Source organism: Prionailurus viverrinus, chromosome D2, assembly GCF_022837055.1.
Source record: "Prionailurus viverrinus isolate Anna chromosome D2, UM_Priviv_1.0, whole genome shotgun sequence".
Classification (NCBI taxonomy): Eukaryota; Metazoa; Chordata; class Mammalia; order Carnivora; family Felidae; genus Prionailurus; species Prionailurus viverrinus.
The window spans coordinates 8,186,641-8,314,860 of NC_062571.1; the positions used below are offsets into that span (position 1 = coordinate 8,186,641).

Sequence of the window (128,220 nt, forward strand, 5' to 3'; positions counted from 1 at the left end):
AATTTAGCACTTACCATGGCCAACCCCTCTCTGCCAGGAGCTTCACGGATATCGTCTAGTTCAATGGTCAAAGTACTTCCTCAAGATGATAACACAAAAATACTAGCTGGATGTATTGAGTGCTTACTATTCCCTGGACACATCTCAGGGACCACATCCCCATTAGTGTTCTTTTGCAATAACCGCTGAGGCTGACACTGCTACTGTCCCCGTTTGTACTGATGAGAAGACTCTGAGAAGCAAAATTGTCTGCTCCAAATCAGCAGGTGGCAAGTGGCAGGACGCAGCCGAAGGCCTTCGGCCGAACTATTGGACACTCCTGCTACCTCCAAGACACCGTAATGAACTTGGTCTTAATGCACTTTAGTCCGTAGAGGCAGGTGGACTTCCTGCTGCCATGATGGCGTCTTGATTCCCAGAGCTTGGCTCATTTTTGGCTCCCCAGACACCACTAGACCTCTAATACTTCAGATTGCTGATTGCGGGCTTGTATTTCCTGACCTTCTTCCAAGTTCAACTTGCCCTGTTGCCTGACGACACGGGCATTATTAACTCTGACAAACACATGGCGCAGAAGATAAATCCATCATTCTTACAATGTTCCCCGCTCGGAGAGGCTCGTCTTGACACCTGCCCAGAGGCACATGGCATCATCTGCAGCATTCTTTGCAGGTGGGCCAAACAGGAAGGCCAAATTAGCCAAGAGCTAGCGTCAGGTTTCCTGTGCGATTTTTTTTTTTTAATTTTTTTTTTCCCAACGTTTATTTATTTTTGGGACAGAGAGAGACAGAGCTTGAACGGGGGAGGGGCAGAGAGAGAGGGAGACACAGAATCGGAAACAGGCTCCAGGCTCTGAGCCATCAGCCCAGAGCCCGACGCGGGGCTCGAACTCACAGACCGCGAGATCGTGACCTGGCTGAAGTCGGATGCTTAACCGACTGCGCCACCCAGGCGCCCCTCCTGTGCGATTTTAAGAGGAAAAATATTAAGCATGTAGGAGCCAATTTTTTTTTTTGTATTTTGTGTTTAAAAATATTAACTAGGAAGAAAAGTAACAAAGTGTTCACATTTATTGTGGCTATTTTATATCTCCAAGGAGATGATGATAAAAAAATGCTATTTTCCAACTGTCATCCTCCATGTTTCAATGTGTGTCTTTGAAATTGTAAAAAAAGAGAGAAATATGCAAAACCATTCCCCGAGGGGGAAAAAATAAACTTTCCTGAAGGAAATTGATGTGTGGCCAAGTTAGTGAGCTGAGCTCCCCGTGAGTTTTTGAACCTAGTTTGAACCAAATAGTGACACTCAGTTGGCAATTCTGACCCTTAGGGGACTATATTCAGGACTTTGGCAGTGATTCAGGAAGAAACAAAGTAAGGGAGAAGGAAAGAACAATCTGACAAAGAAAGATGTGACTTAGCTGGTGCTAAGAAATATGAGCCCTTCCTATACATACATTCAGCCCATAAATTCAGCATGGGGGCCAAGGGCAGGCAGACCCAAGATGGGCCCCTCGGGCGTGAAGGTCATTTTGAGTTAAATGCAATCAAAACCCAGCAAATTCAGAAAAAAGCTCTTTACCTCCCCACTGGACTGCCAAAAAGAATTCAGATAAAGGACTTGCTCCAGTAAGAGAGCGATCACTACCGGTAACTATGTTATGATATGAGGAGTAGAGAGGGAGGAGCCTAGCAAGGGCTGTGTGATCAAAGTCCTCTGTCCTACTGTTTCTGAAGGGCCCAGTATACATTCATTTACAAACATTTGCTCTTTATCTTCCCGTGAAGTGCATTCCTTCCTTTGAAGTCCCAGACCCCTCACCCCTTCTCCTCAGTTCAAACTCACACATATACCTCATTTCGCCTGACTGCCTTTGGAATTCCCACGTCTACGTGGATTCCACACACACACAAAATTAAATTTGGTTTTCTCCTGTTAGTCTGTCTCATGTCAATGGCAACTGGCTTCTTAGTCCAGCCAGAAGGGTCTTGAAGGGCAGAGAGAATTCTTCCTCCTCAGCATCGGTTAAGCACACAAAGAAGCTTGATGATCCAAGGTGGAACATTCCATACATTTTCAGGTGTTTGATGTCCCGCAAGGTTTAACCCCAGAACAGATGGAAGGTAAGACGTGACGGCCACTCTGGAAAGTTTTTTGGAAATATGTACTGCAGTTCTACACATGAATATCCTAGGACCAGAAAATTCGTTTTAGAAACTTAAAATTTTTTTAATGTTTATTTATTTTTGAGAGACAGAGACAGAGTGTGAGTGGGGCAGAGAGAGAGGGAGACACAGAATCTGAAGCAGGCTCCAGGCTCCAAGCTGTCAGCAAAGAGCCTGATGCGGGGCTTGAACTCACGAACCATGAGATCATGACCTGAGCGGAAGTCAGACACTTAACCGACTGAGCCGCCCAGGCACCCCCAGAAAATTCTATTCTTAGTATACACTCAACCCAAATGGAAATACCAAAGACATCAAAAAATGTTCAAGTGGCATTATTTGTCATAGACAAAGTTGGACTCCACCCAAATTCCATCAACTGTGGAAGAGATCAATAACTTTTGTTATGGCAATATACGGAATACTATATAACAGTACAAATGAACAGACCATTGTCACGTGCAAACATATGGGTGAATCCCACAAACGTAACGTCGAGCAAAGAACCCAGACATAAAAGAGCACGTACATACAATTCCATTTTTTATGAAGTTCAAAAAAGCAAACTAATACAAGATATTGGAATCAGAGCAGTGGTTATCTTAGGCGAAGGGATGGAAATGGTCATTGGGAGGCACTTGAGAGAGTTTCTGGATACTGCTAATGTTCTATTTCTTGACCTGGGGTAGGAATTCCCAGGTATCTTAACTTTAGGATAATTAATTGAGCTTATGATTTGCACATGTCCCTACATGTATGCTACTCTTAAGCATCACACACACACACACACACACACACACACACACACAATCAAGGCTTCTACCCGAAGAATAGACTTACACCTCCAACAAATACGATTTTCTAGGATCCTCTCTCCCCCAGTGCTGCCTCCCCACTCCCACCAGCCCACCATCCTCTTAGAGAATCCTCCCACCTCCAGTCCTGCCCTCCCCTTGTTGCCCCAGTGGTGCTGACTGAGTCACACTTGTGGTTGTGGTAGGCCTTGGACACCTGTAGCACCTACCCCAGCATCACCCATGGCCAAATAAGAAGCCATCTTGTTTGTGAAACATGATAGGAGAAACTGGAATCTGGCCACATCCCTCTTCTTTTCCTAGAAGGATCCTGCTGTGCCCTGACAAAGCACCCAAAACAGTCAGGGGGAAAGCAGAAGTATCATTACTAGAGTGCCATCTGGTGTATTTTCGGCCAAGTGGCTCAAACATCTCTGCTACGAGTCATGGAATTTAGAGCCTTTCCCTGAAGAACATTATAGACCTCTGTCTTTGGACTTAACCTTTGACAAAGTCCTAAGAATTCCTGTCATATATCAATTGGAGAAATCTAGAATAACTACTGATGTAGTGGACATTTGTCTTTTTTTTCCTGTTATCCTGAACAAGCTATGTTTGGAGACTTTCCCACTATGGAAACTATAGGAAAATAAATATTGGATTTCCCGGACTCCCTTTACATCAGGCATCACATGACCTAGGGACCACCAGTTAGAAGCACCTGTCACATGAACTTAGAATCGGAAGATCAGAAGAGAAAAGCCCAAGACTGCCATTTCCGTTCTAGTGACCGTCCTCCATTTCTAAAGACAGCAAAGGAACAATTTCAGCAGCAGCGAGGTGTAAGGACTAAAGGTTTGAAATTTCGCTCTACTTACAGGCTAATAGGCTCACCTGCCAGTTTCATGGATGCTGGTAGAAGATGCTAAGCCCTTCGGTCAGAGACACAGGGCTCTATTACTCAAAGCACATCAAGCATCATGAACATTCACACATACAGCAGGTGCCGTTGGCCCTAATTCTCATGGGAGCAAAGCAGATGGGCCAGACAGATGCCTGAACACATAAGGGAACACACTGGATCTTTTATAATGGGCAGTAAGCATGTCTAACCTTTGTTCTGTAGGGAAATACTGTCTTTACCTTCCAAGGAGATATATATATATATATATAGAGAGAGATAGATAGATATCTATACATATATATGTATAGATATATATATAGAGAGATAGATAGATATAGATATCTATATATATAGATATATATACATATATATGTATAGATAGATAGATATAGATATCTATATATATAGATATAGATACATATATATGTATAGATATATAGATATATAGATATATAGATATTTAGATATATATACATATATATGTATATGTGTATATATGTATATGTATATAGATATATAGATATATACATATATACATACATATATACATATATATAGATATATCTATATATATATGTATAGATATATATAGATATATAGATATATATATACATATATATGTATATGTATATATATATCTATATATCTATATAATATACATATATATATACATATACATATATATGTGTATATATATCTATACATCTATATATATCTATACATATATGTATAGATATATCGATAGATAGATATAGATATCTATATATATATATAGATATATATATAACAGTTTTACCCTTACTAATATATATCTATATAGATATATATAGATATATATACATATATATGTATAGATATATAGATATACCTATACATATACGTATATATATGTATATGTATATAGATATCTATATATCTATACATATATACATACTATATATACATATATATATCTATACATATATGTATAGATATATAGATATCTATATATATATAGATAGATATATAACAGTTTTACTGTTTTTTACTGTTTACTGGTTTTACCGTTATACAGTAAATATATAACAGTATATATATAACAATATATATATAACAGTAAAACCCGTTAACAGTAAATAGTAAAAAACAGTAAAACTGTTTTATATATATATGATATATATAAATTATATATATGACATTATATATATTTTTTCATATATTCATATTCATATATATTATATATATTTCATATATATATGACAGTAAAACCATATGTATATATATGATTTTACTATTAAAATTTTGGTCTATTTCCATCCAGTTATTTTTTTCCTTCCATAGGTTTTTGTGTGTTTCATTTACATAGTTACAATTAAATTGGATATGCGGTCAAATTGGATATATGTAGTTACAATCAAATATGTATACCAACATACATTGGTATTTTGCTATATATACTCTAGGTAACTGCCGAACCTTTATTTGGAGCAGGCTATGTAGTATTCTATAGCAGATATAACTGCACAGATTTTTATATTCTCTTATGGATGTTTGGTCTGTTTCTTTTAGCACTAGGAAGAATATATTTGGCTGTAAATTACATTCTATATTTGAGAAGATGTCTGTAAGGTAGATCCAGCCATCTGATTTCTGGGAAACTAGAGATACAAAAATCTTTGAAGGTTGTCATTCATTTCACTGAATTACCTTCCCAGTCATGTTTGTGACAATTCATCCTCTGTGCATGCTGTCAATATGGAAGTGACCATTTTACCACACCCTCACCAGCATCTTTGTTAATTCAATATAATGAAAAACAGCACCTCTTTAAAATACGCACATTTTGTCCTGGATGGATAGTCTGCAACAAAGGCAACCAGGGCCTCTGTTTGTAAGACACGAAGAAAAGCAAGGCGCCAATGGAGAAATGTCTCCTAACCCGGGGTTCCATGACCAGGGTTGATGAAATCGGAAGTGTTAATTGCAGTGACTCAACTGAACAATGGTACCCGTGGTGCCTTTACCAGACCAGTTTTGCATCATTGTTTCCAGCATTGGCTCTGGCTGCATTGTCTACAAACCTGATTCTTGGACCTGTGTGGAGTTAGTCAGCTCTGGCCAATATTTTCTGCTTGGTTTCTTTCACTCACACCTGCACATTCTGACTGATACACTAAAGACGTGGTGACTTCATTGGAAAATGCCTGTGCGTATCCATTTCTTGCCCTTTATTTTTGTTGGTTCACTTAGTCTCTTAGATGTTGGGTAAACCATCTGCCATCTCATCCACTAAAGGCAGATAGAAGATACCTCCTAGTCCAGTCTTAAAGAAAAACGAAGTGGGCTCTGTATCACCCACAGCTCCTGGAGCTGAGGTTAAATCCCCAGATAACACACTTCTTTTTTTTTAGTGGTTATTTATTTAGTTTTGAGAGATAGAGAGTGAGAAGGGGAGGGACAAAGCAGGAGAGAGAGAGAATCCCGAGCAGGCTCAGCACTGTCGGCACAGAACCTGATGCGGGGCTCAACTCACGACCTGAGCTGAAATCAAGCTTAATTTACCGAGCTACCCAGGAATCCTCCCCTCCCCCACCAGATAATACACTTTCTGAAGGTTTTGGATCCCTGGCCTGCAAGTTGCTAGGACCCGGGAGATTTTGTCTTAATCTAGGATATAATGAAGCTCGGCTTCGTGAGGACCACTGATGAGTTTATACATTTGTTGACCGTGTACTCCCCACAGAGCTTCCGAGGATAGAGTGTCACGGGAGCAAAGCACATGTGGCGATGACGAAATGTAAAGTTAGACTTACGTGTCCTGAGTGACGTTAAGTGAACACCTGGCTGGTTCTTTCTAGACCGACATGGTCCTTCATGTGCCCTTGAACTCCATGATGTCCGAGAAAAGAACATGGGAGTTTCTGCGGGGCAGTGACCAGCCCTCCAGGATTAGGATGACAGATGTCACTGAAAAGTATCGACACGAGCTTAATCAGGGGCATGCAGCTGGCTCGGTCAGTGGAGCATGCAACTCCCGATCTTGGGGTCATGAGTTCGAGCCCCATGTTGGGTGTAGAGATTACCTAAAGAATTAAAACTTCAAAAAATTAAAAACTGAAAAAGACAAGCTTTGTAACAGTATTTCAAATGATAACAATGTTATTTAATCTTGGCTGAGTGTTTACCATATGCCAGGAACCATACATTAAATGCAGTGTCTTAGTTAAACATCCCACAAACCTTAAAGTAGATATTATTATCATTTGAGGCTCAGAGAAGTTCGGTAGTTTATCTTCAAGAGCTTGCAAGTGATTGATCCAGGACTCTCATGGCATCTGCCTCAGTGCTAGGTATTTAGAAGTCACCTGGTGGCAATCTGTCGAGCAGACACAGTTGGAGGGGAGAATTATATTGTAAGAATACATGCAAAGTTGTGGGGAAATGTTCACTGTCCACGAAGAGAAAAGAAAAGAGGGTTAAGTAGGAGCATGTACACTCTAATTTAGGAGCATGTATACTCTACATGGGGAGAAAAGGAGAAGGGACTTCTCCTTACAATGGGGAGAAGGGTCTTCTTTACTTAGTCTAATGATTCAAATGCTAATCTCGTCGAGAAACACCCTTTACAGACACATCCAGAAATAATATTTCACCAGCTCTGGACATCCCTCCGCCTGGTCAACTTGACACATAAAATTAACCGTCAGAAATGGTGTCCGACGTCCTAAAGCCTGGGTTGAGAGGGGAAGAAAGTTCGGATCATCATAAAGACAGCGCTACGGGAAGCAGGTGAAATAGCAGCTTTTTAAAAGCCAAATCTCAAGGTCTCCTCCTAGATTTACTCTGCAAAACACGCACCGGAAGTTCTTAGTTTAAACCAGAGCATCCAAGGCACAAACCCCATCCCCTCATCCCAAGACTCCCTGCAGGGCCTCAGCTTTTTATAAAACCTCAGAGCAATCAGGTGGCCTCCTAAAGCAAAGGCTTGACCCCCAGCCCAGCCTCTCTGGCAGCAACCAAAAATCTCTATCCTTCTAGGACAGATTTTTTTTTTTTTTTTTTGCAATGAACAGGAAGACAGGAATGAGAAAGGAGGAGAGAAAAAAAGAACGAGTTGGAGATAAAGCCAAAGTTTTACCGGGGTAAAGCCCAGATGCTTTCCTCCAGGTCCACTCCTCTGCAAATCACCCTGAACAGGGTGGTGACTCCCCCTTTCAAACTGGCTTTTCACGCCCGCGTGTTAGTGAGACAGGAGACGTATTTCTTTCATAACTTTCCAATTTGTGTTATCATACAAGCCATAGATGTTCTTTGCTGAAAGCCTGAAAAAATAACACAGTTGGAAAAAATGACAAAGAAAGAGAGGAAATTTAAATCACACATAAAACCATTCCCCATCATCCAAGCTCTTCTGGAATTTAAATCATTCTCTAGGCACTGGCATAAAGCAACAACTTCCTTAGCCTCGGTCAATATAGATTTTAATCAGGCTAAATCAGAGCTTAATGAAACATCTGCTGAAAGATGTGTTTTGTCTCCTGAGTCTAGTCTGCATTGTAGAAACCTCTTTTTGGCTCTCACATCAGGCCTGAAAGAGGAACCGGGGCTTCCAAGTCGAGATCACCATTTTCTAGGAAAGGAAGCTTGGATATTTGCACGCTAAATGGCCCGTAAGTGTGTAGACAGGACTCTCTCTCCCTCTCTACTCCTCCCCCAACACACATAGCTTTGTATCTCTGTGTGGCCAATGAACTTGCAGGACACACAGCTCAGGGACGCCTCTCCAGCTGACTCTGCCCATCTGACTGACCTGCTAATCAGAAATTCTCTTTTACTGTGAGCAGTAACGGTGACCATTCACAGAGGGCCCACAGGGTTAGGGTTAGAAGCTACGACGGACTGCCCATCTATTTCTTGCCTTCCGTTGACGTAACTGGTCTGCGGGTGGCATCTCAGTCCTGCCCCCAACACTCACCAGTTCCCTGCAACCCGGTGCGTGTACGCATGCGCGCCCTCCTCTTCCGGAAAACACGCTCCCCCTCCTGCCGCCCAGGGCCCGTGGAGGCTCGGTCTTACCCCCTCAGGCCTTTCTCATTCACTGCCTTTGAGGCCCTCGACCATTTTCCGGATTTCACTTACCTCTACTCAGTGCATGACCCCTGAAATCTACACCTCAAGGTTAATTTCTTGAGCTTGCCAGGTCAGTGTTTCCACGCGGTTCTTCTGCTGTTGTCTCCAGCGCAAAAGCATCTTACTGCAGCCCACGTTATCGCTTGACTCGAAAACCTCCATACATCCCTTCCTATGCTAGACGTGCTGCTACGTGCTTCAGAGAGGTGGTTTCATTTCATCTTTGTAAGGGCTCTACCTTATCTACCAGTCAAGAAACAGGCTCGGAGGAATTGATCAGCTTAGAAGTGCAATGCATCCGACTGAAAGTACCCACTCTTCGTGATCAACGACTCTGCCACCCAATGTCCACTTTCACGAGTTCACTTACACCCTTTCTACTGTGTAATCCCATTTGTTTCTTTTTTTTTTTTAATTTTTTTAACGTTTATTTATTTTTGAGACAGAGAGAGACAGAGCATGAATGGGGGAGGGTCAGAGAGAGAGGGAGACACAGAATCTGGAGCAGGCCCCGGGCTCTGAGCTGTCAGCACAGAGCCCGACACGGGGCTCGAACTCACAGACTGTGAGATCATGACCCGAGCTGAAGTCGGACGCTCAACCGACTGAGCCACCCAGGAGCCCCAATCCCATTTGTTTCCACGTGGCATCTGAGTTCCGCCCCTTTAACGCTAACGTTTATGGTTCTGTGGTTTGCAGGTCTGAAGTCTTCTCCCCCTTCCTTTCTGTGTCCCGTTTCTAGAAACACAAGCCTTCATCCTTTGGCCTCACCATGGCCTTCCTTTCACAGGGTTGTTAAGAAAACCCACTGGCATAATGCCTGGGAAAGGACATACAATCAATAAAGGTAAAGTCTAATCGCACTGGCTGGTGGTGAGCCAATCGCGTTTCCTGACTGAAAGGGAACAGACACACACAGTCTTCAGTGACCTTGACACGTCACCCCCACCTTGAAGATTTCCCTTTCCTCTTCTGTGAAGTAAGGAGGTCGGACGAAATGATACCTGTGGTTCCTTCTGATTCTAAAACTTGAAGATTCTTCTTCTTCAGAACAGATGCTATTTTCCACCTCAAGGAATGAGAGATTTTTCTGATTCAAAAAAGCCATTACATCAGACAAAGGCGATATCAATAACCTTTTAGAATTTCCCTCCTCCCTCTTTGGAGGAGGAAGTGTTTCCGTGTGTTTATTTGTGCCTCTGAAAGCATAGTGATATACTATGACAGAGTGACCTGTGATGGCAAAGTTTGACATTTAATCAGAGAAATTGAATAAATTATTGTGTACAATGATATATTCCTGATTATTTTGTCCCTTGGAGTGCAAAGAATCCTGTAGTTTCTTTTTTTTTTTTTTTTTAAGTTTGTTCATTTATTTTGAGAGCGAGAGTGAGAGCAGGGGTGGGGCAGAGAGACAGGGAGAGAGAGGGAATCCCAAGCAGGCTTTGCAATGTCAGCAAAAACTATGATGTGAGGCTCAATCCCACGAAACATGAGATCATGACCTGAGCCAAAATCAAGAGTAAGACACTTAACCGACTGAGCCATCCGGGCGCCCCTGGAATCCTGTAGTTTCTAAGAGACCCGTATGAAGCTATGTGGTTTCATTTATGACTTATTGTGTACTTATTTTCAAAAAGCAAACAAGTTCTATGGACTGAACTGAGTCCCCCCCAGATTTCACATATTGATAGTCTAACCTCCAATGTGACTGTATTTGGAGACAGGACTTCCAGGAGGTAATTGAAGCTAAATAAGGTCATAAGGTTGGGATCCTAATCCTACAGAATCCTTATCCTAATCCTAAAGGATCCTTACAAGAAGAGGGAGAGACAGATCCCCCTCTGCCCCTCGTGGGAGGACACAGCAAGAAGGTGAGCACAGACAGGCCAGGAGGAGAGCTCTCAAGAGGAAATGAATCAGCCAGCCCCCTGACCGTGACTTCCAGGCTCCAGAGCTGTGAGAAAAAATTTCTGTTGTTTAAAGCCACCCAGTCTGTGGTATTTTGTTATGGCAGCCTAAGCAGGCTAAGACAGAAGTGTTATCTACAGTATAAGCCTGAGTTTTAAGCCCAGCAGCACATGCCTAAATATATATTTATAGATCTGCTATTTTTACTATTTATCCTTGGAAAAGGTCATGTCTTTGCTTATGTAGCCATAAATTTAAGAATAGTATTTTAAAACAGTATTATTCGCTACCAAAAAAACGTCAGTGGGCACTTTTTCCCCCCTATAAAAGAAGATAGAGTCTTTCTCTGCTGACCGAAGAAATTTTAAATTTAAATAACCAATATAAGGCCAACTTGTGTGTTTTGTGCTTCCTCTGTCAGGAGGATGCCACTCAACCCTGCCGAGTAGCTGTTAAATAATAGAGCCTACCACGGAAGGATTTCTATTGCATGGAAGCAGTCCCAGGAGGGATGTGACTGTTAGAGGCTATGTTTTGGCAGTGAGAATCAGATGTTATTCTGCAGTTTTCCCCCTTCCCTTCACCTTTCTACCTTCCACACACATCCTGCAAAAAAAGGTCTTTAGAAAAAAAGTCTAACAGGGGCGCCCGGGTGGCTCAGTCAGTTAAGCGTCCATCTTTGGCGCAGGTCATGATCTAGTGGTTTGTGAGTTCGAGCCCCGGGTTGGGCTCCGTGCTGACAGCTCAGAGCCTGGAGCCTGCTTCCAATTCTGTCTCCCTCTCTCTCTGCCCCTCCCCTGCTCACACTCTGTCTGTCTCCCTCTCAAAAATATACTTACAAAAATTAAAAAAAAAAAAGGAAAAGAAATAAAAAAGAAAAAAGTCTAACCGCACCCAAACACTACTAATATTTTTGTAAGTAAGCTCTGTGTCCAGCGTGGGGGTCGAACTCACAACCCCGAGATCAAGAGTCATGTGCTGTACTGACTGAGCCAGCCAGGGGCTCCTATTAATAATATTTGTTTCACATTTAGCAATGTCTTACGTACCTAAAGCCAAGGGAATTTACATGTTCACCAAATGTCTGCCTGGGTGTTGACATGTTTGCAAGTAGTAAGTCTTCCATCCACAAAGCGCAGGACGGTTTTCAAAATGCTAGCATACTTGTCAGCTTCAGGACTTAAACCTTAAGAGCTGTCTGAAGCTGTCTGAAAACTAGGCTCCGAAAAATAAGTGGCAGGAAGACAGGGTTCCAGGAACGCCAAGCCTCGTCGAGTGTACTGGCTACGGGAACGTAACAGACACAAAATTCCCCGAGCCTAGAGTAGCTAACAGGAAGAGAGCACCAAAATAAATCTCACAAATGGAAAAAGTCAAATGTGCCTGCCGTTTCTGTTTTTGGAGCTCTTACTTCCTGCATTCAGTGACACAGACTAGTTGCCATAGTTATGGTGCAATTCCTCAAACGAAGAATAGGTCATTTAAAACTTACTAGCTTTGTAATAGCATAGACTGGTGGTTTGCAAACTTTTTTGGCCTCAGGACTCCTTGACCCTCTTAAAATGATCTTAAAAACTGTTGAGGACTCTGGAGAGCTTTTGTTGATGCGACTTCTATCTGTCCATTTTTGCTACATTAGAAAATAAAATTGAAGAAATTTTAAGTATTTTATCAATTTATCAAAAAATAATATACTGGTCTCACGTTAAACTAAACATCTCCGGGCGCCTGGGTGGTTCAGTCGGTTAAGTGTCCGACTTCAGCTCAGGTCATGATCTCACGGTTTGTGGGTTGGAGTCCCTCACTGGGCGGGCTCTGTGCTGACAGCTCAAAGCCTGGAGTCTGCTTCGGATTCTGTGTCTCCCTCTTTCTCTGCCCCTTCCTCACCCTCTCTCTCTCTCAAAAATAAATAAACGTTAAAAAAATTTTTTTTAACTAAACATCTCATTGTCATTACAACGTAACTATGTTTTCCCAAACAAAACAAAACTTGGTGAGAACACTGGCATTGTTTTATAGCTTTAGAAATCTCTTGCACATCTGGCTTCAGAGATGGCTGTATTCTCCTAGAAGGCTTCTGCCTTCTGGCTGTGGCGATATCACTCACATAGCTCTGGAAAACTGCAAGCCCTGGAAGAATGGGAGTGAAAAAGTCAAATGATGGGTTCATATTTTTAATGTTTATTTTATTTATTTTGAAATGGTAGGGGACAGGGGCAGAGACAGGGGGGAGAGAGAGAATCCCAAGCAGGTTCGGAGCTCTCAGGGCAGAGCCCAGCGTGGGGCTCAGTCCCACCAACCTCGAGATCATGACCTGAGCCGAAATCAAGAGTCAGATGCTCAACTGACTGAGCCACCCAGGTGGCTCACCCACCACCTGGCTGAACACCTAAGGTATTCATGTTTTTTTTTTTTATCAAAATAGTCTTTGATCTTCAAGTCTGTCTGAAAGGATTTCCAGGGTCACTGGGCTATACTTTGAGAACCAGTGGAATGAACAACAGCAAACCCCTTAATTTTAAAAACACATGTTTTTAAGAATATGATATTTATTTTCCTTTATATATACAGTAAACTAGACTATACTATATTGGATATATCCCTTCTAATAGGATCAGCTGAGTATTCTAGTTCTTGTCTTTCCCTTGGCTTTACAGATAATCCAGAGTCAGGAAATTCTAAACAATGAACAAGGACTCCAACCCATAGAGTCTCAGTGAGGATCCCCCGGTGAGGGCCGTGATTACCCCAGGGACTACTGCTTTTTGTGCAAACACCAAACAATTACAGGAGTACACGAATGCAAAAGTGGGTTCCCTGATTAATGTGAATTCAACCAGGCACACTTAATCTTTGTACTGTGAGTTCTAACAAGTAAGATTCAATTAGGATGTCAACAGGTGTGGAGACGAGAGGCTGTCCCCAACTTTCAGACTTTGGGTGCCCCAAAGAGAGGGGCAGACCTCCATATGGTGGCCAATCAGAGGCAAGAGAGGGCCTCTTTGTCTAGAACAGCAACACCCTGGTTCTTCCACCTTCTCAGATCTATCTCTAACAATGTGGGGCAAGGAAAGCTCTGAGCGCTGGCTCCATATTACCCATCCAGTGAGAAAGGCATTCAATGTTTTGCCACATGCCACAACTGGGAAACACTCAAATGCACCATTACTTAATAGAGCAATTTAGAATGTACTGTCTTGGGGGCGCCTGGGTGGCGCAGTCGGTTAAGCGTCCCACTTCAGCCAGGTCACGATCTCGCGGTCCGTGGGTTTGAGCCCCGTGTCGGGCTCTGGGCTGATGGCTCAGAGCCTGGAGCCTGGCTCAGAGCCTGGAGCCTGTTTCCGATTCTGTGTCTCCCTCTCTCTCTGCCCCTCCCCCGTTCATGCTCTGTCTCTCTCTGTCCCAAAAATAAATTAAAAACGTTGAAAAAAAAATTTAGAATGTACTGTCTTGTTTTTATTTACACCATCAGCTAAGCAAATGATAGAGATGTCACAGTCCCTTAATTCATCATTCCTCGTGAAACACCATGACTTCCCTCCCTCCCTCCCTCCTTTCTTCCCCAAATATTAATTATATACCCACTATAAATGAGGCGTTGTCATAAACAGGCCCTCATATTTTTCTGGCTACCAATTTTGTTTATTTTTAATTCGTAAATATTCTTTTTTCCTAAATGAGAGGAAAAGCATGCCCATTGTAGAAAATGTTAAATATAGTAAAGCATAAGGAAGGCAATTATAATTGCCCATAACTAATCTCTAGGGGGTAATTTTAATAAATTCTCCTAGATCCTTTTCCTGTGGCTTTACCTATTTGAGATGATACGTGTGTGCCATTTTGTTTCCTTATTTGTTTAACGTTGGATGATAAGCAGCTTCAATGTTGTTTAAAACTCATCACATGGGGCGTCTGGGTGGCTCAGGACATTGAGCGTCTGGCTCTTGATTTCAGCTCAGGTCATGATCTCACAGTCGTGAGATCGAGCCCCACGTCGAGCTCCATGCTGAATGTGAAGCCTGCTTACGATTCTCTCTCTTTCTCTCTCTGCCCCTCTCCCCCCCCTCCAACCTCTCTAAAATAAAGTGAAATGGAAGAGAAAAGAAGACTCATCATAAGCCTAACTTTAATGACTAAAATTGGTGGTAAATATCTCAGTGGAGAAACCTTATTTCTCATTTCAGATCTCCTTAGGATCATTTCCTTCCTGGAAACGGAATTACCCACGGAAAAGTTACACTTCACAGCTTGTGTTAACATGCTGGCAAATTACTTTCCCCAGTGTGTCAAGATTATGCCACCCGATGAGAGGGCTCACTTCATTGTACCCTCGCCAGTATTGAGGGCAACGTTCATTAACACAAGATCTTTGCTAACATGATCGGTAACAGCAAAAAAATAAACAAACGAAAATGCTATCTTAAAAAAAACATTGCATGTTAGATTAATAGCAAAATAAAATCTTTAAAAGTGCAAGCAAAATTATAGAACACTTTAAATTTCTAAATTAAAAAAATTTTTTTTAAATCTTTATTTATTTTTGAGAGAGAGACAGAGTGTGAGCAGGGAAGGAACAGAGAGAGAAGCATACGTGGAATCCGAAGCAGGCTCCAGGCCCTGAGCTGTCAGCACAGAGCCCGACGTGGGGCTCGAACGCACAAACCGTGAGATCATGACCTGAGCCGAAGTCGATGCTTAACCGACTGAGCCACCCAGGCGCCCCTGGAACACTTCAAAATTGTAACATAAAAGTTGAATGAACACACTTGTGCCCAGTTTTCATTAATTCGGTGAGTGAAAGGGAGGCAGAGCTTGGATCATCCAAAAAGCCATTGGATCAAGGTTTTGGTGACAAACACCAAAACCGATTCTGATTACTTAATCAGAAGAGAAATGCCTTGGAAGGCCAGCAGGCAGCATGCCATAGAGACAGGAAGACTGGAGACTCGGTTCCATCAAACAGGGTAGCTTGGTTGTTGGAGTCAAAACATGTCAGACCACTTAGGACAGGCCATTTGGGACACCATTGGTATTGCCATTGGACATGCCCACCTCTCACCTCTGGCACTGCTGTCTGCAGGCACAAAAGCCACTTCACAGATAACGCCATTATTTCTAAAATGTCTCCTTTTTGAGTCACCAACTCCAGATTCAAAGACCTAGATAGGAACTTCTCATGGGCTGAACTTAGGTCACATGATAGAGACAGTGAGTATTAGGCCATTTTGGCTCCCCGCCCCCACATATTTATTTATTTATTTATTTATTTATTTATTTATTTATTTATTTTGAAGGGGGGGAGGGGCAGAGAGAGAGGGAGAGAGAATCCCAAGCAGGGATTGGACGACAAGGGGCTCAAACTCACAAACCGTTAAAATCATAACTGAGCGGAAACCAAGAGTTGGGCACTCAACCCACTGAGCCACGGAGGTGCCCCTGGACCATTTTAGTTTTGGTGAGAGTTTGGGTTGTAGGTAGCAAGACCTTGATCAATGGCCACGATAAGTATTTACATAAAATCCTTTGTTTCATAATATTTTTTCTTAGGAATCTGGTTCATCTTCTTAATCATGACTGAATTTTTAGATTGCCTAGTAGGCCACGAGATTATCTAGTCCAGAACTGCAAACTCAAATATCAGATCTTCAAATGTCAGCAGGGTAGGGCACACAAGAGTGGTCGGGACCCCGGAGGATTGGAGGGCACTATCCCCGTGTGAAGGGAACCTCTTGGCCCCAGCTGATGGTTGCTAGAACCTACCATGAACCAAAGCTGCCAGTTCTTCAACTTTTCATAATACGCCCAAGGTCTGAGGGGTTTTTGTGAAATTTCCTGATGTTAAAATTTGGAACCAAATTCAAAAGTAGAAAAACAATGACAGCCATCACTTTTTAAAAATCAAGGCTGATGGGGCGCCCGGGTGGCTCAGTGGGTTAAGCCTCCGACTTCAGCTCAGGTCACGATCTCGCGGTCCGTGAGTTCGAGCCCCGCGCCGGGCTCTGTGCTGACAGCTCAGAGCTGACAGCTCAGAGCCTGGAGCCTGTTTCAGATTCTGTGTCTCCCTCTCTCTGACCCTCCCCCGTTCATGCTCTGTCTCTCTCTGTCCCAAAAATAAACGTTAAAAAAATTTTTTTTTTTTTTAAATAAAAATCAAGGCTGCCTCCAGAGTCAAATCTTTACATTTCATCTTGCACTGCCTTGTCTCGGCAGTCACATCTCTGTCTCGGAAATCACCTCCTACCCAAATTCGGGAGAAGTGGAACAGTGTCTGTTTTTCTTCCAGCAGTAGCCGCGTTTGCAAAACGTTTGTAAATGAACAGAATCTGCCCAGCCTGCAGAAATACCTTTTTAGTGTCTCGGATGAGAATTCACACCTTCACTTCTGCTACTTCCTAAGTGGGTAACCGGGGACAAATTACCTGTCTGTGTCCCAGGCACGGGAAAAGTTAGAAGGCCTTTCCATAGGCCGGGGCGACGATAAAATGAGATGCCATAGTTAGAGTATCTGGCGGAGTGCCAGGACCACACTGAAAACACTGCCCAAGATACTAAACAATGCCCAGGAGGTATCTTCGGGGTGCACAAAGTCAGAAGCAGGGAGGGGGGGGGGGGGAGTCGGGGTGTTGCGCGTAAACCCCAAGGCAGAATTCCGAACACGAGGAGTAAGTGGGGTTCTCACCCACACCCCGTCCCTCCCTGACTCCGGCGCGAGTTTCGAGTTTCCAGCCGCCTCAGGCCGTCTGTACCCCGCAGCCTTCAAAGGCACCCCCTGGGGCCACCTGGGGTGGGGGTGGGAAGACCGACGGCGCAGCCAACGCGGGTCCGGGCCGTTCCGGGCTGGGAAGGGGACGCGCGGGGTCTCAGATGGCAGAGTGGCAGCCGGCGGTTTCCCAGTCGCGCTAGGCCCGCCGTGGGGACTCGAGGCCACCTGCGAGCTTTCTCTGCAGCGTGCGCGCGGGGGAGGGGCGGAGGCAGCGGCGGAGGCGGCACCCAGGGGCCGCGGCCGGGGAGGCCGGGACCATCGCAGTGACAGTTTCTTTCCTGCGGTGGCGGCGGCGGGGACGGCCGGCCCGCGCGTGGCTTCCCCCAGGGGCCTGGTCGGCGCGGGTGCTGCGGAGCGCGACCGCCGAGGGGCACAGGCGGGGGAGAAGGGGGAGGAGGAGGGGGAGGAGGGGGAGGGGAGGAGGGGAGGGGGGGAGCGAGGCGGGAGTGCAAGGAGCTGAGCCGCGCGCTGCGCGCACGAGGAGCGGGGCCGGCGCGGCCGAGGCCGGCGAGCGGGCGCTCCACGCTGGGGGCCGCGTCACCCGGCCGCAGGGCCTTCCAGCAAAAGCCACCGCGGCCCGGGCTGCAGCGGCCAGACGGATGCCAAGGCCACACGGCAGGCGCGGGGACAGCCGCCGCAGCCGCCGTCCCACGCGGGCTCCGGACCTCGGGGGGCTGCGGGTGAGTGGCCGCGCGCGCGCGCGTGAGTGTGAGCGCGCCCCGACACGGGCGGGGGCGCAGGCGGGGGGGCAGGTGCCCGCGGGCCCCTCTGCGGGGCTCGCTCGGCGGGGAGCAGGCGCGCTCTGCCGCGGCTCACTTCCTTCCTGCCGGTCCTGTGCGCGGCTCCCGCCGGCCCCCGGGGGTTGCTTTCACCTTGACCGGGGAGGCAGGAAGCGGTGGCTGCCGGTGGCGGGGCGGGACTCTGGCGGTGACCTGTGCGCGTGTGCTTCTCGTTCCGACTCGGGGTGCAGCCTTGGGGAGGGTGCCGGCGCGCCGGAGGACCACCGCGCTGCTTCTGGGGTGCGCGGCGTGGGGGCTGGAAAACCGGACCTTGACCCGCCCCTGCAGGGCGAGTGGGGCGCCTTCCTAGATGAGGTTGACTTTTATGCCATTTTCCCCTCCCCTGAATAATTCAAGCCTTAACCGAAAGCACAGAGAAGTGGATAGTCAGCTGAAACGTCATGTTCCAAAACTCTCTGAAACAACCCACGGTCCCGATCCAAGAGCCTAAGGTGCCACAATCACTGGGGGGTTGGGGGGGGTGTATTTAAGTTGTGTAAGTAATGAGTAACTTAGGAAACAGAACCTCATCGAGAGGATCGAAAAAAGTCTTCTATCTGGTTGGCACTGGGGGTGGGTTGGGGACGGCTTTCTGGAAATCAGCGTCTGATGTGAGTAAAACAGACATCTTTCAACGTAAGCTGCAGGGAGCACCCTGCTTTGCAAACATCCTGCTAATCACGGAGAATAAAACGAAGTCCTGGGTTTTAAGGAGTGTCCAGAATGATCCTGGATATCACTAGGGTGCCCTTTGAGGATCTCATGAGTCAAGGCCGGCAAGGTCAATATGGCAGATTTGTTCTAACAGTTAAATTACACCTGGATGTTTGAGTTCCTGTTCCAAGGGGGCGGGGGTGCTTCCTTTTTCTATGGTTGTTTTACAACAGAGATGAAACCACTGCGTTCTGTTTCTTTCCAGACCTTGTTTTGGTTGGCAGTCTTGTATTTGTGGGGTGGATGTTCAATTACACTTCAAAAGTTTGGGGATTGCGCTGTAGTAGGCATTGTGTAGGTGCACTAGAAAAATCTGTATTTTTCATACAAGTCAGTGTCTTTGAGAAGGAGGTTCCTCTTGCCATGTGCTCCATGACAGCGTCTTCATTCAAAGACACAAAATGTTGTTGGAGACCTAGAAAACGACCTGGCTGCTTGCGTCTGTCCAAGTACATATACGGCAAATTGTTGGCCTCTTGGGATATACTTGAGCTGTGATTTATGTATCAGCTGGTTGTTGGGGATTTTAAGACCTGCGTTTTCTTATACTCCTTGCTAAAATATGCGCCATTTAAATTACCAGGCAGATGATTCTAGTCCGTTATTCATATTGCCAACTTTGGGGCTAGTTTCTTGCCTGCTTTTGTGCCTGTTTCACAGGAGGCTTGGAGGGCGAGAGCACAGAACCGTGGCCCCAGGGTATGTTCCGCAGAGAGGCTTCTCCTGGAGAGAAAAAGGTCTCTGGGGTTGGTTCCTGAGAAGACTGATAAAAATAGTTAGAGAGTTGTTCATGCTAGCTGCCTCTTTTTACTCTCAGCACAGAGGACGTAACCGACACAGCTTGGTCGTTGTGTTCCTCCATTAAGGGCTCTTCCCAAGCCAATTTACAGCTGCAATCCGGGAAGTGAGGTTGATTTTTACAGGGAAGCAAAGCCTGGTGATTCTTGCACAAACTAGGAGGGAGTAGGAGGAATGTGAGAGGTGCCCCCAAATCCCAGCTGCCTACCTGGAAGGATGCATTTATAAATTAGATCCATTTTAATCCACTGGGTTCGTGATTCTGCCCAACACTACTAGCATTTTTTGTCAACCCTGTGAGAGGTGTGTAAGTAACTTCGGTTGAGACCCGGAGAAATGACTCACGGTCATCCTGGAGAATATTTGAATCAGCTTTTGGTCCCTAAGGCTAATGGATTACAGCTGCTCCATAAAGATTTGTTACATGAGTACCAATTCTAAAATGTGTATCTTCCCAATTTAACTACATCATCACCTCTTCTAGTATGGATTCTCTTTAGCCATCCCTTGGCATGGATTACTAATCATTCCATCCAACTGAAGCCCAGTTGATACATTCATGTAAAGACTGACTTCCTCAAAGGGACTGTAAGAATCCCTCCAAACAAAACATAAACACACAGCACTGTGTTTGTACCTGTTGACCTGCTCATTCCAGCTGTCCAAACATGTCAATTGTCCGGTCGGACATGTGAGTGTACATTCAGAAGTCCTGAGTTGACATCAGAATGCTCGACTCAGGAATGATCTGGATGTAGCCACATCTAGATGTGGCTTTTGTCAGAAATTATTTGCACTTCTAAGCAAATCAGATGAACTTCTAGTACAATCCTGTATCTCCTCATGCTAAGTGGAAAAGCCGGTTAGACATTTGGCAAGTTGCTAACTCTTCAAAGCACATGTTGTTTGATTTTTTTTACATTTTAAATTAAACCCATGTTATGTTTGCCCATTGATGTGGTTGCCTTAGACACATTAATTCAGACTGCTGGTTACTTAGTAACTTGTATTTATTAAAAGCAGCCCCTTGATCTAAGTACCAATAATTCATATGTTTTGATTTGCTCTAGTTAGCCTTTCAAGGTACTCTTGGAAATGGGTGCATTGTATGATTTAGAGTGTTATACCTTCTTCTTCTTCTTCTTCTTCTTCTTCTTCTTCTTCTTCTTTTTTTAATTATTCTGACTTTCCATCCCCAATCACTAGAGGTTTACCCTGTGGCTCATGATCTAATTTCAGGATGAAAGATTAGAAAGCTGTCCGAAATTTGCCCGGATATTAACATTATAGTGCATATTAATAATGGAATTTTTCTCTTGCATAGCCTTCCTTTTATGTGTTTCGGTCAAGCTTGTTTCATTCTGAACAAAAATCAGATGAGATCCTTAATCACTGAAATTTTTCTTTCTGTTGGGTGGTGTTGAAAATAAATATGTAAAATTAAAAAATAGCTCATCGCTGTTCTGCAGTGACCTAAACACTGCTATTCTCTGCATAACGAAACATGGCCATTCTCATTAAGTAGTTGTTTGGGAAGTAGGCACTCGAGCACTTGAACAAGAGTTGAAAGCGTGTTCCTGCCATGTCTTAGTAAGGCCCTTGAAAGCCAGGGTGTGCAATTTTGATTGGATGAGGTAGCCAACTCAAGGTAGGTTCCCTGAAAGCAGTAAGTGATGAAGGCATTCTTTCAGAAGAGTGTTTGGCACTTGAGTGGATTTGTAGAAGGGGGAGGGGGTGGAATCAAGTGTCAGTAATGACGGCCTGATGGCATAGCCTCCCGGTGACACTGAGTGGAGAAGGGAAAATGCCAGGCAGTCAGACCTCATGTGCAAGAGGGGCGGTGAACCTGGGCACGAGTGTGACCACCCATTTGTTCCATATCTGGTCGGTCACAGCATCCTTGAGCCCTGGTGTAACCTCAGAATCTTGCAAACATCTGGCAAATATTTATTAATAACTATTAATAAATATTTAACATGTGCAATATGCCAGACACTGGACAAAACCTTACGTGTGTTTTCGCAAGGACAATGGAGTAGTTCGAAGCATGGATTCTTTTTGCCATTTACCAGCTGTGTGTCCTTGGTCAAGTCACTAACTTCTCTGAGCCTCTATTTCTTCATTTTTCAATTGGGATATTAATTTCTGTCTCATAGGCTTTGGGGCAGGGTTGAGTAGATGTAAATGAAAGTGTTTAGAAGTTTCTGGCACCAAGTTAAGTGCTATGTGCGTTGCTGTTGTTATTATTAATTCATAAAACAACCTTATGGAATCGGTATCATTTTGCAGATTAAAAAACGGAGGTACACACTCAGGTATCACCTCACGCCAGTCAGAGTGGCCAAAATGAACAAATCAGGAGACTATAGATGCTGGAGAGGATGTGGAGACACGGGAACCCTCTTGCACTGTTGGTGGGAATGCAAATTGGTGCAGCCGCTCTGGAAAGCAGTGTGGAGGTTCCTCAGAAAATTAAAAATAGACCTACCCTATGACCCAGCAATAGCACTGCTAGGAATTTATCCAAGGGATACAGGAGTACTGATGCATAGGGCCACTTGTACCCCAATGTTCATAGCAGCACTCTCAACAATAGCCAAATTATGGAAAGAGCCTAAATGTCCATCAACTGATGAATGGATAAAGAATTTGTGGTTTATATACACAATGGAGTACTACTACGTGGCAATGAGAAAGAATGAAATATGGCCCTTTGTAGCAACATGGATGGAACTGGAGAGTGTGATGCTAAGTGAAATAAGCCATACAGAGAAAGACAGATACCATATGTTTTCACTCTTATGTGGATCCTGAGAAACTTAACAGGAACCCATGGGGGAGGGGAAGGAAAAAAAAAAAAAAAGAGGTTAGAATGGGAGAGAGCCAAAGCATAAGAGACTGTTAAAAACTGAGAACAGGGGCGCCTGGGTGGCGCAGTCGGTTGGGCGTCCGACTTCAGCCAGGTCACGATCTCGCGGTCCGTGAGTTCGAGCCCCGCGTCGGGCTCTGGGCTGATGGCTCAGAGCCTGGAGCCTGTTTCCGATTCTGTGTCTCCCTCTCTCTCTCTGCCCCTCCCCCGTTCATGCTCTGTCTCTCTCTGTCCCAAAAATAAATAAACGTTGAAAAAAAAAAAAATTTAAAAAAAAAAAAAAAACTGAGAACAAACTGAGGGTTGATGGGGGTGGGAGGGAGGAGAGGGTGGGTGATGGGTATTGAGGAGGGCACCTTTTGGGATGAGCACTGGGTGTTGTATGGAAACCAATTTGTCAATAAATTTCATTAAAAAAAAAAAAAACGGAGGTACACAGAGGCGAGGGAATTGCTCAGGGTCATAGGCTGCTAAGTGATAGAGTTGGGAGTGAAACCCAGGCAGTAACTCCGGTGCCTGCTTTCCAAACGTGTGTGTGTGTGTGCGTGTGTGTGTGTGTGTGCGCGTGTGTGTCTGTCTGTCTCCTGTAACCCATACCAGGTGCTGGGAACACTGCAGGGAGCGTGGAAAGTGGGGGCTTGTCGATGGAGACTGAGGGCTCCAGTCATTTCCACTGTGGAATTTGCCATCTCCAAAAGAGAATACATACCCAGATTGTTGCACAAAATTTTTGCTGGTTTTCCTTGATATTTTGGTATTTTGTAAATCCTGTGTTTCATTAAGTTCTTTATTTATAAATATATATTTTTTTTAATTTTTTAAATATTTATTTCGTTTTGAGAGACAGAGAGAGACAGAGCAGGAGAGGTTTAGAGAGAGAGGGAGACACAGAATCTGAAGCAGGCTCCAGGCTCTGAGCTCCGAGCTGTCAGCACAGAGCCCGACGTGGGGCTCGAACTCAAGAACCGAGAAACCCTGGCCTGAGCCGAAGTTGGACACTCAACAGACCGACTGAGCCATCCAGGTGCCCCTTAAGTTCTTTATTAAGCATGGTTCCAATGTGTGTTTTCACCTGTGCTTGAAATACTGGTTATTTTTGTTTCTAACGGTTAACATATGCAGTGTATATTCATTTATTACATCTCCTTATATTCAGTGATTCTTTGCTGGAGGTAGAGAGGATAGGTCTCCTTAATATATACTATAATGTATACATGATCTATTATTTACATAATGCGTAATGTGATACTATGTGTTTGTATAATATAGGGTATATAAGCTTTATGCAATGTATATAGTATGTGCATCATATAACATGTATTATATACATCTGTATATGTTATATAATATATACTATATAATACATTATATTAAGGAGACACATTGTATACAAGGAATCACTGGGTACAAGGAGAGATGTTACAGGGGCGCTTGGGTGGTTCGGTTGGTTGAGCGTCCGACTCTTGGTTTCAGCTCAGGTCATGGTCTCGTGGTTTGTGGAATCGAGTCCCACATCAGTCAACATGCTGGCGAACCTGCTTGGGATTCTCTCTCACTCTCTCTCTCTCTGCCTTCCCCCCACTTGAACTCTCTCACTCTCTCAAAATAAATAAAGAAACTTAAAAAAAAGGAGAGACATTACAAATGAGTATGTGTACATTATATAGTTGGGCAGATACCAGCATGCTGGACCACGTCTGTGCCCTTCACCTCTCTCTACACTCCCAGAGTCTTGTCTCCCATTTGTGAGCCATAGTGAGTTTATAATGACATTTCATAACAATTTTTATTCAGAATATTTTATAGAATAACAGCAAATAATTTTGGGTGTTTTTTTTTCACTTGTTGAAGTTATTATGTTTAAATAGAAGAGGCCAGATTTTAATTATAGGTGGGAAGACTGCCATAGCAACAAAGAATAAAAAATCCTTAATTTCCACAGAGCTACTTTAGAATGGAATATGTCATCACCGATTTCAATATTTTACCATTACGTTAGTCCTTGTAATTCTTTGTTCTGATAAATAACTTTCAGAAATCTGTAACTGGTATTTTTTTTCCTAGGGAGGCAAAAACTTTCCTTAGTCTTGTATAAAGTTAACAGGTACTATTTTGTTGAGGAAAAGTTTTAAATCTCATCTTAAAAGGTATCGTCTGTGTCCTTTGACTTAATTTTTTGTATAAATTGCACATTATTATTTAAGTCAAGTTCAATTCCTTTTAAAGCGACTGTTTTTAAATTTCTTTAACGTTTGCTTATCGTTGAGAGAGAGAGAGAGAGAGAGAGAGAGAGCGTGAGTGGGCGAGGGGCAGAGAGAGGGAGACACAGAATTCGAAGCAGGCTCCAGGCTCAGAGCTGTCAGCACAGAGCCCGACACGGGGCTCGAACCCACGGACTGTGAGATCATGACCTGTGCCGAAATGGGACACTTAACTGACTGAGCCACCCAGGGGCCCATGAAGCAACTATTTTCAAATTTTGAGAATTTAAACCCGATTTTGAAAGAGCAAGATGGTATTTGCCACAGGCCACCACCTGTGGTCGTGATGGGCCCTGGAGGCTTCATACCCTGGATCCACCCCCCCGGACCCTGCCTGGGGTTGGAAGGAGGAACCTGCTCACTGGTACTCTGACCACGCCTCCCGCCCTCGTGCGTCTAGCGTCTCTAGGTTGGAGTGAATCAGGGGCCTACGCGGCCCATCGGTTCCTCTTTCAGTAGCCTGGGTTGTCACCACGGCCCCCAGGATGCCAAGCAAGGCAGGAGGTTGAACGAGATGCCTCGTGGCCCTGTTCCCAAGAGAGAGTCAGGGCACGCGAGAAACACGTCTTCTGAATTAAAAAAGAAAACCTCGTTAAGGATGAAAGAGTTTGAGTTTCGGTGGATTTGGTGTTTTACTGTGTAAACCTTTGCTGTGCTTTTGTTGCGACGGAATCACAGAAGCTGAACCAAAGATCCCACTCGGGCTCATGCAAGAGAAAACTCTACAGGGACCTGCCAGGAATGACTCATTTTGATGGACTTGATGACTTTCTGGGTAATTTGGAAACAGGAGGCCAGCGATGACTCATCATGAACCCTTCCTGGCTCGGGGTGAACACTGCCTGCCTCTGTTGCCTTTACCCGTGCTCAGAAAGTCACTGTAGTGTGGGGGCCTTATGGGAGTGTAGCACTTCAGATGTGAATGGCTGAGGCACTGACTGGCTGTGCACCTGTTAGTTAAAGGCAGAAAGAAAACGGTAATGAGTAATAGCGGTTAGGGTTAAATGCAGCTCCTCCAAGGACCATGTGATTTTATTCGTCCTGTTGCTAGAACTGTAGATTTTAACGCCAGAAAGGTGCATTTCAGCCGCCAAGAAGGCATGGAGACAGGTCTTCGTGGCTGTGGGTTCATGCTTCAGGCTTCAAATTTTTTTTTGAGTCTGTCTGTGAAAGGCCGGTTGATGAGCTGTTCCTCAGTCCAGTCGTCTTTAACAGGAGAAGCAGACAGACACGATGGGTAGAACAGAGTTAGAAAAGAGAGGCCTGAAATAAGCCGTTTCTTGTAAAAATGGGGCAGAGAAACTGCTCACTGAATCTATATCGAACTGCAAGCAAACAAAACAAAATGGAAAAGATAGAAATCGCTTGGACTCCTTGGTGAGTGTGAAGCTTTGTTTTCCTGATTCATGAAACATCCAAGAAGTTAAAATACATGTTTTTAGAAAAAGTCTTTTAATGTTTATTTATTTTGAGAGAAAGAGAGCATGAGTAGGGGAGGGGCAGAGAGAGAGAGAGAGACTGAGAGAGAGGGAGAGAATTGCAAGCAGTCTCCGCAGCACAGAGCCTGACGCAGGCTCGAACTCATGAACCGTGAGATCGCGACCTGAGCCAAAGTCAAGAGTTGGAGGCTCAACCGACTGAGCCACTCCAGGCGCCCCTAAAGTGTGAGTTTTCAAAGAAATATTCTTTCCAGCAACTACATATTTCGTTTTCCTGTGTGACAGTAAGGCCACCCAGCTCGGCCATCAGGCTGGACCAGCTTCTCTGCATTTAGAAAGCCTCTGAATAACCACCACTGCCTTAACAATATCGTGGAGGAAGAAAGGCACAAGTAAACTCTGACTTCATTCTGGAGAAACTTGACTCGGAGAGTAACTTACCAAAATCCACGCATCTGGGAACTAGCAGGGCCAGGATTAGCATCTGGAGCCACCTACTAAATTTAATTTAATTTAATTTACCTACTAAATCTATCGACTTAACAGAAGTATAAGTTGTCTGATTATGAAGTGATACCTACTTGTGACAAACTGTACAGACATGGATGAATTGAATGCGAGAAGTCCTTGAGGATCCCATTGTTGAGAGAACAGCCTGAGAAACATTCAGCGTATGTTGGTCAGACTTTTTTTCTTGCAAATGCCCATATATATCAACTACCCACTGATGAGTATTGCAAGGAGGGAGTCCTACTTTCTGTTACTCTACAACTTGCTGCTCCCCCCCCCCCCCCCCACTTAATGCTATAACTGGGACATCTTCCTGGTTCCGTGCATATAGATGTAAGTCCTTTCTAATGGCATCCTCCATTCTACAGATTCTTTATTTTAAGTAACACCCTTTTGATGGCTATTTTTACTTCCTAAATTTTCATATTTTTAAACCATGCTGCAGTGAGAGAGAGAGGGAGGAAGGGGTGTGCGTGCGTGTGTGTGCGCGTGCGTGTGTGTGTGTGTGTGTGTGTGTGTGTTATATTACTTGGTCTAAGGGGACATCTTAGAATTGGAATTGCATATTATAAACAGGAATGCATATTATAAAAAACTGCCAAGTTTTCCTCCCGTCCTCATCAATATTTATTCTGATCAATCATGAAAATGTTATTAATCAAATAACTGAAGAATGTCCTGCTCAAATCTGTAGTTTCTTAACTATTAGTGAAATGAAGCATTATTCACATTACTTGGTATTCATATTTCTCTTATGACTCGTTCATTCCATTTTCCTGTTTTTATTCAATTCTTTACCTCTTTCTTACTGTTCTGCAAACAGTAAGAGGTAATAGATGTTATAGGGTCGCAAGAGACGCCAACTGTTTTCCTTCCGTTCGTTTCCTTTCAGAGGGATGGTTAAGGTACTAATTGAACCTGAAAAACAATAGTTTAAAGTAATGTCAGACTTCCAAAAAATTGCAGCAATGTAATACATGGAATTTTTGTATGTCCTGTAGCCCGTTTTCCCAAATGTGAACCCCTTTCATTATCACAGTAGTTGTCACATCCGGAAAGTAATACTCTCACGTTGCTCTGTCTAATGCACAGATCTCAGTGCACATTTCTTCAGCAGCCTTCTGGCCCGGGAGCCCCTGCAGAACTGTATTCTCTTTCAATCTGAAACAGTTGCTCTGTCTTTAATCATTGTGACACTTTCTTAAGAGCGATGGCTGGTTGTTTTATGGAAAATCCCTCCATTTGGATGGGTGTGATGTTTCTTCATGAGAGAGAGAGAGAGAGAGAGAGAGAGAGAGAGAGAGTGTGTGTGTGTGCGCGTGTGTGTGCACAGTGGCAGATTGGCTGTGGAGTTCAGGAACCAGGAAGACTCAGGGTGGCCATTTCTACGTTTCACCAGGTTTTGTGCAATTGACGAGATGTGGGTACCATTCATTGAGGTGGGGGAGACGTTTACTCTGCGCAAGTCGAAAGCACCAAGGTTTCCGGTTCCTGGAGATGTCACATGTACAGTATCTTTGCCTACTTTTGTTCCCATGCTTCACTAAGTCCACTTAACTCCTAAGGCCTATAGCTTTTCCTCAGAATTTCTCCCAAGAGCTATTTGTTCTCCAGTCTTCTTACCACTCAGCCCAGACTTGGGGGTACCTCATCCACAGTTGCATATCATCCTAGGGGGTGCCTTTTCCTCTCCTCTGGAATTTTATACATTGCTGTCAGACTTTCTTCTTTCAGCTCTATGGAAGTGTAACTGGTAGAAATTACTTTCATTTATTTATTTTTTTTTTTAATTTTTTTTTTCAACGTTTATTTATTTTTGGGACAGAGAGAGACAGAGCATGAACGGGGGAGGGGCAGAGAGAGAGGGAGACACAGAATCGGAAACAGGCTCCAGGCTCTGAGCCATCAGCCCAGAGCCTGACACGGGGCTCGAACTCCCGGACCGCGAGATCGTGACCTGGCTGAAGTCGGACGCTTAACCGACTGCACCACCCAGGCGCCCCGAAATTACTTTCATTTAAGAACCACGTCCTGAGTGCCCAGTTGGGGCAGATCACCTTATGGGGCAGAGTTGCGAGTTAACTAAGAAATTATGCATAATCGAAGGGTTTCAGGGCCATTTTGCCTAGTGGTAAAAAGCAACCATAGCCTGGACTTACTCCTCACAAAAAATTAATTCCACACAGATCAAAGGTATTTATCCAGAAATACCCAGTCAGGAAAGTACTGGAAGAAAAGATGGGTGGACATATTAAAAAAATTTTTTTTGTCATCAGTGAGTTTGAAGACTTTCTAAAAGATGATGAAAAACCCAGATACCATAAAGAACAGATGGAACCCCTTAATAGAGTAAAGTTTAAAGTGTTTCGTACAAAAATTAAACGCCACCTAAACTGATAAATGTACAAGGGAGGATGGAAATGGAAAAGTCACCATTTTCAAACACCGCAGTAACAGCTGTTCCAGGCAAGAATAATCTGTGGAGGCTGAAATTAGCGGGCAGACGCACGTTTGTATACTCCCGAACTCCCTACAAGACACTTTATTTATTTTTTAAAATTAATTTATTTTTTTTTATTTATTTATTTTTTTTTTTTAATTTTTTTTTCAACGTTTATTTATTTTTGGGACAGAGAGAGACAGAGCATGAACGGGGGAGGGGCAGAGAAAGAGGGATACACAGAATCGGAAACAGGCTCCAGGCTCTGAGCCACCAGCCCAGAGCCCGACGCGGGGCTCGAACTCACGGACAGTGAGATCGTGACCTGGCTGAAGTCGGATGCTTAACCCACTGCGCCACCCAGGCGCCCCTAAAATTAATTTATTTTTTAATTCACATCCACGTTAGGGTTTGCACCAAGTTATGGTGCAACAATGATTTCAGGAGTAGGTTCCTTAATGCCCCTTACCCATTTAGCCCATCTCCCCTCCCACACTACAAGATACTTTGTAACTACAAAGGGGAAAATGGTATCTTCACAGGGGAGAAGCCTGGCACTTAACCAAGAGATCAAAGTTCGTATCACCGATAAGGGGGCAAATCAACGCCTCCTGATGCATTGAGGAAGACACACTGTCATTTCTTGCCCCCCAAAATGCACAACTCTCTGTGTTTCCTGTATTTTGTCTTTGTAGCAGTTACCACGGTGACCACACCTCTCCGCCTCACCCCTGCCCCAGCAGAATGTCAGTGTCATAAGATCGGGTGTTATCTCTTTGGTCACCATTGTATCACTGATTCTTAGCATAGACTATCGGCTTATAAATAATACTGTACAAACGAATGAGAGAGTTTACTTGGAGCCAGTGATATTTGTGGGAAAGATGCCTTTAGCCTTGGAACGTGGTGACAAATCCCAGTTGGAGGTCCCGGTGGAAATGGATGGAGAGCATTTGAACCGTGTTGCTAACACTCACGTTAAGCTTCAGTTCGAGTCATGAAAAAAAATACGTCCTATGGAAGGAAAGCACGTTCACAGAAAAGACAGAAGGTTAATAGTTGAGAGGCACGGTGAGGGAAGACGTAGGGGAACTTTCCGGAGGCCAAGGCCGGGGCTGGTTCTGCAGTAGGGAATGTTTGGCTGACGAAGGCCAGACTTCCACAAGGGTCTTTGTAACTGTCTTGGGGCAGTTTTATCTGTTTTTGATGTGCGTCGAGGGCTGCAGGGCTACTTGGTGAGAATAGAGATCTGTGGGGCCCCTTTCTCAGGAATTCTGACTCGGTGGGATCTAGAAATCTGTTTCTTGTGACAACCACACTCCTCCTCTACCGAATAACTGCGGTGCAGGTGGGCCGGGCACCACCCTCGGAGGAGACTTTATGCCAAGGTAGGGGGATGTCAGCTACCGGGCAGGAAAATAGGAAGGGAGCGACTGGTGAGCAAACAGGGCCCTTGCCGACGACTCTGGCAGCACTGGGTAGGGGGGCAGCTCTCGAAGCATTTTTAAACGGACTGCGATGGAGGAAATGGAAAGCTACGGAGGGGAGGGACTCGCCTGTTTTGCTCGCGTTCGCCGCATTGCAAACCAAAACATGTGAGCACAGCTGTTTGCAGGAACATGTTGAACAGTTACAATTCCTGTGGTCAGGGGCCGTAGGGAGAGACGCGCTGAGAAGTATTCCAGCCAGCACAGCTCTTGAGTACTAGTGCTGGGCTCAATTCGTCTTGGTCAAGTCCTGTCCTTAGGAAATTGATGAAAATTAGATAAAACCGATTAATGATGCCCCAGGACTGACCTTACCTCTGAGCTTCAGGCAACTGGCGGGCAAGAAAATGATGTTATTTTTGTAATGTATTCTGACTCATTATGCTTCATTGAATTAGATAACTCCTGGGTAGTATTCTGTTCCAAGCTCATGGCAGCAGAAAAAGGAAGTATGTGAAAATATACATTAAAGTTTAGTGGCTTACGGATGGCCTATTTTTAGAATGCATCTATTTCCAGGAAAGCTGAGTACCTCAACAGCAGAAAAACAAAATTAACATGCTCATATGGATTTAAGATGACGAAATAATCGGGTACAGATAGGAATTTCCCCCTGACCCTCCAATTCATTTTCTAAATGAATACAAAATGTTTTATGATGCATATTAATTGGATCATCTCATTAACAAGAAAACATACAGAATCCTAAATTAGCACATGTATGAGCATGTGAAATGCCTTTTGAATACCACGATTTAGAACTTACACTGAAAACCAGCAACTATTTTGAATTGGTAGAATAATTAAGTATTTGAATTTCTCGACTACGTCTTCCAGTTGGTCGGTCCACAGACACCCCATCATTCTGCCTAACAAATAAGCGAGGGAATGAATGCCCTTTTATGTATTTGGCAGAGAGAAGATTGTGAATCAGAGATCTGTGATGCTGAACTGAAATTTCATTTCTTTTTTATTTTCAATGCTTAAATACATTTATTAAAAAATCATAAATCATAGAAAACAAGGAACCGTCCTCAAGAAGTTAAAAATGGTGTCTTAATTCTAAACATGGTGAAAGGGATAAAGTGGTCCAGATAAGAAGTTAATAAAATAAGGTTGCAAGGATAAACCAAGCCCAAAGCTGATTCTTGGGAAACATCAATGAAAACCTCATTCCTGACAATATTAACCCAGAGAGAAAGAAGAAAACCCTCCAATAATTAACATTAGGAAAGAAAAGGGATCCCTAACCACAGAACCATTAGTAACTTAAAACCTCTGAAGGGAACACCATCTGCATTTGGATAAAATGGAAAAAAATTAGAAAAACTACTAACATCGACTCCAGGAGAAAGTAGGAAACCTGAATATTCCCAAGAACCATTAAAAAAATCCAATCGGCAGTTAGAAGTTTCTCCCCAGATGCCCCAACTCCTTCCGCGCCACCAACCTCCTCCATTTTTATTCCCGGATCAGTTGATTTTCAAGGCGTGACATTTCATTTCCGCAGTAAAGCCTATCATCCTTATCCATGCCCCAAGGCTTTGACCTTCTCCCGATTTCACCATTGACCGACCGTCCGATGCTATTTGAGCCTGAACTCAGGGACCCTGTGCACCTGGTTCTGAGTCCCTGCTCTACCATTGGCTCACGGTGCTTACCTGTCCTGGGCTCTTGTTTCCTCCTCAGTCACACGGAGATGATGGTGGTCCTTTGTTGACACCAAGAGTCACGCTCTGTATTCTTCTACAGGCATCATCTCACCTTCGCTTCTCAACAGCTTTTTCCTGGTTACTGTTCCCAAGCCCACGTTGCCGTGTGAGAAGCCGTGATCCTGTAGTGAGTGGTTGGAGTCAGAATTTGAACCCAAGTGGTCTGACCCTGGAGGTTGCCCGTCTCCTCTCGGTTCAGCTGCCCCCTCCCTGGGAAGGCTCTGGAGAGGCTCGAGATCCTGTGTGTTAGCCCATTCTAACAGTTAACCAGGGAAGGAAAGCTTTGTGTTACTAGTACTTACTCTGATGATGCTAGATAGCTCCTTTGCTGTATTGAAGGTGATGTGTAGTCCTACAGTCATACCTCACCTGCCCAGAACTTGGCTTGCTCTTATCTAGAAGACAGCGGAGGAAAAAAAAAGAAAAGTAAGAAAATGCTCTTTGCACAGCCTGTTTGGAAATCACGGAGCACATTCACTGTGATCAGCACATAGTTTACTCACAGGGAGACTCCTTGAGATCTGTGTCCAGTCTACACTTTAATGTTACAAGTGAGTTTAAATTATTTTATCAGTGATCTAAGACTAAAAGGACAGAAAGACTGGGGCGCCTGAGTGGCCCAGTCGGTGAAGCGTCTGACTCTTGGTTTCAGGGTCCAGGTCACGATCTCGAATTTCACGAGTTCGAGCCCCACGTTGGGCTCTGTGCTGGCAGTGGGGAGCCTGCTTGGGATTCTCTCTCTCCCTCTCTCTCTATCCCTCCCCTGCTTGTGATCTCTCTGTCTCTTTCTTTCTCTCTCAAAAGTAAACAAACATTGAAAAAAAATAAAAGGACAGAAATACTGAGGTCAGAGACATTTCATAAAGAAGTTCTTTTTAAATTGATTTTCTACACAGGTGCCAATTAGAAATGGAGTGAGGCGTTGCTGTTGGTACGTTGAAATAGAGTGGAATCATCAACAGTTAAATAATATTTATATTTTAATCAAAGAAGAAGGTAATATCATGGTGATCTTTCCTTCAAAAATGGTTAAATCTCACAAATTTCTACTGTTACTATTATTTTTAAATTTTTTTAAATGTTTATTTCTGAAATGTAATAGACATCAAGACTGGAGGACAGAAGCAATTAACCTGACTTCTCTGAGAACTCAGTGTGAGAAGGGACTGCTTTTCTCTGATGTTTCTCCTGCACGCCAGGAACTATAATGGAACTTTTATTTATTACCTTATGTATTACCTCACATGTATCTGCCTTTTATGTTTAAGCTTCCTCTGGAAAGCTGTTGCTCCCTTCCATTTCATAGAGGAAGATAAAACGCACAAAAAAGATGTCACAGCCCTCCCAACTCATAAGTGGTCGAAGCTGGATTCTCCTACAGGTGTATTTGGCCCCAAAGCCTAAGCTGTTGGTACTGAGGGGCTACAAGCACTCCATTCTGGTAGCGGCATAAAAACGATGTTACGCTATGAGAAATAATTACTTTACGGCCCACGGGAGACTCGATAGCTTTCAAGGTAGCCTAGACTTACCTCGGAGTAATTTCAAACATGCGTCGGGAGTGGTGATTTATTTCATAACCTTTCCTGCAGCAACCGCATTCTTGCTGATTGGTCTGGTCTAAAGCCCAGTGTTGTGGTGTGTCTAACCCGGAATATCCCTCCCTCTAGGGGCTGGAGATGAATGCCTCGTAGGTACTCATATGGTACTCACGAGTAGAGGGGGGAAATGCAACCAAAGCTGTTTCTAATTTTCTTATCAAGTCTCATATTCACCTCATCGGTGCTGCAGTACAAATAAAGTGCCCTCTTATTTGTAAAGGCATGTTTATCTGGACCAGCGCATTTCTGATTTGCAGATACCTACGATTGAGTATAAAAGAATCATAGTAATCTTTGGTTTTCAGGTCTGGAATTTGTATAGCTTTTGAAAAGGACAGCAAGTGTGCGCCTCGGTCCTTTTGTTCCTAAAGCAGGTCCCAATCTGTAAGTGAGTGACTGACGTGGGGGAGGCATCCTTGTGTCTCTGTCATTTGAGGCATGCAAATGACAACTTACCCCCTTTTATCTGAATCAGGTTATGACCCTGCCGCTCAAAGCCTAGGTTATGGTCGTTTATTTATCTCCAGCAAAGTCAATGGCGCCATGTTCTTCCTGCAGGGGAGGGGCAGGGAAAGAGGGAGACACGGCACGTGAACTCTAACCCAGCGGGGACAAGAAAGGCTGCCGGCTGGCCAACTGGGAATGGGAGTCCAGGAGGTGGCCGTGGCATGGGGCTGCTCCGGCCTCCCTCACCTGCGGGCAGGACGCCCCTGCTTTTCCAGTTCATACCACAGCCCTCTGGTCGCCTGCTGTGCCCCGGAGAAAACGGCCCGCTTGGGAACTCGCCTCACTGGCTCCTGTGCCTGCCGGGTCTCTAAGGAGACTGCTCAGTGCCTGGTCGACTCCTCTGTGTTCTGGAAAGTATGGTCTTGTGTGTGAAAGTGGGTCAGAGTTCTGAGCTTAGCTGCCTAAAAAGGTATTAAAAAAAAAAGGAAAGAAAGGAAAGTTAAGGGATGGGACACGTCACAAAATACACACTGTGCTAGGTCAAATATTTTCTTCTTCATTCTTGGCGTTATTTGCTGCTGGTTTTCTCTTTTTTGATGTTTGTTTATTTATTTTTAATTTTTTTAAATTTACTCATTTTGAGAGAGAGAGGAAGAGAGTGCCCCTGGAGGAGGGGCAGAGAGAGAAGTCATCAACAGAGAATTCCAAACGGGCTTCGCTCTTAGCACGCAGCCTGATGCGGGACTCGAACCCACGAACGGTGAGATCGTGACCTGAGCTGAAATCAAGAGTCAGATGCTTAACTGCCTGAACCACCCAGGCACCGTTTATTTATTTATTTTGAGAGAGAGAGAGACAGAGAGAGAGAGAGAACGAGCAGGGGAGGGGCAGAGAGAGAGAGGGAGAGAGAATCCCAAGCAGGCTCCGCACTGTCAGCACAGAGGCTGACACGGGGGTCGGTCCCACGAACGGTGAGATCGTGACCTGAGCTGAAATCAAGAGTCAGATGCTTACCCGGCTGAGCCCCCCAGGCGCCCCTGCTGCTGGCTTTTAATTCAAAGGCAGAATTGTAGAGCTGCTTCCGCACCGTGTTGGGGAGAGTTGGGACTTGGTGGCATCACATGGGGACCCCCAATTCCAAAGGACTCTGCTGCTGGGCTGTAAAACTGGGGACGCAGGGAGAGTAAACTCTCATCACCTCAGAGCTGTGCAGTGTCACTATGGGGAGGGCTCCTGCCTCTCGCAGGCCACCCTCTTTCCGTCCCATCCTCCCTGGGCAAGGTTGGGAGCCGTTCGTCGGTTCCACGAGGTCCTCGCCGGCTGGGACCGGTGGGACGGCAGTTGGCCTTAAGCTGTTCCGTGTGAATAGATGTGGTTCTTGTGTGCCAGGCTTCCTGGAAAGTGGACCCTCCCCTGACTCCTCTTTGAAAAGGTCTTTGGAAGAGGAAAATGGTGTGTGTTGGGAGGTGGCCGCCAGGAAAGGGGGCGGGGGGTGCAGGCAAACAGACGGGGGCTCTAAAGCAAACAGAACTCTCGAGAGCTGCGGTGCAGGTCAAGTGTATCTCTGGGCTGTGGACCCGAGGTCGTCAAGTGGCGGGAAGGCGGGGTCCTCTTGGGGGTGGCTGGGATGGAGGCCGGCTTTCCCGAGGGGTGTTTGCAGTCGGCTGGGGGCCGCTGTGAAGTGATGGAGTGGGGCCACCACGAGCGTGGCTGTGGATGAGGGAGGTGACCCTGGGGGGGGGGGCGTGTCCAGGAAGGACGCCAGGCAAGCGGACGATGCAGCCAGGCCGGCCCCAAAGGCCGCCCCTGCCCCGGGGCCCTCCACCCGAGAAGGGAAGCCTCCGTGTCGCTGGTGCGTGAAGGTGACCACCGCCTGCGGCCTTCTCGCGCCTCGCTCCGCTGATGTCCGGCCCTCCAGCCGCAGCGCTGACTTCTCTTTAGCGCCCGCGGTCATCTTTGCTCGGCTTCCCTCCGTGGCGGCCGGAGGGTGAGGAGCTGGACCGCCTGGTGTGGCCGGCGTCCTGCCAGCCTGCTGTGCCATCGTCATACGGGTCGCTGCCTTCCCCCAAGTGCCATTTGCTTCCAGCGATGACGCTTCTGTTGTTTGCCCGTCCTCGTGGCTTCAGTGTCCTCTGCGGGGACTCCACATTCTCCTGGCTTCATGCGCTGTCACCACCTCCCCGTGTCACCAAGACACCATCACCTCTGCCCTGGATCCCTGCGGTGGCCCCCTCACTGACCGCCGGCTTCTTCCCTGGCACACCCAAGGGGCTTTTTAAAATTATAATGCCGGGGCGCCTGGGGGGCTCAGTCGGTTCATGCCCGACTTCGGCTCAGGGCATGATCCCACACGGTTCGTGAGTTCGAGCCCCACGTCGGGCTCTGTGCTGACAGCTCGGAGCCTGGAGCCTGCTTCGGATTCTGCGTCTCGCTCTCTCTCTGCCCCTTCCCTGCTCCTGCTATGTCTCTCTCTCTTTCTCTCAAAAATAAATAAATACTACAAATTAAAAAAACCCACTCTTCTAAAAAAAAATAATAAAATTATAATGCCGTTTGCATCACTTCTTCGCTGAACCCCCTGAACAATCCCCCGTTTCAGTCCAAGCAAGAGCAGAGGTGGATATGGAGACCTATATGCCTCCTCACCTTCCTCGCCCCTCTGGCTTCATTTCCTCCGCCTCCTCTCTGCTGCAGCCAGCAGCTTTCTTGCTTTCTCTCAAGCCTGCTGATGCATCTACCCCAGGGCCTTTGCACCATCTCTCTCTTTCCTCTCCCTCACCTCCTTCAAGCCCTTGCTTCATTTTTGGATTCAGAGTGAGACCCCCCCCCTGCCCTCTGCTGCTCAGTCGACCCCTCCCCAGGGCTCCTGGTTTGCTTTTTCTTTTTCCAAAAGCATGTGTTATCTTAACTTACTGTACAATTTATGTAAGAGGTTTATTATTTATCTGTCTCTCCCGGCTAGATTGTAAACACCATGAAGGGCAGGAATCTTTGCCAGTTTTGGTCATGTCCCGCGTGCCTAGAACAATGCCTCGTGCATCCTAGATGGTCAGTGGATGTTTGTTGAATGAATATATGACTGAATTAATGAACAGGTGTGTATTAAGAGAATTAAATGAGCTGCCCGCATGTTCTTGAAGGCTGGTGCATTTGGGGGACATATTTTAGACCTTATTTGAGCCGAGTATTTCCTTTTGCTGTACGTCTGGGAATGTGATGGGGCGAATACTGTAAACTTTGCTTCTTCATTCACTCAGCAAATATGCATTTGTAGCAGGTGCTGTTCTAAACTCAGGATAGAAGATACAAACAAATAAATGTCCCAGGTACTGGGCCTAACGATGCCAGATCCTCTGATATTTTATTTTTAAGAGCAGCTGAAACCTGAATTTGTACATGAAATCTCCCAACTTGTAAATATTGTCAACGAACTTAAAAATTGCTTAATTTACCCTAACAACCAAATGAAACATTCATAACAATCGAATGTTGCCTTTGGGGCTGTAGCTTGTAACTATCTGTTAGCTAAGGGACGGTTCGGACCTTCTAGAACCTTCTAGGTACGTGGGATCTCATCAGGCTGGGCAGGATTTGGGTGAGCTGTGAGGACAAGAGGAGGAAGGGGGGATGTTTCTGCTACTCCCTGTGGCCAGGGCGGAGGGGTGGAGGCAGGACGGGCCGAGTGAGTAGGGGGCTATGACGGAGGATGTGTGTTTCCACATCCGCACTTGTCACAGTCTCCCCTGGGCTATGCTGAATCATCCTTTCCAGGTAAAACTCGTTGCATCTGTCAGGAGGCAGGCCCAGCTGCCTAAACAAAGAAACAGGATTGCACAAGACAGAGATGCGTCTCTGTCATCGTGGTCTGAGGGTCAGCAAGCTGCAAGGTTCCTTCTCTTCTGGCTTTGCCCTGGCTCTCGCTCCTGGCCATGCTGGCTCACCTGCCCCTGTGCAACCACATTCCAGCAGGCAGGAGGGGCAGGAGGAGGCGGCCCTTCCTCCAAGGGCGGGATCCAGACTCTGATCCGAGTACTTCTGGTCACACCCCCTTGGCAGGGCTTGGGGACACGGCCACGTCGAAGGCCAAGACAGGCTGGAAAATGTAGACTCTACCCAGATGGCTACATATCAGCTAAACATTATATTTTTCTGTGAGGGAAAGAGAATGGGTCTCACAAATATCCAGCAGTCTGTGGCATCTGTTCTTCTGGGTCTCGGGTTCTGTGAGGTCAGGCACCTCTCACTGTGCCCTCGGTTTGTTTGTTTGTTTATTTATTTATTATTTTATTTTATTTTATTTTTCACTTGAGAGAGTGAGAGGATGGGGAAGTGGCGCAGAAGGAGAGAGAATCTTGAGAGAGAGACAGAGAGAGAGAGAGAGAGAGAGAGAGAGAGAGAGAGAATCACGCCCAGCGTGGAGCCCGATCCCGTGGGGCTCCATCCCCTGACCTCGGGATCATGACCTGAGTCGAAATCAAGAGCCGGATGCTTAACCCACTGAGTCACCCAGGTGCCCCCGTGCCCTCAGCTTTTTAATTATTTTAGCAGGACCCCAGCAGCACAAGTGGAAGGTGATACTCGACATGTAGTTTCTCTCTTTTAGATTCTTCTGGCCCACTGCGTTTCTGGTTAGATTCAAGGAGCCTGGCGAGCTTTGGTTTTGTCTTGTTTGTTCTCACGGCTGGTCTAGAGCGGCCGTCTCCAAACTTCTTGGTCTCGGGACCCCGCTGCACTCTTGAAAATTACCAAGGAAAGGGGCGCCTGGGTGGCGCAGTCGGTTAAGCGTCCGACTTCAGCCAGGTCACGATCTCGCGGTCCGTGGGTTCGAGCCCCGCGTCGGGCTCTGGGCTGATGGCTCAGAGCCCGGAGCCTGTTTCCGATTCTGTGTCTCCCTCTCTCTCTGCCCCTCCTCCATTCATGCTCTGTCTCTCTCTGTCCCACAAATAAATAAACGTTGAAAAAAAAAATTAAAAAAAAAAATTACCAAGGATACCGAAAAGCTTTGCTCACGTGGGCCATATTGATTTAGGTTTACCGTATTAAAAATTAAAACAGACATTTACAGGAATATGCAAAGAAGTATTCCATTCAGTTACACCGTCTGAAAGTCTCCACTGCAGAGTTGTGACAGAGCAATGGTAACGGAGCAAACAATGTTTTCACGGTATTATGAAAATAACACTGACCTAGCACATCCCTTACAAGGATGTTGGGGACCCTACACTTTGACAGCTACTGGTCTAGAGAACACAACCTGGTTATGCGGACTTGGGTAATTGTTTGTATTGAAACTGATGAGTGCTAGGGTTAGAGATTAAAAGGCGTATTAAGACAGGAACGCTGCCACTGAGTAGTTAGTGGTGCCAAAGAAAGAAAAAAAATATGTTGACCGAACAATCTATAAACGTCTTTCATCTTAGATTGAGGGGAGTTGGTTTCTATTTATGAACTAGAAATAAATTTTCATGTGCATCTTAACAGTGATCGGTTTGCATCTATGAGAAGTGACTAGATTCTGGTGTTTAAGATATACTGCATTAAACATCGGAGGCATTCAGAAGCTCGTTACAGAGAGGTTGGTCTGAGTTTTGTGCGCGCTGAGCATTGTTTTTGGCCGCCCAGCCCTGAATTTACCTTTTCTTTTTCTTTTTTTTAAAATATAATTTATTGTCAAATTGGCTAACATACAGTGGGTATAGTGTGCTCTTGGTTTTGGGGGTAGATTCCCTTGGTTCATCGCTTACATACAACACCCAGTGCTCATCCCAACAAGTGCCCTCCTCGATGCCCATCACCCATGTTCCCCTCTCCCCCGTCCCCCATAAGACCTCAGTTTGTTCTCTGTATTTAAGTCTCTTGTGGCTTGCCTCCCCCCACTCTGTAACTACTTTTTCCCTTCTCTTCCCCCGTGGTCTTCCATTAAGTTTCTCATATGTGAAACAAGTTTATCATATGTGAAAACATATGATACCTGTCTTTCTCTGACTGACTTATTTCGCTTAGCATAATAGCCTCCAGTTCCATCCACGTTGCTGCAAATGGCATGATTTTATTCTTCCTCGTTGCCAAGTAGTATTCCATTGTATATATAAACCACATCTTCTTGACCCGCTGAATCTACCTTTTCTCCCAGTGGAATCTGCCTTTCTCACTCCTATGGAAATGTCAAGTGTCAGATATCTGCATTTTCTGGTGCCAGGCTGGAAACCTCATGAATCAAATATACCTGGGCCACATCTTAACAATCAATGCCTGTTGGTGGGCTTGGAACTGATGGATTCAGAATCCTTGTGGGTAAATCCTAGGAATCTGCATTAAGAATTTTTTTAAATTTTCTTAATGTTTATTTATTTTAAAAATTTGTTAATGTTTATTTATTTTTGAGAGAGAGACAGTGCAAGCCAGGGAGGGGCAGAGAGAGAGAGAGAGAGAGAAGGAGACACAGAATCTGAAACAGGCTCCAGGCTCTGAGCTGTCAGCACAGAGCCCGATGTGGGGCTCGAACTCACAAACCATGAGCTCATGACCTGAGCCGAAGCTGAACACCCAACCAACTGAGCCACCCAGGCGCCCCCCCCCCATTTTTTTTTTAATGTTGATTCATTTTTTGAGAGAGAGAGAGACAAAGCATGAGCCAGAGAGGGGAAGAGAGAGAGAGAGACAGGATCTGAAGCAGGCTCCAGGTTCTGAGCTGAGCACAGAGACTGATGCAGGGCTTGAACCCAACAACCGTGAGATCATGACCAGACGCTTAACGGGCTGAGCCACCCATGCGCCCCCTAGGAATCTGCATTTTAAACCAGCCTCAGGTTTACATAACTTTTAGATACAGTAAAGTTTAAGAACTGCTGTTCTAATGTTTTTAACTATCAGAATTATTTGTTCTCCCTTTAAGGATCTGAGTAACCCCTAAAAAATAATTCTAGGCTTTACAAGACCCTAGTCAATGACTAATTCATAATATTTCCTTGTCCCTTCCCCCCTTCCCCCCACCCAGTCCCAAATACCCCATAAGCCTTTTTGTTCTGTTTCTTTAACTCTTTTAATCCTTCCTTCCTTCCTTCCTTCCTTCCTTCCTTCCTTCCCTCCTTTTCTTTCTTTCTTTCTTTCTTTCTCTTTCTTTCTTTCTTTCTTTCTTTCTTTCTTTCTTTCTTTCTTTCTTTCCTGGTTTATTTCTTCTCACTGAGGACTGGTGATTCCCCAAATGGGACTGCCTACATTCAGTGGCACCAGAATTAACTAGGGTTTTAAATGACACTGAGGCTGTGGCACTCTCCCGGTCAGTTCTGCAGCCTGCAAGCTTAGATCCCAGTGTTACCCCAGGCATCACTGGAGAGGATGAAAGGGAAACATTAGAACCTGCCAACCTGACTTTCCTTGAAGGATTTCTCGGGCATGGATCGGGCCAGAAAAAAGGCGCAGGAGGGTTGAATGATCTACGTCTGAGATTTCTAGAACCACAGAATGCTCTAATCTGAATGAAGGTAGGTTAAGCCCCTCATAGCATAAATGAGGAACTGCAGAAAAGCTCCATGTCCAACATCACATAAACGATGAGTGGAGTAAAAGTTCAAAGTGAATTCAGAAGTGGGAAGTGGTGACGCATTGCCTGACCCAAAGTAGCACAAGAAGGAAGGAGGCTAATGTTCACTGAGTGACTGTTTGAACTTGAGCACATTCACGTAACATCGCTGAGCCTCCGTTTCCACGACTGCAAAATAAAGATTCTAATAATAGCTAACACTTCTATAATATCGACTGTGTGCTAGGAACTTTCCCGAGCACTTTCTGTGCTAACGCATGGAATCCTTGCCCCCACTATGTGACATAGGTCAGTTTATCCCCCCCCCCCGTCGGTTTGCACAAAAAGGCTGTAAAACTCATGTGCAGGCACGTAGCTGGCGTATTCGTTTTCTGTTCCTGCTTTACACATCACCACAAGCTTCGTGGCTTGAGACAACGTACATTTATTGCCTCAGAGTTTTGTGGGTCTGGAGCCTGGGCACAGCAGAACTGGGTCCTGTGTTCAGGGTATCACATAGCAGGAACGGCATTGCTGACCAGTAAGAATCTCATGAGGCTCCAGGTGCTCTTCCAGACTCACGTGACTACTGGCAGAATCCATGTCCCTGGGGCTGTGGTACTTAGGGCGACTGAGTCTTCAAGATCAGCAGGGGAAGATCTCACTCTTTGAAAGGTTTCGCCTGATTAGGTCAGGCCCACCCTGGATAAACGTTCTTTGGGTTAATTCAATGCCGACTGGTTAGAGCTCTTAATATATCTGGAAAACCACCTCATCCTCGCCATGTGACATAACATAAACATGGGAGTAGTATTCCATCACCTTTGCTATGTACCGTTGACTAGAAGTCAGTTACAGGTCCATCCACACTCAAGGGTACACAAACCCATGGATACCCAACCGCAGGGGCCACAGGGCTGTCACAGTTCCCCTTCCAGAGCTAGTAAAGCTGAGCTTAGGCCCAGACTGACTCCAGGTGTAGAAGCCCACAGCTCCGGGGTCCATGCTGTTAACTCTTAAGACCTTTCTCCCTTTGAAGAAAGTAAGAAAACACCCAGGGACGCCTGGGTGGCTCAGTCAGCTAAGTTCAACTCTTGATTTCGGCTCAGGTCACGATCTCACGGCTCATGAGTTCGAGCTCTGCGTTGGGCTCTGTGCCGAGACAGCGGAAACTGCTTGGGATCCTCTTTCCCTCTCTCTCTCTTTGCCCCTCCCCTGCGTGCACGTGCGTTCTCTCTCTTTCTCTCAAAAATAAATACGTTAAAAAGAAAAAAGAAAAGAAAACACTCAGAAGACACGCCGGGTACTCCGCAATAACTCTCTTCACACCCCCACTTTTAGAGGTCTGCTTTAAGAGAAACCATAACCACCTGCAGTCTTGTAAGTTCGGGAAGAGACTTCCAAAGTCTCTCCAAACACTCAGGTTATATAAGTCATTTCGATTTGTTTATATTCGGAGCCAGAAATAACCCTGGGGTTTGAGATTTGAGACTCGAATTCTCAAAAAATAACCGGGGCTCTGCTTTTTGTCTTTGAAACAGACGAAGTGATTGAGAAGAAACCATCAGCACCTTCCTGCTATAGACCGGACAGCATGGATCAGCCATTTACTGTGAATTCTCTGGTAGGTAATGCCCACCGGTAGCTTACATATGGTCTGAAAACCCAAAAAGAAGAACAGAAACATAGCGAATGTGAAATGAGTCACAATTACTTCAAGAAGTTTTGTACTTGTCGCTTTTCATCCATCTGTGTGGTCCTCGCCTTTGAGGAAGTGACTAATAAAGCCATCTTTGCTGGAACTAAAAATAATGCCTTGGTCCACAAAAGTGTGAAATTTTAATTTCTCTGGTTAGACTCCAAGAGCGTGGTCCTTCAGCAGAACACCGGGGAAGGAGAACTACAGAGTTGACTTTGTAGGAGGGACCTCAGCTTCTTTCCAGATAAAAATGGGAAGCTTACCTTGTGTGGTAGGGACCCAGGGAAACATTCTGTGTGTAACACATAGACACTGCTTTGGAATCCTGCGTAAATGGCTGCGTACTTGGAACTTCCTCCTTCTCACGTTTCCCCTCACAGCCCAACACCATAGTAGGCACCTTCTCCAGGTGCATCTTGGAAAGAACAAGATGGCGGAGAGGAAGTAACAGGGGCCCTGGGATCACAGAGGCATAGTCTGTGTCCCAGATCGTTCTCTGGGTGAGAATGTAGGCACATTATATAATCTCCATGGCCCCGTTTTTGTACTTTGTGCCTTTCGACAATTGGGAACAATATTTTTAACGTTCCCAGCCTGTCATGAGGGCTTGATAAAGGGGAGCCGTTAGGACCGTCCCCCTTCTCCTGACGAGCTTCCCACCCCGCTCACCGCAGCCCCGCGGCCCCGTGGACAGCACTAACAGCCACAGTGGGCTGAGCGCCTGACATCTGCAAAGCTTTAGCCCCAGAACACAGAGAAAGGCAGGGCCTGGTTCTTGCTCCAAAACAGGTTGGGACCCAAGTCCTCTGCCAAGATCGCCCTCACAGGTGCTCAGCTGCTCGGACGGGGTGAGGAGCAGAGAACTGTAGGAACTTCTTCACTTTCTGACCCCGGGTGGTCCGGGCACCGTGGGGGAATCGAGACGGCCCCCCTCATCCTTTTCGAGGGTCTTGCGTGTTTTCCAGAACATTATGTAGAAATGATTAAAATGTTAGTGGACGTCTCAATGTAAAAATGAACAGTGAGGCGTTTTTCAGCTGGGGATTTTGCGTTTTCATCCAAGAACCCCACACGCAAACCCAACGTTACAGATTGACGAAGGTGCCGGGCTCTTCCCGGTTTACTTCCGAAATCAGTTTTGCATTTGGGAAGAACAGGGCCATTCAGTAGAGGAAAAGTAAATCGTATTTTTACTTTCAGGCGAAAAGATAGTCGAGGTATAATCACATTGCAGCTTTTTCTCTCTTTCTCCTTTCTTTGGTACATTTATTGATTATCGTCTGTGCCGCAAGGAACACGCTCCATCCTAGGCAACGAGGCTGGATGGACAATGATTCTTGCCCCTCCAGGAGTTCCCGAGGAACTGAAAACACTATCCACAAATAATTATAATTCAGTGTGGACTCTATAGTAATAAAAAGTGGACAAATTACTTTTGCACGTCCAAGAGGCTGGAAACCCCCTTTGGAAAGCGTGCTAATTTCCACAGAGTTTTCTTTCTCCCCATCATGTTCTGACATCACCGAAGCCTTTATCTGTGGTCGAATGGTGACATTTTCCTTCCGTGCTGCTGAGCACCGCACTGAGCGTGGAGGCTGTGCTGCTGGACTTCTCACCTAGTGACAACATGGCACCCAGTCAGGCACCTGAGGCTCGGACTCCACAGGCTTCCATTCCTGCCTCTGAGGAGCGGAAGCCTCTGACAGCTTCTCTGTAATTAGAAAGTCTTTTTTTTTTTAATGTTTGTTTATTTTTTGAGAGAGAGACAGAGCATGCGCGAGGGAGGGGCAGAGAGAGAGGGAGACACAGAATCCCAAGCAGGCTCCAGGCTCCGAGCTGTCAGCACAGAGCCCAACACGGGGCTCGAACCCACGGACCGTGAGATCATGACCCGAGCCGAAGTCGGACGCTTAACCAACTGAGCCACCCAGACGCCCCTGAAATTAGAAAGTCTTTTCAAAAATGAGAATGGCACAGCAGGGTTTGGCTAGAAGGAAGTGTGCCTTAATTTAAGGTGAAGTCTCTTAGGAGGGGCTGAGTTCACTCACACCTGTCTGATCTCAGAATCCTGGGCCACGTGAGAGTAGATTAAGGTGCCACGGTCACAAATCCGGTGTCCCAGGTTTTCTTCATAACTTGGACCCAAAGACAGGCTGTGGGAGGCTGATAAGTCTTATTTCTTCTGTTCTTTTTTTTTTTTTTAATGCCTATTTATTTATCTTGAGGGAGGTGGGGCAGAGAGAGAGAGAGAAGGAGGGAGAGAGACAATCCCAAGCAGGCTCTGCACTATCGGCCCAAAGTCCGATGCACAGCTCGAGCTCACGAACTGTGAGGTCATGACCTGAGCTGAAATCAAGAGTCGGACACTAAGCCGAATGAGCCACCCAGGCGCCCCTGTCCCTTCTGTTCTAAATTGACCTGGGCACCCAGTCCCGGGAGCGATAGCTGGAGACCTTCAGGGCAGAGCATCCCAGGCCCTGAGAGTTTTCTCAGGGAGAAGGAAACAGAGAGAACGTGTTTGTGCTTCTCTGGCTGGTTATAGAGCATACTTTCTGGAAGAATGATTCCAGGTCCCTTCAAAACTGCCACCAAAACAGACCTCAGGCCATTGCAAGACCTGCAAACGTCCGATTCATTGCACCCTGTCCTTGAACCTTGGCTCCGTCACTCACAGCCAGACGGAAACCGTGTCTAGCTCGATTACTTGTTTAGCTGTCCACATACCTTTTCATCACGTGTTCTGCCCAGACTGTAGTCCACCGACCCTCGACTGACGGAGGCAGACTTGGAGACCTAATTCTGCTCTGGGCTAATTCCATTCTTGTGGCATCGAAGGGTGGTAAGCATGGTGAAGTGGTCTAATCCACTGCTTCCTCGGTTGTGGCATGCGCGAGGACCTCTGGGGACATCAGTTCAAACACGGGCTCTTTGAGCCTGACTCCAGTCTCTAGATGCGGGTGGAGGCCTAGTAAGAATTTGTACCAGGGGCTCCTGGGTGGCTCAGTCAGCTCAGCATCTGACTCCTGCTCAGGTCGTGATCTCACAGTTCGTGGGTTTGAGCCCCGCGTCGGGCTCTGTGCTGACGGCTCGGAACCTGGAGCCTGCTTCGGATTCTGTGTCTCCCTCTCTCTGCCCCTTCCTCACTCACGCTCTGTCTCTCCCTCTCTCTCAAAAATAAATAAAAACATTAAAAAAAAAAAAAACCTCTCTTCAACTGTGTCCTTCAAGGACAGCAGTACAATATTTTCTTTCCAAAGTAACTAATACAAAAATCTGCAAAGGCCATAAATTCATTTATAGGCTATGATTTTCATACAGGCATGTCATTAGATTCTTTCCATTCTTTCTTTCAGTTCTTTCCAGAGCTATTTTTTTAAATTTTTTTTTCAATGTTTATTTATTTTTGGGACAGAGAGAGACAGAGCATGAACGGGGGAGGGGCAGAGAGAGAGGGAGACACAGAATCGGAAACAGGCTCCAGGCTCCGAGCCATCAGCCCAGAGCCTGACGCGGGGCTCGAACTCACGGACCGCGAGATCGTGACCTGGCTGAAGTCGGATGCTTAACCGACTGCACCACCCAGGCGCCCCTCCAGAGCTATTTTTTTGTGGTTTGCTTTTACTGTCCCGCCGGATGCATTATCTTGACCACCCTTTCCTAAAATGATGTTTAAAGACCTGCAAACAAATTTTATTGCATAAGGCACTATTCATGCCACAGAGGTTGGGAACTGCATATAAGTAGCATTGGAACAAGGCTTACAATCATTGCATTTTTAAGTGTTACATACACTTGCCACACAAAGGCTTCGCTTTTGTTGTATCGTTAACTCTTTTTTTAAAAAAATTTTTTTTAATGTTTATTTATTTTTGAGAAGAGAGAGACAGAGCATGAGGGGGGGAGGAGAGAGAAAGAGGGAGACCCAGAATCCGAAGCGGGCTCCAGGCTCTGAGCTGTCAGCACAGAGCCCGACTTGGGGCTCGAACTCACGAACCGTGAGCTCATGACCTGAGCCGAAGTCGGACGCTTAACCGACTGAGCCACCCAGGCGCCCCGTCGTATCGTTAACTCTCACGGAACTCTTTATCGTTAACTTACGGAACTCTTTATACGTTAACTCTTATCGTTAACTCTTACGTTAACTCTTTCTCCTTGGGTACTGGTGTCAGGTACTTAGTACAGAAGATACATGCAGAATCGCAGTCTTATTCATTTCTTACCATAACCAGAGATTCAAATTTTGCTTTGCAGAGAAAGCTAGCTGCCATGCCTGACCACACGGATGTTTCCCTCAGCCCGGAAGAGCGAGTCCGTGCCCTGAGCAAGCTTGGTTGTAATATCACCATCACGGAGGACATCACCCCACGCCGCTACTTTAGATCCGGAGTAGAGATGGAAAGGATGGCTTCGGTGTATATGGAAGAAGGAAATTTGGAAAATGCCTTTGTCCTTTATAATAAATTTATAACGTAAGTCTTTAGTTTCGGAGGCCTTCAAAACGAGAAAAGTGGGGAAATGTTCACAAGCTGTTCTGGTGAGACGGTTTGGATGCCGGGAATATTTTCCCACTCAGACCAGTTTTGCAGTCTCCAAAAGCGTTACGTGTCCAGGCGTTTAAGTCAGAAAGGAGTGTATTCAAAGGCGTCCCCACACCATTTCTGAGGCTCGGGATGGAGTGAGGTTCGGGGACAGGAGATACCTTCTCTACAGGCCAGTGCAGTGACCTGCGTATCTTTCTCTTTGACACTTCTCACAAAGGAAATGTCTTGTTTTATGCCATTCTCCCCCACAGCAATGTAAGTGTTTTGTGCGAGTGGGAGCCAGATTGTAGCTCTGTCTACGGTGCCTAGAACATGCCATTAACAGGTTTTTTTTTTTAATTTTTTAACGCTTATTTATTCTTGAGAGACAGAGAGAAAGCATGAGCAGGGGAGAAGCAGACAGAGAGGGAGACACAGAGTCCCAAGCAGGCTCCAGGCTCCGAGCCGGCAGCACAGAGCCCGACGTGGGGCTCAAACCCACGAACCGTGAGATCGTGACCTGAGCCGAAGTCGGACGCTTAATCCACTGAGCCACCCAGGCGCCCTGCCGTTAACAGTTTTAAAGTTTGATTTGATGGGTTGCGACCGGGGGATAAGTTGGCAGTTATATGAAGGATCTGATTCAGGGATAGAAAGGAACAGTCCGTTTCACATTGTAGTTTGTTTTGTTTTGTTTTGTTTTTTTAAGCAATGGAGAGAGCTTCAGCAAATATGGAGCCTACCTGGCTCAGAGCGGAGCTCTTCTTTTTTTTTTTTTTAAGTGTATTTATTTATTTTGAGAGAGGGAACACGTGCACGAACAGGGGAGGAGCAGAGAGAGGGAGAGAGAGAATCCCAAATCCCAACCAGACTCTTCACTGCTAGTGCGAAGCCTAATGTGGGGCTCAGTTCATGGATCTCGACATCATGACCAGAGCCACAATCAAGTCAGAGGCTTAACCGACTGAGCCACCCAGGCGCCTCTAGCGTGAATATTTTTTTACAAAAGCAATTTATTTAGCTGTGTAATAACGTTCTGGGTAAAAGAGCTTCCAGAACGTTGAGTGGAAGTGGCCGCCTCTGAACAGCCGTGTAGAAAACAGCATCCTTCCCGTTAGACACTTTTTAGTAATGTGTCCCGGCTTAAGAATTAACAGAAGTGAGGTCTGGAGTTTCCTCCCTCATTTGCCCGTTTACTGGTGGGAGGATCTGTTACCAGTAACTGTTCAATCTGAGCTGAAACTCGTACTTTTACTTTAACTGAAACTCACATGTTGGTTGATTTCACTAGTTCCGTTGGGGACTTAACCCTAGGACCTCTGAGAAGTTGGTGGTTCACAACGCTCAGCCTACTGGGGAAGACCATTAGTTTCTAGAGAGCCAACCAATAAATGTGAAATTGGAGGCCACCAGGCATCATGGATAGTGCACGTGTTCCGAAAGTCTTAATTTCTGAACTCTAAGTTACCGATAGGCAATATTTCTTGTTTTGCCTTCTCCTTGCGTGTTTGTACACATTTCTGTGGAAACGTTAAGTGTGGTAAAACCAAAAAGCCACTATACTGAGTCATCAGAGTGTGTGAATTCCCTTCTGTCATTAACCACATGACAACCTGTAATTCACTTGTCCTGTGCGGGCCTCAGTTCCTTATCTACAAATGGAAGACTTATGGGCAGAAATCTCTAAGCTCTCTTCAACTCTAAACGGTTGTGACTTTATTCTATTTATAAAGCTTTAGGCAACTAACACTTTACATAGCCTCTTTAAGCCGTAATTTTCTTGTTCAAAGAAATGAGAGTCATGGGCGCCCGGGTGGCTCAGTCGGTTAAGCGTCCGACTTCGGCTCAGGTCACGATCTTGCAGTCGTGGGTTGGAGCCCTGCATCTGGCTCTGTGCTGACAGCTCGGAGCCTGCAGCCTGCTTCGGATTCTGTCTCCCTGTCTGCCCCTTTCTCTGTCTCTGTCTCTCTCTCTCTCTCTCCCTGAAAAATAAACATTAAAAAAAAAAAAAGAAATGAGAGTTATTTTACCATTCCACTGTCACCTGTAGGCAGCATGACAAAGACAAGCAGGTGTGATCTGTAAGGAGGAGAACACCAATAATGATAAGGTATCATATAGTAGCTGATCAAAAATAGTGTTTATAGCCCACCATGATCCATCAAGGAAGGACTATTTATTTAACAAATATTTATTGAGCACACATTATGAGCTGGACACTATTCTACCAGCTAGGGATACATCAGTAAGAAAAAAAAAACACACACACACACACCCCAAATTCCCTGCCCTTGTGAAACAAAATGTTCATTTACCCTGAAAGTGATGCAGCTGGTTTGCTCTTGGGATTTCCTTTCACGTCCACTGTCCCTTGTTCCTCAAGAAGGTGATGAAGAATGAACTCCTAGTGAGCACCTCCTAATCCACTAGGGATTCTGGCTGTTATTTCTCTCAGTTGCGACTTTTCAGCGAAGAGTTTTTGGTCAGTAGACACCATGGCACTACGGATTCATCAGTGGTCCTTTGAGGCTTTTTCAGGGGTGAGAAGAGATTACGTTGATCTTTTCAGACTCTTAACGTTTTTCCACGACCCTCTGTATTGCCAGCCCCACAAGTGAGTAAGGTGGCGCTGTGGCGGGATCGAGCACCCCGCACCTTGAGAAGGACCAATGTGACACGGTCCGTCAGGGAGCAACCTCACCCTCGTAACCTCAGTGCTCCGTCCGCTGAGCTTACCGCCCTGTAATGCCAAAATCATAGGTTCGTGTCCGCCTTCGGTGAAAAGGCCGATGGAAAGGATGTTGGGTAATAATAATGTAATAAACATGTCCATTTGGAAAAGGAGTTTCTTTCTCATACTAGAAACCACTGCCCACCTGCTGCTTCTGTTATATCACGCTAAGGATGTGCTTTCTCTTTTTCTAGCTTGTTTGTGGAAAAGCTTCCCAGCCATCGAGATTACCAGCAGTGTGCGGTACCTGAAAAACAGGATATTATGAAGGTATCGTGGGGTCGATTCTCCCCTGAGGGATCAAATGCTCCCCGAGTCTCCGTTATTGATCTGCCCCTACCTCCTTTCCTCCTTCGTCGCGTCCTCTTGAGAGCTTGAGCGCAGAAAATTCCATTAGCCAAGATGTTTCGATTTCTTCTTGGACCTTTAATCGTCGTTACTGAGCCAGTGTGGGATGTCTAATTGAAACTGGGAGGCGGGGGGAGAAAAATGAGAAGATCAAGAATGTGTTCAATTTGCCTTGTGGCGTGAGGAGGAATTATTCACTGTTCTTCCCAGAGACTGTCGGAAAGCGTGTCCAATTCCCCAGATTTGTTTCAGAGTCATCTTGAACCGGTTTTGATTATCCCATATAGTCCCGACCCCCAAAACTGTTTGAAAATCAGTGCTGATTGTTAAGGCGGCCACAAAGTTCTAGCTATTTTCTTCTTGTAGGATTAGCCTAAGGGCATAATAAGGTGTTTGTGGATAGCCTGAAATATTCTCAAGGAAAAGGAGAGAGTTGTTGAAAAGTTATTTATTTACCATCAACATTTGCAACTGACATATGAAGCTTCAAACAATTTTAGCTGGAGAATATATCCTTTCAAAGAACACATTTTTAATGTTTCTCCTTTGCCTTAAGTAGTTTGGTTGAATTTACAGGGAGAAAGATGAAACCGTATATAAAAAGCCAATCACAGCCTGGAATTTTAAATAACTCTCAAAAGATACTTGACCATATAATAGAAGAAAGGCTCTCTTACCAGTTACATCTGGCCTGAGGTGGCCCGTAAGAACCCAGATTTTGTCAAACGACCATCTACCTTTTTAAAAATCTCTATACACACTTCTCCGAAGGGGCCTTCATTGCCACACCTTATGTAGCATTTCTCTCAGTCCTGTCGCTCTTTCGACCTCAGACGGTTCTATAGGGGACCCAAGGGCCCCGCCACCAAGCTGAGCCTTTTGCTCTAATTTAGTGTTATTCTTATTTTTGCTTATAGGAAAAAAATTCTGCAAAAGCATATACGTTTTCTTTGTGTATGCTTGTTGAATAAATGGATGGATGGATGGATGGATGGATGGATGACAGGCAATTAAAAGAAAAGACATTTTAGTGGGACAGCCTGGCCAGAGTTAGATTCGGATTCTAGTAATAACGGGGCCACCAGCTAGCTGCATGATACTGGAGAAGACTTCTCATCTCTGTAGGCCTTTGTTCCCTCATCTCTGAAAAGGAGGGTGGTGCTTGGACTAAATCAGATTTCCCAGATTTTCTGGCCACTAAAAATCACTGAGAAGTTGTTTGAGGTCCAGACTCCCCAACCCTGCCCCGAAACACGTTGATTCGGGGAAACCGGGTGTAGGCCTGGGAATCTGTATTTGTACACGAAGCGCCCCGGTTGCCCGTTACGGTCTGTCAAGCCCAACGGCCCCTCCCTACCACGCTGTCCAGTGTCTTAATCATGATGCCACACTGTTGGCCTGCTGTGCGGTGTGCAGTGACAAACCCACCACGTAAACACGAGGTACCTAACTCAACAGAGCCCTTGTCTACCTAGTCGAGTCAACAGAGGCTCTTACAAAAGGGATAAGCCTTTCCATTTCCTACTGAAAAGTTGTGTTTTGGAGCCACGGCAAAGAGAAGTTTCTATTTCCGCCATCATCTTTGGTTACTTGTGTCTTGATTTCTAATACGCATACCAGCTTTTCTTTCTCAGCTGATGATCTGAAAGACTGTACTGAGAATCCCACTAATCAATATGTATATATATATTTTTAAAAGAAACTGAAGGAGATTGCATTCCCAAGGACAGATGAATTGAAAAAGGACCTTTTAAAGAAATATAACGTAGAATACCAAGAATATTTGCAAAGCAAAGTAAGTTCAATTGGTACATTTATTTCGCGACTGTTTTCTGTGCGGCTATTTTTTGAATTTCATTTTCATGTGAGTGTTTCAAATGTCATGTGCCTTTCAATTAAAAATTACAGATACAGGGCTGTAAAGCCACTAACGAATTCATGTTGATATACAGGTTAAGCACTTGCACCAAAGAAGTGGTATTTTTAGTTCCTTACAACTCTAATAACGTTGAGAATGACTTAGAATATGGATTTCTTATGGTGATTTAAATAGAGCTTTTTGACCAACTCTTGCCAGTGGAACCTTGAGGCAGATGACCGCTTTTTGGTGATGAATGGAGCCAGTAGGAGGTAGGGAAAACAGTGTACAGTTTCTGATTGTTCTGATCTAGATTATTCTGATCTAATTATGTAGGCCTTGGAAATGTAAATTCGATTCTTGAATATTACAGTCAATATTGCACTAAGATGAATAGCTAACCATATGAATGAAATGTAGTCATATCACCAATGGACGGTGGCTTCTGGATCATTATTACGTAAAGAGAGATCATGATGATGATGTCTAAGAGATTGAAAGGCACTGGAAGAAGAAATTGACCAGTCCATAGGGCCTCAAGTTCAAACCTTGAATTCTTCCTATTTTTAGCGTTGTTATAAAGGTGGTGTTGCTTTTTTTGTTTGTGCGTTTATGTGCTTTGGGATTGTCGCTTGTACTGACTTTCGCTTCAGTTCAATGTCATGAACTCGGCACATGGTCGCAGAATGTGTCTGCTTCCTGGGGGCATAGCCAGGTTTGAGTGCTGAGCTTCCACTAAATGACAGCGGGAATGTTGAAATCTGAAATGCTGAAACTCCTCAAGTGTGCATATTGATGATTTGACTTGAACTATGAAAGATAAGAATGATTTGGGGGACCCAGACAAAGCAACAGCAAAGGAGAGAAAAGCCCAATCCGGTCTTCCTTCACGTCAACGATGCATGTGGTTGCCCCCTCAGGATCTTCCAGGGAGGAAAGGCCCGGTCTGCCTCTGATGTGGCAATCTCTGTGGAGACCGAGGGGCAGCCTTTATGCCTAGGAGAGAGAGAGAGAGAGGAGGAGAGAGGAGGAGAGAGAGATGGGTTTACCCATCAGTAAACTCTCACTGTAGGCAGCCCTGGAATCATCCAGAAGCTTGTTAGAAATGGGAATCTCGGCCCCTAGCCCACAGCTGCCAAATCAGAATCAGCCCTCATAACAAAACCCTGGGTGATTCGTGTGAACCCCAAGTGCTATTGGAAGCTGTGTGCCCCACCCCACACGTACCAAAGTTAGTTGGTTTTCTTTTTGTTTGTTTTTTTTTATACATAATTTTTTAAAAGTAATCTCTACACCAGTGTGGGGCTGGAGCTCACCACTGAGATCAAAAGTCGTGTGCTCTACTGACTGAGCCAGCCAGGCAGCCGGCAAAGTTAATTTTTTTTTATGTTTATTTATTTTTGAGAGAGAGATCCAGTGAGCAGGGGAGGGGCAGAGAGAGAGGGAGACACAGAATCCGTAGCAGGCTCCAGGCTCTGAGCCGTCAGCACAGAGCCCGACGTGGGGCTCGAGCCCACGAACCGTGAGATCATGACCTGAGCTGAAGTCAGACGCTTAATCAACTGAGCCACCCAAGCATCCCCAAAGTTAGTTTTTATCAAAATCATTTGAGGAACTTATTAAAGATTTGTATTCTCTGACCTAATAATGCCTGGATTTTTTTTTTTTTTTTTTTTTGAGACTAGGGAACCTGGGATTCATCATCTTAACAAAATTCCCCGTTCGTTCTGATAGAGATGGCTGGACCGTTTCCTAGTGACTCCCCTTTCTCCAAAAAGCCCCAGTGGGAAGAGTTCTCGAGTCAGAGGCAAAAACTTCAACGGCAGGGACTGTCCAGTAGAACTTCCTCTGATGATAGACACGTTCTGTGTGGCGCTGTTATGGGAGCCACTGGCCACGTGGTGCTGAAAAGGTGGCCGGCGTGACCGAGGAACTAAATTTCCGATTTCATTGCATATAACTTCATTTAGATTTAAGTAGTCCATGTGGCCAGTGGCTGTGATTTTGGACGGTGCGGTCTAGGGTGATGTGACCATTTCTGAGATATTTTGCTTTGGTCCGTCAGGCCACGCCGACCATCCTGACCTTGATTTCCTAATTCTTTTTTTTTTTTTTTTTTTAATTTTTTTTTCAACGTTTATTTATTTTTGGGACAGAGAGAGACAGAGCATGAATGGGGGAGGGGCAGAGAGAGAGGGAGACACAGAATCGGAAACAGGATCCAGGCTCTGAGCCATCAGCCCAGAGCCCGACGCGGGGCTCGAACTCACGGGCCGCGAGATCGTGACCTGGCTGAAGTCGGACGCTTAACCGACTGCGCCACCCAGGCGCCCCTTCCTAATTCTTTTTAAAAGCGCGGGGTATGGAGGGAACTTGACTGCCATAGCCCGCCTCTGGTAAAACGCGGGTGGCTTTGGGACTGCCCCCTTGGCCAACGTAAGGGGCCTCGGCCGTGATGGTTGACATTTTCCTCGCTGTCGCGTGAGTGTCCCCGTGGGCGGACCGCGGCCTCTGTGTCTCTGTGTCTGCTAGAAGCCTGCAAGTGTCCAGTCCCGCTTCGAGGCGGCTGCCTTGGAAACTAACCTCTTCTTGCGGCCACCACATTTTTTTTCAGAACAAGTACGACGCCGAGATTCTCAAACGACTGGAGCATCAGAGCCTGATCGAGGCCGAGAGGAAGCGGGTGGCTCGGATGCGCCAGCAGCAGCTGGAGTCGGAGCAGTTCCTGTTTTTCGAAGACCAGCTCAAGAAGCAGGAACTGGCCCGAGGGCAGATGCGCAGCCCGGAGCCCCCCGCGCTGTCCGAGCAGATCGACGGCAGCGCCGCGTCCTGCCTGTGCCCGCGCCACAGCCCTTCCCTGCTGCACGTCTCCGCGGACCAGCCTGGCAAAAGCGATGCGGCCAATTCCGCCAGCCACTCGCCCCCCGTCAACAGGGCTCTGAAGCCCGCGGCCACTCTGAGCGCCGTGCAGAGTAAGTGATGGAACGCATCCCCGCGAGACACGGCTTCTCTTCCGCTGGAGCCGCGGCCCCTAACCGCTGGGAGGTGCTCCTCCTTTCTCTCTTTTTTAAATTGTTTAAAATGTTTATTTATTTTGGAGTGAGAGAGAGAGACAGAGCGTGAGCAGGGAGACACAGAGTCCCAAGCAGGCTCCGGGCTCCGAGCCGTCAGCACAGAGCCCGACGCGGGGCTCGAACCCACGAACCGTGAGATCGTGACCTGAGCTGAAGTCGGACGCTTAACCGACCGAGCCACCCAGGCGCCCCCCTCTTTTCATCATCCACTGGGGTAGGGCCCCCACACGATGCGGTATGAAGGGTGCCATCCGGCTCTTCCTGTCCGTAACCTTAAAATTCAGGAAGCATGATTTGCCCGCCCGGATAGAACAGCACGCTGTAATCAACAGGACTGTATCTGGTCATGGTATAGAGATTTGAAATGAGAAGAATTCCAAGCATTTATTTTCCTTTCATGCATTTTAGCCAAGAAACACATGAATCTTCAAGGTAAATACTTACACTGGAGAGGGAAGAAGATGCTAAGAAAATCGTTTGCTTAAAAATGTAAACATAAATGTTATGGGGCGCCTGGGTGGCTCAGTCGGTTAAGCGTCTGACTCTCGACTTCAACTCAGGTTGTGATCTTGCGTTTGTGATATCAAGCCCCACATCGGACTCTGTGCTGATGGCACAGAGTCCGCTTAGGATTCTCTCTCTCTCTCTGCCCCTCCCCTGCTTGCTCTCTATGTCTCAAAATAAATAAAAATAAATTTTAAAAAACTCTGCATTTTAAAAAATGTAGGGGCACGTGGGTGGCTCAGTAGTGAAGCGTCTGACTTTGGCTCAGGTCATGATCTCGTAGTCCACAGGTTTGTGCCCCACATCAGTGCTATAGCTCAGACCCTGGAGCCTGCTTTGGATTTTGTGTCTTCCTCTCTCTCTGCCCCTCCCCTGCTTGTGCTCTGTCTCTGTCTCTCTCTCTCTCTCTCTCTCAAAAATAAATAAAAGCATTAAAAAATACAAATGTAAATGTACACATTTAGCATGTCCCTGCCCGGGAGGCTCTCCGACACACAGGTCGTTACCCTCCAGATGGATTATAAGCTTCTGCCAACAGTTACTTCTGCTTGGTGCCCCTCCGTCGGCACTGGCAAGCTCCCAAAACCAAATGGGGTAGATTTTCCCCACAGACACTGTCGGATTGCAGTCTGCGTTTCCATTTATTTTAAAAGAGTTACGATAGGCAACTATTTAATAAGTTACCCTATCACTAATGAGTTCTGAAAACAGTGCTTTTACTTAACGATCACCAACTTTCATGAAGCTATCAGAAACATACGGAAGACACAGGAAAGAATATCTGTCCTATGCCTGATGGTCCGTGAGATCCATTCGCTGCAGCCTGTGCAGGTGAAGGTGTATTTGCTTGGTACCCTCCCAAAACCTCACACATCTATGCAGACAGTTGATCTGAGGCACAAAGATGGAAAAATGCTTGCACCTTCCCACCTGTTCACAAAATAATTTATATGCAAAGTGGAATTTTACCTTCCTTCTGGTCAATGTGTACTTTTAAGAGTTTAAAAATAAAATATAGGAAGTGGAACACCTGATAATTTCACTATATATATACACGTATATATATGTATATATATATATACACACACACACAGACACACACACAGACACACACACACTTTATATATATAGTACAATTTTATATATATATATATATATATATATATATATGTATAGTTTATTTTGAGAGAGACAGAGTGAGTTGGGGAGAGGCAGAGAGAGAGAGGGAGAGAGAGAATCCCTATCAGGCTCTGTACTGTCAGCGCAGAGCCCCATGCGGGGCTCGAACTCGTGAACCGTGAGCTCACGACCCGAGCCAAAATCAAGAGTCGAATGCTTAACTGACTGAGCCTCTCAGGCACCCCTCATTTTTGATATCTATATTGCCCGGTAGTTGCTTGCCAAAAATAGCTCTGATGGATGGGATGGAAGATCTGGTTTTTTTTAGCTTTTTCTGCCTTTTCTGTTTCTTAGATTTAGTGGTTGAAGGACTGCGCTGTGTAGTTTTATCCAGAGACCTCTGCCACAAATTTCTGCTGCTGGCAGAATCTAATACAGTGAGAGGAGTAGAAACGTGTGGAATACTCTGTGGAAAACTGGTATGGTCTTTGTTTCATATCTTTCTGCCCAAGATACACGTTCAGTAGTAATGGCTTTCTTGCGATAAGCAGAACAGAATAAAAGCATCCTAAGAGCTGCAAAAATTATGAAATTATCTTTACCTGGATTAATGACACACGCCTACTGTCATTATTAATGCAATGAATCCTGGGAAATGGATTGCAAAATTTCAGGGATACCGTAAAAGCTGGTTGTGAAGAATGAATGAAACCACATATTAAACCTTTGTTTAGAAAAATGATGGATTACAGGTCTTACAATTTCCAAAACCATCTAGTTTTCTAAATCAGAGTTCCATTGCAACGGTTAGTTTCACATGTATTTATGTAATTAACTCTAGCGGGTTTGATGGGTGACATCTTGCCACCCTTTTCAGACACATGTGGAATAAAATGAGGGTTTCAGACGGTAGTCTCAGGAAGCTGAAATCTTATAGCACCGGTCCCATTTACATACGGAAGGTTTCATCCGAAATATGCGATGAAACGACAATGTCAAAACGAGGACAGAAGAGAGAATATGCGTAAGCCTCACTTGCCTACTTGCAAGAAGGCTGAATAATGTTTCGTTGAAAGTGCCCTCCGTAGAGTCATTTGGATACCAGTTTTCAATTCTGGGTCCAGGCACATTTTCTGTCCTGCGCATTCAGCTTGAGAACTGCTGCTTAGTTGAATAACACGCTTTAGTCGACACGCGTTCTCCTACCGTATTCCGATTGTACATCTTCACTTTTCCTCCGGGAGAGACGAAGCACAGACAACAAGCACAAGAACACGGCCTGCCGCGGTCTCCCCACAGCCACCTTGTTTGCCCTTGGGGTGGGGGGCGGGGACTGTGGATGCTTCCTCTTCAAGACCATATGCTGTGCCTAGTTTGATGGGTTGATTGACTGATTCTTCATTCATTCTTCATCGGGCGACATGTGCTGAGTACCTGCGTTTGGCAGACGCTGGGCTTGGTGTTGGCATTTGTAGCCTAGAGCAGCCACAGTCTTTGCCTGTGACTCTCACATGGTGTCTGTGAAGAATCAGACAGGTGACTAGTTATCGGTGGGGCCGGTGCTCTCCCTGGAAGTGCAGGGCATCATGGCCGTGTGTGACTGGGAAACTGACCTTGTCTGGGAAGGTCAAGAAGGGTTTCCCTGAGAAGTGACATTTACGCCAGGCCTGAAGATAATACATAAAGTTAGCCATGAAAGGCGGGAGGGGGGATGGAGGGAGGAGTTACGATCCAGGCCGAAGGAACAGACCCCCGTCAGAGCAGAGGGAAAGGGGTCCTTAGGGAGGAGTGGGCACCCGCTGTCAGCATGACATCTCCCGCCTGAGGATCGTACCCGCTCTTCTCAGCCTTTTTCCTTCAACTCTTACCTTTTACCTGAAGGGAGTGGTTTGTTTTTCCTTTTTCTTTTTCTGAATGCAAATCCAGAACAGTACCTTAATTATGGGCAGTCCCCGTGAGTAGCCCCAGTAGCAGAAGAAAATTAGGTCTGGAAGTGAAATTAAACATAATTAATAAAATAAAAACAAGACCATCGACCTCCACACGCCTTAGAAACGTCCTTCAGTAAAACCACAAAAGCACTTAGTCTCCCGCATCAACCTGCTGCTGTTTTGTTCTGCATTTTTTCCACGGCAAATGTAATACATCAAGGCGTTATTTATTAACTGAGCTGTCGTGGACCAGCCTGGGATGCTAAGAACTCCTATTTATTATACATCTTCCATTGTGAACATAGGTTTTGAGTTCCAGAGAGCTGATTCTCAAGTTTTTGGCAAAGAATCCATTTTTAAGAGTGAGGCTTTCATTTTGAGTGTCGATGGGTTGGGAGGTTGCAGGTGGTGGGACGGATGCTCTCTAGTCTTTTTCTTTTTTTTTTTAATATTTTTATTTATTTTTGAGAGAGACCGAGCGTGAATGGGAGAGGGGCAGAGAGAGAGGGAGACACAGAATCCAAAGCAGGCTCCAGGCTCTGAGCTGTCAGCACACAGCCCGACATGGGGCTTGAAGTCATGAGCCGTGAGATCATGACCTGAGCCAAAGTCGGACGCTTAACCGACTGAGCCAACCGGGTGGCCCGGACGCTCTCTAGTCTTACAGCAGATCATTGTATTTCCATTTCAGGTTGTGGGTTTTTGTTTTTGTTTTTGTTTTTTTCTTCCCTTTCAGATGCTTGTTATCCTTTGTGCCAATTGTTTTCTAGACGCATAATGAATTTACTATCACCCATGTGATTGTGCCAAAGCAGTCTGCGGGGCCGGACTACTGTGACGTGGAGAATGTAGAAGAATTATTCAGTGTTCAGGACCAACACGGCCTCCTCACGCTCGGATGGATCCACGTACGTGTGACCTTTTTTCAGCTGCAGTTTCTGCTCAGTTTTCTGTGGGGTGCTGCTTGCCTCCTTGAGGACACGTAGCTTCCTTCAAATAGTTTCTTATTTGTAATTTTTTTCAAGTGTAACAAATGTCCTGTAATAAATGACTTGCTTTGGTGATTTTTGTATGGCCTAATGGAGACCTAGTCAGAGTTTTAATTAATCTTTTTTTTTTTTTTTTTTTTTTTAAATTTTTTTTTTTCAACGTTTATTTATCCTTGGGACAGAGAGAGACAGAGCATGAACGGGGGAGGGGCAGAGAGAGAGGGAGACACAGAATCGGAAGCAGGCTCCAGGCTCTGAGCCATCAGCCCAGAGCCTGACGCGGGGCTCGAACTCACGAACCGCGAGATCGTGACCTGGCTGAAGTCGGACGCTTAACCGACTGCGCCACCCAGGCGCCCCTAATTAATCTTGACTACACTGTTATTGTTCTCTCTGCCTGTGCCATGGGTCAAAAGTAGATTATTTTAAGAAGATTCCTAAAAAATATTTCTTTCAAACAGATGTTTGTAAATGTCCGATAGGGACCATACATTCTTCTGCATCTCCCTTACAGGCCAAGGATGAATTTATCACTGCATAAACAGCCATGGTGGGGCCGAATATATTGGGTTCGAACCTCCACCAGGCCATCATAGAATCAAGAAAGGGCTTACGAAGGAAAAGATTTGAGCGTAAATCTCGGCTCTGCTAAGAATTCTTTACAGAAAAGTTGGCAAATGAAGCAATCTGGACATCAGCTTTTATCATCCATTGAACAGATGTCATAATAATTGACTTCATAGTAATTGTCTGTATTAGAATGAGATAACGTCAGTGAATTTTGAAGCACATGTTTCTAGGAACTCAGATAATTGTAGCCGTTGGTTTTGGTGACAGTGCTCTACTTTTCCTCTCCATGGTTTAATCTGTCTGGGGGGACACTTTTCCACTCAGTCTTATACATTTGGACCTGGGGTAAGGACAACTCATCCCATGATAGTGGGAATGAGATATGGCCAAGATTTTCAGGGCACAGCCAAGAGCCCTTAAAGAGACATTAATGACCTCTTTGTACCAATTTTTCAACATTTTTACTTATTTTTAAGAGGCAGAGAGAGAGACAGAGGGGGGGGGAGGGGCAGAGAGAGAGGGAGACGCAGAATCTGAAACGGGCTCGGAGCCCAACTCGGGGCTCGAACCCACCCACCATGAGATCATGACCCGAACTGAAGTCGGACGCTTAACCGACTGAGCCACCCAGGCGCCCCAATTAGTGACCATTTTTTATTTTACTTGACTTACAAGGATGCACTGAGTAGGGGCAGGACACATACTTAGATCCCTCACCACACGCACACACAAAATCACGAAGCACTTGGTGCTATGTAATTTCAGAGGGTACAGGAGACTTTAGTCCCAGCTCTGCCTGGAGGTTACTACGTTCTCTTAGTCTCCTCCTTGCTTCTAGGGACCCTCAATGACCAGGCAGGGCTAGTGAGTGCCCTGTCTCCCTCACTGGATTCGTGTGAGCCATAAGTAAGACACCAAGTGTGAGAGCCCTTTGAAAAATACAATCGCCTCCCAAATGAAAGAAATTATTTCTAATGAAGAGTTTGCAAAACTTCCCGAATATGTCTGTTTGTTTGATTTAACAGTAAGTAATGTGCCTTACTGTGTGCTTAGAAATTGCTGAATTTAAAAAAAATATTTATTTATCTTTGAGAGGGGAGGAGGGGCAGAGAGAGAGGGGGACAGAGGATCCGAAGCGGGGTCCCCACTGTCAGCACAGAGCCCGATGGGGGTGGGGTGGGGGGCTCAAACTCATTAACCATGAGACCATGACCTGAGCCAAAGTCAGACGCTTAACTGACTGAGTCTTCCAGGTGCCCCTAGAAATTGCCGAATTTTCAAGGCGCTGTTCAGTTTAATGTGATTTTCTGCGACAGGAATGCATTTTAAAGCAAAATAAATTGTAGCAAAGAAATTCTAACATAAACTGAGAAGGAATGACAGTCCGTTATATTATACGTACATGGAAGAGTCAATGTTAGTTACTCTTACAAAACATTTGCCAAATTAAAAAACCGGTTTTCCCCGTATGACCTGTGTATATAGTATAGGCAATAAGGAAGTTACATCATTTAGATTATGGATTTGGCCAAATTTTAGAAATCCAGGATTTTGCTTTTTGTTTATTTCTCCACGTCAAGTCATTGAAGTTCCACGAAAACGTGTTTAAAACCTATTCCTAAATTGTAATGGCTGGAAATGACGTTTTGTGATTTTTATTGACCTAATGGTGGCAACAGGTTCCAGAGCTAGTCAGGGGAAAGAAGGCCTGAATCAGAATCAGATAGGGCCGGGTTCAAATGTAGCCTTCCCACCTTGACTGGCTCTGTGAACTTCTGCACGTGATTTACTCTTCTTCTTAGCTCAGTCTCCTCTGAGACTGGGGGATAATAACAGCACTTTTCCCATGTTGTTGTAAGAGTCGAAGGAGATAATATGTGGGAAGTGGTTTGTTCAGTGCCTGGCACGTTGTCGAGTTGCAGTGAATGGCATCGGCAGCCATCATCATCGTCACGATCACCGTCATGGTCATTTTGATTTCCATAGAGGGGGTAGGGTGGGAGCACCATTCTCCCGTGGGAGAGCTGCTGTTATCAGAGTAGAAGTGATTCTCTTGGCAGAAATGAGGGGCTCAGGACGCTCATGGTGTGCGTTGAGTGTGCAAATAAATGGACAGGCTGCGTGATTTGTCTGACACTCTGTTTGCTTCTCTGCAGCACTAGAGTCCCTCTGAGTGACTCTTGCTTCCTCGCCAAGGCATGGACGGTTCTGCGTAGTGACAGGAGGTTTGCACTGAATCAGATTAACAGGCAGTTAGACCCCCTCTACTCAGACCCTCTCTAAAGATTTGGGTTTTAAAAACCAGGATAATTGCCAGTCTTCTGTTGACCTACGTCTTTATAGACTAAAACCAAGGGTAACTTTTTCCTCGCAGAACACGTATTTTCTGTAAATAGATTTCAATGGATTCTACCTTCATTCTATTAATTCTATAAAGTGAAGTGGAAATGAGTTGTAAAATTTTGCATTTCTTTAGCAGACCGTAGTTACGTGGAAAGGCCATGAAGCGATTATTATCGGCCCATGGCCTTCAGTTAACAATGGCAATATTAAAAGAAACAACAAAACAGCAATAATACGGCAACAAAAACAGCTAATGATTTTGATTCCTTTCCATGCGGTAGGCACTTTTCTAAGAACTTTACATGGATTGTCCCATTTAATTTTAATGTAGCAACCCCATGAAGAAAATGATCATTGATCTTATTTTACAGCTGGAGAAGGGGGCACGGGGGGTTAAGTAATCTCAGTGTCATATAGGCAGTGAGGGTTGGGACCAGGACCCAGGCAGTCCATGCCAGGGACCTCGGTTTCCTGATTAAAATGGTCACTTTCCTTTTTCAAGGGGAATTGGGGTTGACTGTGCATCACCCGTGGCCTGAGCCAGCATCAACACAGGTGCATGTATTTTCATACTCAAGTGTGAACCTCTGATTTGTCTCTCCTAAACACACGTTTGTATAGAGCCCCAAACCTGCAAGATACTTCTTTAGGTTTATAACCTCCCCTTCCTTCTTATCATATAGGTATTTACTTGCTGCGAAAGATTAGTTCCAAACCCCTTCAACAACTTGGAGAGCTCCATTCTCCCATTTGTAGGGAATGATGCATCCACGAAAAGATACACAGCAAAATGTGGGAAATTCATTGAACACTTGCTTTTGTGTCCATAGTTTTGCATAAAGTATCTGTGAGTTTCCAATCACAGCTCTGTTCCTGACCAGCTGTGTGACCACGGGCAAGTTACTTAAAGGAGACGTGGGATCCCTGTGTGTAAAATTGAGATAATAATAAAACTATCCCCTCGCTTCATTGTCATGATTTAATGAGAATCTCTCTCTCTCTCTCTCTCTCTCTCTCTCTTTTTGTTTTTATACATACTGTGTTAGCTAACACACACTGTAGTCTTGGCTTCAGGAGTAGATTCCCGTGATTCATCACTTACATAAAACTCCCAGTGCTCATCCCAACAAGTGCCCTCCTCAATGCCCATCACCCACTTTCCCCACCTCCCCAACCCCCACCCCCCATCAACCCTCAGTTTGTTCCATGTGAGTCTCTTATGGTTTGCCTCCCTCTCTGTTTTTATCTTATTTTTCCTTCCCTTCCCCTATGTTCATCTGTCGTGTTTCTCAAATTCCACATATGAGTGAAGTCATATGATATTTATCTTTCTGTCTTATTTCACTTAGCGTAATACATTCTAGTTCCTTCCATGTTGTTGCAAATGGCAAGACTTCATTCTTTTTCATCACCGAGTAGTATTCCATTGTGTGTGTGTGTGTGTGTGTGTGTGTGTATACCATATATAGAGAAAGACTAGTATATATATATATATATATACACACATATATATATGTATATATATATATATATATATATATATACACACTTCTATAAAAGTAGAAATATCTGCCACCTGTAATTTCCTTCCGTGGGGCCTCCGTTTTCCACCCTGATCTCACACGACAGTTAGCTGCCTCTTCCCCATTGTAGTCCAGCAGGTGCGTGGAGTTGTGTGTGTGTATATATATATATATATATATATATACACATTAATTTCCGGTTCTGTCTTTTCCAATAAGCAGAAAGTACATGAACACTTCCAAAAGCCTCTTCTGCAAGTCTTGGTCATCCCAAAGATGCACAAAAGGAAGGGTGATGTCAGTGACCCCTTTTCTAAAATCCTTATTTAATTAATGATGGATTAATCACTGGTTTTCTCTGAGCACGGGCTGTGGTCTTGGCTAGACTCCACTCCTCCAGTGTGACTGTCCTCTTTTCTTTTTATAGACACATCCGACCCAAACTGCGTTCTTGTCCAGTGTTGACCTTCACACTCACTGTTCCTACCAGCTCATGTTGCCAGAGGCCATCGCCATTGTTTGCTCACCGAAGCATAAAGAGTAAGTGCGCCGATCCATGGGGTCCAAGTAAGGCTTTTGCTTGGGGCTGCTGGTGGCGCTTAGATAGGCAGACGCACCGTGCCCTTGGGAAGAAGAGATTGGTGCCAGCCAGCTCCCTTTATACCTATAGCTCTGCTGTCTCTTCCTTTCTAAGGTCCTTTCCGTAGTAGAATCACTGGCTCTATTTAGTGACGACATTATTCCGGGTTGCCTTTTGAGATCTTACTTCTACTGTATCGTCTCCTGTTGAAAGACAATTTCCAGCCTTAGCTGAATTACCTCCAAAGCCTTTCTAGGTTTGGGAGACAGTGGTTATTGTCGAATGATTATGAGCAGAGGAGTCAGACAGACTTCGAGTGGAATCCCGGCTCCACACTCACGTGGTGTGTGTCTCTCGGGATACGTGACCGCTCTGAGCCTTGGTCTGTTTATCCTTGACACCTGCCCAGCGGGACTGACGTGAAGAAGCGGCTACGTGGCAGTCGGCCTAAAGGGCTTGGCACAGTGACTGGCACCGTAGCTAGCGCTCGACAAATATTTGCTGTTTCTATAAACAGTATTCACGTTATTAGAAAAAGTAGAAATATCCGCCACCTGTAATTTCCTCCCATGGGGCGTCAGTTTTCCACTCTGGTCTCACACGACAGTTCAGCTGCCTGTTCCCCATTCTAGCCCAGCAGGTGCATGGAGTTGGCGTTGGCCCCCTGGGGGTTTCTCTCTGGGCCAGTTATTGCAAAATCGGCTCAAACTATCTCTGTGGACTTCCTAGTTTTGTGGTTTCTGTCTCCGTCCCGTTTTGAGGAAAATGTATCCTTGGGCCATTCAAACAAAGCCCCTGGAAAGCCAAATGGTCCTTAACTTTTGTACATTTGTTCCCACCCTGGAACAGCACGGGCATCTTCAGGCTGACCAACGCCGGCATGCTCGAGGTTTCTGCCTGTAAAAAGAAGGGCTTTCACCCACACACCAAGGACCCCAGGCTGTTCAGTGTGAGTAGGCTGTGTTGGCTATTTTTTTAATGTTTTATTTTTGAGAGAGAGAGGGAGGGAGAGAAACTGTGAGCAGGGGAGGGGCAGAGAGGGAAGGAGACACAGAATCTGAAGCAGGCTCCAGGCTCCGAGCTGTCCGCACAGAGCCCGACGCGAGGCTCGAACTCATGAACCGCGAGATCATGACCTGTGCCGAAGTCAGACGCTCAACCAACTGAGCCACTCAGGCGCCCCTGTGTTGACTATTTTTTACAGATACTTGTTTTTCACCTCTCCCTTTCTTTTTTTAAGGAGAGAAACAATAGGAGTATGATATGGATAAAACACTGTACTGCTTAGTTTGTTGTTTTCTCTTCCCGAAAATGAATCTTTGTAGGTACTTCTGGTTTCTTTGCACTATTAATTTATTTACGAGAGAATGCCAGTATTTCTATAGCAGAGTTGATATGCCTAAAGTTACTTTTCCATTTGTGCATGGAAATAGAGTTTTCCTCAGCCTCCTTACCATTAAAGAAAATGATGCTAAATGTCTTATGAATTATTTCTGCTCGATGTGGCCACATTAATTTTTTCATAATGGTTCAATGAAAACTGTAATCGTAATTCTTTTTTAAAAATTTTTTTAATGTTGGTTTACTTTTGAGAGAGAGAGAGAGAGCACGAGCAGGGGAGGTGCAGAGAGAGAGGGAGACAGATTCTGAAGCAGGCTCCAGTCTCTCAGCTGTCAGCACAGAGCCCAGTGTGGGGCTCGAACCCACGAACTGTGAGATCATGACCGGAACCCAAGTCAGACGCTTAACCGACCATGCCACCCAGGGGCCCCCGTAATCATACCTGCTGATTGGCTTGGATTTAGCCCAAAAGAAATATTATTTGACTCCATCTTTCCTCCTAACTGCTTGCGGGCTGGTTCCCTGGCTGGAACGTCAGAGAAACATTATTTTGAAGTTAGAATCTACTTAAAATGAAAACTACTTGGCAACCTTTGTAAATCCGTTCGTGCCAGAAATGAATGAACACGATTCTGTCCGTTCTGATCGGGAACCTTTTCAAAATTGGGAACATTTTTATATCAGGGAACTCCTATCCCCTCTCTGACGAGAACGTGTTAATTAAACCTTATGATGTAAAACCAATTTCTTCTTACCTAGATATGCAAACATGTGTTGGTAAAAGACATAAAAATAACCATGCTGGATCTAAGGTGACGTGTTCTGAAGATTAGTACCGTCAACACCGGACATCTACCCATGGACGCGTGGTTGCCGAATTTTCTTAAGATGTTTCCTGAAGTGACTGATATTTTATATTTATACGTTTTAGATCAGAAAGTTTGATATTTATTGCTCCTGCACATTTTGAAGTTCTCTTTTTGAGTTGCCCTGTCTCCGGAGAGGTCACAGTGCTTTTACGTCGGTACCTGTGAATGTACTCAAATACCATGACCAGATAATAAATCGTGCTGCAAACAACAATATGTCCGGTATTTGTAGAGGTCTCTGCGCATGTTTTCAGCTCTTTAGCTGTTTCGCTGTATTGTTTAACTCGCTCCTGAAACATGTGATTCCAAATAAGAAATTCTGAGTGCCAGGCGGTCCACAAGACAGGCCATCTGGTTCTGCAATCATTCCCCCCGGTGGAAAAAGATGAGCAGTTTTCACGTGCGAGAAGAACCATGCCCGCAGGTGGTAGAGCCGTCTTTCGTTCAATGTCAGCAAGTCCGGCTCAGAGATGCGTCTGCGGGGGTCCTAATGGACGAGACCAGAACGGTGAGCTCAGGGAGCAGGTGTCCGAGGGCCTGGGGTAGCAGACGATTCATTCACTTGATTTAGGTGACTGAACACAGAAACACTTGAGAGAAGAATAGAAAAAAAGAATCAGATTAAAGTGGACGGCTTGTTACCGTGAAAGTCAACGGGGGTGATGGGGAGGGGAAATGAAGTGTAGGAAATACCTGATAATTTTCAGCCGAAAAGAATAAATAAGAGAATAATTTGGAAAGCACGCTTGCAATGAAAAGTATCTGCATATAAATCAAGGCATGGGAAATTGGAAGACAAATCTCTTTAAACGGAATAAGGTTAACAAATACGATGTTACGGTGTAATCAGGCTTGGATTGGGATTTGTGACTGGTACCTAGATAATAAAAACATTTACCTGGATCAAAAGATAGGGATGAAATACTAGGAATAGGAGGTTTGTGTGCTATGTAGGCAAATTGAATTAGTGGGAAAAACCTAAGAATGGAAACAATTGTGGAGACAGAGTGTCACCTTATTGAGAGGTAGAACATTTGAAGAGGTAATTAAGGTGAGATGAGGCCACTAGAGGGTCCTAATCCGATATGGCTGGTGTCCTGATGTGAAGAAGAGATTAGGACAGGGACCCAGAGGGAAGACAAGAGGAGGACACAGGGACCAGACAGCCCCCCACAGGGAAGGATGCTTCCGAAGAAACCAAAAGTGCCAATGCCCTGATCTTAAACTTCCGGCCTCCAGAGCTGTGAGAAAATGAATTTCTGTCCCTTACGCTACTCAACCTGTGGTATTTTATTATGGCAGTCAAGCAAACTAATACAGCACTCGATAAATGTTTACTGAAGTTGTTTGTTTTCTTTTTTCTCACAGATGGAATTGAAAATGACTTTCTTTGTTGTCATGCAGAAATGACTCTCTTGTCTGCAGACCTTGTCAATTATAGACAAGCAAGGCAGGATGTCTGTGGGTTATTCTCCGCTCCTGAAATTGCTCCTGGTTTCTCTCGAGAAGTATTTTGTTTGAGGAGCGACTGGCATCCTATTTGAGGTGCGGTGTCAGTTAAGGTTGTATCATAGGGGTGGTCCGTGTCTCTCCCCACTCCATGCTGCAGCCACACAGGTCACACTGGAGGATACGTTGTCACAACCACTTGGACCGGGACTGAGGTTTTCATTGGGAAACCAGCCACCATGGCCTCAAAACATGGGAAACAGGTGTTTCTCACCTGACACATGTTACAGAATTAGGTAGCAAGTGAATGTCTTCTGTGAAGAAGATGCTTGAGACATGTCATGGGTTTGGCACAGATCAAGGAAGAGAGGCAGACATTCAGCTCCTTGTTCTTCTTAGAAGAATTTAGCTGGTTATTTGTTGAGAAAATAGACGAAACACTCTTCTCTGTTCCTGTAAGCGACATGTTTCCTTTTTGAGTGTCTTGGCTCTTCATGAGTCAAAAAGGTGCTTTCCTTGGGGACAGCTGACAAAAACATTGGTTAGTGGCTTTTAGAGATTCATCATACGGATGTCCGAGAAGACTCGTTTTTTTGAATTATCGAAAGGCATGTCTTCGTCTGGGTTGCTCTCATGGAAATACCATAAGCTGGGTGGCTTAACCAATGTTTATTGCTCACAGCCCTGGCGGCCCGAAGTCTGAGAGAAAGCCAGCGTGGTTGGGTTCTGAGTGAGGGCTCTCTTGCAGGTTTACAGACCGCTGCCTTCTTGCCATGTCCTCACATGGTGGAGAGACCTCATCTCTCTCCTCTAGAGTCTCTTTTATAAGGGCTCATCATGAGGGTTCTACCCTCATGATTTAATCACGTCCCAAAGGCTCCACCTCCAGACACCATCCCCCCAGGGATTAGACTTCAACGTATGGATTTGGGGGGAGGGTAGTACAAACGTTCAGTCCGTAGCAAGGAAAGTGCCAAATAGCTGATAGTTTATCCATTTGCCATGTGTTATGGAAGCTGTCCTGTCCATCTCCCGAAATCCCATAATTACATTAAATAGTACCATTCATGAGAGTGTGAATCGCTGTTATTCTATTCCCTGTGATCTGGTGTTAAAATGCCTTCGAATAGTTTTACACAATTACTCATTATGAAGATAGTTTTCAGAAAGAATGGCCAGGTGATTAAGTCATACTAGGTCTCAGATTTCAAGAACAGACTTCTTGAAAGAAAGGGTTTTTTTAAATTAAAGCAATATATTTTATACTAGTAATGATTTATAATTATGCTTTTAATTTTGTAACAATTAAAAAATTTTTTTAATGTTTATTTATTTTTGAAGGAGAGAGAGAGAGAGAGAGAGAGAGAGAGATACAGAGCATGAGCGGGGGAGGGGCAGAGAGAGAGGGAGACCCAGAATCCTAAGCAGGCTCCAGGCTCTGAGCTGTCAGCACAGAGCCCGACACGGGGCTCAGACTCACCAACCTGATCATGACCCGAGCTGAAGTCAGATGCTTAACAACTGAGCCACCCCATAATTTTATAATATTTTTATATTTAAAAGAATTTAATAAAATCCATATGCGTGTACAAGTTTGAATAATCAAAGGGGAGCTAGAGAAATGGAAGGGATAAAAATCTAGGGGAGAGAACATTATTGAGAAAGGACACGAGCCAGAATTCAGGGTGAAGTTGTTTGGGACAGTACAGAGGATGAGGGACAGAAAACAGAATAACAGAGAAGGGCCTGGGGAAGGGGAATGGGGACGGGCTGAGTGTTGTAGACTGGCTGTGCTGAATTGTTTGAAGCAAATACCGTGGGCGTTATCTAGACCAAAAGACTGTCTAAAACCATGGAGATACTTTTTCTCCTCCGTCAAGGGAGATTACCTATACCCCTGCAGTGACTGTGAACATGAAAAATGGTTTATTCCATTTCTCACGGTCCTCGTGGGTCCTGGATGTACCAGGGGTTTGGGTGATGACACTATACTCTCGAATCTGAAGAGGATGTGTAAAATTCTCCTGTGCAGTTATTCCAAGAGAGAAAAGCGTTGACAGATGGTTCGGAAAAAAAAAAGTTCCATAACGTTTTCTCTCAATAAGAGGCTGATGCACCAGGAAAACATAACAAAACAAGTAGAAGACATTTGCTGTATTCCTGTCTTCAAGCCAGGTTTTCTTACCTACAGAAATAAAGTATATGTTCGGTTTGGTCTGGAAATGAAGTGTATGAATTACTGATTTAGCAGGTTCCTTTCAGCAATAAAATTTTACACTTACTGAAGTTTTTTTGCAGGGCCACACGTTATTTTTATTTTTTTCTTTGTAAAAAACTATTTGTGGAGGTAAAATTCATGCAACACAAAATTAATCATTTTTAAATTTACTTATGTATTGTTATTTTTCTTTTTAATTTTTTTTTCAACGTTTATTTATTTTTGGGACAGAGAGAGACAGAGCATGAACGGGGGAGGGGCAGAGAGAGAGGGAGACACAGAATCGGAAACAGGCTCCAGGCTCTGAGCCATCAGCCCAGAGCCTGACGCGGGGCTCGAACTCACGGACCGCGAGATCGTGACCTGGCTGAAGTCGGACGCTTAACCGACTGCGCCACCCAGGCGCCCCTGTATTGTTATTTATTTCTGAGACAGAGAGAGCACAAGTGGGAGAGGGAGAGGGAGGGACAGAGAATCCCAAGCAGACTCCCCGACGGGGGTCAATCCCACAACCCCGGGATCATGACCGGAGCTGAAATCGAGAGCCACCCAGCCACCCCCATATTAATCATTTTAAAGCGACTAATTCAGTGACATTTAGTACGTATGCCGTATATAGTGCAACCAGTACCTCTGTCTAGTTCCAAAACATCCCCATCACTCCAGGTAAAACCCCTGACCCATTAAGCTGTTCCTCCCACTTCCTTCCCTCTAGATTCTGGCAACCGTTGATGCCCGCGATCTCTATAAATTTATCTACTCTGGGTGTTTCATATCCTTGGAATCATACAATACGTGAACTTTTGAGTCTGGTTTCTTTCACCTTACATGAGTTCTGAAGGTCTGTCCACATCATACCACGTATCAGCGCTTTCTCCCTTTTTATGGCTAATATTCCATCGTATGGGTATGTCACAGTTCAACTGTCCATTCATCCAATGGTGGATGATTGGCATGTTTTCACCTTTTGACTATTGTGAATAGTGCTCCCATGAACATGTACTTTTTGAGTATCTGTTTGCATTTTGGAGGGTCTATACATAGGAGTAGAATTGCAGAGTCGTATGGTAATTCTATGTTTACCTTTTTGAGGGACCACCAAACTGTATTCCACAGAAAACAGAAGCCGAACCATTTTACGTGCCCACCAGCAATGTACAAGGGTTCCAACTTCTCCACATGTTTGCCAACACTTTGTCTTATAATCGCTATCCTGGTAGGTGTGTTTTGTGGTATCCCATAGTGGTTTTGACAGAGCGGTACATTATTGACTTAATTCTGTTAAAGTCAAATTTTAATAATAAAATCAGAGCCGATGATGAAGATGCCTGAGGCTCCCAGAACCTTCTGTCATCACATGCTTATTATTGTGGGGCACCCAGGCCCAGGCATTCGTCAAGTTCACTAGAACATGTTCAGAAGAAGAATTTTATTTTATCAAGGATGGTCAACTCTTCTGGGGTGGGTAGGATTAGAAATACAGAAGAGAGATCAACCAACAACAGCCATACTAATGGCATCTAAATCCTACTTTGGCTTTGCGTGAGTCAGTGGTTTATGCCTTCGCATGGAAGAGGGCTCCCTGGGGACGTCCGTCTGAAATCACAAACTTTTCCTTTTTTAAAAAAAAAAAAAATTCAATGTTTATTCTGTGAGAGAGAAAGAGAGAGAAAGAATGTGAGCAGGGGAGGAGCAGAGAGAGGGAGACACAGAATCTGAAGCAGGCTCCAGGCTCCGAGCTGTCAGCACAGAGCCCGATGCGGGGCTCGAACTCATGAACCCTTTGATCATGACCAAAGTCGGACACTCAACTGACGGAGCCACCCGGGCGCCCCAGGGCAGGTGATGCCATTTTGTAGAGGAAGGTCTGATGTTAAACAATTTTAGGGCATTTCTTAAGGTGTTTCAGGTTGTGGCATATGCAGAGAGATCTAAAAGGGGAGGCAAGAATCAATCCAATGACAAGACAGAGGAATAAACTTCAAAACGAAATGTGGAGGCAAAGAAAGAGACGTGACCTAAGAAGAATATGAAAATACCATCTTTTGACTGGTGTGTCTACAGTGCCCTATATTTTTCTCCAAGGATGAGAAATCTGCTTGAGGATTACTGAACTTCAGGCTTCCGAAAAACTGCCCTTAACCACACTACGTAAGAGCCTCTGTCGTCATCAGTTTTGCTTAAAGGTAGCCTATGTCACAAAGGCAACCAGGCAAGCTGCAATCATTTGTATTCCCTTTGGTCTTCAAAGGGGCCATGAAGTTATCACAAGAACATTCTAGAATAGCTCTCACCATCGGAAACAAATTAGAGAGGTGACAGTGCCGGGGTGTTCATTTCCGAGATGCATTTCTGGAAAGGAGAAGAAGAATTTACCCCTCCAGATGAGGTGGTTGTGAATGGCAAATGAATCAGATACCAACCTTCTCACTCAAAATGGTCTTCATTTCTTACACTTGCTGTCTGACTTCGGGCCAGACATTTCACGGGCAAAATGTGGTGAACTCTGCTTTGGAAAATTACAATCAGGTCGTAGTCAAACTTCTAGAGTGTGTGCGTGGTTCAGTTCTTGGGAGATCTCTTTTCTGTTCCACACAGGTGCACACCGTCCCTTCTCTGGGCCTCTGCCGGGGACCCACGCCACGGACACCCCACTTCCCCTCCCGAGCCTCAACACCCCTCCCTCCCCCACCCTTTTTTCCCAGTTAACGCTTATTCTTTATGCCTTCTCTCAAGCATTACCTCCCCAGGGAGGCCTCCCCTGAGCCCCTGGCTGTAAGATACCCCACATGCATGTGTCCACTTTTGTAATCCTCACAGGGCACCCAGCCACCTGTTCAACGTCCATCTTCCTCGTAGACCGAAAGCTCCATGCGGGCAGAACGCACCTGCCCCAGTCTTCGCTGACAGCAGGTGCTCTGGAGACGGTACCTGAGTTAACATGGGTCTCCCAGGGATGAACAGTGCTGGCCCTCTGGTTTTCGTGAGCTGATGAGGAACAGCCACCCCTAGGGCTGCCCTCCTCCTCCTCCTCCACCTCCTCCGCCTCCTCTTCTCCATCTCTTTTTTTCCCTCCAAATCTTTTTGAATAGGCTTAGTCTTAGTCACAGCCATGGCTCCTGGTGGAGCTGTGTGCATTGGCTCAGACAGCCTCCTCCCTCACCGCAGTCCGGAACTCTTCTCCAGGCCGTTGCGTGTCCGAAATCCTACTGGAGAGCCTCGAGCTCAGCCTGGCTGCAGGAATGATGCCACACTGACGACAAAGACTTAGGTTGCTGGTTTTATCTCCTCGAGATTCATCTCGGGCTCATCCACGAGACTCTGTCCAGCCCTTCGAATCACGGGGCATCTTATGGAATCAAGGGGAGGAGGCGTTGCTCTAGGACTGTGCACGGTGCGGAGACGCTGAAGCTGGGTGCTCACAAGGAAGGGGCGACTCACTTAGGCTCATTTAGTGAGTGGTTCTGGCTCTCCTGGTCGCGGTCTCTGGCCATGGCTCCTTCAGATCCTCGGACTATTCCAAGCCCTCATTCGCTGACCAGAGAGCCCGCATCCTCTGATGGTGGATACGAGTAGGACAGTGCGGGGATTTGTTTTACTTTATGTAAACTCTGCAGTGATGACGGGAACGGTTGGTGATTTCTGCCTCAATTACCAAAGCGATCTGGCTGCAAGGTGTCTGCATTAATGCCTAAGTTCAAGTAGGGAGCGCCCTTGCCCGGTAAGTGTAATCCTGCAACTGGGAAATTTCCTTCAGTCACAGCATGTTACAGTGCTTCTCAAATTTTGATGTGCAAAAGAGGCATCAGAGAAATCTTTTTTAAATATTTTGAGAGACAGAGAGAGAGAGAGAGAGAGAGAGAACAAGCCTGGGAAAGGCAGAGAAAGAGAGAGGGAATCCCAAGCAGGCTCCACACTGTCAGCGCAGAGCCTGATGTGGGGCTCAAACCCACGACGGTGAGATCATGACCTGAGTTGAAATCAAGATGTAGATGCTCAACCGGCTGAGCCCCCCGGGGGCCTCTCACCAGAGAAATTGGACGAAAACTCAAGCCCCTAGCCTCGGTTCCAGAGATTCTAGCTCAGTACGCTTTGGTTATGACCCAAGAATGTGCCCATTTAAAAGGAGCCCCCGATGACGTTGACCTGTATGGCCTACTCCTTGAGACACAGCAGCCTAGTAGCTAAGAACCGGGCTTGGAACCAAGGTCAAGTTGCCCCTCTGCCAGGGGCAGGACCACTCACAGCTTCAGTTGCTTCATCTGTTAAAGGGCAGGAGGAATACCAAGTGCACAGGGCTCTTGCGGGATAAAATGAGGTCCTAGTGTAAAGGTTTGGTATAGAATCTGCTCAGGACAGTTCCCAGCACACATCAGCTCTTTTTATGTGTGGTATTCGTCTTCATTAGCTCAAGCGACAGGGCCAGAGAAGCGTGGACTTTCTGGGCCAAACAGATATTAAATCTTGCATAAATCTCTGCGGTAAGATGCCTCGATGGACAGAGACCCCTCACTCGAAGGACCCCCAGTGGTTGCTGATCCCACTCGGACTTTCACACACGGGACGAGCGGCCCCCAGCTGGATTATCCGCCGAGGACGCCAAGCAGCCTGGGCAGAAAAGCACTTGAGAGGAAGGGCCTTACGGGTAGGGAAGATGTCTCTGTGCACCTTGGCACCTCCCAGGCCAAATCGGTAAAAGAGAAGTCGAAGTTGGCAGCTCTTCCTAATGATGATATTAAGGGAACGTCTGTTTCTTCATCTGTGAAATGGACGCGATCACAAGATTGTGCCCACATGGTTCTGAAGGACACACGAGGGAGGATATTTATAAAATCCCCTGTATGATGACGGACACAGTGGTCCTCGGCTCGTATTGCTAACGCCCCCCTCCCTTCTCATGTGAATAGATCCAGAGCCTCCTTTTCAGGCACAGATATTGATCGGGGGGAGGGGAACCGATGATCCAGATGTGTAATGAGAGTTTAGAGCGCTGTTTCTTGTTTTTGAAAAAAAATCTGTTTCCTCTGAAAGACTTAAAAGTCACACTTCCTTCTAACATACGGATGGTCCCAGCTCACAATGGTTCGACTTAAGGGCGGTGTGAAAGCAAAAGGCATTCAGTAGAAACTGTAGTTTGAATCTGAATTTCGATCTTTCCCCGGGGCTAGTGCTCTGTGTGGTTCCCCCTCTCCCGAGGCTGGGCGGGAGCAGAGAATACAGCTCATGGGGTCAACGACAGACCCCTTCCCGCCACTCTGTACCCATATCCTGTCTTTCACTTTACAGTATTTCATAAATTATATGAGGCACCCAACACCTTTTTAATGTATGAAATAGGCTTTGTGGTTGATGATCCTGCCCAACTGGAGGTTACTGTAAGTGTTCTGAGCACGTTTAAGGTCACCTGGGCTAATTTCCAACGTTCGGTAGGTTTAAGCACGGAAAATGCATTTCAACTTACGATGTTTTCAACTCGGGTTGAATTTGTTGGGCTGTAACCTTGTTGTAGGTCAAGGAAAACCTGTATATTTATTATGTTTCGTATGTGTTTAATGTATATTATAATCAGACATCTGTGCGTGTGTAATACACGAAGTTACTATTCTATATTCGCATATAAGGCTACCGGTACTGAGGTCGTAAGACAGCAAAGTGATATAATGGCCCAGCAGGTAGTGATGTCACTGTGGGTTATCCTATGGATACACTTTAATCCCCGTTTCCATGTACCTGTGTATTTTCAAATTCTTTCCACTTAGAGCATTTAGTTGGAACTTCCCAGGTTAGTGTGAGTGTACCTTTTCCTGGGAAGCGACCACGTCCACAGCCCTGTCATGTCCCGGGATGTGCCACCAGAGGGAGCCACGATGTAACGGGTAAGGTCCCCCTACAGAAACCTGAGAGGGGCAGAGGCCAAGGCCGCAGGTTACCAGTAACATAGTTCAGATTTATTAAAAAACACGTAGGTAACAAGTCAGAGCTTTGGCTAGGAATGATTTGGAAAAGAATCGAAGGCGTTACTCCACAAAACATTCACAGTTGTGTGCCAGAGACAGACAAGAGAGCAAGGAAGTGTTTTAGAAGCATTTGCGGTGGACAATGGATGGCCCGGCCTCGTCGTATTCCTGTTTGCTGATCCACATCTGCTGGAAGGTGGACAGAGAGGCCAGGATGGAGCCCCCGATCCAGACAGAGTATTTGCGCTCCGGAGGGGCAATGATCTGTTGGCCGGGAGGACAAAGAAGGACGGTTAGCGAATTGGGGTGGGGCCGGACATGCCACCATGGTCCACACAGCTCAGGTTCCACGGACAGTGGGACAGTCTTGGCTGTCAGATGCCTAACCCCAACCCCAACCCCAACCCCACCCCCAACCCAAGGGATGTGACTAGGCTGTGAAGTTAGAGACTCTCCAATGAGCGTATTTGTTCCTCTGGTTTCTTTTACACAATCTATTCCAAAGCACCTGTAACAACTCTAAGGGGGTTGGTCTATGAAATGAGAAACTAAACGTGGGCCCCAAATCCTGCACGGCCTCCACTCAAGAACACTGATGATGTCTCAGACGCTGTGTCTCAGATCTCAGCACGACACCAGCATCCTCAACGAGAAGCTTCGATTGTGCCAGAACTTACGAGACGAGTCTTGCTCCACCTGATCATGTCTACTGAGACCGTGGGGTCCCCCGGATGGATGACCACTTCCCTGGGGTGGCTCCCAGTTGAGCTGCACTGACTGGCTTTCCCGCTGCACAGGCCTGACACGCAGGCCATGCTAACGTTTCTTAAATGAATGGTTTGGACGCAGAGAGCAGTGAATCGGGGTCCAGGGGTCCCCTCCACCCGCTATCGCCCAAAACACAGATAGCTACAGTTAAGCCATTCCCAAATCCACTCCAGACTTAGATACTTGGGTAGAAACAAATGTGGACATTTGGGCAAAAAGACAAGGTATTTCTGAAACCCTGGGGGAAAGGTTTCATTTCTGTTTATCCCCCAAGCTCTGTTTGAATATTTATTTTTGAATACAAGTAGCTGATATTTACTGAGTACTTACCACGTACCTACTATGCTCAATGTTTTACATGAATTATTCTCATAACCACTTTAAAGAGTATTGAGTAGTGCCCTGCCACACCTGGGGAAACTGAGGCTGAGAGAGTTGTTGCTGTTGTTGTTGTTATCGTCTTTAAGCAGACTCCACGCCCGATGTGGAGCTCAAACTCACAACCCCAAGATCAAGAGTCACATGCTCTACCGACTAAGCCAGCCAGGTGTCCCCAAGAGAGGTTGGAGCAACAGGCATAGGTCCCACTGACTGTATGCCTGTCAGACCCAGTATTCAAACCCGGACCTCTCCCAGGTGGTTTTTTGTCTGTTTGTTTGTTTCATTTCGTTTCATTTTAGAAGTAACTTTTCCAGTTGGGGGTAATTTTAGATTTACGGAAAAGTGGTTAAAGCCAGTGCAGGGTTTCTATAGCCCCCTTCCAGTTTCAGTTTCGCCTAATGTCATAACCTTTACTGCCCCAGGTTTTTAACGGTTTTCTCTCACCGCACCGGAGCCCAAAGTTCCATATTCATTTCATTCCAGAAGCTGACTTTGGAGGAGCGGGAGCCAGCCAGCTCTGGCTGCAGCTGCTGTAAGGCACCCCCACCTAGGCTGGCTTTATCCGTGAGCCCAGAGCTTGTTTCCTATCTCTCCCTCCAGTGTGGGGTGGGGCCGGGGGTGGGGTGGGGGGAACAGCCGATCAGAGGAGCATCCAAGAAACACCAGCCTCAGGAACCTGTCTCTGCTGTCACCATGCAGTCTTTCAGAGCCCGGGATGCAGGCCGAGAGCTCTGGTCTGGAACTGTGTACGTGATCTGCAAACCCTCTTCCCGAGAAAGAGAAGGGAGTGCAAATCACAGAGAAGGTGCCTGAACACTTCTCGTGTGTGTGATCTGCACGTGGAATGCCCTTTCTCCCGCTCCCTGTGACAGGGGTCAGAGAGTCCCAGCATGGCCTTCTGATTTCAGACAGTGATAACAGCTTTCGGGAATCACCGGGCACATGTTAAGTTTGCCTCCAAAGAACAGTGTCTGTTTAATCTCTGAGTTCGCTTCGCGGGGACTCGGAACACAATAGAAGGGTCTTTGGTGGCTCGGGGACTGAGCTGGCTCATCCTGGAGTGATTCTGCGCTTCTGAGCGCCAGGATCAAAAGGCACACCAGACAGAGATGAAGACACAACTCCAATCCCGGCCACCGACCGGTGATCACTTTTAGTAGTGGAAGGAGGAGCATATGCTATTGAACCCACGGCTTTTCAACCTCTTCGGAAATATGTGTGGCTCCTCTGGTTTTTTTTAAATGTCTCTGTGAGATGTGGATGCACTATTTTTGTGATGGGGAGAAACGACACGCGTGTATTTTTAAAAGCAATGACGGAAACCGTCTAGACTTATGGTGATCGCTTCACAATATATACAAATACTGAATTAGGTTGTACACCTGAAACGAATCCAGTGTTATATGTGAGCTATGTCTCCATAAAAAAAATAAAGGGATATGCACACACGGGAGCTCTGGTGACCTTTACCCTTGAAAGTAGCTGATAGACAAGATAATTGTAGATTAAATTTTGTATAGAATAACTTAGCTTCTCTTATGAACTGACTTATAGCCAATAAAGAGTGGAATTTGTGGGGGCGGCTGGGTGGCTCCATTGGCTAAGTGTCCAACCCTTGATTTCTGCTCAGGTCCTGATCTCATGGTTTGTGAGATGGATGCCCCATGTCAGGCTCTGCAGTGACAGCACAAAGCCTGCTCGGGATGCTCTCTCTCTCTCTCTCTCTCTTTCTCTCTCTCTCTCTCTCTGCCTCTCCCTTGCTCATGCTCTCTCTCTGTGTCTCTCAAAGTAAAATAAACATCAATAATAATAATAAAGAGTGGAACGTGTGGACATGGACCCACCACCTAGTCCTGGAACCCATGAGCACACGTGAGTAACACGTGTTGCTCTGAAGAGCCCGTCACGTCTGGTGACGGGGTTGGTACCTCCAGCAGCAGAACCGTAGCATCTGACCCCGAACCGTACCTTGATCTTCATGGTGCTGGGCGCCAGGGCGGTGATCTCCTTCTGCATGCGGTCGGCGATGCCCGGGTACATGGTGGTGCCCCCGGAGAGGACGTTGTTGGCATACAGGTCCTTCCTGATGTCAATGTCGCACTTCATGATGCTGTTGTAGGTGGTTTCGTGGATGCCGGCAGACTCCATCCCTGCAAAGGAGACACAAGCCATGACCCTCGGGTGGTGGGCGACACCCAGGTCGGACGCAGAAGACCCGTGTGAGCTTCTGTGGGGGGAGGGGGGGGCGGGTCTCACAGTGGCCTGAAGCTCGGCAGGAACCACAGTGTAAGAACCGCCCATCCGAGAGACCAGAAGGCTCTTGTTATGCTCCGTGTGCTCCCATGTCTGATCTAGCCAGGAGGCCCTGATGGGGCACCGTAGTGGCGGAGGGTTACAACATCACATCGCTGAGCTTTAACAGACTCACTTCTAGGTGGGGTGCAAGGAAGGGCAGAGCCTTCAGGCCCCCCACGGAGGGTCCCGTGCAGAGCCAGCACCCCCGCCGTAGCTCAGGACCACCCACGTGTCTCTTGGCCTGTTCCCTTGGGAACACCCCTCAACGCTAAAGGGCACTGACTCCCCAATCGGAGGTGCTTCATCCGATTTGGACAAGGCTCCTTTCTCTTCTTTTTTTATGTTTCTTCATTTTTGAGAGGGGGGAGGGCCAGAGAGAGGGGGACAGAGGATCTGAAGCAGGCTTCGAGCTGTCGGCACAGAGCCGGACGCGGGGCTTAAACCCAAGAACCGTGAGATCGTGACCCGAGCTGAAATCAAGAGACCTACGTTTAATTGACTGAGCCACCCAGGGGCCCCACAATCCTCATCCTACACATGAAGACACAGAGGCTTGGGGACGTTAAGTGGCCTTCCTTCCCAAGATCATGAAAGTAGAACTGAGACTGAGCCCGGGCTCTCCCCTCCCAGAGCCCACCCTCTGTAAACAACAACGCTAACCTTTGTCCGAGGTCAGTGCTCATGTAGGAACAGGCTCTTCCATTTTTCTCTCTCCCGCCCCACTCCTCCCACAGTCTCAGCATTCAGTGTTATCCTCCCCATCTGTTGATGGCTCCACTGTGTCCTCAGCACAGGCAAGCTCTGATTTGTTCACCATTCTCCAGACACATGGACAGTGTTTGCTTAGAAAGAAAATTCCTGGGGCACCTGCGTGGCTCAGTCAGTTGAGTGTCTGGCTTTTGGTTTCAGCTCAGGTCATGATCTCACGGTGCATGAGTTCAAGCCCTGCGTTGGGCTCTGCGCTGACAGCACAGCCTGCTTGGGATTCTCTCTCTCCCTCTCTCTGCCCCTCCCCTGCTTGCACTTTCTCTTCCTTCCTCTCTCTCAAAATAAATAAGGAAAAAACACTCCTTTCCTGGCCTCCTTCTCTCTCTAAAACTGTGATACTCTTTCCCTTGCCCTGGTTTAGAAATGCATTTGGTCCTGTGGCCCTGTCACATGCCCCCCCCCCCCCCCATGCAGAAGGATGCTGATGGCCAGGGGCTGGGGGGATGCAGGGGGTTAGGGTGCCTTCCCCTTCCCGGGGACAGGACGCTGGGACCCACCGATGAAGGACGGCTGGAACAGGGTCTCTGGGCAGCGGAAGCGTTCGTTCCCGATGGTGATCACCTGCCCGTCGGGCAGCTCGTAGCTCTTCTCAAGGGAGGAGGAGGATGCGGCTGTGGCCATCTCATTTTCAAAGTCTAGAGCTACATAGCACAGCTTCTCCTTGATGTCCCGGACAATCTCACGCTCGGCTGTCAAGATACAGACACGAAGGTTTGCGCCTGTGCTAAAAACCCACCTGCCTCACATCAGTCTCTCCCGCGGTGTGGGTTCACGGGGTGTAAGTTCGCCATTCTGCAGCCCCACATCCGCGATGGCGATGAAACTATAGAGAGTCCCTGAGGGAACCACTCTGTCCCTGGCAGAATGGTGGGCTGGTGGAAAGGATTGTCTGGGAAATGCTGGGCAGGAGTGAAAGGAGCGAGCCAGAGAAAGGCGCAGAGGAGGGCAGCCTTCTGTACCTTATGTTTTCTTTTTTTCAGGAGCAACGATTCACTCTCTGTTATAAGTGTTTTATACTAGTTTGTCATTTTGGGTTTTCGGTTGACCAGGAAGTCTTATGCTGAAATCTTATGCTTTGGGGCCCCCGCGGTTTTCAAAAAGCTCCACAGATCCACGGTGCTTGGCCCAGTAGCTACACCACTGGTGTATCCATTACCTTCCAGAAGGAGGCAGGCCCTGGCTCAGGACCAGTCCTAGACCAGAAGGCTCTGATGCATATTGAAGGAGGTGTGGAGGAAGCAGGCAGCCAGTCCCTTCCAGACTCCTGCATTTGGAACTTCTAAGCTATGGGTTCCATCCAGGCCCCTGGAACCTTTGGGAGATATGCTGGGGTTCTTTGCAGGGAGAAGAGGGATGTAGGAATTAATTCACCTCCCTACCCCAGAAGGAAGCCTGAACATCCACAGGGCTCAAGCTCAGAGTCTATAATAAACCTGAGGCACGTCCAGAAACTGAGACATTTGGACAGTACCTGATCAACGAGTGGAGGGAAGGCGGTTAGGGCCGTGCGCACTGAGGACATCCCAACGTGTCTAGCGCCGTGGGACTCTGCCTCTCGTAAGTTCGCACTGGGGGCCACCAACACAGAGGCCGAAGACACACGGATAGCTTCCTGCTAGGTTGGCCTTCATGCCAGCTAACAATCACTGAATTACTGACTTACAAATACCGAATTACTCAGTGTCGGTATCACTTAATCCGGCAATCACGTCGGGGGTGAAACCCTATTCATGGATGAGGAGGCCGCAGGTTGGTGAGTTGGGTCACCCCCACTAGTGCGTGGCAGAACTGGGACCCACGCCCTACCTAGATGTCACCAAGCCCGCCAACCGATGTGCCACATTCATTGCGTTCCATCTCTGCACTCTCAGCTTCCCATTTGTGAACAGAGGAGGTTAAAAAGTGTCCAAGTAACAGGCCCCTGACGAGCTTACGCTGGAGGTTCTCACCATCCTTCTCAAGAAAGAAGGTGCTTTGCTCTGAGCGTCCGAGGCAGGCCTTGCCAGCTGCACAGTCCCCTCCCATCATGTCCCTGGATGGTGGCCAGGGTCTTCGAGGTTCCCGCGAAGAAGACGCGGCCCCTGCACCCCGGCCCCTCACTCCCGCGGGCCTCACTCACCGGTGGTCACGAAGGAGTAGCCGCGCTCGGTCAGGATCTTCATGAGGTAGTCGGTGAGGTCGCGGCCAGCCAGGTCCAGACGCATGATGGCGTGGGGCAGGGCGTAGCCCTCGTAGATGGGCACGTTGTGGGTGACCCCGTCTCCCGAGTCCAGCACAATGCCTGGGGGACAAATCGCACAACAAAAGTCACCACGGCCCCCGGTGCGTGGCCCCTGGCTGGCCCAGGAGAAGGGGAGTTTCCGAGCCTCTGGCTTGAAAAAGAGAGAAAGCATGTGGTAGGGTAGGCGAGGCAGGACAGGCTTGGGGAACATAAAGAAAGAGCAGGAAGAGAGAAAAAGTCCTGCTGGAAATAGGAGCTTGAGGGCTTATTTTCATTATTTCTTTTAAGCTTATTTACTTATTTGTTTGTTTATTGAACATTTATTCAGTTTTGAGAGACAGAGATAGAGCACAAGCAGGGGAGGGGCAGAGAGAGAGGGAGACACAGAATCCGAAGCAGGCTCCAGGCTCTGAGCTGTCAGCACAGAGCCTGACGTCAGGCTCAAACCCACAACCATGAGATCATGACCTGAGTCGAAGTGGGGCACTTCCCGACTGAGCCACCCGGGCACCCCTATTTATTTTGAGAGAGAGCACGAGCAGAGGCAAAGAGAGAAGACAGAGAGAGAATCCCAAGCAGGCTCCACGCTCTCTGCACAGAACCTGACTTGGGGCTTGATCTCACCAACCGTGAGATCATGACCTGAGCCGAAATCGAGAGCCAGCTGCTCAACCAACAGAGCTACCCAGGCCCCCCTCCAGGGCTTGTTTTTAAAGGTGGAAAGAAGACCTTTCAGGGCTGGGATTAGCCCTGTCAGTTCTAACTACCCCCCACCCCAGGCCATCCAAACCCCATGTTGATAACCATCAAAGCTCACAACGGATGGTGCTCCCAGTCGGGGCTCCCAATACCGCGTCCACCTACCAGTCGTACGTCCAGAGGCGTAGAGGGACAGCACCGCCTGAATAGCCACATACATGGCCGGGACATTGAACGTCTCAAACATAATCTGCAAAGCAACCGAAAGAGCTTAAGTTAGTGATGTCTCCAGTCTCAGCCAGAATGTTCAGGAGAGCACCTCTTGCGGGTGGGCTCAGAATACAGATGGACCCGCCTGGCTCTGGGCAGAGGAGACTGGGGCAGGGGGGTGGTGCACATGTGACTGGCAGGGGTTGTGAGGGCTCTGGCCTTGGCCCTGGCGCCTTGACCCAGGAGGGCTCGCCAGACTAACAGCTGACTTCTGTGGCCTTCCTTCCTGGTGTCTCAACTGTGAACGGAGGAGTTTGGTCTAGGGGAGCTCGAGTGTGGGCAGTCGAGGACGCACGCATGATGTCAAAGCCAAAAGACCAAGGAAAGACAGCATTCCAGTTTTGACGTCTCTAGTCTACAGGAGAAGACCTTTTAAACCATAAGCTAAGATGGGTTTGGATTAGCCCAGTTCTGTGATTTGTCTGAAGTTCCTTTTAACCTCTTCCACTTTCCAGGGAGCTGCTGAGTCAATGCCAGCCCTAGACTCTGAGGCCACTTTGGCTGCTGTGGACAAGACCTCGATTCCTGGAAGACAAGATCTTCCCACTGATAGCAGAGGGCCACGTGTGAATGGCAGGGCCTCAACTCATGTGGTCTGGGGACAAGATCAGAATGGGAGCCCTCCAGGTCACTCATGAGAAGTGTGTGCCCACAAACGTTCCCACGGGCCTCCATTTCTCCATCGGCGAAGCCCCCCTGGGCCATCCCCCAGAATGTCTGACATGGTTTGCTAGAGAGCCATGCTTCCCAAATATTTTTCTGCCTCCGCACCATTCACAAGGACGATCACGCCCATCAGAAATGACATCGCTTGCCTCACGGAGTGACTCCCAGGCACACAGATGTCCCCTGGAGAGAATGACCACGCATGTGTTGGGGTAATCAGCAAGAGCTCTTCTGGGGAAGAAGCCATACAGTATTTCTATGATTTATATGGATTGTTCTCCAAGGCCAAAAGATACTAGGTCAGTTCCAGGCTCTGGCACGTCTAGCTGTGTGACCTTGGGACAGTCTTATGTATTGGATCCTTGAATGATTCATTTATATAATCAGATATATAATTATATAGTCATTTATATAATATAACATGTTTCGCGTTGCTAAGATTTAAAGAGACCATGCATGTAAAATGCTTAACCCAGAGCTTAACTATAGCAAGCGTTAAATTGACAGCAGATTTTTTATTCGATAGCTCATCCAAACTGCAAACCTTGTCTGGGTGGTGGAATGGATGGTCTCCTGCTATAAGGTCTTTGAGTTTCAGCCTAGTCACAAGAGTGCCAATAAAAACCATTGGGTGAAGCATCCAACTTCGGCTCAGGTCATGATCTCCTGGCTCACAAGTTCAAGCCCTGCATCGGGCTCTGTGCTGACAGCTCAGAGCCTGGAGCCTGCTTTGGATTCTGTGTCTCCCTCTCTTTGCCCCTCCCCTGCTCACACTCTGTCTCTTTCTCTCTCAAAAACAAATTAAAAAAATAAATAAATGAACTATTCTTTGTTGAATGTTTACTATATGAGGCACCATGAAACACATTTAACATTTTGCCCCATTGATCTTCACGTCAGCCCTTTGAAAAGTGATAGCACTAATATTATTCCCCATGTATAGATAGACAAGGAAACTAAAACTCAAAGAAATGAAGTGGCTTCATTAAACTCACGTGGCTGATGAGTGACAGATCCAGTTTGCAAACCTGTCTCCGACCTAAGAACCAACTTCCTGCCGTACTTTGAAATGATTTCTCCTTGGAAGTTTTTAAGCTAACGTAGCACCTTTGACAATGAAATATTTTCATTTCCTATTGCTTTTGGAGTCACGGGGCAGTTTCTGCAGTAAGGATGTGAGTTACCACGGCCACGCTACTGTCTCTGGCCTCCCCGGAGTCCCTGGAAAGCTGTTGGTCTGTGAGGGGCCCGCTGGGCGCACCATCTCTCTGCTGTCCTGCCCCGCCCCTTTCCAACAGGACTGTCCCCTAACCCCAAATGCTGGATCCTGGAGTGGATGCTCACCTGGGTCATTTTCTCCCGGTTGGCCTTGGGGTTCAGGGGCGCCTCGGTGAGCAGAGTTGGATGCTCTTCGGGGGCGACACGAAGCTCATTGTAGAAAGAATGGTGCCATATCTAGCGGGGGGCGGAGGAGAAACACAATGATGCAACGTCACGGAAGGCTGCAGACCCCAGAGAGGGGCCGGAATGAGCTAAATGAAACCAGGATCAAACAGAATGTTACAAGCACTTATCAGATGTCCACAACTTTACTGACGCGGGCACCGCAGCCCAGAGACCGTGCGTAACTTACCCAAGGATTCACAGCTCGTAAGCGACTGAGCAAAATCCCAAACCCAGGTCTATGGGCCAGGATGGCACAGAATCTGAAGTCAAAACGGGTTCAAATCCCAACTCAACCCCCATTTCTTGGTTGTGTGAGCTTAGGCAAATTTTAACCCTTCCCGGCTCACCTCACCATGGGTAATATCAAAATAGCTAGTATGTCTTTGCAAGAACCCTACGGTTACTATTTAGTCCAGGGGCTGGCCCAGAATAAATATTCCTGTTAGTCAGCTATATGTTTTTTTAAAGTAATCTCCGTGCCCAATGTGGAGTTGGAACTCACAACTCTGAGATCAGGCGTCTCATGCTCTACCGACTGAGCCAGCCAGGCGCAAACCGTGTCTTTCCTCCTCCTTCCACTTTAGTGAATATTCACGGCAAAATGGTTTCGTTTAGCAAGCAAGAGGACAAATGAGTGAATGTGTGAATGGGAGAACGAAGCTGACCTAAAAAAATCTAGTTGCCCTTTTTAATACTTTTCAGGAAATTTCCCTCTGCGATGTATGCTAAGAGGACGGGTCTCCCCGCCTCCTCCCTCCCCGCCTTGCTCTCTAGGGCTGGCCGAAGCCTGCCTTCGCTGGTGCCCTCTGGACCTCCCTCCCATTCGTGGTCAGGTACTTGACCTTCCGGTGCTTCCCAAAAAGCCTGCGCCTACTCATAGCGTGTTTGTATGATGTTCTCTGGTCGTGAGTTTGCTTCATGGTTGAGCATCCTCTTTAATCATCAGATGCCAAAGAGAACACACCATTGCAAAGAAGTCTAAATTAATGATTTCTAAAGGCCTGGAAATTCTCCCCTGGCACCAGGAGTATTAGATTCATCCAGAATGAAAACCAAACAAGAACAGCTCGTGAAAATTGACAAATGGACGAAAGCTAGATTGATCTTGTCCCAGTGTCTCCGGTGTTGAATTTGCGGTTTCTAGAAAAGAACTAGGGAGCTTGAAAGTTATACCCCTCTGAGGGAGTAGAAACGGCAGAGAGCTCAAGAAATCCCGCCGGTCATATTACATACTGTGGCTATCTTGGAACAGCACTGACGATACAGCTGATCCCCACCCCCAGCCCCATCCACAAACCTCTCTGCACACCCCCCTCGTCTCTCTCTCTCTCCCGAAGACGCTTTAAATTCAGATTTTAGAAATGATGACTTTATTCATCCCAGCGCTCTGCCTGCAGTCTGAGATGCTGCCAGCTCCATGGGGAAGCTCTTAAGAGCATTTCCTGCTGCCGTTAATAGCGTCTCTCAGCGCAAACTGCAGCCTTAACCAAACCCAGCCTCTCAGACTAAGCAAACCTAAGGAAATGCAATTTTTATAGAGAGCTAGAGGCTTCGGCATTATTGCTGATCAATTCTGGCAATACCACTTTCTTTTAACCTGGTGAGAGCGTATGTACATGTGTGTGCCTGTGCTCACATGTATGTGTGCGTGTGCCTGTGTCTGTGTGAGTCTGTGTGTCTGTGTGAGTGTGCGTGAGTGTGTGTGAATGAGCGTGCACGTGGGTATGCGTGTTCTTGCCTGTATGTGTATGTGTGTGAACATGTGTGAGTTGTGTGTGTGCCTGTGTGTAGGGAGCTGACAAAAGTCCAGATATTGTGGTTCTAATATATTTTGCTACCTTAACAGAATTAGTGTCATGTTCTCATTGGTCTTTCTGGTTTTTCTCCGATCGCTTGCGTGTCTATGATGCCTAATACCAAGCATCAAAATCCTAGGATTTAACTCTTCTCGGAAGCTCTTCTATATGAATCTGGGAGGTTTTAAAGCACTCTCTTCATACAACACAGAGAGGCACTTTCTCAAATACTTATTTAAAAACGTTTGTCAGCTCCTTGCGTTTCAGTGCGCTGGGGAACTTTCAGGAATGTCCCAAATCCGCAATGTCACGGCTCTCCCTTCTAGAATGAAAACTAAAATACTTCAAAAAAACGTTCAGGGTGAGTTAATGAAAAGCTTTCAAAAGAGCATGGGTGGGGCGGGGCTTCACCCAGCTCTCCTCCACTGGGAGTCCTCGCCTCCCTGCCTCCAGTAAGCGGTGGGGGGGGCGGGAGTGGGAGTGTTGTTCCCCCCCTCCCCGCCCACCCCCCCACCTGCTGGCCTTAGGAAGGTAATCCAGTGCAACAGGCTCTTAATTCCCACCACTGGCAAATGGCTACGGTTCGAATCCACAGAACACTATCCCTCTGATTAGCGTAGAAACCCTGTTAGGCAAGAGATTTGTGTGTGCGTGTTTTTAAAGACGTATTTCAGGATTTTTTTTTCAACAGTAACAAGATGCTTTGAACCAGGAGCCACAGAAACCAGGCATCCTGAGGGCTCCGCGCACATAGAACCTCCAGTACCTTTTCCATATCGTCCCAGTTGGTGATGATGCCATGTTCTATCGGGTACTTCAAGGTCAGGATTCCTCTTTTGCTCTGTGCTTCGTCCCCCACGTAGCTGTCCTTTTGTCCCATGCCCACCATTACTCCCTGCAGAGATTCAACACAGCACAAGTCAGCCTCCCCCAGGACTCGTGGACTGATGACAATCCAGTCACAAAGGGTTAAGTCATTGCGGTAGAAAGTTCCTCTTTTGGTATCAGGAACACGACATTCTGTCTTAGGGTCACTATGCTCTGAAGCAACATCCCTCAGTTGATTGGCAACAGGCCTGAAGCAGTCTCCAAATAGCAGAGGGCCCTGTGGGGGAAGCAACTTTACGTTGTGGTTTTTTTTTTGTCTGCCGTATTTCTTAGCAAGCTCTATTAGGACAGAAGCTGTGCTGGCTTGTTCACCACGACAACAAATTGCCAGGGACTTATGTGTCACTCAACAATTACTTCCTAAATGAATGTATGAAATTTTACATATTAGTTAAATGGCACCGTGCTCTTATAAATCCCTTAAGCTGTTAAAATTGTCACCCACCCAAGAGTATGTGAACAAGCATCATATCTACAAATGACCAGTCAGTGCTTCGTTTCTAATGGATAAATCCATGCCAATCAACAGTAAGACATTTGCCTAAACTAGGCAGAAGTATTTTTATTATTTTTTTAATTTTTTAATATAATTTATTGCCAAGTTGGCTAACATACAGTGTGGACGGTGTGCTCTTAGTTTTGGGGATAGAGTCCCATGATTCATCGCTTACATATAACATCCAGTGCTCATATAAACAAGTGCCCTTTAACGCAATAAAGAGAAGCTTAAAAAACAAACAAAAAACCCCCCAAAAACAAAAACAAAAGAAAGGGAATTCTCATTACTGGGATTTTAAATTGCACTGGGGTGATTGTTTTAGAATTGCAGAACAGCATGGCTGCTAGAGATCCATAAATAGTGGCTTGTGCAAAATATCTCCATGCATACAGTTCAACAAAGAACCATCTCGGGTTTCATTCAGTGGAAGGGGCTATTATTCATTCTTGCGACCGTATGCCGAACTGAGAGCCACGAACATCAGTCAGATAGGGTCAACGAGCAGCTTTATTTCTGACGTGAAGAATTTCTAAAACTGAGAGTGTTTTTTTTTTACCATATGGCTCCGTTTTTTACCATATGGCTGCCCCCAATATTTTGTTTATATGTAATGTTCTATAAAATTAACATGTGGCTGTCTACATATATTTCATTGACACCTAAAGTATGTAACATTACATTCAGTAACAACGCTCACTTTCACCTAATATCGAGATCTTTGAGAGTGAGTGCCCTCGGCCTTTAATTTAGTTTCTTTCCAAAGAGTAGCTGAGGTACACATTATTAGGTACCTCATAGTAGTTCTGATGATGATAATGATCATGAGACAAAAAGGTGAACTTATATCTGAGAGGTGAACTTTATATCTGATAGGCACCCACCAGACAATCTGTCTATATCATATGTGAAATTCACACTTACTCCTACACACCCATCACCAGAGGTGTATTTTTAACAAGGTCACATAATTTCTGGGCAGAAAGCAATAGACAGACTGTGGGTACTCATGGGCACCCCGTCACAGAGGGGCCTGATGTGTAGCCCTGTTTCGCTCTACTGCAATCCAACCTTCCTTTTCTTGAATAAACCTGGTGTGCAACATCGGGTGGTTTTAAGGTAAACGGTTGTTCTCTGGATGCATTTGTGTCTTGTCATGCGATGGTCGATATGGCGATATTCATCACGTTACATAATCGCAGTACAATATTGCTCACCTGATGCCTGGGGCGCCCCACAATGGATGGGAAAACGGCACGGGGAGCATCGTCCCCGGCAAAGCCGGCCTTACAGAGCCCAGAACCGTTGTCACACACGAGGGCAGTGCTGTCCTCTTCTTCGCACATCTCGGCTGGAGCTGCTTCACAGGGTCCTAGGGGAACAGGAAGGAAGCCGCCCCCGCTGTCATCCAGCAGCCATGTCATTTCACTGACCACTCCCACCTTCCAGAAGGGATGTGGGGTCCTTCTCTGTACTCCCGGAGCACATTCCACTGACCCTTATACAACACAGCATTTATCTCAACGTACCGTAATTAGACTGACGCCAGAACTCAGACTTCCACATTCATACAACTGACCTCTAGCACGGTGGCCAGCACGTCACAGGTGCTCCTGGGCACTTTAAAGAATAACCAAGCAGGTGAATAAATGAACAACCGCAGAGCGCAGACAGGAAGATCCGATTAACGTGTCATGTGGGAGAGAAGTTTCTGGAATATGCTGTCTGCATCGGCCCGAACACATTTTTCTAGATATGTTATAACTTTTAACTATTTTCTTTAAAAGGTAGGTTTTGAGGGCCAGGCTGCATGTGAATATTTGGAAATGTTGAATGGAAGGTGTTTAAAAGAAAAATCTCCAGGCTCCTGGGTTGGTTAAGCGTCTGACTTCGGCTCAAGTCATGCTCTCATGGTTGTGGGTTTGAGCCTGACGTCAGGCTCTGTGCTGACAGCTCAGAGCCTGGAGCCTGCTTCGGATTCTGTGTCCCCCTCTCTCTCTGCCCCTCCCCTACTTACACTCTGTCTCTCACTCAAAAATAAATAAACATTAAAAAAAAAGAAGAAGAAAAATCTCTTTTGGTCCTGAGAACTTTTATTTTACCTTTGGAGAAACATTAAAAACAATTGAAACTTTCTAAGGAGGTGCTTGAAATTTTAGGGGCCATAGTTATTCTCCATTAATAAAAATCACAGCTAACCTAAAATCCAAGCGAGGGAGAGTCTAATAAGTTACACATACCATAGTATAATATTTTGCTGCCATTAGGAAAGATAAATTAAGAGATAGGGAAAAGGTATATTCTATGTAAGAATAATAGATTAGAGAAAGTAACATTGTATGATCCTATTTAAAAATGTACATTTATGCATTGAAAACAGGTCGATTGTATTTGCCAAGATGTTGACGAGTATTATTTTGAGACAGTGGATTTTGTAGGTGTTTTTAATGATCTACCCTGGGTTTTGTAATATTTTCTAAATTGGGCATGTATTCAATATTTTGAATATCCAACTCTTAAGCTCCGATCCTATAACAAAATCTGAAAAGTGGGAGCAAAGCAGCAGCTTTGGAGAACAGGTCCATTAGAGAGACCATTTGCATGCAATGCCCTCATTTCTACTAATGAGAAAACCCAGAGGAAGTGTTTTGCTCAAGGGCACACAGGGCACTGGAGGCAGAGTTGAATCAGAGACCAAGTGTCCTTGGCTACCCCCTGGACTTTCAATTCAGATTCCCTTCCCTTTTTCCAAGCAGAATCATCCCATAAAACGAGGGACACCCACCGTTGTCTGTCCGACTTTGAGAGCTTAGGATTTCAAGCTGAGGAAGAGTCTTCTAAGTTGGTGAACCCATTGCACACCCTGACCCAGATATAAAATGCAATTCTTTAAAGGAAATTTCTGGGATGTAGGAGAAGAAGAAGAAAAAAAAAACAACTTTTGCTTTTGTTCTGGAGATCTGCCAGATCATTCCCACGAAATCAGTGCTGTTTCTTTCGGAATGCTGTGTAACCCTTCGCAAAAGCATGACTCTCCACTGAGGCGATGCGTTTTAAAATCCAGGACGGGTACTATTCTCTCCCATTGACAAACAGGGAAACCAAGACTCAAGGCATTGAAGTGACTTATGCAAGATCCCAATGCTGGTAAAGTTAGGACCACGGAGACGGCAGAGAATGATGATTATAGCCTGCGACCTAGTAAGGTATTTAACATCTCTAAATCACAGTTTCCTTCTCTGTCAAACAGCAATAATATCAGTATGTGCTATACAGAGCTCTTACAATGGGGGGTTAGATTTTTAAAAAGCATTTGAAATGCTTTGTAGTGGCAAACACATTACGGATGCCCATAAATGTTAGTTGTAAAGGGATGATCATTGATAGCATGATAGCACTATGATCATTATCCCGCCCTCTTTATTTCTAGTTTTTGCTTTCTTTCCACACTGCCTCCAGGCGTAGCATGGGGATCCTTGACCTGTGGATTCTACTCCTAAGAACGGAAAACAAGACTTGCCAATGGCTTGCTCTTTCCTTCCCCACCCCTCCCTGCCCTTTCCAGATGCTGGATACCGCTCGGCATTGCTGTGATTGGCTTCCGTCCTACGGAAGGACGAGGGGAGTGGAGAAGTGAGATACGTAGAGGAGACAAGACAGGGCAAGAAGTGGGAGTCGGAGGCGTGTGTCAGAGGCGGCCAGCACCAGCGGCGGGCTCTCTGTGGATGCACTAAGCAGACTTTCCAAACCCAAAGAGCTGAAAACAGGACGACATACTTGGATATAGGACGCTCTGACAATGTGACAGGACGGTCACCAGGAGTGCACGCCCCCCTTCCCTAACTCTCTTGTTGGCCGGGAGGGCTTGGGGCTTGAACATACTGCAGAAAAAGCAGGCTGTCCCAGAGCCTCAGCAAACATGCGGAAAATTTAAAAAATCTCAAAAGCCAGTAAACGTGTTTTTATTTGGTATAAAACAAAACAAACAGACAAAAAAGCCCAGGAGGGATTTTCTAATCTCTCGGATGAGCACTGTCATTGGAGAAGTCTCGGTGTCCCCGGAAAGAAGCCGACTCAGTGGTGTCCAAGCCTTATCTGACCTGAATGAGCAGCCGGGTTTGGAGCAAAGCATTTCCTAATTAGGTAAAACACAGGCGAGCGTCTGCGTTTGGAACTGCACCCTGGTCGGGGGGTTGTTCCAACTGCTTTGCCTGCATCTTGTGCCAAAAATGAGTAGTTAGTGTGGGGAAGGCGGCGGGGGGGGGGGGGGGGGGGGAGTAGTGGGGGAGGAAGAACACTACAGTTCCCAGCTCATCCGTCTTGAAATGCAAACCATATTTAGTCATGGATCACAGAATGAAGGCAAATCTCAGTGCGGAAAGTCTAGTCCGGGCTGAAGCGGCCAAGCCCCGATTTCCAGCGAGGTTCAGCCCGGGGACTGCCGCCTCGCTGCGGGGAGAGAGAAATGCAAACCAGACGTCCCTTAGGCTGGCACACAAGCAGCTGTCAGCCGCTCCCTCCCTCTTTATTCACAGAGAAAGATACAGCCTGTTTCCTGCTGCAAATGACCAGTGGAGCGTGCGAGGCACAGCCTGGAGTGTAAGTTCACAGACGTGCCTTTGCTACAGAAGACACTACCAACTGCAGCCACAGGAACCCTGATGCGAGCACGTAAACAGCCAATACCAAAGACGAGGCCACTAGACTCTGTTCACTTCTCAAATGCATTTCCAGGCGCCTCCAGCGGCCCCGAAAATACCATCCGATGAAAAATCCCCACGCCAAAGCGAACCACAGAAAGTACTAGAATCCCTGGTGCCTAAGTAGAAATAAACGCGTAACTCACTGGAAATTGCTAGGTTGCATCTCTGAAAGAGCCCAGCCAGACCTGGGCTGTGGATGTAGCATAAACAGATGGTGCAGGGGACACACAGATTCTGTTCTGTCTTCCTTTCCTCCTCCCCCCACGCCAAACCGCATCTTAACTTTGTTCTTAATATTAGATGATGGGAAGCTAAAAGCTACAATCATCATAGTACTACAATGTTCATTCAGAAATTGCAGAGGGCACAAGCCCAAGTAAATCTCTGCAGATGACGTCTGAGTGCACTGAGTAATGTCAAAGCCGCCGGGATGGGGAAGTCACAGCCCTGGGTCCGAGCCACTTACCCTGACAGCGCTCAGCTGGGCTTCTCCGCTCTGGGTGGTGTTCAGGGAAGCTGAACGCTGAAGGGTTATATAGCCCCTTGGCCTGCCTCCCTCCCCTTTGCTTCCCAAACAAGGAACAAAGACAGACTTGGGCCTGGCGTTCAGGCTAACACAACCATATAGGGACCTCAGCACAAAACTCTCTAATCTGGGTGGCCGGAGGTCTGGGTCTCTTCCACCAAATTCCACTGCTCTGCTCAAGAAACGGGAGGCAGGTCAGCTGCATGAGGGGAGATAAACACCCGGGGCCTTCAGAGCAACTGCTGAGATGCCCGGACGCCCGGGGCTCGAGCGGTGGGGCAGGTGCACGCCCCGTCTACACATTCCGCAGAAGAAGCCAGCCCACGGTCTCACTGTCATTCCAGGGCATTTCCTAATAGAGCCGAGCACAGAGAGGAGCGGCCTCGAGAAGTAGGGACTTTTAAAACATTCTCTCACAAAGGAGGCCTGCAATGAAGAAAGGTATTGTTTCAACTGTTCAGAGAGAGAGAGCGCGCCATGATTTAATGGTAGTCATGCTATGTTGATAAACAGAGCCCAAGCATGGTATTCGTGGGAGCAGGAATTGACACGCAGGCAGGGTTGACGGGCCCACGTTCTTCACAGAGGAGCTTGGGGGTCGGCATGGCCTCCGCCACTTGGGGACATCAGCTAGGCCTATCGACGTGTCCCTGAGTAACGTAGCCGAATGACTACGGGCTGTTCCTTTGCCGCAGCGCCCTGTCATAGATGCAGTTTGGGAGAGAAAGGGGCGTGTTCAAGTTGAGGGGTCTCTCTGACCCTGCTCTCTACCTGCTGACCCGTTTGACAGGTGAGAGAGAATCAGGTGGCCCACTCATTTCTCAAAGACAGGTAGTGTCGTTGAGGCAGGAATCTGGCTTTAAGCTCTCGTTCCCAAGTGTCAGTGGATAAGCTTCCATGGCTTTTCGTTTGTCCGCTCCCCTCCTCCAAGCCAGGGTTCTAACTAAATCCATAATAGAAATATTTGTGATGGATATCACGGGTATTTCTGGACCGCTGATCCGTGAGAAAAATCCCAGAACGAATGGCTTTATTTTACAGCTGTGGCCAGCTGTGCAGTGACCGTGTCTGGCATGTTGGACGTGTGGGACGCACACGCATACACATTTATTCATCTCTGAGAAATTGCACTGTTGAATGTTAGAAGGTTTCAAATGGCAGGGGCACCTGAGTGGCTCAGTCCGTTAAGCTCCCGACTCTTGGTTTCGACTCAAGTCGTGATCCCACGGTTTGCGTGTTTGAGCCCCTCATCGGGCTCTGCGCTGACAGCGTGGAGCCTGCCTGGGATTCTCTCTCTCTCTGCTCTCTCTCTCTCTCTCTCAAAATAAATAAACTTAAAAAAAATTTTTTTAAAAGAAAATTTCAAACGGCTAAAGACTAAATAGTAATAGATTTCTCTCTGTTTTTCAGGACTTTCTCAACTGTGTCTAGTTTTTAACAACCAGAAAACACAATCGTCTGAACGTTCAACTATGAAGGCTACACAATATAATGTAAAATTGGGCTTGGGAGACGAAGCCAATGGTTTTTAATCACAGAGATCATGTGAAGCAAAAATTCCTTATTTTCCTGGTTAGGGGGCCAATCTGAGTGTAGAGGTCATGTTCCTGTCTCAAACACAATCTGTATCATGCTCGGTTAACTTTGTGAAGTGAATGGTCCTCTAAACACCAAGGACAACAGCCTGGGTATTCACCTGTATGATTCGTACGTCATTTTCTTCCTCGTGGACATCCACCGCTCTGGCAATAACCAGACTGTGATATAAACAGATACACAAGGAGACTCAAGATTTGGTCTTTCCTCCATGTTTTTCCCCCCTTTTTTTCTTTCTCCTTCCCCCCTTCCCTCTCTCCCTCCCGCGTCTCTTTCTCTCTTTTCTTCATCTATGATACTAACCAGGGAGGACCTATAACTTAAAGTAAACTTCCGAGCAAGTGATTAAATGGTCTCGCTGTCTGGGTTTGAGATTTATACTGTCGTGCCCCATCCAAGTCTCCCCACTGAGAAAAAACAGCATCGGATGAGTGCGTGTGTGCACGAAGAAATCTCCAGCCAAGCGGCCAGATACCTTCCGTATCCAAGGAGTTATGGGCCAGTTAGGAAAACAGAAGTGCCTGATGACTTGATTGCAATTCAGGAAAACTATAAAATAAATTCCAAACTATAAGCACATAGTCAAGAATCCTCTCCAGACGTGCTGTTCTACAAACATCACACACACCATCTTGGTAACCTTATCCAGTGATGATTCAGTGTAAATCCCTTAAGATCTGGGACAAGTGTAATGCTCGCTGGGGACCAGTCCAGAGCTGAGTCAGCAGTGAGTATTCAATAATTGCCTACCAATGTCTTGCTTATTCTCTGTCCCCGTCACCTGGCAGGTTTAAATTGGGCCACGTCAATGCTGGCGAACATCCATACAACCTGGATTCTGGTAGGAAAGTGACTTTTTGGCCACTGTCAAAAATCTAGGCCATACGAATTATTTCCTCTGGACGGATTGCACTTGTTAGCTATTTTATTCAGCTCATAAAATTCATTTTGTCTGAGAAGACACAGTGAGAGCAAGTCACCCCTCCTGTCTTCCATTCTTGAAATTCTCCGGGTCCTGGAATTCTCAGATCCAAAGGCTGAGTTGTCCTAAGACGGCCCAAGCGGACAAACTCCCCCAGCTCCCACTGCACACGCCCCTCTAACCACCCCGGCAGGGCTTGGCCTGGCTCTGCTCTGCTCTGTCCCTCAGCATTTGCAGGCCCTTCGTGGCAAATTTGACGTGACGCATCCTCTCGAGGTGTAAGGGCTGGTATTTGGGGGCTAGGCTGATGCTCAGCAGATGGTTTTAGTGTTCATAGTCTTCCCATTAATTCGAAATCTGAGAAACCCAATGACTCTCCCGTGAGAGAAGACGCTTAGCACGTGAGAGAAATAACATGCAACATCAGGAAGGAATTCAGTGACCTTGTCTTTGTGCAAAGGCAAACATTTTTGGAGCACTAGGGATTTTGGCTCAGGGTTCGAGTTCTGGACCTACTGCCTAGCAGTCCTGTGTCCTCTCTCTGCCTTAGTTAGCTTTGGTTTTGTTTTGTCTGTTTGTTTAATGTTTTTAGTTTGTTTTTTGAGAGACAGAGCACAAGCAGGGGAGGGGCAGAGAGAGAGGGAGACACAGAATCGGAAGCAGGCTCCAGACTCCAAGCTGTCAGCACAGAGCCTGACGCGGGGTTGGAACCCACAAACCGTGAGATCATGACCTGAGACGAAGTCGGATGTTCAACCGACTGAGCCGCCCAGGCGCCCCTGGGTTTTTTTTTTAAGTTTATTTCTTTTTTTGAGAGAGGCAGAGAGTGAGTGGGAGAGGGGCAGAGGGAGAGAGGTTAGACAGAGAACCTCAAGCAGGCTCCAGGCTGTCAGCACAGAGCCCCACGTGGGCCTCAAACCCATGATCCGTGAGACATGACCTGAGCTGAAACCAAGAGTCAGACACTTAACTGACTGAGCCACCCAGGCGCCCCTGCCTTAGCTTTCTTATATGAAAAATCTGGTGAATAATACATTATTACAAGGTGGTAATGAGATGTGAAGAGTTAATAAACAAGCAGATCCTGGGACACCGCCTCACCCTTGGACGCTCTGTAAGAGGAACTTGGGGGGCGTCGGGGTGGCTCAGTCGGTTGAGTGTCCAGCTTCAGCTCCGGTCATGATCTCACGGTTCATGGGTTCGAGCCCCCTGGTGAGCTCTGTGCTGACAGCTCAGAGCCTGGAGCCCGCTTCGGATTCCGTGTCCCTCTCTCTCTGCTCTTCCCCTGCTCTTGCTCTGTCTCTCTCTGTCTCAAAAATAAATAAACATTAAAAAATAAAAATTAAAGAAAAAAAAAGAAGAACTTGGATGTAGAGGTGTGAAAGGCACTTTCCCAGACAACCAAGGCAGAGAGGAAAACCTAATCGAAAGAACGTGACGCCCTGTGTTTGTTTCCTGTTGCTGCTTAAGAACCTACAACAAACTGACTTCCAACAACAGAATTTATTACCTTACGGTTCGTGAGGTCAGAAGTGCAAACGAGGTTTCGGCGGGCTAACGTCAGGGTGGCTGTGCATCTTCTGGAAGCTCTGGGGCAGAATCTGTTTCCTTGCCTTTCCTAGTTTCTAGAGGCAGCCTGCATTCTTCGGCCCGTGGCCCCTCCGTCTTCAAAGCTGGCAATAAAGCATCTTCAGATTTCCTTTTCTAACTCTAACCACCTGCCTCCTTCCTCGAAGGACTCGTATGATCACCTTCGGCCCTGCTGGATGGCACAGGATCGTCTCCCCATTTTAAGATCATTCACTTTTTTTTGTCCATCTCAGGTAACATGTCCGTAGGCTTTGGGGATCCGGATGGGAACACGTAGGGCGGGGCCCATCCCATCACACACACACACACACACACACACACACACACGACATATTTCCTGTCGCATGTCAAGGCATTTGGAACAGTTTCTCAGTTTAAAAGAGGAGATTTCTACCAACGGTGTTGACGTTAAATACACTTACGAACACTTAATAGACACTTAAGAGACGGTGCACAAGTCCTGCCTGAGGAGAGGACCGGAACAGTGTAAAGCTGTGTCTCCATGATCCCATAAAGGCCAACAACGAAAGCAGAGGAAGCCTGTATACGCCCATGAGCTTTTCAGAGTGTCTAGAATATGGGATGTGTTGGGGCGCCTGGGTGGCGCAGTCGGTTAAGCGTCCGACTTCAGCCAGGTCACGATCTCGCGGTCCGGGAGTTCGAGCCCCGCGTCAGGCTCTGGGCTGATGGCTCGGAGCCTGGAGCCTGTTTCCGATTCTGTGTCTCCCTCTCTCTCTGCCCCTCCCCCGTTCATGCTCTGTCTCTCTCTGTCCCAAAAATAAATAAACGTTGAAAAAAAAATTAAAAAAAAAAAAAGAATATGGGATGTGTTTCAAGATTGAGAGACCACCCTCAAGCGCTTTATTTTATTTTATTTCATTTCACGGCATCGCATTTGTTAAAGAACAAAATGCAAGTTGGGTTGTAGAATGGCACCCTGTTGGATTTTGGACACAGAACAACTTTAGCGTTCCCGTTGTCACCAAAAGATGGCTTGGGAGATGAGGCTTCACCGTGAAGAACAGAGAGCATTGGAAGCCGAGTTAAATCCCTGGCGGAGAAAGACACTCTCCATTGTTTCTTTGTCAGCTGCCCTTACATTTTTCCTGCTTCTTCCGCCTTATCTATCCCTTTAGAAGTAGTGCGCTCCAACATTGCCCCAGTAATGCTGAACAGAAGACTTTTCCAGTAAGAAAGCAGGCCAGCTCACAGCTCAGGACCTTTGCACATGCTGCTCTCTGCCTGCAGCAACCTTTACCCGTTCGCCTCTCTACCTCTGCCTCCAACTCCGGCTCTTCTTCTGCTGTTCTACGCACCCTCCCCAGCTCAGGTAGGTGTCCCGGCCCTGTAGGCCTCCCCTGGCCACCTCCACCCCCCCATTTGGGGTAGGGGTCCCTCCTCTGGCTGCCTATCCCACACTCTGCTCACCTCCCTTGCCGGACTCATCACACTGTTCTATAATAACACACTTCATTTCCGGGCTGGATGTAACGTGTCTGAGGGCAAAGGCTAAACCGATTTCGTCTTTGCATTCCTAGAGCCTGAAACACTCAGTGTTTCTGGCATGAACTGAATCAGGCACAGAAAATGCTTAACGACTGACTTTCAAACAATAAGCGTCAAGAGTATTCTGAGAGGGTGAATGGCGCTGTTATCAGATAGCACTAAGAGCTATTTTCTCTACATACCGGAGTTCATCTAAGCACATAGCAGCCATAGGGATGCCATCGTCCCCCTTTGTAGGTGGGACACAGAGGCTCAGGGAAGCTAAATGTCTTACAAAAGCCTTCATCGCTAGCGAGTGCTGGACCAGGGACACACCTGAGTCTGACCAGAGCTGGAGTTCAAGCACATACACAGAGGTGTGGGTGGTGGCCTGGGGTCAGAGTCTAGCACGGCAGCGGGGACCGAGAGGTGGAATTATCATGTGAAGGCGGGCGACCAGGCGACTGCACCAGTCACCATCCCTGCCTCGCGAAACCCCGGGCGCACGGGGGACAAAGCGGGGACCAGCTGGCTCGAGAGACAATGTCTCGACACCAGCTCGTGCCTCCTGTTCTCACCAGGCTCGAACTCCCCAGAGTCCTCCCGGCTGAAGCTTTCCTTGACAGAAGGTTTGGATCGCTAAGGTGACTGTCGTGGTTTGCCACGGACGTGGGACTTTATCAGTGCTTGTGAAAGTCCTGAGCGAAGCGGGACAGCTCGGGTATTCTGATCCTCACTAACGATAAGTGTGGCCTTTCCCATGTATGACTCAGGAAGTCTTGAGGGACTCTTTCCTCTTCTCAGAGGCTCTTGGAGAAGATCTCAACTTCTTTTCTTTTCTTTTCATTAAATTAGGGGCACCCGGGTGGCTCAGTCGGTTGAGCGTCCGACTTCGGCTCAGGTCATGACCTCGCAGTTCGTGGGTTCGAGCCCCGCCTCGGGCTCCGTGCTGACCTCTTGCTCAGAGCCTGGAGCCTGCTTTGGATTCTGCGTCTCCTTCTCTCTGCCCCTCCCCCGCTCGCGCTTCGTCTCACTCTGTTTCTCAAAAATAAATTAGTGTAAAAAAATTTTAATTAAATTTAAATAACCACACGTGGTTACCATATTAGACAGCACACGGATAGTAAATCTTTACTTATTTATTTATTTATTTAGAGAAGGAGAGAGACAGATTCCCAAACAGCCTCTATGCTCAGGACAGGGCCCCACGAGGGGCTCCATCCCGTGACCCTAGGATCATGACCTGACCCGAAATCAAGAGTCAGATGCTGAACGAACCAAGCCACCCAGGTGTCTCCTAGGAGGTGATTTTTAAACTTGACTTTTAACTAAAGTCACCTAAGGGGCTTTCAAAAATCTCAAACGCCCAGGCCACACCCCAGATCGATGAAATCAGAGCATCTGGGAAGGGACACCGGCATCCAGGGTGCCACCAACATGAGAACCTTCAGAAGAGCCCAGGGTTCTCAAAGCATCCAAATGATGGATGATTTGCTTGCATCCAAATCGTCCAGGCAGTGTGTTAATAATACAGACACCTGACACCCTTCCTGCTCACACACATCTTCTAAGTCAAAATCCCTAGGGAAGATCCCAGAATAAAACTTAAAAAAAAAAAAAAAAAAAAAAAAGCTTTCCACATTAGAGTACATTTAGGTTTACAGAAAAGTTGTGAGGGTAGTACAGAGAGTTCCCATATAGCCCACACCCAGTTTCCCCTATTATTCACGTCTTACAGGAGTATGGAACATTTGTCACAGTTAATGAACCATTAGGGACCCCTTGTTATTAACTAAAGTCAATGCTTTATTCAGATTTCCTTAGTTTTCAACTAATGCCCTCTTTCCACGCCAGGAGACCACTTGGCTGTTTCTTAGATTTCCCTTACTTTTTTAAAAAAAGTTTATTTATTTATTTGCGGGGGGGGGGGGGTGGGGGGAAGGGGTAGAGAGAGAGGTGGAGAGAGAGATTCCCAAGCAGCCTCCATACTGTCAGCACAGAGCCCAACGTGGGGCTCAAACTCACAAACCATGAGATCGTGACCTGGGCCGAAATCAAGAGTCCGATGCTTCACTGACTGGACCACCCGGGTCCCCCTGCTGTTAGTCATAATCACAGGGCTGAGTTTGTCAGGTTTCTCTGCTGTCAAGTCACTCTCCTCCCAACCCCTTCCATGCTACACCTTCTGGAAGGAAGTCGTTAAGCACAGCCCACACTTAATGGGGGACCCACACTCCACCTCCTTGAGAGCTAAGGATCTACATGAATCTTCCAGGATGGAATGTATTTTTGATAGGGATCTCAGTGATTCTCATCCATAGTGATGGATGAGGATCCATGTGAGTGATTCTTAGTGATTCTCAGCGATTCTCATTCCAATCCAGTGATTGGGAATCACTGGGCCAAAGGGGCAGAATCATATGATGTCCTGGGGTTCCGTCCAACTTGGTAACTCTTGGATTCTCTGAGCATGGATGGCATGCAAATGGGTGGATTTGCTGGACTCCAGGGGAGACTAACTGACAGTCACTTATTTAGTCTAGAAACCAAGTCGCAGATCCTCTAGACACAAAACAGTGAATAAATATAGAATTGTTGATATTACCACCACGGAGTGTTTTGGAATTGGAACCCAGCATGTTGGGAGGAGAAAGAAAGCCATACCGGGGAGGATATACATACAGCGCTTGGGGCCGGAGTCAAACACATTGCAGAGCTAAAGAAAAAGTATCAGAATCAACTGGGCAATCGGTGCTGTGGAGGAGCAAAGGATCCTGGGATATAGGAGGCTGTGGGAAGAGGGTCCCGTGGCACACGAGTGATCTCAAGCACTTCAGAGCTACTGTAGCGTGAGGAACGACAACAATAACAAAGATGCCTACAGCCATTAGTACGTTCTAGGCATCAATTGTGCTAATAGCCTATCCATTCTTTAAGACACTGGAGTTGAGTTTCAGTAACTTACCCAAGCTCACTCGGGTAACCTTTACTGAGCGATGGGTTTAGGATTCAAACTCGGGTCTGTGGAAGCGAAGGACTTTGCATTCTTAGAGCCACAGGACATTCCCAAAGGTTTGCGGAGGAGGTTAAGGAAGGAGGGAAGCAGCCACATTCCCACTCAAGAAGGCGGAAGGAGGAAGTCCCCTTATTCACGTCACTGACTTCAAGACACAATATAGGAGAGGCAGGCCCAAGGCGGAAACCATCAGCCAGAGTGTGGGCACACGAACTGCTGAGTTTGTGGTGTTAGACCTGCTTCAGAAACTCATCTGTCACCAGTGGAAGCCATTCTGAATGTCCTGACTCCCCCCTTTCCCCACAGCACCCAGATTCAGAGTCCAGCCTCGGAGCCTTCATGGCCTTCCATTTCCAGAGCCTGAGATACCTTCTCACTTCTTATCCTGCTAAGTCATGTTCCTGCCTTTTTTCAAAAGCTTTCTTAGATTAATGTTTCCACGTGGAGGACGCTCTGTCGTTCCAGGGATCCCACCATTGTACTTCCTTGTTGTCGGCTCTTGTATTTTCTCACGGGCGCCCTCACCATTGGGCTGCTAGAGTTTGGGGGTAGCCCGCCTCCCTTACTGTTACTCCCTTAGGGCACTCTGCCCCTTCCCACGGAGTGGGATCTCAGGAATGCGGTTAAGCAACAGCCTGTTTCCTCCAAACCTTACAAGAGTCACAACGATCATCTCAGACATTGTTATTTTCAGAAAGTTTTCCTAATTTAGTTTAAGAAAAGAAGCGATAAGACGCATCAGATAGGGCAGTTCTCTGGCCCCAGGTTTTCTTTAGCACATTTCAGGGTCATTGCAATATGACAGCTTTGCCTTCTTTTCCTTAAACAGAGGGTGGCTGCCTAGGATCCCGACCTTAGGAGAACAAACACATTGGGCAAATCCATGTACATCAACTGCCTAACAAGGCACAGAACAGAGCCCTTGGCCAAGCAAACTGGACCAGTTTGGGAGCTCAGGTCATTAGTCAAACAGGCAAGAAGCTGTCAGGCTTCTCTTTGTGTTTGCACAGAGGGCAGTGTTTCCTGGGGACAGCTGGGTGGAGGAACGCCTTAGGAAGTGAGCAGCAGACTCCTCGAATGAGTCTCTGTTTTATGATACACCACTGGTTTGGCTGATTTGCAGCTAACCAGTTATCCATCACCATTGTGGTTGGTCTCTGAGTGAGCCCTACTAAAAGTACATTGTTCCTTCAGCGTGGCTGACCAGTCATTTTCCCGCCCCGGGAAGTTAGAGAGAGAGAGACAGAGAGAGAAAGTGAGTGAGCATGAGCAGAGGAGGGGCAGAGAGAGAGGGAGACAGAGGATCCAAAGTAGGCTCTGTGCTGAGAGCAGTGAGCCCGACTCGGGGCTCAAACCAACGAACCATGAGACCATGAGACCCGAGCCAAAGTCAGATGCTCAACTGACTGAGCCACCCAGATTCCCCCGGAACAGACTTTCTTAAAGCATGGCCTGATCTTCTAGAGCCACTATCATCAGAACCACTTGGGCAATTTGTCAGAATGTACACTCCCGGGGCTCCCCCGACTCAGATTTCCTGGTGTGGGGCCTGAAATGTGCATTGAGTCGAGAGCCACCCAGAAGCCCTGGAACAGAGGCTGGGGGGAAGGCAGGGAAGGGGTGGGAGGAGATAATTGGAACTGAACTCTCAAAAGTGCAGGAAAATAATGAAGATCCGTTTGTCATCACCATCGCTATCACCTGTCATTGGATTACAGGTCCCAGACATACGTCCTCAGACAGCAGCATGGACAGTAGGCGCACAGACTGGAGAAGGTAAGCTCTGGGCAAGACTGGAGACCTGTGTTCTATTTTAGGTGCTGCCACTGATTGTCCGTGTGGCTTCTAGCCTTGGCTTCGTCCCCCCATAACCATAAGGATGTGGACCTATATATTTTAACGACCGTTTCTACCTCAACTAGCCTGACTTCTTTAATTTTAAAACAGAAATATAAACTCTCCTGAGGGCACCCATGGGGTAATAAGCCAGAGAGGTCGACCGTTTTCGCAAAAGGACAATGTGACTCAGGTACGGCGGGTGAAATTCTGCCCCAGGAGCCAGAGGCTTATCATCAGTGGGCGGTCCACGTGACTTGTACCTCTGTTTCCTCGTTTGCAAAATGACAGTGACTCCGGCTCAGCCATCTCATGGGGCTCCTGAGCTGAGAGCTCTTCTAGAAAGAAATACGCTCCTCGGGTATTTCGAAAACTATAAAGTAGCAATCAAGGGGCACAGCGTCCGCTGTCATCTAAATTAGGATTGATTCAGGTGAGTATCAGGCGACTAGAAGTGCTCGGAGGGTCACTGTCCATTGAGCACTGGGAACTCAGGGGTCCACTAGAAGATCCTGAGGCTTGATGTGAGAAGACCTAGAAGGAGGAAAGTGGTGGTGCTCAGGGAGGGCAGGCTCTGTGCCAAGGTGGCCCCGGAGCGTACCCAACACCGTTTTTAGCATCAGACATACTTTAGCTCCTAGAAAAGAAAGCCAACCGGAAGGACCCTGTGAGATATCTTTGGACGCTTCAAGAATTCCAAGAGTTGCCACTTGGAATTCGAGGCATCCACTTCCTCTTCTAACAAAATTGAGACCCTATAGGGTAATCTCATGCCGTCGAGCTCCCACTTCTTCTTTGAAGGCTGGCTGGAATTTGAGATTGTCAGAACAGGCCGGGACTTTTGTTCTCTATGATGAAAGGCATCATGAAATAGGGGCCAGCCCCCGGCTTTGAAACGCGGTTGGCTTCAAAGACCAGCTGTGTAACTCATCTCAAGTCTTTGGGCAAACCACCCAGCAGCCCAGCTCCTCAGTTTCTTCATCTGAAAAACAGGGATGACGTGCCATCACTCCATCGGGGTTATCGTGAGGAACGGCAGACGCTGGCCACCTTCGGTCTTCTGGCCCTCGGCCTCGCTCTGTCCCCCCCCCCCCCCCCCGCCTCTTCCCGCAGCCCACGCTGCCTAAACGCGGCACATCCTGGCAGTGTCGAACACAAGCAAAAGCAAGCTTTGGGACACTACTTGGAATATACATAAATTGGAGTTTGGGTTTGTTTTTTTTATTTTTTAAGTTAGTTTATTTTCAGAAAGAGAGTGCGTGGGCAGGGGAGGGGCGGAGAGAGAGGGAGAGAGAATCCCAAGCAGGCTCCGCTCTGTCAGCAAAGAGCCCGATGTGGGGCTCGAACCCACAAACTGTGAGATCATGACCTGAGCCTAAATCAAGAGTCAGACGCTTAACCGACGACGGAGCCACCCAGGCGCCTCTCCCCGCTGCAAGCTTACATTTTTCCCAGAATTCACACAACCATGTCAGATAACATCTGCTTTTTTGCTGTATATATAACAATAAGTGGGATTTTCCGCTTGTGACCTTAAGACATAGCACGGTCCGACAGGGTCTCCAAAGTCAAATGTCCACTTCAATAGTTTTGAAGATATAATTATTTGTATTTAACTTGCATATTGTATGCAAAGCTTGTATTTTAAGTCTTTGAATACGGTTAATTCGCATCCATTAGATTTGGCGACTCTCATTTATGCAGAATATCAGACAAGCCCAGTATCTAATTATATATTGGTGTGGTCGGATGCGTGCACTTACTGGATTTTCTTATTTCACAGCAAGAATATATGATTTAGGTGACTTCTTTCGGGGAAGGAACCTGCCAAATCTGTATGCACCGTGTTACCTTAGTTTTAAAATGGCTCACCTTAGTTTTAAAATTGCCAATAGAACAATTGAAACCATGTTTGTCTTCCTGAATCCATGATGAGAACTTTATCCAAAAACCCGCCGTGGATATTAGTAACACGGGCACTCCACTGACCTGAAGGAATTGTAGGCGTTCCACATGCATATTTGACGATGGAGTGCTTTTTTGGTAGAGAGGGACAGAAACCTCTGGCTTCTTCGGAGAACTCCTCCTCCCAAAGTAGTCAAAATACCACTCCAGAAAACCTTGACTTTATAAGGGAAGGCAGCTTCTGAGTCACAGAAAGTCTCTTCCTGCTTCCTTCTCACGGGCTGGCCCGGAATGAGGCTCTGCTAAAAATGTTTCGGGCAACTGTTGATTTGGGAATTCCTGTCCTCTTTTCTAGTAACAGAATGTGTACACGGTACAAAGTTCTGCAGGTCCCTATACCTTCTCATGCCTTTGAAAGCCTTCTTCTGGGAGAGGGGCATATGGAAGGGAGACTTCTCAGACTTTGAGAAGGAAATCTTTCCGTCCGTCAGAACTCTGTATGGGTGTGGCATGTGGGGCAAAGCATTGCAGTATTTTATTTTTTCCCAGACGACACACAGATGGAAAATGTGTCTGGGTAAAGGATACTTCTGGATGAGGAGAAACAAACAGCCCAGTAAAAGAAAGCATTAAGGGTTTGGGAAGCTATTCTCTGTATTGCAGTAGGACTTTATTTATTTCGTTAGGTTTTTGTTCCCCCACACCGAAGAGTACTCAAGGCAACTCGATAAGTAGGATTTTGATTGTCGAATCAAAAAGTATAATCCTTAAGCGGTAGGAGTGGGCAAAGTCAGAATACAGTGTTGTTTCCGTAAGATTAAAATAGATTTTTTTTGATGCTCTGTTGGCCTTCCTTTTCTCTCATCTCCCACAAAACTTCACTGACTGAAGTGTTAATACTCCATCTCAAACACGCACACGCACACACACACACACACACACACACTCCACTGTGGAAGAAATGAATATTTCTACATTCTAGTATGTTTGGGGCATCGGCGGGGCCTAAACCTATGTTGTAAACTAAGGAGTCGTTCTGCCCCAGCGTGCTTTTGGAAGGAAGAAAACATACCCAGGATGGCACATCGTCTCTTGTGCAACAGAGACTTTCAGAGGTTTGGGCTTCGTCTGTCAAGGATCATCTGTCGGGGAAGGGGTTACTCCTACTCAGATTTTTCAGGTCTCGGGGATGATGGATTTCTCCAGGAAGCCTTCCCTGAACACCTCACACCCTCCTAACTAGATCTTGTTGGATACTGTAATGGCACCGACCTTCCCCTGGTAGTACTTCTCGGTGGTTATAGCAGTGACGATTGTGTACGATTGTTTCATTCCTATCCACCTTTCTCCCGGGGCCAGGGCAGGGACTCTGACTGTTCACCATCATGTCTCCAGCATCGATTACCATGCCTGGGCTCAAGCAGGTGCTCAGTAAACGCTTCTCGTGTGGGTGTTGGTAAATTATAAACTCCACCTGGGCTTTTACGATGAGCGAATGCTTCCGATCCTTCAGAAAATGCACATATTTTGAAAAATAAGCTGATGACAGACCCGAGCTGCCACTGAGCTGACAACTGGAAAGAACGGTGACGTGGGTGAGTTTTCAGAGACAGATCATTGTTGCTGATATTCAGGCAATCCACAAATCCCTCAAGTTCAGTGTTCAGACGTCAGCTAGGATGTTTAAGAAAACTCTTCACTCTTTATAAATTTTTTTTTTCAACATTTATTTATTTTTGGGACAGAGAGAGACAGAGCATGAACGGGGGAGGGGCAGAGAGAGAGGGAGACACAGAATCGGAAACAGGCTCCAGGCTCCGAGCCATCAGCCCAGAGCCTGACGCGGGGCTCGAACTCACGGACCGCGAGATCGTGACCTGGCTGAAGTCGGACGCTTAACCGACTGCGCCACCCAGGCGCCCCAGAAAACTCTTCACTCTTATGTAGCTGGAGAGGGCAGACATTTTTCCTACCCTTACTTGTCCTACAGTTTAAAATGTCAGCTGTCTGAATGGGTGGGTGTCCCTCCAAGTGTGCGGAATAATGGACGGTGTATTTGTTTTTCATCTTGCTCACTGGAGGAAACAAGTCCAGCTAAGGACAAAAATACAAACACAAAATGAGCAAACTTTACGTGGAGTGTTTTGTAGAGGGTGTCGGTGGGACGGCACCATACGATTTTGTTTCAATTTTGTCAAGGCAGCGCATTAAAATGTAAGTTAGGATCCGAGTGTTTGGGTAAACAGAATAAACGCAGAACGAGTGGGAGACGCATTTCCTTATGTTCCATCTGCTAAAGGTTTTAGTTCCAAATCTCATTATCTGACTAACTCCTTCCTCTCTAGACCATTTGGATTTGATTTTTTTTTTTTTTCCTGATGGGTTTGCCAGATGCAGAAGGAAGCAGCAATGCTAACCGCTTGAAGAGTTGTTTGTGGTTCTTTTTGATTTTGTTTTTGACGTTTGTAAAATTAGGACCATACTGCAAACGGGAGCCACAGCATGTCCCGGCTTTGGCCATTTGTGAAGTATCTTTCTTCTTGTTCTTGCTGCATTTTACCTTAGAAAACGGCCAGTGGGGCACCTGGGTGGCTCAGTCAGTGAAGCGTCTGGCTTAGGCTCAGGTCATGATGTCGTGGTTCGTGGGTTCGAGCCCCGCGTCGGGCTCTGTGCTGACAGCTCAGGGCATGGAGCTCGCCACTCGTGCTCTGTCTTTCTTTCTCTCAAAAGTAAACGTTAAAAAAATTTTTTTAATTGAAAACAGCCAAGAATGGGTGTTTGGGGGGGGGGGGGACGGGGGCTCCCTGATGTGGAGCTGACATAGAGATCTGGAGCTTTTCCAATAGCATATTTCAGCCAGATTTATAGTTTCTGGAAAACTGAAGTGTCTGGTGCCCAATGGAACCACCTGATAATTATCCATTTCTAATGAAATGAAACACAGTCATCAATTGCTAATAACTAAGTGGGCAAGACTTTAAATTCAGCCGGTTTTCAGGCAGCAGGAAAACAGGAGATTGACTACTATTATTTTTAACGGTGACTGATGTCACAAAAGGAGTTTGAGGAACAGAACACTTAGGAAAACAGTCAATCCCTATTTATTCTTTTAGGTCATTAACATTTTGTTTAATGTTTATTTATTTTTGAGACAGAGAGAGATAGAGTGCGAGCGGGGGAGGGGCAGAGAGAGAGGGAGACACAGAATCCGAAGCGGGCTTCCAGGCTCTGAACCATCAGCCCAGAGCCCGACGCAGCGCTCGAACTCATGAACCGTGAGATCATGACCTGAGCCAAAGTCGGACGCCCAACCGACTGAGCCACCCAGGGCCCTTAGGCCATTAACATTTAATGCCATATTTGACATGGGTGGGTTTCGATCTACTATTTTATGACTTCTTTCTGTTTCTTTCCTCTGTTTTTTTTGTTGTTGTTGTTGTTGTCGTTCTATTTCTTCTCTCCTGCCTTCTTTCGTATCATTTGATTTTTTTTCCTAAATGTCAGTTTAATTTATCTATTTTGCTTGAACTATATCTTTTTGCATTACGTTGAAGCAGTTGCTTCAGGGTTTACAATGTACATCCCTAAACACTCACAAGCCACTTAGAGTTAATCTTGTCCCACTTCATGGGAAATGTTGAAATCTTACAAGTGTCTAAGCACATTTACCTCCGCAGCCTGTTACAATGCACATACGATGCACACAGGGGTATAATTTCTGCTTTAATAGTCTCTGCATTATTTCTATGTTAGCATACGTGCTGTCAAAGTGAACATCCTATGTATCTTTCGATCTATTTCTTTTTTTTTTTTTGATCTATTTCTGATCTATCCGCCCCAAATCCATTTTAACCGAGAGCCTCAGAGGCAATTTTGTAGCATTCTAGGTATTGCAGGTGGCAGGTACAAAGATTGTGTGTGTGTGTGAGTGCGTATGTGTTTGTGGTACGTATGTGTGTGTACGTATGTGTGTGTGAGTGTGTTTGTGGTGTGCGTGTGTATGTGCATGTGTGTACAAGTGTTTTGGTGCGTGTGCGTGAGGGCTGAGCTATTAAAAAGTGCCACTGCAGAATACTAAAGCAGATCGAACCCGTATGGACTTTGTGGTTGTTTACTTTATTTTATTTTTTAACGTTTATTTCTTTTGAGAGAGACAGAGAGCATGAGCAGGGGCAGGGCAAAGAGAGAGAATCCCAAGCAGGCTTTGCTCTGTCAGCGCAGATTCCAATGGGATGTGGGGCTCCATTCCATGACCCTGACATCATGACCTGAGTGGAAACCAAGAGCTGGGCACTTAACCGACTAACGACCCAGGTGCCCCTTCTGTTTGCTTTATTCTAATAGCTAAATTTGTAAGTCCTTAGTTTTTCCAAAAATCAATTTTAACTTCTAAGTTTCTTTTTTCCACTTGCATCTTGCTGGGACCTTCCCCTCCATTCTCCGCTCCCCCACCCCCTTTGCTCCCCATGACCCATTGAGTCAGAATTTCCTTATCTGGATAATTCCTGGCACTGCTTTGGAGACAGAGTCCATGAAGAGTGACCCTTGAGATTCCCGCCTGGATCTACCAGATTCTCACTCCCGGGGAACCTCCAGGCGGTCACCCTCTGAGCAGGTTCAAGGGAAACAGGAAGTGAAATGTCTTAATGGGGAGAGACAAGGCAGCCCCAGAGAAGGGGGGAGAGGAGGGGGGAATTGTGAAATCCTTTCAGAGTTCACAACAAAAAGAACACTTTCTTATTAGAAATTGTGTCTTCCTCCCGCTTTCTAAAGAAAAATCAATGGGGGCCCCTGGGTAGCTCAGTCAGTTAAGCGTCCGACTTCAGCTCAGGTCACGATCCCACAGTTCATGGGTTCAAGCCCCACATTGGGCTCTGTGCTGACATCTCGGAGCTTGGAGCCTGCTTTGGATTCTGTGTCTCCCTCTCTCTGCCCCTCCCCTACTCATGCTCTGTCTCTCAAAAAATAAATAAATGTTTTTAAAATTTTTAATAAATAAAAATAAAAAAAATTAGAGAAAAATCGATGGTTTCATCCTGGCTCATCAAATTACCAAGTACTCACGGATCTCAGGCAGTGTGCTCTGTAAGCCGGATCTGGGCACCTTGCTGGGCTTAACCTCCCACTCCCTCTGCCCCCCAAAAGCCTCCCTAACAGGGGCTAGTCTCTCTCCAGGTACAAAGTGCTTCACCTGAAAGAATCTCAAATGGCCCCTATTGATTTGCAGACATTTCAATAAAACCTGTTTTCATTTTTGCAACTGAACCAAAGTCATCCGACAGCCTAGATTTTGTCAGGCTGCACGTAAGCAATTACATTTGCACGTGCATGCGTAATCACCGGTATGTTTTGCATATTACCATAAACTGGGACCTTCTGAGCTACAGATTTTCGTTAAACTTTACAAGGGGGACTAAACCAGGCCTCAAGATGAACTGGAAATACAGCCTGACTAAAGTGATATTTCATTTGACTTGAATCTTTGCTGAAGAAATAGATTCTCAAGACCCTATTTAGGAAACCCTCTGCAAATAGAAAGATGTTCCTGGCATTTCCCCCAAAATAGAAGCCCCAAGAATTTGCCCTTTGAACTTGACGCTTGCTTTATGCTTTATGTGTTAAAAGTGAACTGAAAACTAACCCCCTATCCAACCAATACATAGCATGCAACTTATTAGATGTTGGTGGTCTGTTTTCAAAATGAATTCCTCTAGTAGCCAGATACATCAGCTAAAGGTAATTAAGTAATAAAAATGTTTTTGTGAATTCCACCTGACCATTGACCTTGGCATTCACAGCTCACTTAAGACTCTGTTTGGTAAAACGAATCTCTCTCCTTCTAATTAGGAAGCATTTGGGGGAAGCTGACCAATGCTCTAATGTTGTAGGGTCAAAAAATATGAGGAATGTTGCTCCCCTTTGAAATAATGTTCTCAGTCAGTGTCATGAACAGGGTAACTTTCTGGGACAGACAGCAAAGGGTTAGAGTTGTCTAGGGCTCAGTCTCTGGAGTTAGCTGAGCTCATTTCAAACCCCAGATCGGTGGAACGCCTGGGTGGCTCAGTCAGTTAAGCATCTGACTTTGGCTCACTTCACAGGTTCAAGCCCTGCGTCGGGCTCTGTGCTGACAGCTCAGAGCCTGGAGCCTGCTTCGGACTCTGTATCTCCCTGTCTCTGCTTCTCCCCTGCTCGCACTCTCTCTCTCTTTCAAAAATAAATAAAACATTAAAGAAATCAAATTAAAAAAAAATTAGATCGGTTATCTGCTGGCTTTGTTAACCCGGGCAATTCACCTCTCAAAATTGCATCTTTAAAATGGGGAAAATAAGGTTATTTTGCAATTAAATGAGATAATGCGAATTTGCAATGTGCAGCATGCAATTAGTATTCAGTGCATTTAACTATTATTACGGATTGCATTAGTATCACATTAAATTACCAACTGAAGTCAAAGTAAAACCATGTTTTGAGTCATCAGTTTAAAAAAAGAGACAGCTATCAAGCAAGAGCGAAAAACCATGCCTCGACATTTCCTAAATCTTTGAACACGGGGTATGGAAGGTCGGTGAAGAAGATCGCTAAAGTTCATAAAGAGGGAGGAGACTGTGAAAGGACATGGAGAGAGTGAAGGCAGCCTTCGGGGACCCAACCTGGGGGTTCCAGGCTCCGCGAACCGGGGGCCAGGTCTGCTTGTCCCTTGGATTGTAAACTGCGTGAGAGTAGGCCTTTCCTCCCCCCCCCCCCCCCCAATTTTCTTCATCACTCCAGGACCTAAAACAGTGCCTGGCACCTGGTGGGCTCTCAGTAAATATTCTAGAATAAAAGCAAGGCCACACACTAAGAGGTACTAAAATGTTAAGGTAGTCGGAGCCTCGGTAAGTTTGGCAACCGACAGCTGTTGAAGCACATCACTGTCCTTGGATGTGTCTTCTCCCCTTTGATTTGGGGAGTGTTTATTGTGGTATTAACACACAGTACTAACACGAGAATACCAATACTGGGGTACTACTCCACAGGAGAAACAAGCATAATTCAGTGACTTTAATTCGGAATCGGTATTGATGACAGAAGATTCATCTGGCTCCTGTTCATTAGCTTCTCCAATTAACTGTGGCTGAGATCTGAGATCTCTCTCAAGCTTGAGGCCAAGGCCAAATGGCCCAGGCCCAGAATCTTACGTCCTTTCTACATTAACACTCTATCACGGATTATTATTAGGTATTATTATACATTAGCGATGCTAATCATATACTTATTATAGATAATAGATAATTAATATATTAATTCGTGATATTATTAGTATGCTAGAGTAAAGACAGGAAGGCAATATTGAGTCTTAAAGGGGTTGATGGGGTTGAGGTCAACGTATTGGTTCATTTTGAGAGTCACGCAAAATGGAGAAACATAGTATATTATTCACATTTAAATATCTGTTCCATTGTACTGGCTTTAATTCAAGCTTTTTGGCTCTCAAATTCTGTAATTCTATAGCTAAAATTCACTTCTTCAATGACTTGGAAACGACTAACATGTCTGTAAAAATCTTAAATAACAATTGGGTGATATTGTATTTAAAATATTTAAAAATATCTCTAAGGACTGAGACTATAATTTTATTTTGTTTTTACCTTTTTTTTAATTTGAGAGAGAGAGAGCGTGAGTGGGGTAGAGGGGCAGAGGGAGAGAGAGCCCAAGCACACTCAGTGCAGAGCCTGACATAGGGCTCGATCCCAGAACTCTGGGATGATGACTTGAACTGAAATCAAGAGTCCGACGCTCAACTGACTGAGCCACCCGGGCACTCTGAGACTGTAATTTTAAATTAATGGAGAGGCGTCTGGGTGGCTCAGTCGGTTGGACGACCGACTTCAGCTCAGGTCATGATCTCATGGTCCGTGAGTTCGAGCCCCGTGTCGGGCTCTGTGCTGACAGCTCAGAGCCTGGAGCCTGTTTCAGATTCTGTGTCTCCCTCTCTCTCTGACCTTCCCCCATTCATGCTCTGTCTCTCTCTGTCTCTAAAATGAATAAACGTTAAATTTTTTTTTAATTTTAAATTAATGGAATTATATTCTATTGCCGTTTCAAAATATGTGTTCATAATTAAGAAGCTATGATGGAAAGAAAATTTGAATCCCCGAAAATGTTTCATGAAATACGGCAAGATGCAACCGTCCAGGTACTAGGGTAGAGTTGGGATTTAAATGTTAAATAATTATTTCTTTTATTAAACATTGTTAGAACCTCTTAGAGGCTTACGCCAATAGCAATGTTTGTGGGAGATGTTTACATCGTTTGGGATGCTTACCTCTGGTTGAGGACACTTTGCCTGTGTCCCCCAGATCCTTTTGGATAAATCACAAAATGTACCCGCACGCATCCCAAAGCAGAAAATGCATTCCCTGCATCTTCGGCACCTAATGAATGAGTACTTTTGCGGGCTGAGTTATTGAAAAGCTAGAAGCCCCTACTCTTCCTGTCACGTAAATAGACGAAGCTGAGAAAACGTAATGGCAATACGTTTGTCGGAACTCTACGAATCTGCACGATCCTGTTTCCCTGTGGACACTGGGAGAGCTTCTGTCACGTCTTCTGGGACCTGTCAGCCCTCTGTAAGCAGTAAGAGACAGAAAAGGTCCCGTTCGGTGGGGACCCAACCACCAAGGAAAGAAGAAATGACGCGCGGTCATCGGTCACGCACACTCCGTTGTGCTGCATAGACCACCGGGTCGCCCTGCTGCTGGGGAGCTCGGGACGCCCAGGGAGGCTGGGGAGCACCCTGTGAGGGCCAGGGTGTCAAAGTGAGTCTTCTCTCCCGCTGGCAGAGGCTAACGTGTTCTACCCCGAGAGACAGCGTCTCCATAAAAACAGACACCAGGAGCCATCGTCACGCTGTTGGCCCTCTTAGCAATACCGCCCCTCAGAGTAGGAACCATGCATCTGACACTACGGGACATCTTCTTCGTGAATTACCTGTCCACTCACACAAGAATATAAAGTACATCTTGTTGTTACCACCTTTTTCCAGACAGAAAGCCAAAGCTCAGAAAAACTAAATAACGGCCCCGTGCTCACCTAACGAGTGTGGGGCCAGAAGTTGATTCCAGAGTCCTCTAGCTCCTACTGGCCTGCCTGCACTCTTCTGGCAATGAGACTCATATCCCCTTCATCTCTGTGGCCTAAATCTTTCTTCTCTCCTGCCACTGCAGAGAGAGTGCCTTGTCCAAAAGTCAGTAAATACAGTGGGGCGCCTGGGTGGCTCAGCCGGTTAAGCATCTGACTTCTGGCTCAGGTCACCATCTTGCAGGCCATGAGTTCCAGCCCCGCGTCGGGCTCTGTGCTGATGGCTCAGAGCCTGGAGCCAGCTTCGGATTCTGCGCCTCTCTTTTTCTCTGCCCCTTCCCCCACAATCTCTCTCTCAAAAATAAATAAACAATTTTTTCAAAAAGTCAATAAATCTTGTTGGAATGAAAGTGCAGAAGTGAATCGGTCTTCAGGTTGGACCAGGCCTGGACCGGGACAGACTGGCTTATCCTGGCTCCCTCACTGAGGAATATGAACGTGGCAGGGTGAACTACTTGGGGACAGAATTAAAATGGAAAAAGTTGTCTCCATATCCCATACACCTTCAGAGTTATAAACCAAGTGAGAATCCAACTGTGGTTGATTTTCAGGGTGACCTGGAAAACCCTTCTCCTTTACCCAGTTTAATAAGCCAACTGAGCGTTCACCTGGCCAGCCCACTGTCTACACCCAGAATCCTAAGGTAACAGTGGACAAAGACTTTAACAGAAGGGACCCTTGAAAGAGGTCGGTGGGGGGAAGCGTGGTTCCCACAGACAGAAGGTCCAGTCCCGTGAGGATCTGGCAGCTGACGATCTCCGCGAGCAGATGTGAGCACACTGTGCGTCCCTGTCCTGATCTAGGCCCACACTAAGTACACTATCCCCTGCGACCTCTGTTTACTGAAGGAATAAGTAGGGTGACGAGAGGCAGAGAGAAAGAACAAGTTCAGAACTGATGGGTGTCAAAACATGGGCATTGGTGAGAAGCATCAACACCATGTCGTTCTATGCTTAGGAACGTGGTTCACTGTCCAAAACACTGAAAAGCCAAGCACCGGCCAAACTCTAGCGTCTTTAGCTGCTACTAAGTCGCTTCTACTGAGCTACGCCGGTGTGGAGGAGGGAGGGAGGGAGGCAGGAGCTGTGACGAAGGGGAGGAAAAATGGGGTCAGCGAGTTTCCAGGCTCCACAGCGCAGAGGACTCTGGCAGCCCCATCTCCTAAGGAAGCCAGGCCTTGTGATGCATCACGGACCAGATGCCTGCAGACTTCAAAGACAGAAATTCACTACAACATTCCAGCGCTCTGAAAGGTTGACAGGCTAGCTAAATAATTGTCAAGAACCCTTACAACGTAGGCTACTCGTGTTAGGATGATACTAAACTCTGGTTAGTGTAGGTGGCAATAACCCTAATAAAAACATGAGAAAGAGAATATGAGGTCTCAAGCTGAGGCTAATCTCTCCCCATCTCTGTGTCTCTGCGTCTCTCTCTCCCTCTCTCTCTGCCTTTCTATTATTGACGATGACACCATCGCTTTTCTGAACACGTCTACAATCCCTGAGAGGTGGGGAAGGACGGCCTGGATGGATGGCACTGTTTTGATCTTTCTATCAAAAATCAGGACAAAACTCCAACCTCATTCACTCAGGAAGAGTTAAGGGTGTTTGACCTTATAATTTGCCAGCCATCGAGTCCCGACTGCACAATCCAATGTCAGGCGAGTCCATCCGGAAACAACAGCAAAGGCCATTTCCAGCGTCTGTGTCCCTGTCCCCCTCTGTGTCCTGTGTGTACCCCCTGTGTCCTCACGGGTGTACAAAGCCCCTGTAAGACTTTGGAGTAGACCCACAAGCATGGGATGATGGAAGATACACTCCCTACATTGAAGGAGCTTCCCGCCTAATGAAGATTGACAGACACCGAAGGAGCACAGCACGGTTGCTTCAGAGAATGGCCAGACAGAACCCAAAGATTCTCGAGACTTCTTTCCACTTGGATTCTTATTTTATCTTTTCTTTTGTTCGCTGCTTCCAATCTCCTCTCCCTTCTGGTCAGGTTGGAAATTGAAGAGCTGAGTTTTAGCCCCATCAAGAGTTCGAGGTGGTAAGTGGAAAATGGGCAAAAATGAAAAATGGTGCAGGGACAGTGTCGACCTAAGTCAGAGCGCGAGGTAGAGATCTGAATGTCACCTGGGAAGAGGTGATGGTCGAAGCCTCAGGGCATCTCTGAAGAACTGAGGGCAGAGGGCACTGAGGACAGCGCTAAGCAGGCAGGTCACGCATCAGGCATAACCGGAGGGAAGGCGCAGGGGAGGAGAGAACTCGAAAGCTAGTGTCCGGGGAACCAAAGAAGAGAAACATTCCTCAAGGTGGGGAGAGGCCAGGGCTGACTACTGTTAACCCTCTGCTGGGTTGTCTGCCCTGGTCTGTAAGGCAGGGGCCATCCTCGTCTTGCTCACTACTGTTCCTAGAGCCTGGCTCAGTCTGTGCCGTGAAGTAGGGACTCATAATGTTTTACTTAACTCAGGAAAACTGTTGAGATCCAGACTTAAGCTCAAAGCCTCCATTCAAAGACTGTGGAAAATAATGCCTTCTTTTCAAGCAACCTGCTTCCTGATCAGTAATGTGTCTCGCGCCATCTAAAGTCACGTACAGTTGTGGAGCAGTGAACTACCTCGGTCAGACCGGGGTAGTTCATTTCCAAGCCCATATGGATTTATCTGAAGTGTCCGTTTTTAAAAAGAGAGATACTTTTTGGAGACTCAAAATATGAAAATGTGTCTCCTCACTCCTCAAAAGTGCAGAGAAAGTTCTAAGTTTGGAAGGGTTGCAATGGCGGGGGGGGGGGGGGGGGGAGGGGTAGCAAGTCAGGGAAGGCTCCAAGTGTTTCATTCTGCTTCATATGAAAAGCGGGGGTTGGATGGTCAAAGTGGAGGAAGCAGGTCCTTCCAGAGGGGCAGTTTGGATGACAGCACGGGAACAGGGTGCAGGGAGGTAGAATATAAGGAAGTCAGCTGAAGCAAAGGGTAAGACTAGACACCATCAAAGAGGAAGGGGACTCTGTTGACAGAGGGGCACATTAGGAGCCGGGAGACCTGCGTTCCAAGCCCAGCTCTACCATGTCCTGGCACATAGTCTCAGGCAAGTTACTCAAGATCCTTAATCTGTAAAGTGAGGATAACACTGAATATTAAGATAATGTGAGGCTCCAATAAGATGGCATGTGCATGAAGCATTTTCTAGTGCAAGTGACCCCCTGGCAAATGGTAGCAATGGGTTCATCATTGGGTTGCAAGACGAATGGCTTTTTTTTTTTTTTAAGGAATTGGCCAATGCTTTATCCTTCATCATCGCGTCTTATGAGCCTATGCTCTATTCACAACAGGAAAAGAAGATAGTACATTCTATTCTGAGGTGAGGTCTAGACTGGGATCTGAGCGGGGGGAAAAGGCAAAATCAAGGGATGAGATCCTAGGGCGTGATACGGCACCAAGGGAAGGCAAGAGAGGGACATTTTCCAATTTGATTCAATGTCTGCTTTGTAAATAGCATCACAAAGAGGTAGATGGGCCCAGGTGGGAGACATGATGTCATAGGAAGAGGGAACTGGGGGCAGGCGAGGGAAGCAAGCTGGGGAAAAGAGTGGAGAATCGGTTAGGCAAGGCATTTTAGATGCTTCCAGAGAGTGTCCCAGTGACAATAGGATATGCAATATTCTAGGTTGTGCTTTGGTGTATGCAAAGGTTTCAGGTTGGCCCTCTATTAAAAAAAAAAAAGGGTGGGGGCACCTGGGTGGCTCAGTCGGTTGGGCGTCCGACTTCGGCCCAGGTCACGATCCCGCGGTTCGTGGGTTCGAGCCCCACATCAGGCTCTGTGCTGACAGCTCGGAGCCTGGAGCCTGCTTCGGATTCTGCGTCTCCCTCTCTCTCTCTCTCTCTCTCTCTCTCTGTGCCTCCCCCGCTTGCGCTCTGTCTCTCTCTTTCAAAATTAAGTAAACATTTAAAAAAAAAGTTTTTAATAAATTAAAAAAACAAAAGCACGAGGCCAACTCTGTCAATCACTAAGAAGGTGGAAGACACCAAAACATTGTGCAAAGAACACAGGGTCAGAGACAGACGGACCTGAGTCCCCACTTGCCCCGGGAACTTGACCCAGGTATCTGTCCACGTGAATAAGATACAGTGATCCTTCTCTCATAGGTGTGGATCTGAGGGCTCAGTGAGGTCATACACGGAAAAGGGTTTGGGACACAGTGAATGCTCACTTAGTTGGCACGTGCTGCCTCAGGAACAAGGGGGCCCATCGGTAAGGGCAAGAAACGGTTCCTTGTCCTGGGTCGAACCCCAGCTCTGCAACTTACTTGCTGTGCGACCAGATCCTTAGCTGCTCAAGGCCTCACTCACTACCCTTCTGTAACAGGTGTAAGAAGACTTGCCTCGGCCTTTGGACGAGCATTAAGCGAAAACATGTTTATAAAGCCCTTAGAATAGCACTTTTTAAGTGCCCTAAATGTGTCAGATATTGTTAAAAGTAATCAAGAGCTGTGTGTGTATTAATACCTTTTAACATAAAAGACAATGGGCTTTTAGATGAGAGATTCTACAGAGCTTAGTTTTTTGTTTGGGGTCTTTCTTTCTTTCTTTCTTCCTTTCTTCCTTTCCTTCTCTCTTTCTTTCTTTTTTTAGGACAGGAGAGGAAAGACATAAAAGGCAGGCTATGTGGCACAGAGCTGTAAGACACATGTCCCCACGACAGAAATAAGGAAGGCAGAGATTCACTGAGGGGGGAATTTATGGACATTTATGGTCACATTATTCTGATTGGCTGAGAGAATCAGCAGGCTTCTGGCCAGGGTTTTTACTGTTCACGGAAATAAAAGCTCAGCCTGTTTGAAAACGAACTAAGTTTGTTTGTTCTTTTTCTTGATAGGAAGAGCTTATTTACATAGTCAAGGCAGACTTGTCTCTGCTAAGTAAAAATTTGGCCTCAGCTGTATATAACATTAAGGTAAATGGAAACTGGGTAGAAATGCATGTATTAATTTTTTATGACATGAGTTAGTTCGTTGATCTTCCTAGATTCCCCGCCTAATTCCGCAAAAGAGTCACCTGAATAATAATGCAACTGGCCAAAATGGTAGACTCAGCTAGTTTTTATCCGTATGAGATCAAACCCCTGGACTGATGTGATGGATGGTGTCTCTGAGCTGGCTGGTCCTTCGCCCCTTCCGAATGGTGCCGTTGACCTCACACGGGAGCTTGGGAGAAATACAGAATTTCACACGCCTCTTCAGCCCTACTGAATCAGAGTCCAAATTTAATCCCATCAGCAGGTGAGTCACATCCATACTCACGTTTGGAAAGGCTCCGAGTTAGAGAGTGGAGTTACGTCCACACAGGCTTAGTCGTGCTGTCCTTTATTTCAACCCGATCTGCAGAAGCCAAGAGCTATAATTTTTAGAAGGGAAAACGGATACAAGCCCAGCAAACCGTCTTGCTGGATAGAATTGTATCAACAGGAAACCACGCATTCGACAGAACAGCAACACGATCAGGTTTCATACTTCCTTAGGGAGTTTATGTCTCAGTCATAAGGCCATTGATGTATCTGTTTTGAAAAGGAAGTAGATTCAGCAGGGACTTCAGAAGTTAGTTCTCTGCCACGTGGAGCCACGCGAGTCTGGGCAAGTTGCTACAAGTTGCTCACCTGAAATGGGATGGTAACAGGACCCTGTTCGTGGCGGCAGCTGGGAGGTTTGGATGAGTGAACAGGTACGCAAGAAACACGCCCAGGTCCCTAGCACTATATAAGTATTAGATGCTGCTAGTCGCGATTCCTTATTTTTGTTTGATTGCACAATTCCTAGCTCCTTACATAATTCCTCCCCTTACATTTTCCTGGCTTAAGTAAAAATAGCTTTGAAGAAAGATCGTAAAGAATTTTGGTAACCTCCTGGAATGAACTGGAGACTCCACGGGGATTTCAAAGCCAGCACGGTGGGGAATATCTGTTTCATATCCTTCCTCAGCGTGGACGCTAGAAAAATCCGTCTCGCTCCATGTGTTGCGATCAGGGAGTCGGGCTGACTGGCTGGAAGCATCTGGAAAGAAGCGTCTCAAGACGTGGGTCTGTGAAGGGCTGGTGAGGAGGGTTTGGGTGGTAAAAACACCTCTTCTAACCTCGAGTTCAAGGACGGTTACTATCGCCCGTGTTTCATGGAGCATCAGGGAGCGTTTCTGACCACTGGAAAGTTCTGAAATGGAATGAGCCACCTCGGGAGGCAGTGAGAGGCAGCACAGGAAGGACTGCAGCCCAGGCCGGGGTTTCACTCCCCAGGCTGTCCTAGTGGGATTCAAGCGGGAAGGGCCAAGCTGGGGTCCCAAAGGTATCTCCCACTTTGAGACTCTGTGACCGCAGATCAGAAGCTGTCAGGAATGCCCCGCCGAGGGCCTCAAGTTTAGATTCTTGACATTAGCCCCACATGAGACTCTACACTGCAGTTTTAAGTGTTAAAAGTATCAGTCTGCTGAATGGAAGCACTTAAAAGACTGCACGGTTTTTGCCAACCCACGTTGATATTTGTGCTGATTTTCTCCCGGCTTGAATGCACCAGGAGAACTTCCAAAGGAAGTGCAAATGTGGCCCAACTTCTATGAGCTGGACCTCTCCTGGACTCTGACAGGTGTTGTTCCCCCCCCCCCTTTTTTTTTTTTAATTTTTTTTAATGTTTATTTTTTGAGAGAAAGAGACAGAGCACAGAATCCAAAGCAGGCTCCAGGCTCGGGGCTGTCAGCACAGACCCCGATGCAGGGCTCGAACTCACAGACTGTGAGATCGAGACCCGAGCTGAAGTCAGACGCCTAACCAGCTGAGCCACCCAGGCGCCCCAATAGGTTTTTTCCTAAGTGGACATTAAGTCTCTGGGGCCCATTGTCCCCTCGATCCACACTTCTGCTTGGCCCCTACAGCCTTTAATAAGAAATCTAATCCAACCAAATATATTGTGATGGTCCACAAAGAGAGGACCCGTCAAACAGGGCCCAACACAGAACATTTTTGGGGGGAAAAAAGAAACCTCACCAGACGGGTCTTTCCCCAAGTCAGTCCTCCTGATCCCGTGTTGACATTACCTCCCTGACTGCTGCCTTGACCCACCTCTACTTCCCCCAAAGATCCTCACCTTCCCTGGCAATCTCCCACCCCTTTCTTGTGCAAGGCCAGCGCCCCCCAAACCAGCAGACTCACACAAAGTCCCAAGTCTCCCAGAGAACCATCCTTCCCAGAGGGCGCTGTGTATAGGGGGGAAGGAGATGCTGAGAAATTTAAAACTATTTTAAATCATATAGCCATGCCTCACCCCCTTTTGGGGGTGTTTCTCCTTTACCATTTTGAACTATTTTATGATGATCATCTAGGCACGTCACAAAGATATTCGTTCTTTTCTTCACCAATACCTATCTGGTGGACGTGAGCCAGTAAGTGACCCAGAGAGCACAGACTGGGGGCATGTGGCTTGCAGTGAGCTTCTGGAGAAAACCCTGGGCGTGTCTGAACGATCACATTTGTATGAAGAGAGGCAGAGAGAGATGGGCACCTCCTCTCCTTCAGGCCACACCTGACCAGAGACAACGACGGACGGTCATGGGAACTAAGAGTCTGATCCCGTGATTCCATTTTAGTTCTTTTCCAGAAAAATGCAACCGAGCTATTTTCCCTGTGGAGAGGCTGAGCTGACAGGCCGCGGGCGCTGCTGTGTTCTCTCACCTCGTGAGAAGGCAGGCAATTCAGGAAATGAAAGGCACCGGTGCTGGGCACCGTGGGCGGGGACCCCATGTGTTGTCACCTATAAAACACGTTGGTGACCCTGTAGGGTCTGAAGTGGACCATTTGCAAATCGCAAAAATTAAATTAAATTAAATTATACAATGCGAGACCAACTCCCAGGCAAATCATCACGATTCAAAGGGCTTATGTTTAAAGTGAGACGGAGAGAGGGGTTAAATATTATGCAAAGCTTCTCGTAGCTAGCGAGGTAATGGGGATTTAAATCCACGGGCCCAACCTTGTCACGAGTCTATTAGTGAACTAGGGCTGCCTTCTGCGGAAAACCTTCCACTTATCCCTTCTGTGGAAGAGACCTGTGCTCTGGACCCGCCTCCAACCCCCCCCCCCGCCCCCCCCACCACTCTGGCTCTGTGGGACTCACTTTCCTCCTCCCCCAACCATTTTCTCCCTTAAGCTGACTCAGCCTGTTCTTTTTATCATTATTTTTTTTATTTTTTAATGTTTCTTTGTATTTGAGAGAGACAGACGGACAGAGGGAGACAGGGGGAGGGGCAGAGACAGACGGAGACAGAATCCCAAGGAGGCTCCAGACTCGGAGCTGTCAGCACAGAGCCAGATGTGGGGCTCAAACTCACCAACTGTGAGATCACGACCTGAGCCGAAGTCGGACGCTTAACCCACTGAGCCACCCAGGTGCCCCTGACTCAGCCTGTTCTAACAGGGAAAGGCAGGTGCCTGGCAGAGGGTCCCCCCCCCCCCAGTGTAAAGACAGCACCCCTTCCAGTCTCCTGGGGAGGGTCTGGGCGTCAGACCAGAAAGACTGGTCTTTCTCCGGCAGTCACCTGAGGGCTGGCAGGAAGGCCAAATTGGACAGAAGTCACCTCTGCACAATAAGTCAGCTTCTCCAGAAGCCTGTTGGCCTTTCCACCCGCGGGCTGGGAAACAATTCGTAGTGGTATGCAGGCGAATATTTTGTTTCAATAGTTGTATATTTATTTTTATGGATGCCCTCTGTGTTTGGTAAGGAATGTTGATTTTCCATTTATGGCTATATGACAATATAATTTTCTGTTTTAAAAATAAAGTCATCTTAGGAAACAAGTAACTTGATTTAAAAATATATAAAGTTAAATAAAAGTACAAGTGAGCCACACAAATGGCAAAAGGAGGACTGAGGCTTGAGGAGCGTTGTCTTAATCTAAACCTTAGATCTCCTCCCCCCACCCCCACCTCCCCACCCCCCATCCCCCCACCCCCGGCCCCGCCCCCACCCCCAATGGACACCTCTTGGGAAGCAGCCCCTATTTTCCCATGGGCCAGTTTTGGACAGCAGGAGGTGATCACACTTCTCATGCGTGCTTGGAGGGCGCACCACAGGCGGCCGGACGCAGCAGGGAAGGGCCACTCAATGGCATCATGATCCCAGGCGTATGGAGGACCTGTTTCTCCCATCACTGGCTGCCCACGTGTTCCCTGCAATCTGGCCAGCACACTCTTAATGTTCCTTAATCCACTGTCTTCAGGTTCTTGCCCAGGAAGTAGGCTAGTAAAGCACTTTTCACACTGGGGGAACCTGGGAGCTTGAATAACGAGCTCCACATCTCCGTGGCCGCCGGACTCCTAGCGCCTTTCCCTGGGCAGCACCTTCAGGCACGTGAACTTGTTCATACAGGAAGTGGTGTAGGAAAGGAGCTTCGAGCCCTGTAACTTGTCTGGCTTCCCATCTGAACTTTGACCCCAAATCAGCAACCCGCCTCCGGAAGGCCCCACATTCACGAAGAGCAATGGAGCAGTGAGAAAGCATTCACTGGTATTCTTGGAATGCGCCTGGTGCTCGGCGATTGTCTTATCTTCAACCCTGTAAGACCTAATACGTTGTCAGGGAGATGAAAATATCTAGGTGATGAGGCTCGCAGACTGCCTATCTAAACCGAAGCTCTCTCTCCTCCCTCTTCCCTCTCCCAAGAACCGAAATATGTTTCCATTAATTGATAGAAACAACAGCCAAGTTCATCACTTGACTGGTGTGGTATTTGGCGCCCTCTAGTGGTAGGAAACGCTTCCGACATTACGCTACGTAATGTCTCCCCGTCTTGAGCCATCTCGACAGGCTTGCTCAGGTACCGAGTTAGGTAACTGGGTGGTGCAAGGTTCCGGATCGGGACCAAATCAATCCAGGATTCAGCGACACTACCAGTCTCTGCCTCTCAGCGTGGTTTCTGCTCAGCAGGAGCTGACTGTTCCTTCAGCCCTGGTGGGTCCACAAGCTCTCTTAACAGCCACATCTGTTCTGCATTTCACGTCTTCCCACTTCAAATCCAGTGGAAAAGAGAAAGTGTGTCCCACTGTTTCCAGCAAAGGTCACAAGGTTTATGACCTTCGACACAAGGTTTATCTGGTATATGCCTGAATTTCTATTATTGAGACTGTTATTTTCCCTTGAAGGCTTGGAGGCCCTTAGGAACGTGTTGTTAAAAATAAGAATAACTTGTAGAAATGTCCAAACGGTTTTCCCTAGGACGCCAACGTATTCATGAGGTGTTCACTGCATACGTGGTCTTGAAAGGACCCCATAGAGCAGACACACAAGGGTGGGCCACAGTGTATATCATACCCCCTTGTAGACAGTCACAATGCATATTAGCCTATGAAAGGCTCCGAGAAGTCTCAGATTAAAAGACCTGTTTACATTGTTTAAATCTAGAACATTCTAAAATCGTTTGGCCCCTCACGAAACACCCATCTCCCCACAAAACACCTATTACCATCTCACAGAACCTGAGGGTAATTGGGGGAGTGGGGGACAGGAGGAGCAGGGCCCAGGAGCAAAAATATCTAAGCTAATTCTTGGCTCTGCTATTGATTAACCAACTTTGCCAATGTTGCTTAACCGTTTTTGGCTACAGTTCTTTATGTGTCAAGTCAGCTTAATAATCACCCACCTTGCTGGGCTAAAATAGTAAGTACCACGTCAGTAGGAACCATTTGTGAAAGTTGCTGGCTCATCAGTCACACTCAGGAGATGTTGATGTTGTCATGGCCTCTCCCTCTCTCCTTCCTCTTGCCTCATTCCTTCCTTCTTCTTATGGTTTTGTTTTTTATTTCAATGAACTTTTTTTTAAAGAATGGTTTTAGATGTATAGAAAAGTTGCAAAGATAATACGCACAGTCCCCGTGTGATACCCCCCACGCCCATTTACTTCTTTTGTGTCTGTTCTGTGGGGGAACAGTGGCACTTGAAGGGGGCTGACC

The 128,220-nt window shown here is 46.5% G+C and overlaps 2 protein-coding genes and 1 long non-coding RNA gene across 8 annotated transcripts; 1 reads left to right on the plus strand and 2 right to left on the minus strand.

Moving 5' to 3' along the window:
• Window positions 1-7,105: 7,105 nt before the first annotated feature.
• On the minus strand, window positions 7,106-8,757 carry LOC125148223 (uncharacterized). The gene is made up of 3 exons (XR_007145457.1): window positions 8,653-8,757; window positions 7,981-8,164; window positions 7,106-7,218 (listed from the first exon to the last, which is right to left on the minus strand). It is a non-coding gene; the product is annotated as an uncharacterized LOC125148223 (long non-coding RNA).
• A 9,299-nt stretch (window positions 8,758-18,056) lies between these two features.
• Window positions 18,057-68,440, plus strand: STAMBPL1 (STAM binding protein like 1). 6 transcript variants are annotated; one of them, XM_047825649.1, is made up of 11 exons: window positions 18,058-18,326; window positions 43,767-43,849; window positions 48,176-48,393; window positions 51,370-51,445; window positions 53,223-53,318; window positions 55,996-56,353; window positions 58,433-58,557; window positions 60,780-60,917; window positions 65,862-65,974; window positions 66,864-66,963; window positions 68,115-68,440. In XM_047825649.1, exons 2-11 carry the CDS (start codon window positions 43,820-43,822, stop codon window positions 68,169-68,171), a joined length of 1,311 nt encoding a protein of 436 aa, XP_047681605.1. In that variant the 5' UTR covers window positions 18,058-18,326; window positions 43,767-43,819; the 3' UTR covers window positions 68,172-68,440. The 6 variants fall into 6 exon arrangements, with proteins under 6 accessions (XP_047681610.1, XP_047681605.1, XP_047681607.1 ...); XM_047825651.1 differs by lacking the exon at window positions 18,058-18,326 and adding an exon at window positions 18,739-18,877; XM_047825653.1 differs by lacking the exon at window positions 18,058-18,326 and adding an exon at window positions 27,166-27,185.
• Window positions 68,441-77,817: 9,377 nt separating this feature from the next.
• ACTA2 (actin alpha 2, smooth muscle) lies at window positions 77,818-95,867 on the minus strand. Its single transcript, XM_047824752.1, has 9 exons — window positions 95,712-95,867; window positions 91,760-91,914; window positions 89,925-90,053; window positions 87,261-87,371; window positions 85,146-85,230; window positions 84,180-84,341; window positions 82,558-82,749; window positions 80,966-81,147; window positions 77,818-78,112 (listed from the first exon to the last, which is right to left on the minus strand). The coding sequence occupies exons 2-9, from the start codon at window positions 91,886-91,888 to the stop codon at window positions 77,969-77,971; spliced, it is 1,134 nt and encodes a 377-aa protein (XP_047680708.1). The 5' UTR covers window positions 91,889-91,914; window positions 95,712-95,867; the 3' UTR covers window positions 77,818-77,968.
• Window positions 95,868-128,220: the final 32,353 nt, after the last annotated feature.

Coding starts and splice junctions, on each gene's coding strand:
- STAMBPL1 (XM_047825649.1), top strand. CDS start 43,820: ATGGATCAGCCATTTACTGTGAATTCTCTG. Junction 51,446..53,222: donor AAAAACAGGATATTATGAAG/GTATCGTGGGGT, acceptor TATTTTTAAAAG/AAACTGAAGGAGATTGCATT. Junction 66,964..68,114: donor AGGACCCCAGGCTGTTCAGT/GTGAGTAGGCTG, acceptor CTTCTTACCTAG/ATATGCAAACATGTGTTGGT.
- ACTA2 (XM_047824752.1), bottom strand. CDS start 91,888: ATGTGCGAAGAAGAGGACAGCACTGCCCTCGTGTGTGACAACGGTTCT. Junction 87,372..89,924: donor ACTGGGACGATATGGAAAAG/GTACTGGAGGTT, acceptor GCCCCCCGCTAG/ATATGGCACCATTCTTTCTA. Junction 84,342..85,145: donor CGCCTCTGGACGTACGACTG/GTAGGTGGACGC, acceptor TTTGTCCCCCAG/GCATTGTGCTGGACTCGGGA.